Source organism: Microtus pennsylvanicus, chromosome X (assembly GCF_037038515.1).
Source record: "Microtus pennsylvanicus isolate mMicPen1 chromosome X, mMicPen1.hap1, whole genome shotgun sequence".
Taxonomy (NCBI): domain Eukaryota; kingdom Metazoa; phylum Chordata; class Mammalia; order Rodentia; family Cricetidae; genus Microtus; species Microtus pennsylvanicus.
In genome coordinates, this window is record NC_134601.1 from 7,477,585 (window position 1) to 7,586,176 (window position 108,592).

The 108,592-nt window shown below is 38.9% G+C and overlaps 1 protein-coding gene across 19 annotated transcripts; it reads right to left on the bottom strand.

Moving 5' to 3' along the window:
• Positions 1-4,529: 4,529 nt before the first annotated feature.
• Positions 4,530-105,259, bottom strand: Mcf2 (MCF.2 cell line derived transforming sequence). 19 transcript variants are annotated; one of them, XM_075957421.1, is made up of 29 exons: positions 104,524-104,644; positions 87,507-87,575; positions 83,367-83,481; positions 80,892-80,982; positions 63,498-63,617; positions 62,582-62,698; positions 61,090-61,239; positions 58,568-58,701; positions 57,821-57,935; positions 55,246-55,365; positions 52,625-52,816; positions 50,665-50,856; positions 48,777-48,948; positions 43,837-43,889; positions 43,497-43,529; positions 42,690-42,772; positions 39,302-39,368; positions 38,485-38,600; positions 38,142-38,211; positions 36,390-36,482; positions 24,707-24,799; positions 23,652-23,777; positions 21,434-21,655; positions 17,323-17,415; positions 15,176-15,254; positions 13,666-13,729; positions 11,583-11,713; positions 8,023-8,132; positions 4,530-5,277 (listed from the first exon to the last, which is right to left on the bottom strand). In XM_075957421.1, exons 1-29 carry the CDS (start codon positions 104,606-104,608, stop codon positions 5,245-5,247), a joined length of 3,138 nt encoding a protein of 1,045 aa, XP_075813536.1. In that variant the 5' UTR covers positions 104,609-104,644; the 3' UTR covers positions 4,530-5,244. The 19 variants fall into 19 exon arrangements, with proteins under 19 accessions (XP_075813536.1, XP_075813537.1, XP_075813535.1 ...); XM_075957422.1 differs by lacking the exon at positions 104,524-104,644 and adding an exon at positions 47,174-47,221 and having other exon boundaries at positions 48,864-48,948; positions 87,507-87,537; XM_075957420.1 differs by lacking the exon at positions 43,497-43,529 and having other exon boundaries at positions 48,864-48,948; positions 104,524-105,259.
• Positions 105,260-108,592: the final 3,333 nt, after the last annotated feature.

Sequence of the window (108,592 nt, forward strand, 5' to 3'; positions counted from 1 at the left end):
TTTACCAGATTGAAAAAGATTCTTTTGGGGGCCTGGAGAGATGGCTCAGCGGCTGGGAGAACTGGCTGTTCTCCAAGAGGACCCAGGTTCAATTCCCAGCACCCACATGGCAGCTCACAACTGTTTGTAACTCCAAGATCTGATACCTTCACATAGACATACATTGACACCAATGCACAGCAAATAAGACCATTTTTTTTCAATTTTTATTGCCTTATAAATAATACCATTCAACATTTCCACTTCCTCCCCTCCTCCCATTTCCCTCCCACTCCCCCACTCACCCTCCTCCCTCCCCCCTAGTCCTAAGAGAGGCCCTGTAGGAAGTCCAAGGCCCTCCCCCCTTCATCCATGCCTACGAAGGTGTGCATCCAAATAGACTAGGGTCCCAAAAAGCCAGTACATGCAGTAGAGACAAATCCCAGTGCCATTATCATTGGCTTCTCAGTCTGGCCCAATTGTCAGCCACATTCCGAGAGTATGGTTTGATCACATGTTCATTCAGTCCCAGTCCAGCTGGCCTTGGTGAGCTCCCATTAGAACAGGCACACTGACTCAGTGGGTGGGTGCACCCCTCACGGTCCTGACTTCCTTGCTCATCTTCTTCCTCCTTCTGCTCTTCAACTGAACCTTGGGAGCTCAGTCCAGTGATCCGATGTGGGTCTCTGTCTCTATCTCCATCCAACTAAATTATTTTTATAAAGAAAAGAAAAAGGTCCTTTTCTTTCCAGTGTTTTATTGCAAATGACTATAGAGTTTTTTTGTCACTAGCTTTTCTGTGTCTATTCAACTGATCACATATAATTTTCTCCTTCATTGTGTTAATATGATGAGTCACACTGATTTTAAGCACATAAGGCAAGCTCTTAAAAACTGCACATTTCCCTCCTTCGTTAGCAAATCAGTGAATTTTGGTGCTACATTTTCTTATTCATACAACTTGAAATCAACTTAATTTCTTCTGTGTTTTCATCTTGAGCCTATATGTTGTTTACATATACTGTTTAAAATTTAAATATTTGGAGATATTGGATGCTAACATAATACCTTGAAACTATATGCTGGCTAGTTTTGATATCAACTTGACACAAACTTGTATCATGTGTTATAGGGAACCTCAGTTGAGAAAATGCCCTCATCAGACTGGCCTGTAGGGCATTTTCTTAATTAGTGATTGATGTGGGAGGGCCCAGATCACTGTGGGTGGTACCTTCTTTGAGCTGGTGGTGTTGGGTACTATATGAAAGAAGGCTGAGCAAGTGAGGAGGACTACTAAGCCAGGAAACAGCATTCCTCCTGGCCTCTGCATCAGCTCCTGCCCTGACTTCCATGAATGATAGACTACAAAGTGTAAGATGAAATAAACTCTTTCCTTCCTGAGCTGTTTTGGGTCATGGTGTTTTATCGCAGCAATGGAAACCCTAAGACACACTAAATGATTCCAATATCTTTAATCAAGATTTATATCATAGCTTACCTGAGCTAATGGGAGCTCACCAACTCTGGCCTGACAGTGAGGGAACTAGCATAGAACCAATCTAGGCCCTCTGAATATGGGTGACAGTTGTGTGGCTGGGGCACAGCACTGGGGCAGTATGTGGGACCACTGGCAGTGAGACCAGGACTTATTCCTGCTGCTTGAACTGGCTTTTTGGAACCCATTTTCTTTGGAGGGATACCTTACTCAGCCTAGACATAGTGGGAAGGGCCTTGGTCCTGCCCCAAAGCCATGTGTTAGACTTTGTTGACTCCCCATGGGAAGCCTTGTCCTCTCTGAGGAGTGGATGAGAGTGGGATGGGGGAGGTGAAGGGAGCAGGAGAAGGGGAGGGAGTAGGAACTGGAATTTATCTGTAAAATGAGAAAAGATAGTTTTTTTAAAAAATTAATTAAAAAATATTTGTTTCATAAAATAGCACATGTTCTACCTAGTGAATGTTCTTTAAAGTCTTAAAAGTAATTGTGTGTGGTACAATTGTTGAGAGTAGATTTTAAATACCTAATTATCAGTTCCAACTGTTGATTTAACAAATTGTTTTGATTACTAGTCATCTAAAGAATTCAATAATGATCTAAATAATTCAACTATTAGTGCAGCAAGCCTTTCAGAGGGGCAGAGTTTGGAGAACTTTGGCTTTCCATAGGTTTCAGAATGCCCAAATTTACAGATATAATTATGATTAAACTGTCCAATATTTGAAAGCCAAAATTCCCCTATATTTGCCTAGTATTACACTGGTGTGTGAAAAATCTTTCTGCAATTAGAAATAAAGCTGCAAATAAATTATGCTTGCTAACGTTTAATGTGACCCAGTATTTCCACTGAGCACTGCCGTCGTCAGTCTTGGTTTCGCTTGATACATGAAACTTGGTACCAAGTAAATTATTCCTAGTCTGTTATGTGTGTGGAAAGAACTGTGTACCATCACATGGAATTCAATACAAGGCAAAATCCAGCATTGCATATGAATTACATGCATATCAATCTTGTTATCTGTGCCCTATGTTTTTATAGATAGGTAAATGTCACTAAGGATAAAAAATCTGTGAGAATACTGATATATAAAGAATTTTTTTCTTTCCCTTCTAAGGACAGGGTTAACAGAAACACTAAGTTACATCTCATTGCTTCATGAAGTATTCACACTGACATCTGGGTGCAGACACCAGTGTACATGAGTGTGTGTGTGTGTGTGAATATATGTATATGTGCATGGAGGGGAAGCCATCCACATAGAAATAACATGTTCCTCGAATGGAATAAAAACATACATTGGTGAAGCATTCTTGGACAGTTGGACTAACATCATAAAAGCACATCCCCAGTATTACATTTAGAAGGACTGGTTAACTAGATACCACAGTATATGAAATCTCTCCAAGCTAGCAACCTTGTAAGAAGGTTAACACGTCTAAAATTTTTGATTCGCAAACACCATTTTATTGAAGAGAACATTAAACACTAGCAAGCATAATTTATTTGCAGCTTTATTTCTAATTGCAGAAAGATTTTTTACATACCAGTGTAATACTAGGCAAATATCAGGGGATTTTGGCTTTCAAATATTGGACAGTTTAATCATAATTATATCTGTAAATTTGGGCATTCTGAAACCTATGGGTACCCAATTAAAATCTGTAAACTATCTCCTCAAATCAGACCTTCTTTTCTTCTCTTTAGATTTTTCACCACCTAAATAAACATTGGATTAGCATCAAGGGCATATGGGTTACACTGCAGCGAGTTTTCACTGCGCCCTTGCATGTGTTCAGACACTCGCATGGCATATGCTTGAGCCCTTCAAATAACCTACAGAGGACTTTGGGGACAAACAGGTTATTACTTTAAAGATTCACTATTTCTTTTAGACTTATTCATTTTATTTAATGTGCATGAGTGTTTTGTCTGCAAGTATGTAAGTGCATGTTTCACATGTGTTACTGGTGTCCAGAGAATTCCAAAGAGGGCATTGAATCCCGGAACTGGAGTTAGAGATAACTGTGAGCCACCATGTTGGTCCTAAGAGTGAACCTGGATCTTCTGCAAGAACAATAATGACTCTCACTTACTGAACCACATCTCCAGCTCCAAGCTTCACACACACGCTCACCTTCCTTCAGGGTGGCTTTTAGTTCAAGTTAGTGACATTATGAAAACACAATTGTTTCATTTAATATATTTTGGAATAAGTATGGGGGCCTAGTTCGGTCTTTCAAGCAATGTCTTCCCACTGTTTGTTGGTACTCTCCCAATTAAACAACATGTGGGAAGAACCATGGCTGCCCTTGTTGCTACATAAGGTCAAATGTATAAGAACTGGGTGATAAGCTCAAATGTCAATATTTAAACAGATAAAGAGAATTATGGTTCTCTTGTAAAATGTCAAAGCAAAGACCCTGACACTTGGTGTGCATTAGATATGTGATTAATAAATGACTTAAACAACCAAATGGAATGTGGTCTGTCACATTACGAAAGCCCAGTGACCAACTAAATCACCTAAGCCCTAAGCAAATAACACATCTGCATAGCCTCCGAGTGTCTCACAGCCTGTTCCACTCAACAACAGTTAGCCAGCTTTTCGGCAGGCTCTGTAAGCATGGCTGAAGCAATGAAGATGAGAGGCATTCCTGTGATCTCGGCTGCTGAAGACTGTAAGGAAGACACAGACGTAACAGACACGTGGACTCGCTACCCACGTGCACCAGCCTGAGGACACGGTAGCCATTGATTGCAAACACTCCTACCATTGACCCTAAGAATCCTCACGGGAATGTTTCTCCCTCAGAAGTCTTCTGAAACGCTCTGCTTTCAGTCGGCTAGGGCCTTATTTCACTCAGACTGTGAAGCTGTAAAGAAAACCCACATGTTACAAGCTTGACAACTTTCCTAACTGCCTGTTGATGGCCACGAAAAGAATTCACTCCCTGCTTCAGTGACAAATGTGACAGCTTCAGCAAGTCTTCTCTGAAAGACCAATAAAGGGGATCAATCTGTGACGGGAAAAACAAACAAATGAAAACCAAAGGATGAATTTGTGGAACCCAAAGGTTTCATTTTTATTTGGAAAAGAAAAATTACAGCATGAAATGTACAGAATAGAGCACAACTAATTTGCTACATGAATTATAAGCATAAATTGAGAAAAAGAAACAAGCATGAAAATATCACATTTTAAATGCAATTCTTTGTAAACTACTATCAGGAAAAGTTCATCTTGGCACATAGAAAAGGCAATAGCCCTGAAGAGAATTTACTAATGCCCCTCATCCGCCCCAGGACTTCTGACTCTGCATTATCTTGTGCGGTTAAAAGGAGCACTAGGTCTAAAAAGCGAATTAAATCATAAGTTGTGCTTCCCTTGGCCTTAACTACTCTACAGCCCTACATTTAACTTAATTCATAATAAGCTAAATAATCGAAGGCACGCTGATTGCATTTGGTTACAAAGTAGACAGAGAAGAAACAATTTTCAAGTCAAAAGTATTCTGAGATGACATTTTATCCAGCACAATGTTTTATCCACTGACTGCACAATTTTGAGGAATAAAGAATACTACAAGTAAAATGTTTTTAAAGTAAAAGAAAAGAAAGAAGGATATGCTGTTGCTTCTTTGCATGTTCAAACAAATAAACCTGAAAAAAAATCCCCATCATTTGGGCTGAAAGTCTTTTGGGTGGTGTTTTCCACATGGGCTGAGAAGCAGGCTGCAAGATCTACTTGCCAGTTGACATAGTAGTTTCTTTACATCAGCATAGTCACCTCCGACACGGCTCTCTGTAATAGAAGTGGAACCCATTATTTCTCAGGGTGTTTGTTTCTGTGTGTGTGTATGTGCATGTGTGTGCGTGCGTGCGTGTGTCTTTCTGAAGCAGGGTCCTACTATGTAGCTCAGGCTGGCTTGGAACTAACTATATAGCCCAGGTTAGCCTCAAGCTCCCAAACCTCTCGCTTTAGCCTTCTCAGTGCTGGGATTATGGGCACACACCAGTAAAAGGGGCTTGCATCTCGATTCCCGTGTTTGTAAAGTAAAGTCAAATGAACAGCTCCTTTCAGTTTCTGTATGTGTTCATATTGTGTGCATATCCGTGTGGGTGGATTGCAAGTGTATGGATATAGGCCAGCATGTATGTGTGTGCCCATGCATGCAGATGCTAGAGGACATCGGGTGTCATCCTTAAGAACATCATCCACCCCCTATGAGACAAAGTCTCTCATAACTTCTTTTAAACTTTAAGGTGCAGGTGTTGTGGACTGCACTGCATTGCTCTTGTGTATGGTTTCCTGGGTAGCATGACTCAGGAAGGTATTCAAAGAGGAACTCTAATAGGTTTTCCTGAATTCCCAACACCTGTGATGAAAGCATTAGTCAATTTTGCAGACTCACTTTATTTTCTGACTCCAAAACTAGATAAATAATGCTAGAAGGCTTGGTTCTGACAAGCCTTCTAGACACACACAGGCAGTGTTCAAATATCAAATGGTTTCCTCTGATTGCTCATATCTGATCAACTAATCCAATCGAATTCATCTACCAATGATATAAACTAAGGAAGTTTCACTTATTACTATAACTGATATAAACCTGTAGGTTGCAAATTACAGGAAGTAAACCATTTAGGGTTTGTTTCTGAGAGCCATTCAATAGGTCTGGAAGGTCAGGTTTACATACGGATATTACTTGCCTCTTGTACTCTCATTCTCAAATGTATGCAGGAGTTTTGTACAGTTTATCTGATCTATGATAGTAGAAAAAAATGGATTCAAAATTACATGAGAATCAGGACATCTTTTTTAGTGTTTTGTTTTGTTGACACAGGGTCTCTCTGTGTAGCCCTAGCTATCCTGGAACTCAACTTTGTAGACCAGGCAGGTTCTGAACTCAAGAGTTCTGAGATTAAAAGTATGTGCCACCAGGCCCAGCTCAGGATAACTTTAAATAAACCAGATGTTAAAGATATTTAAAAGAGTGCTTTATTTCTCACTATTTTCTAACTTAAAAAAAAATCAGCCAGCCAGGTGGTGGTGGCACACGCCTTTAATCCCAGCACTCGGGAGGCAGAGGCAGGCGGATCTCTGGGAGTTCGAGGCCAGCCTGGTCTACAAGAGCTAGTTCCGGGACAGCCACCAAAGCTACAGAGAAACCCTGTCTAGAAAAAACAAAAAAGTAGGCCAAGTGGTGGTGGTGCATGCCTTTAATCCCAGAACTCAGGGGGCAAAGGCAGGTGGATCTCTGTGAATTCCAGCTCAGTGTGGTCTACAGAATGAGTTCTAGGACAGCCATGGGGTGTCACACAGAAACCATCTCAAAAAGAAAAAAGAGAAAGTTACTTTATAATAAAAATGATATTTACTCAAAATTCTAATAGATCTCTTAATTTAAATCTTTGTTATTTCTCATTTTAATATATAATAAAATATATTTTCAACAGATAAAGCTTGCATAAGAAAATAAAAGTCCTTCTTTAAAAGATGCATGTGTATTATATATGCCTATGGCCCTTGAAAGCCAGAAGAGGGCATACAATCCTCTAGAATTGGAGTTACAGATGGTTGTGAGCTGCCACATGACTGTTGGACATCAAACCCACGTCCTCCAGAAGAGAAGCCACTGTTCTCAGCTGCTAAGCCATCTCTCCAGTCACTTAACGATTGAAGTTCTCAATCTCAATATTTTAAGAACATAAAGCATTCGATCATTCAAAATATGAGCACTGCAAATACAGACAATTATGACAAATTTCCTGCTAGCCCTTAATTTCTTCCTCTGTAAATTATAACTTAAAAAGTTTAGTCTTTCTCACACTAATACTGTTAATATTGAGAAATTATTGTGTAAAGTAATTTCTAAAGTATATTTGAAACTTCATTACATCTGTGTTTATACCTCATACTTAAGTAGAAAACACAGCTCTGAACAAAATTACACGACAATACATATACAAACATACAAAAGTACATGGAAAACTGGTGACAGCTGAGGAAAGCTAGCACGAATGTCAATTCCTAAGATTTGGTATCATCCTCTAATTATAGAAGATAACTAGGTGGAGGGAACACAGACATTTCAGTAGTATTTTTGTTAGCTTCTTCTGAATTCATAATTTCAAATATTAAGCTTAAAAGAAAATTCCATATGCACAGAAAGGTGTAATGAAATAAACACCTTACTTTTTAAAAAATCTAAAATTGAGAGGGTCATGAAATCACATACTTGACAGCCTAAGGCAGGAGGCCAGCCTGGGCTACCACAGAGAGCTCCAGAGTGGAAAAAAATTAAAAATAACAATTGGAAAACTGATTATTTAACATCAGTAGTGTCCTGTGTGTAATTGCGATGTATTCTACATAAAGAGAAGTGACTAGTGAATCTTTATAGGACTCACCTCAAATCATTTCATTTAGATATAGAATATACTCAATAATCCTCAAGGATTCTGACAAAAAGTTGTTCTTTATGTGCCCTATCTGTTTCATCAGTAAAACTGCCTCTGTAATTTTGATGTAGTATGTTATACTAACCATTTGTGGCCGATCTTCTTCATTGTCATTGTAACTAGGGTAGAAATAGTTGGCTGAACATTCCACAGATGCTCCAGGACCTTCTGCAGATGGTGACACCTGAGTCCAAGCTACAAGAAAAATGACAGGTATATCAGTTACTTAAAAGATCTGGTTCTCCATCACAGGAGAAGCAAACTCACTGTTAAAGCTGCGGTCTTCAACAGGCCAATAGTATACACAGTCTTGTTCTACAAAACAAAACTGCACATAGGTTGTACTAGTTTTTAATTTGACATTTCAGAAAAGATTTGGACTGCAATATACTTCTTCAAAATTTCAGAATGGTAGGAAGTTGAGGGTGATGGACATTATTAAAAGTAATGTTAAGCCAGGTGGTGGTAACACATGCCTTTAATTCCAACTTGGGAGGCAGAGGTAAGTGGATCTTTGTTAGTTCAAGACCAGCCTGGTCTAGAAGTGAGTTCCAGGATAGTCAGAGCTACACACAGAGATACCCTGTCAAAAAAAAAGTAATGCCAAACATTTTCAAAATATATTGTTTTTCTTACCTCCACACACACGAAAAAAAAATGGTTCTAAATGTTCTTTCTATAATATTTATATTTATCCCATTCAAATAGTACTTGTTAGGTTCCACCTGGTGTTGCTATTATTTTGTCTTGAATCCTCTCTTAGTAAGCAGAGATCATACATTACATATCCTATGCCTTATAAGAGCCTGCATGTAGCCAGGTGTGCACACCTTTGATTCCAGCATGCAGAAAGCAGAGGCAGGTAGATCTCTACAAGTCCAAGGCTAGCGTGGTAGGTTCCAGGCCAGCCTGTACTACATACTAAGACCATGTATCCCCTTGCCAAAACAATGAGGTGACAGGCAGGAGATATGAGGTTTATTTCTTCCTCCCTTTATTTCTTTCTTCCTTCCTTTTTTTTCTTTAGACTTGAACTGCTTGAGATGAAGTAATCTGTGATAGTTTAAACTGTCAATTTGACACAACCTGGAATCACATGAGAAGACAATCTCAGTGAGGGATTGGCTAGATGATGTTGGCCTGTGAACAAGTGTTGACTGAGGTTTCTGTCCTACCCAATCTTGCAGCCATTCAGTCCCAAAGAAAACACACAGAGGTCTACATTAATCATAAACTGATTGGCCTCGTATCTCAGGCTCTTATTAACTAATTCTTACATCTTATATTTTTCACCCATTATTCTTGTCTGTGTTAGCCACGTGACTTGGTACTTTTGTCAGCGAGGGATTCTCATCTTGTTTCCTCTCTGTCTGAGTGATGACCTCTTCCCAGAATTCTCCTGTTCTCATTCCCCTGCCTCTACTTCCTGCATGGCTACTGACCAATCAGCATTTACTTAAAATACAAGTGACAGGGTACAGACCATTGTCCCACAGCATGTCCCCCCACTTATTTTTAAACAAGAACTCTGAATCAAATATCATTTTTTTATCTTTTTGTCCAGACCATTATTCATAATATCTTGTAACCAACACTCTAAACAAAGATAAATATCTATAATCCATTTTGTGGGAATGTGGGTGTAATTTTCAGGGATACTTCCTGCTGATTGGAGGCACTGATACTCTTATGGGGACCTAAAGAAAATTTAAGATTGTGGCCAAGTCCTGACTGGAAAATTCTGTGAGGCTGTGAGAAGTGCTGTGGGACAATGGTCTGTACCCTGGCACTTGTATTTTAAATAAACACTGATTGGCCAGTAGCCAGGCAGGAAGTAGAGCTGGGACAACGATAAAAAGAGAATTCTGGGAAGAGGAAATAGTCAGTCTGCAGTTGTCACCCAGACACAGAGGAAGCAAGATGAAAATGTCTCACTGATGAAAAGTACCAATCCACATGGCTAATACAGACAAGAATTATGGGCTAATATAAGTTATAAGAGTTATAAGGAGCCTGAGCTAATAGACCAGTCAGTTTATGATTAATGTAGGCCTCTATGTGTTTATTTTGGACTAAACGGATGTGGGACTTGGTGGGAGAGAAGTCTCTGTCCACAGACAAGCCTGTGGGGGTGACTTTAATTGATATAGTAAGACCTAGCCTGAAAGTGGACAGTATCATTTCTTTATAAGCATAAAGAAAACTATCTAAGGAAACTATTAATGCAAGCAAACAGCATGAATACATTTATTTCTCTTTGCTTCATGACTGTGAACGTGAAGCTGCTTCAGGCTCCTACAGCTGTGACTTCCCTGCTCTGATAGACTGTAACCAAGAACTGTACACTGTAATAAACAAGCTCCCTCAACTGGTTTTGTCAGGGTATGCTCCTACAGCACCAGAAAAAAAAAACTAAGACAAAATCTAAGTCACACATTTACAGACTCCCATCTCAGCCACAGTCAATTATTCATGTCACCTTGGAAATATTATGTGACCTTCTCTGATGTGGTTTCCATATCTGTCAAATGAAGGCATTGGATACTAGGTTCTCTCTTTGTTTCTGGGGCTGGGAGGCACAACATAATGATCTGAGGGAAACAACCTCTAAATGGATAACTAAAAACTGAACATGGTCATCATTACTTTTTCCTCCTCAACTAGTAGGATTAAAGACTACTATATTAAGTCCTGAGTATTTGGCATTTCTCAGGGAGTCTATGCTACTGTTTCCAAAGCTATTTAGGGAATCTCGTATGCTTGTATAGTACCTTATACCTCCCTATTACGATACTTACCACATTCCATTTTAATCGCTTATTGAATAATCTACCTTCCTAACATTGTAAAGATGGCAGATGTGTGTGTTTTAATTAGACTTCAAATGCAACTCTACAAAATTCCTGATGCACTGATTAGATGAATCAAATGCATTATGTACCATCATTTCAAATAACATAATTCTCATAAGAAAACAAATTTTCCAGCTCTAGTCACGAAACCAATGGTAAATAAACAGTATATCCACTGAAGGCAATATCTGTGTTGCATTCATTCCTGTCCTCTATTGCAAGAGCTCTAAAACTTGAACACAGATGAGCATTATATAGAAAGTTGGTCAAAATTCAGGTAGTTGGGCTTCACACCCAAAGTTTCTGCTTCAGAAGATCTGAAGTAGAAAGAGCCAATAAAACCTTCCTCTATAAAACAAGTTTCCCAGGTGATATTAATGTTACTGGGCCAAGGATCACAATTTGACAAACAGTGCTCTGTAGTTTCCATAAGAGTGTTTTTTGTGTGCAAGAAATGAAAGTCTTCTAAAACAGACTAACTCGGGGCTGGAGAGATGGCTCAGTGGTTAAGAGCACTGACTGCTCTTCCAGAGGTCCTGAGTTCAATTCCCAGCAACCACATGGTGGCTCACAGTCATCTATAATGAGACCTGGCGCCCCCTTCTGGCTTGTGGGGCACACATGGAAGGAATGTTGTACACATAATAAATAAAAAAAATATTTAAAAAAAAACAGGCTAACTCTCTTTTCTTTATACAAAAATAACACATGACTAGATTCTTTGCACATTAGCAACAGAAGTTAAAACTCACATAGTTATTGAATCTTTTCTTCAGATAACCAAGACACATACCTGTGCAATTTACTTGTGCTTGAACTGGCACAACTGCCTTCCTGACCTCCACCAAGCCACTGGCTTGTTCTACCTCTTTTTCCACTTCCACAGCATTTAGAAGAGGTTCCTCTTGCTTTCTGAAACAGCCACTATAAAAATAGGTGAGCTTTTGCATAGTCTAAGAATAGCAAAACTTAAAAAGTTCTATCTTGATATTATATGTTAACAATAAGCTGAAAATCCATTCCAATAGCTGATGTGCCCTTATTTAAGTCTGTATAATAGTTAATATAAAGGGACTGGAGAGATGGCTCAGAGGTTAAGAGCATTGCCTGCTCTTCCAAAGGTCCTGAGTTCAATTCCCAGCAACTACATGGTGGCTTACAACCATCTGTAATGAGGTCTGGTGCCCTCTTCTGGCCTGCAGGCATACACACAGACAGAATATTGTATATATAATAAATAATAAATATTTTTTAAAAATAGTTAATATAAAACAGTTTCAAGAGCTTAAGTCCGAGGATTCAAGCCAGCACACCCCTTTTATGCAAACTTAATATTGCTCCCTTCTAGACCCAAGACATGTATGTGTACAACCTGTATTGCTCTGAAGACTTTTCACCTTAATGTGTTGATGTAGGATGCCCTTCTGCATGCTATAAATATGTTTTATTACCATTGGTTAATAAAGAAACCACTTTGACCTATAGCAGAGCAGAATATAGCTAAGCGGTAAATGCAAACAGATATGGGAAGACAGAAGGTGGAGTCAGGGAGATGCCAACAGCTGCCAGGAAAGCAAGATGTGATGCAATAAACCACGAGCCTTGTGGTAAAATATAGAATAATAGAAATGGGTTCATTTCAATTGTAAAAGCTAGTTAATAATAAGTGTAAGCTAAAAGGCCAAACAGTTTGTAATTAACATTAAGCCTCTGAGTAGTTATTCAGGAACTGGTGGATGGGTGAGAAACTTCCAGTTAGAATGTGTCAGGAAAGGTACATATAAATGTGTAGAAGAAATTTTATCCTGATTCACACTGTTAAGTTTTCACCAGCTACTGTTACAGCAACTACTTCATACAACCAAGTCTTCACTTCTGTGTTTGAATGTTACAAACCCTGCCAGAAAAAGACCTTCAGAGTTGATCCCGATGAAAATCATGTGCTATCTTAGATTTTAGAGACCTCTGGGAGATAAATGTGACAAAGAAAAAAAAAACAGTATATGTCATAAGTCATTCAGTGTTTCCAGTACCATGCAACTAGTGTAGCTCAGTGAACCCTATCGGGGCTTTGAAAATGGCATGGAAAAATCTCTGTGTACACTCAGATGCAAAGAGTGCAGCTTTTGAGATTGTTAAAGGCAGAATGTCAAGATAGAGTTTTAAAGCAGCAGTGCTGAACTGCCATGTACAACTGCCACCATCCTGAAGAACTTCAGGCTAACTTCATTACCTAGATCTATGCCTTAACTATGTACAAAACATATCTAAATCACCACCAAGGGTTCTTCATTAAGGGTCTACACAATGTGAACCCGTCCTTTATTGTTGTTCTCATACTGTTTCCCCCACAGACTGAAAGTAAGTAAAAGCACCCCAAAGAGAAAGTCATGAATGAGAACCACTACATTTACCGTCAGTCTGAATGCAATTCTTTGCAAGATCAATTGCAAAGTACTTAAGTATTTTAAAAACAGCTTTGCAATTTATAGGGACTTTTGGTCACTGTGTGACTTCACTATATGGCTTAGATATGAGAAAACAGTGTGGTTACATTATCTGATGAGTTATTGCTATCACAGAAGGCTGGTTGTTATAATTACATTGTTTGGTATGTCTGGGAGCTGAAGAGATTGCTCAGTGATTGGGAACAACTGAGGCCTTTGCAGAGGACCCAGGTTCAGTTCCCAGCATCTACACAGTGGTTAGGAACTGTCTGTAACTTCAGTGTCCAACACCTCTTTTAACCTCCCTGAACCAGGCAAACATGTGGTGCACGTTTGTACATGTAGGCAAAATATTCATTCACATAAAGAGAAATAAATAAATCTAAATAAATTTAAAGAATTATGTTTCTGAGTGAAATGATCACTTACTCAGCTTTCTGCTGCTGAAGAGAAAGTTCATCCGGTTCTCTTGGCTGATCCACCTGTTTCATAGCTGAACAATAAAACATATCTGTCATTTATAAGTCATGTTTCTTACTTCTTTGAAGGATGACTTTCACATACACCACAGAGGGTGGGAGAAAAGAGAGAGTGAGATAGAGAGACAGATGGAAATACACACACACACACAAACACACACACACACATAGCCCATTTTCAGGTATTTGAAATGACCAACAAACAAGAAGACCCATCTAAAGTTATCTGTAGAGTCCAAAGTGTGTATTTGGATACAAACTAAGGGTTGGGGTGACACACAGTTTCTACACAAGAATGAGGGCCTGCATTTGAATCTAAAACTGACAAAAAAAAAACAACCAGGGCTCAATAGCACATGTCTGTTGATGTGGGATGCCTTTTTGTATGCTGTGAATATGTTTTATTACTATTGGTTAATAAAGAAGTTCATTTGGCCAGGCAGAACAGAGCCAGGCAGGAAATCCAAGCAAACATAAAGAGAGATGAAGGGCAGAGTCAGGGAGTAGCCAGCTGACACCCGGGAAGCAAGATGTGAGGTAACAAGCCACAAGCTTTGTTGTAAAATATAGAATAATAGAAATGGGGTTAATTTAAGTTGTAAGAGCTAGTTAATAATAAGCCTGAGCTAATAGGCCAAACAGTTTGTAATTAATATTATTAAGTCTCAGTGGTAATTCGGGAACTGGCAGACAGACGAGAAACCTCTAGTTACAATCTTTAATCCCAGCACTCACAGGAGGTAAAGTCAGAATTCCCAGAAGCTCCGGGGCTAGTTAGCCTGTCTTATGCAGCAGTGAAGAATGAAAAAAGGGCCTGCCTCAAAGAAGGTATAATGCAACTGGTCTTCTGATCTCCACATGCTCGCTGTGGCACATGCACATATGAGCATGCATGCACACGCACACACACACACACACACACACACACAAACACATCTATAGTCACATACACAAGTATGTACATCTACATCATACACACAAGCAGAGACTCTTTTTGGTAAGTACAAGTTCAAAAGTGTAACCAATTCTTCATCCCAAACTTTCTGAATACTGGTTCTGTGAGGTTCTCCCCCCAGGAAGGACTAGAATTTGATACTTTGTTGATCTTAACTGGTTCTGAAGCACCGAGGCTCACCTTAGAATTTAAATTAGCAGTTGGTTTTTTTAAAAAAGCTTTCTGAATCTCAATGTCACTTTTTTATTGTAGTTTAATAAATCCCTTCATTATTATCAAATTATCAGCCCCATTCCCAGGAAGCCTTTTCATAAAACCCAACTAGTGGGTTGTCATTGTGCTTCTCCATATAAAGCATGGATGCCTGAAATTACCAGTCAAAGGGAATGATACAGATGGAAAAGGAGGTAGAGAGGAACTGGGAGGAGTAGAGGAAGGCAAAATTATAATCAAGATATATTATTTGAGAAAAAAATTCTATTTTCAATTAAAAAAATGAAATTACCAGTCAAACGTTCTTGCTGCTTCAACAAAATTTTCCTTATTTCTTTTAACCATAACATCTTCACATCAATATTTGGAGCCTAAAAATTAAAGCAGAAGGAAAAAGTATGTTTCCTTTTGAAAAGAATGCTTTTATAATAATGAAAAATGTAATCAAACATGAGTCACTCTATGAAACACCAAGTTCAAATTCTAGCCTTTTAATTAAAGCATTTAAGAGGCTAATCACTAGCAATCTGATTAGATATTATAATCAAAATCATTTTAAAATTGCCGTAAAGAGTATAACAACTGGAAGAAATACAGAGATCCTTTCAGCTACTGTTGCTTCACTGGAGGATCTCTCTCCCTCTCTCTCTCTCTCTCTCTCTCTCTCTCACACACACACACACACACACACCACTTTGTTTCATTTTTGGTAAAAACAAAGCAAGCTCTAGTATTTCCACAGTTAAAATTAATTACATAATCATCTTAAAAACTTATACTTACATGATGGATTTCCTAAATGCTCTCCCATTGCTTATAAGGTAAGTCTGTTATATGGTACCAACTCATAACTTAAAGTAAACCAAGAAGGGTTTATGTACTGCTATCAATACAAAATAAAAAAAACTGAACATCTGCAACAGCTAATAACATATGGGTCAGCCACAAGTCGTGACACAGAGACTTAGTGAAAATAGCCCAGCACTATCTTGAAACGTCTTGAATCTACTCCCCTCCCTGAAACAGGGTGGGCCTCAGAGCACACCTGCCCAGGATCTTGACTATGTTCTGTCAAAAGAAGGAATACATCCAAATAGTCATATCTTTAAGTCTTTAAATGATGAAGACAAAGGAAACTCAAGGCTAACTGTAGAAACTTCATAGATGCAAAAAAAGTAGCAGCCAAACTTGAAAGGAATGAGATTTTATAAAAAAAAAAAGGTAACCAACATTTTTTTTACCAACTCAGATTTTTAAATCATTTTTAAACTATCTATTTATTTACTTTTATTCAGTATGTATGGATGGTTTGCCTGCAGGTATGTTAAGCACACCACATGCTTTCAATGCGCATGGAAACCAGAAGGAGTCAAATTCCCATAGATTGTTGTAAGCCACCTATCATGAGTGTTGGAAATCAAACAGAGTGGTTTTTTTTTTCTTAATGTTGGTGCTGGAGAGATGATGGCTCTGTGGTTAATAACATGCACTGTTATTGCAGAGGACCAGACCTTGATACCCAGCACCCATTCGGGAGAGCAAACAATGAACTTCAACTCCAGCTCCAGCGGATCCATTGCTCTCTACTGGCTTCGTAAAGCACTGCACAAATTCCCAGAGACACAGACAGACAGAGAGACATACACACACACGTAAAATCCTTAGCATGAATGTTATGAAGGTAACCAACTGCTTCCTGTTAGATTTAAGGTCTGCTCCACTAGAGAAAACACAGGCCTAGTATTGCAAAGTTGGTTAAGAACCTTGGTTGGTGAGCTCATAAGCTCCACATGTGAACCTACTAATATTATTTTGTTAAATAGGTATAATATCAAACTGCCCTCTAAATTAACATCTACCTGAGCAAAACTCTCCAAGCTCATCAGACAAGTTGATTTGTGCAGTGTTTGAAGGTTAACAAAGAAGCTTAGAACTGTTTAAAGTGTAGAGACTGAGTATGGCGTGTTCATTCATAAATGGCCTCTTCTATATCACACCCCACACACACGAGGCTCAGAAACCACCACAGAAGGGACAGAAAATAATTTAAGATCCTGAGGTTTGGGAGGATGAAAGCAAACCAGTATCTTCTGGATGTGATGGGACCACTGCATTCAGGAAATGATGGCAGCTATGGATGCCCAGGACCTCACAAGACCAAGTCAATCAACATTCCAATGCAGAGTGCTGGGAAGGAAGGGATTCAGAGTTCCCACTACTAAGTAAAGAGTAATAGATGATTCCTGGCTTCTGGGGTAAAGAGAATCGGTTTTCTTTAATAATGAGACTCCTGGTAGGTTTAACATTCTCCAGTGGATGCTTCTACACCCAGAAATATATAGATAATACAAATTGAAGATGATGGGTTACTAAATTAAATAAATTAAATAAAAATTTGTCATTTTAATGATGATTATGGTTTTCAGAAGAATAACCAACCTGAACAATGTAAATTTCTTCCTTCTCACCATACCATATTTCAAATTTGCGGTTATCGCCTTTCACGTGTTCTGTGATTCCAACTTCTTCCATCTACAACAAACCAAATTGTTCTTGATCAGTGGATTACAAATATGAAATTACATTCATCATGCTCTGTCATAATCTCTGGGAACAGAATGTCTCACGTAAGCAAAATACACATTTTATTTTCAATGAGCAGGAAAAGGGAAGTATAGCCATAGGCATGATGACTTAAGAGTTTTTGTGGAAATATGCACTCAGAGTTCAGATACCACGTTCCATTCCAGTGGTTGATATAAATGGCATACATCTGAATATCCAGGTTGCCTATCAAAGGTTGAATTCTGCTGGAAATTAACTATACGGTAGTAAAACAGAATTTTGTCAGATGTATAAGTTATTAAACATCAATGGGAAAAGCCACTTGAACTTGATTCATTTAAATGTTTTTTGAAGTAATTATTGACCAGATCAATTTGATCTGACAAGTTTATCCCCTATGACTTATAAGTAGTAAATTTATGGGTTAGGGAAGAGTTCCCAGAAGTTTTTCAATTCCCCCCTCAGACTCTACAGCAAAGAAAATACTTAACTTGAATGAGAACCTTCTCGGGGCAGTAAAACTTGTGTTGTATGAAGTATTTCTTCCCACCACTTTGTTCTCACCCTGGTTTCTGCTTTGCAAAATTGTCTTTCACCATTTGCTGCTAACCTTGCCTAATTCCATGGGGGACAACTTCAGTCCCTTGTGTAACATTTTCTTTAAGTTGTTCTCTGCCTTTCCTCTTTTCTTTCAACTCCTTCCTAATTGTCTACAGGAATATCACACTCCGTTACACTTACGAACCCCCGAAATGACCCAAATTAAAACTAATAAACATTAAGGGTAGTGCTCATAAGATTCCTGCATTAAGGTAAAGAAAAACAATTATACTTAGAAATGAAACTTAGCTATGTTAGTTTAAGAGCCTCTGACATCCACCTTGAATGCAGTCTAAAGTGACTTTCAAATGCTCCCAAATATAGCCTTCCTGCGCCACTCTAATCTATCTCTGCTTGAATATTTCAATATAAGACTACTTGGATCCTACTGTTTTCCAAAAGTAATTATGTTTCATCACATAACTGTCTCAATGGGATGATAGGTAGCAGACAAACAGACTTCCAAGTCAAAGAAGGACAGACTGGACCTCCATCCATCACTAATATTCATCAGCTATGTGTCTTAGTGTAAGGTGCTTAATTTTCCCCAAATTCCCTTATTTCAACCATAAATTTGGTAAATCGTGTATTTCATAGAGTTGATATAGAGATATAAGTAGTAAACGGTATGTTCAGATCATATAAGTTTTTGTGGAGGTATGTGCATGTGGGTATGCATGTTCACATGTACATGGGTACATATATACATGTGTGGAGGCCAGAGGTTCATGTCAGGCATCTTCCACAATAGGTCTTCACCTTATTTATTGATGCAGGGCCTCCTGTTGAACCCAGAGTTCATCTGATCCAGCTAATCTAACTAGCCAGCTTGCTTTGAAGATCCCCTAGAGCTGAGATTACAAGGGGCAGCCACACCCACTAGTGATCTGAACTCCAGTCCTTATACTTGAATGACAAGCTCTTTACCCTTCCCTCCAGTTCATAATGAGCTTTGAATGTATGGCTTTGCCTCCCATCCTTTTCTGTATTTGAATGGCAACTGTTTTACTATTTCCCATGGCTAAAATATATAACACATCATTATTTAAATACATATGGGCATTTTCTAGGAAATCAAACCATTTTTATCTGACACAAAGTTAGTACTGTTGTGTGGTCAGTGTAAACAACAGTTGATGATAATAAGCAAGTACACAATCTGATGGATCTGAGGAAGCAACGTCTCTAGCTGGTTACCTGTGACCTGACATATGGCTTTTCTGTGGATGTTAAGTGCTTGCATTAGAGTACATAGTCATTAGAAAGACATGAGCAGGCTGTGTGGTTCCAGCTTGCTGTTATGCAGTCAAAAAATACATTTCAGGGGAGAGAAGTTGTTCAGCTATGCTTAGCAGCACACTGACCAGTAATGATGGACCCTCATGAGAAACAGCTGGAAGAAGCAAGCATAATGAGACCTAAGAAACAGTCTAACTTCTGTATTTCTTAGTCTACAGCATCACCCTTTTCCCAGGAATCTTTATCTAAAATTTTGCAAGCACCACTGACTAGTTCTTTTCAATTAAAGATACAATTATATCAGAAAACAAAAGAAAAACCGGACAGATTTTCTTCTTTTAAATGTCAAGTACTATTTATTTTCTATATCTGGTAAGTCACTAAGCCCTTATGTCTGCCTTCCATTGAAATGGTTCTTGCATCAATTCCTCCTTCTGTTTCCATGGCAACTATTGTAACCCTTCTGGCTTCATTACCTCATTAGTCCTTCTCTACTTTAATTATCTTCAGAAACACTCTGTTGTTGACATGTCTATCATTGTATCAAATTTCAAATAAAATAGGAAATCAATGCAAATAAGAAATTCTGCAGTAAGTAGTTACTAGATCACCTCACAAACAGAATGTAAATCAAATTGGTTTATGTAAAACATGCCTACAAAGGAGAAGTACCTTTTCAAGGAGTACACATACAGATAGATGGCAAGATCTAAAACCTGTCACAAAGACATCACAATGTCTTGGTTCTCAATTGATGTTTATTAAAGTCATAAGTACATCAGATATGTAGACTTAGAGGTGGACTATATTAAAAGAGTAATTGAGTACTTGTGATAAAAATGACTGGAGTTTTGAAGAATCTGCGGAGCTACTATGGATTCAAAATTGAATACAAAACGGACAATGGGAAACATTCAGGGAGGTGATTCTAGGTAGGAATTTTGCGAGATACAGCTAGAGGCAGCTGACCAGTCTGAGGAAAAACAAAAGTAGGTAGGGCCTGCTTATCAGGTGGCCTCCTTAAACTATGTCCTCAAGCCCGTGACAGGTCCAGCCACATAATCATAGCTAAATTTCCATCAGCCCTCAACTATACTGGGAAAGCTAGCTAAGAAAGAAAACTCAGAAAAAATGATTCAAAGGACCGTGACTAGAGAATTGAAGGTAAGAATGTTCCATCTTCCAATCATTCCATAAACAAATGTGTTGCTTTTAGAATTTAAACTTGAAAGATAAAATTCATTAGGTTTGAAATAACCAAATTTGCCAGCTAGTGCCTCAGGTGGATTAGAAGTACTCCTGGGCCTTTAATGACTTTCACAAACAACCATCTCCTAATTTTAACACAAGACTAATATACAGTAGTAGTTTGGGTTCTAGACAGAATAAAATAGTTTCAAAGAATAGCACAGAATACATATATTAGGAAGGTCCAGCTATAGGTAGGGTAATCAAAAGGCATGGGGCTAAGGAATGGAGGAGGAACAAAGACAGGAGGGTAGGAATATGCTAAGCACAAGAGTTCTCCATTTTTTTAAACCGCAGTGAGGAGGAGGAAATCCTTTGCTTCTTGTTTCTCCTATAACAAAAGCTTCTTGGTAATGAGACCAAGAATTTTATCCAGGACCATTGGAAGAGTGCTCACAGGTGAGCTGGGGCAGAAAGGGCACCTTGGAGAACATCTGAGACGACAGTGATGGGGAGTTGAATCAAAGCTGTAAACCTGGACCCAACCCCTTGTCCTGATTTCAGACTCCCAAAACCCATGTTCAGCTAGATGTGGTAGTACATGCTTGTGATCCTAGTGTTCCCATGGCAAGAAAGGAGGTGGAGACAGGAGACCACCTGGGAGCTCTTGGGATAACAAGACTGGTGTGCATAGCAATGATCAACAGAACACCTTGCTTCAAACAAGGTAGAAGGGGAGGACCAACACCTGAAATGTCCTATGACCTCCAAAGTTGACCTGTAGCATATACGTGTCTGAGCTCACACATGAACACACATGCATTGTTTTGTTTTGTTGATTCTTTTAACCAGAGGGATGAGTAACTAAAGTATAAAACCTACTTAAGTAAAAAAAAAAAGTATTCAAGGTAGAATACATATAAGATAATATTGTGTCACACAATGTGAGTTTTCTTACTTTTAGGCAGTGCTTAAAACTGTATGATGGATATCTATCAGCATCTTCTCCAGATTCAAAACGCCTCTTACAAAACATAACAGCTTTTTCATACAAGAAAAGGTGTCGCTGCATGGGCTTGAATCTTGCAAAATCCTTCATTTTTGTAGCACCTTTCCGGTGTCCTAGCCAAACACTGAATGCACCTTGCAGAATCATCTTGCCCAGCTCATTCAGATTCCCCTAGAATGAAAAATCAAAACCAATTCAGAGAAAGCAGAGCTATATCCATGTGTCAGACATTGACATCGTAGTTTTTAGTTTGACCTACTACTACTCTGAAGCATGTTTTGCCTACTTTATTTCTTTCAGATCATTACATAAGACTTTATTGCTGAGGACTTGTCACATTTGGTCACAGGAAATGAATAAATCAATCTCATACTGCCCTGCATGGTTTACCCCTTACAGGCTAACTTTCATAGTACTAGAAGGTACTATGCAGGCTGCTAGATGGGTAGTCATTTATCATTCACCAGCAGTGAACCAGGTGAGACACAATAATGGCCAAGATGGCAGAACAGTGGCATGAATTTCTTTTTTGTCCTTTATTTTCTTTTATTGAAAATAGAATTTTTCATACAATATATTCTGATTACAGTTACCACTCCCCAAATTCCTCTTAGGTCCTCCCCCACCTTCCCTCTCAGCCAGATTCACACTCTCGCTGTCACTCCTTAGAAAACAAACCAATAATAAAATAAAATGAACTAAAATACAATAAACAAACTGGAATAGGATCAACCAAACAGGAGAAAAAGAACCAAAGAAAAAACACAAGAAACACATGTAGATGCAGAGACATACATGTTTGTACACACAGGAATCCCATAAAAACACAAAACCAGGAGCCATAATACATACACAAAGAACTTGTAAAAATTTTTTAAAATGTCTTGACAAAACATTACGGGACAAAGAACCTCCATCTGCCCCCTATGGCAATCAGGAAAGAGAACTCTGTACCTCCCCAGGGCAAAACATTAGAGCTGGCCTGATGGTGTGAGTGTGAGGACCTGGATCTGAAGGCCTCATAGCAAGAACTGACCTGGTTCCTTATTGTAAGCTGTATTAGGTAAGCTAACCAAGGCAGAGCTGGAGGGCTTGCTCTGGTAGCGATGATGAGGGAAAGCTAGCAGACTGACCACTCCAACCATCACCCAGGCAGGCCCAGAACCAGGGCTATGAGTTAGCCCACCCCAGCAACCACCAAATCTATGAACTGTTGGAGCATGTGAAAGGGATGAACCTACAGATCCAAAACAGCAGGATCCCTACACACAGGACAACAAGAAGATACCCAAGAAGAGCCCTCGTGAAAGCCATTATCAGTGGTGTAGCAGAAGCCAGAGGCCTCTAGCCAGACCAATGCTCATAGCAATGAACACTCACAAGTAAAGATGAACAGACTAAAGGGCACACTGTGTGACTCAACGGGCCACACTCAGCTTCTCTTGTTGTTGCTATTTTTATTTTTGTTTTGTTTCTTTTATTTGTTTGGTTTTTCTTTTAAATTTGGTTTTGTTTGGGGGGGAAGACTACAAGGGCAGAGGGAGGACTCAAGGGGACAGGGAGAGAAGTTGGATCAGAATGATGTGAAATCCACAAAGAATCAAGAGAAGTAAAATCTTTTTAAAGTTTTGAAACTGTTCACTGTACCATAACTTTTTACTTTGAAATACACCATGTCTCGCATACATTTAAAATTGCTATGAAGGTGCCACTTAAAAGAACCTTCCTTTTTGTTGGCTTCTTGGCATTTGCCATGTGGAGTTATTTCAGCTGGAGCAATGCTCATATCTCTTCCTCACTCATGATAAATTACCACCCTCTGGATGGAGCAGTTCTGGAGAAAGGTGGCAAGCCCTGAAGAGTTGAGCCTTTTTATTCATATCTACTCCAGACTAAGGAAAGTATCAGTTCTGGGACAGAGAGTCTGCTTAACTGACTCAAGGTTCAGACTTGAAGGCAGGCTGCTACAGACCAGGAAAATGTCATCGGATTCCATTCGGCTGCTCATCTGCACCCAATCCTCTACTTAGCTTACCAATAATAATGCTTATACTTTTATTTTCATTTGTCTACCTCCTATGTTATTTTCCAATTGAATCCAAAAGATAAAAAGGGATTCTGGTAAGTCTACCCTCTAAAACTCCAACAATCATTAAAGTTTACTTACAATATAGCCATTGATTGCAATCTGATGCATGGAGTCATTCACTGACTTCAATAAGTCCAGCATTGTATCAAGTGCCTCCTTTAACTGAGTTGTTCCTTCTCCTTCTTTGCTGTACTTTAAGAGCTCCTATGAGTAGAAGTCAAGAATCAAACAATATTAGTCACATCTTAAAAACTGCGGGAAAAATTAATTATTTGAAGCTAATATGCTTTTGAGCAGTAATCCAAAGATAATGTCATTTTTAGAGTAATTTCTTTCATATTGTCTGTCACATTAACATATTTAATAACAATGTCAAAATTGGAGAAGTAGAATAATAATTCTAGAGTATAAAACAAAGAGCATCCATTCAATGCTTTTATAGCTAAAAAACAATAGTTATAAAAACACATCAGAGATTACATGAAATTTCTTCTTCTACATACAATAATTTGTCACTCATAATGCATATAGCATCATGAAACACATTTTAAAAGAATCTATGTTGGATTTGTACATAACATAGATTCTACTAATCCTTTTCCATTAAACTAGGGGAGTGTCATTTGCATTTTTCATTGAAAGGGCCAATAGGAAACATAATCTTAAAATGAATAAGTATATATTTTGACCTTAATATAAAAATTCTTTAAAAAATATTATGCTTAAATATGAATAGAACTTATATGGAGGATGAAGATCTCCTTATACTCATAACTTAATCACCTTGTGATTGTCATTTGTATATCACCATGAAAAAGCACAATGCAAAAAAACTTATACCTAAAGTTCATCTTCTTCAACCTATTGCTAATGCTTCCTAGTCAATCACTTCCTCACAGATGACTACTAGATATGATTCCAAAAATAAGGTTAAGGAGGGTCTAAAGAGATAGCTCGCTGATTAAAAGCACTGGTTGCTCTTGCTGAAGACCTGGGTTCTATAACTCTGATGCCATCTTCTGACCTCCATGGGTACCAGGCAGACACATGCTACACATATAGACATGCAAAGTACTCATACACATAAAATAATTTTTAAAGTAAAGAAACAAGCAAATGCTTCGTGTAATTACCTTTAAAAGCAACTGATACTTAGTGATTCGTTGCACTGGTTTGAGCAAATAGGAATCCAGACCAAGTCGATGTTTTAATTTTCTTTGACATTCCTGTCATTAAAAGATAATGATCAGCTGGGTACAGTATTAGACACCTTTAATCCCAGCACTCCAGAGCCAAAGGCAGGCAGATTTCTGTGAGTTTGAGGCTAGCCTGGTCTACATAGCAAGCTCCAAGTCAGCCAAAACTGCACAATAGAGAGACCCTGTCTCAAAAAAAGATAATAAATAAATGTTAAATTAAGAAATGTACAGGGGTACAAGTGACAAGCAAAATATGTATGAAAATTCCATATAGAATGCTTACTTTGTAAGCTTATTTTTAAAGTAATTTATTTTTAAAAGACATATACCAAGGCTGGAGAGATGAGTCAGAAGTAAAAGCACTTGCTGCTCTTCCGGAAGACCAAGGTTCAGTTCCCTGCACCTGTGCCCACACAGTGATTCACAATCATTCATAACACTAGTTCTAAGGAATTCAATACATGGTGTGTGTGTGTGTGTGTGTGTGTGTGTGTGTGTGTGTGTGTGTGTGTGTGTGTGTTGTGTGTGTGTGTGTGTGTACTGGCAAAATACTCATATATAAAATCTTTAAATAATTTTAATGAATAAAAATACACGTTCCTGAAAAATGTCAAATGTCAAGTGCTCATTGATTAGACCCCAGACCTGAATCTTTCTTACCTCTTAAGGAACATGTATCAGGAAAATCACAAAGGAGGGAAGGGAGTAAGGGGAAGAGGAATGGAAGGAAGGAAGAATTGGGAAGGTAGAAATTTACAGCATTTCATAGTCTAAAAGATTGCCACGTATAAATTCACATTGGTATAAACTGCATAAAATTTGAGAAAGCAGGAAATGACAATAGGTTAGAATGATTAAAACATTCTTCAATCTGTCCAGGAAAATTAACAAAAGACCACTCTACAGGCAAAGGCCCAGAAAAGAAATAGGTTGTGCTAAATATAAATCTGACTGGGTATGAGAACAGAATATTTTTTAAGATCACAAGAAAAATACAGACTTCATCAACTGGTGCTGTATTTCATTCAGTAACTGGCTTGCTGCCACTATAAATATAGGGGCTATGACATTGGGTCCTGGGAACAGTGTAGGGACCATAGTTAATAGAAGATGGGGGTAGTTAGGATGAATGTGCATATGGAAAATGCACAACACAAAATGACTGGAAACAGGATATACCTGAATAAGATACAGGGCCTTCCACTAAATGTGAAAAAAATTCTGCATATAATTTAATTCAAATAAAATTAAACAATCAACAATTAAATATGATAGTCTGATACAAGCCATTTTGTTCTCCTTCATAAAACCCAATTAGAAAAATAAAATATATTTTTCTCAAGACAAAAATATAATTGAGGAGGAAGAAAATATTTGCAAAACTTAAAAACTAAAAGTCAATTCACACATGGTATCTGATTACAAGTTGAGAGAACTGTTTGCTAAAAACAGTTCAGATTTTATGTTAGAGAATGCCCCAAGCCTTTCTCAAAGAAATACCCGTAACTCTGAAAGAGAAAAGTTCAAAATATTTATGAAATCAATACCAACAACTGTTGATGAGGATATGGGCCAATCAGAACTCCATGATGGAGCAGATGGATCTTTGTGAGTTCAAGGCTGAGCTGGTCTATATAATGCATTCCAGGCTAGTTAAGGATATATGGTAAGATCCTGTTATACATTAAATATATAAAATATGACCCATTTTATTCCTAGGTGTATAGCCAAAAGAAAAAGAAATTGCTTAAATTTTTTTGTGTTGTCTGTTTGGTTACATTAGAGACAAGTATGTGAAATTCTGATTCAAAGTTTCTTGTGTGTTTCTGGATTTATTGAGAATGGTCCTCAGTCTTAGATTGCTTGTCTCTGGTTGTTTTCCTTTGGCGTGCTCGTGAGAGATGGGGGAACTTTGCTAATACATCTATCTTTATACTCTCTCTTCCGCTGCTTAGATCTTCCAGACTGCTGTTCAATAGCAACATAATTGGCTGATACTATGCTTGAGGAAAAGGACAAGAGTTCCAAAGTTGTTAGATATATAGATATGGTGGATCACAACCACTTCTAATTCCAGTCCTAAAGAATATGAAACCCTCTTCTGGCCTTTGGGGGAACTACATACACTTGGTATACAAACATGCATCCAGAAAAAACACATACATTATAAAATAATACAATTTGTAAAATATTACATAATAGCTATGTTAAACAAAAGATAGAAACAAGTCAAATGCCCATCAACTAATGACCATATGAATCAACTGTGATCTATCTATTCAGCAAAATATTCAAGCAGAAAAAGAATAAAGTATTACTATAAACAATAGTATTAAGCTCGAAAATATTACGTAAAATAAGTGATTCCCAACCTGTGGGTCACGACCCCATTGTAACTTGAATATCAGATATTTTACATTACAACTCATAATAGTAGCAAAATTACAGTTATAAAGTAGCAACAAAAACAATTTTATGCTTGGAGGTCATCACAACAGGAGGAACTGTATACAGGATCACAGCACTGGGAAGTGTGAGAACCACTGAGTTAAGAAGCCACATTAAAAACACCATAAAGTGTATGGTTTTGCTTATATAAAATTCTCAGAATAGGTTAACCCACTAAAACAGAAATCTGATTAATAGCTAAATGTTAGTTGAATGGATTAGGAGAGTTCAGTATGTCAGTGAATAAGAAGAAATGATAAAAAGGTAAAAGGTTGCATAAATCCTTTTTTCTTTTCTTTTTTGTTGGGGGGAGACTTTGTCCATTAGTTGGTTGCTATTATTTGTTTGTTTTCAAAGGTAGGATCACTATGTAGCCCAGGCATGACTCTAACTCAAGATCCTTCTTCCTCAGGCCTGTCAGTGCTAGAATAACAAGTGTATGCTGCCACAACTGACTTTAGGGAGGGAACTTTTAATAGTAAAAATGTTCTGAAATTGATTGGGTTGATAACCATACAATCTAATGAATATAGTTAAACTACTGAATTATATACTTTAGAGCAGTGGTTCTCATGACCATTGGAAAACACAAATATTTACATTACATTTCATAATAGTAGCAAAATTATACTTAAGAAATAGCAACAAAAATTTGGTTGGGAATCGCCACAACATGAGGAATTGTATTAATGGGTCTCAGCATTAGAAAGGTTAAGAACCACTGCTTTGAATGAATAAATTTTATAGTATCTTATTTGCATAATAATAAATCTATTACCAAAACCAATATTGAATGCACATTAAAATCTAAAACAAAAAATGTAAACACTGCAATAAGCACAACTGAGTCACACACACTCATGTGTATACACACACACACATACACAGCAGAAGAATGATTTTCTATAAAAGTAAACCAGAGGGCCTCTGGACCAAGGTATATAAGGTTCAACTAATTTGAGGATACTATATTGAAAACAAGGAAAAGGGCCAGATATCTTAAACATCTAACAACTTTGAAACTCACGTCCTTTTCCTCAAGCACAATAGCAGCCAATTATGTTTCTATTGAACAGCAGTCTGGAAGATCTAAGCAGCTGAAGAGAAAGTACCTAAAGATAGATGTATTAGCAAAATTCCCCATCTCTCACAAGCACACCAAAGGAAACAACCAGAGACAAGCAATCCAAGACTGAGAACCATTCTCAGTAAACCCAGAAACACACAAGAAACTCTGAATCAGATTTCATGTGCTTGTCCCTAATGTAAATAAACAATTAACAGACATTTCAGGAAAGCATCCAAGATGAGTAGCAAGTGCTAATAAAGAAAAAGAACAGAAAAGCGATTTAAATGCAGTTGGAACCATGCAGAGAGAATAAAACTACTTTAAAAGGAAAATCTATTATTATGTTCCTATAGATAATTGACAAGAAGTTCTGGAACAAAAATCAGGATTCCACTAAAAGTAACTCAGAGAGTACAGAAAACTGTTAACTGACAGACATGCCAGTGTGGAAACTGATATGGAAGTTCCTGAAATAACTGAAACTACGGCCAGGATGATAACTCAGTTGCTAATATACCTGCAGGCATGAAGAACTGAATTAGATGCCCCACCACCTGCATTTTAAAAATTTAAAAACAAAGATGTGCTTAGTGACTTGCAGCATTTATGTACTTATAATCATAACACTAAAGAGGAGATAGGCATATCTCTGATGTTTGCTGGCCAGTTAGCCCACCGTACTTAGCTTGTTCCAAACCAATCAGAGACTCTGTCTCAAAAAACCAAGGATAAAACTCACCCAAGGCACATATGCATATGTGTATGTACGCATGCATGTGCACAAGCAGGCATACATGCATCTGCAAACACATGAACATACACACACACACACACACACATTTTTAAACATTGAAACCAAAACTACTATATGACCCAGCTATGTCACCCCAGGGACTCCAACTCAGCATACTAGTGCTATGGAATAATCTTTTGTACACTGTGAAGATGTGTCACTCAGATTGGTTTAATAAAAAAAAAAAACTAAATGATCAATAGCTAGACAGGATTTTCAGGGCAGAGAGAATGCTGGGAAGAAGAAGGACAGAGTCACCAGCCAGATGCAGAGCAAGGAGGATGGTCACGATGGAGATGACGTAATAAAGCCACAAGGCAGAAAATAAACTAAAAGATATGTGTTAAGTTATAAGAGATAGTAAGAAACAAGCCTAAGTCATCAGCCAAGCTTTCATAATTGATAGAATTTCTGTGTCATTTTTGGGGTGTCAACAGTCCTGACCAAAAACTCCAACCAAAAATGGCATCAAATGTGAGAACACATATTTCCACATAAGACCCAAGAAAGATTTCAAGAAGGTTCCAAACACAAAAAAATGGAGGCAAATGTGGCTTCCTAGTCCCATAGTCTCTCATGCCATCTATGGTACAGAGACACATCTCTGAGTCGCTGGCTGTGGGCTTCAGCCGCCAGCACACCTTGAGCTAAGCTGGGAAGAGGTTTCCGTTTTGTCATGCAGACAGAAATGGTTACAGATACACAGTAAAACAGGTCCAGATGGGGGAAAAAAAAACCTAAACAGGTAACAGAGTGTTTAAAAGAAATGTGTGTAGGCTTTTTAAAAAAATGAGTATACGCAGTCATAGAAAAAAATAGTTTATAAGTAATAAGATTGGGGCTGGAGAGGTGGCTCTGCAGTTAAGAGCACTGACTGCTCTTCCAGAGGACCCGGGTTCAATACAGAGCACCCACATGGCAGCTCACAACTGTAACTCCAGGATCCAACATCCTCAAACAGACACACATGCAGGCAAAACACCAATGCACACAAAATTTAAAAAATAAAAATAAATGAAAAAACTAATAAGATAAAGTCTTTAAAGAGGAAACATAGTAATATAAAAAGGATAAGTCACATGGAGATAGGAACTACATGGGGAATCTGGGTCCTGTATGGTGTTGTATTGACTTTAATCTTGTGATTGCTGATAATCAAATGATGGCTGAGGAGAGACATTGGAACATACAAACTACTAATTTAAACCAACCTATCTATTTCAAAAATGTCTTAACATCAAAATGGAAGTAAAAAAATAAGTTACATTGGAGAAGAGACTGTGCTTTTGTTTCCACAGAAAAGGAAAGGCTGTGGATTCATTCAGGCTGATAGAGATCAGGTTTGATTGGGGTAGTCCCCTGAAAATCCTGGCATCAGACATAAAGAAATAAACCTAGAAAAATACAAGACAGGGCTGTATATTTTGCCTGCTCAAACAGGAAACAAAACATCATCTCTGGCTAGCTTGTATACAATGCACAGTCCACAGTTGTATTATGCATAGCTATATGCAGATATGTATGTTACCTTTGAAAGTTTATGTGTTTTCAGAGCACAGGACCAGACACCAATGAAAACAGGTGGCCCAGGTGATGCAGCCTCTCAGAATGCCTCTGTTGCGGTTTCCTCAGAGTTCTGCATTCAGAACAGCTTTAAGGCTGCTGGCTGAGATGGCCCAGCCTCACAGACTATTCTAGCCAGGAATTTATCATTATCCTAATTTTCTCAGGGTCCCCAAAAGATGTCAGTGCCCCAAGAAACAGGAAGCAATTTAAAAGCATAATGCCCTCATTCCCAAGAAGTGGGGTGGGAGGTTTTTGGTTGTTCAATAAATCTTTGTTATCACCTAGGCGGGTTAGGCACAAGTTATTATTGGTCATGGTCAGGGAGGATACTAAGCAAAGAAAATTAGATTCAGGAATTTCATTCTGAAAAGAAAAATGGGATGCAGAAATGATAGGATAAGAAAAAGTGGGAAGTACACTTGAACCCATTGGCACAAGAGACCACTTCCTAAAAATAACCCCAGTAGCACAGACACTGAGAGAAACAATTAATACATGGGACTTCCTGAAACTGAAAAGCTTCTGTAAAATAAAGGACATGGTCAACAAGACAAAATGACAGCCTACAGAATGGGAAAAGATCTTCACTAACCCCACATCAGACAGAGGTCTGATCTACAAATATACAAAGAACTCAAGAAAATTTGTCATCAAATGAACAAATAACCCAATAAAAAATGGAGTACAGACCTAAACAGAGAACTCTCAACAGAAGAATCTAAAATAACTGAAAGACACTTAAGGAAATGTTCAACATCCTTAGTCATCAGAGAAATGCAAATCAAAACAACTCTGAGAATCCATCTTACACCTGTAAGAATGGCCAAGATCAAAATCACTGATGACAACTTATGCTCGAGAGGATGTGGGTTAAAGAGAACACTTCTGCATTGCTGGTGGGAGTGCAGACTGGTACAGCCCCTTTGAATATCAGTATGGTGATTTCTCAGAAAATTAGGAAACAACCTTCCTCAAGACCCAGCAATACCACTTTTGGGTATATATTCCAAAGGATGCTCAATCGTACCACAAGGACATGTGCTCAACTATGTGCATAGCAGCATTATTTATCATAGCCAAAACCTGGAAATAACCTAAATGGCCCTCTATCAAAGAATGGATAAGGAAAATGTGGTACTACTATACAGTGGAAAAATGACATCTTGAAATTTGCAGGCAAATGGATGGATTTAGAAAAAAATCATAATGAGTGAGATAACCCAGACCCAGAAAGACAAGTATCATATGTACTCACCAAAAGTGGTTTTTAGACAGAAAGCAAAGAAAATCAGCCTACAATTCACAATCCCAGAAAACCTAGACAACAGCGAGGATTCTAAGAGAGACGTACATTGATCTCATCTACACGGGAAGTAGAAAAAGACAAGATCTCCTGAGTAAATTGGGAGCATGGGGACCATGGGAGAGGATAGAAGGGGAGGGGAGAGGAAGGGGGGAAACCAGAGAAAAATATATAGCTCAATAAAACTATTTAGAAAAAAAAGAAATGTTAGGATAAAAGTTTAAATTATTGTATCTACCTTCAACCTAAAAAATCAACTACTAGTCTCAAATATTTTACACTGGTATGGGTTTGTATATATTGATACAAAATTAAGGTTACTGTTGTTATACTGTATATATATATATATATATATATATATATATATATATATATATGTGTGTGTGTGTGTGTGTGTGTGTGTGTGTGTGTGTGTGTTTGTACTCTTCTGTAAGATAATTTTGTATATTGATACCCATTTAAAGTTATTTTTGTTACACTGTTTATATGTTTCTACTCTTGTGTAAGATATTTTTGTATATTGATACAAATTTAAGGTTATTTTTGTTAGACTGTATTATACGTTTTTATTTCATGTTTAAGGTATTTTACCTATGCAGCTCCATTTATAAATTTAATGTAAAGTTCTATTCCTTGAAAGCTATTTATGACAATAAAGAAATACAGGTTAGTAGTTAGTTATCTATTAACAATCAAACTTATACTCATGTTAGAACTATATTCAAGGTCAAACAGATATTTAAATAGAGAGATGGTCTTTAAACATTTCAAAGACCTACAGAATATGTCATTTTAATATTTTACTAGCATAAAGCTTTTCATGACAATATGATACATCTGCTCCTGGCAGCACCAATCAAAGAACCTTCATATGGAGTTAGCTTTCTATATGGTAAAAGTTAGCTACTAGGCAAATAATCTGCCCTTTCCTCAATTGCTGACAGTATAATATCCAGATTGAACAAGCAGGACACAAAAGAAAACATCTGCCAAATTTTGTCAAGACAAGGTAGGACAGCCCTTCAAAATTCCTACTTCACAAAAAAGCCTGTCACGCCTCCTGGGTCTATAGGCCAAAGATGGATGTTCCAATGTTGGAGAGAAATCTTGGGTGACTGTCCAGCCAGCTAGCTGCTTGTATAATTTCTATAGGATTGGAAGTTGTTTGCTCTGTACTTCCTGTTTATTCAAGTAATATTTTAATCTTTCTTGGGTTTCTGATGGAGATTGAAGACTAGATAGTTATAGTTTTACAGTTTTCCTTGTTATAAAATTATAGAAAAAAACTTATATAAGAGATATAAAGTTTATAAGGTTGAGAAACATAAAAGCTTAATTTGTTTATCTAAAAATGTTTTTGAGGTCGGAAAAGATAGTTTTAAGATGGTAATACAAGTTATAAGAGAAAATTGTTTAAGTATAAAACTTTAAATACATTAAAATAAGAGACAATAGAGAATTTTCTCCAAATATTCCAAATACAAATGGACTGGACATTGTAAATATAATTCTTACTTAATTACTCTTATTACATATAGTTTTATTAGTTAAAGTTGATACCTTTTCCTTCTATTTTGATAATACCTGATAACTCTTCTTATTGCATATAACTTTACTATGTTAAAGTTAAAACCTTCCACTCATATTTAGACAAAAGGGGGGATGTTGTGAAACAATCTTTTTGTATACTATAAAGATGTGTTACTCTAATTAGTTTAATAATATGTTAAATGACCAATAGTTAGGCAGAATTTTCAGGGCAGAGAGCATGGTGGTAAGAAGAGTGAAGTTGCCTGCCAGACACAGGTCAAGCAGGATGGGCACTACAGAGATGAGGTAATAAAGTCATGGGGCAGAAAGTAAATTAATAGAAATGGGCTAATTTAAGTTATAAGAGCTAGTTAGAAACAAGTCTAAGCTATTGAATGAGCTTTCATAATTAATAAAAAGTTTCCATGTGGTTATTTTGGAGCTTGCAGTTGGGACAGAGAAAGACTGGATACATACTAGAGAGATGCTTGCACATCTATGTCTGCAACACTATTTGCAGCAGGCAAGATAGGCAACCAACCTGCATTGTCTTCAACAGGGGAATGGACAATATGGTGGTGTTGAGTACAGTCATGTTGAGTAATAATGAAGAATAAAATTATGTCATTTGTAGGAAAAAAAGGAATGGAGGTAACTATCGTCAATACACATGATATACTTAAATCAATGTGATAAAATCCATGACCTTGTACAAAGAGTATGTGCCAGTAAAATTTAAAAATGTGATAGCAGAAATAAAACTCTCAGAAAGAGTAGCAGATAATTTCCAGAATACAGAGCAGAAAGACAAAAATCTTGGGAAACAGAGAAAGGATAATTATAGAAATAGGCCAGGACTCCAATATCAGTACAATAGTTCAAGGAAAGAAAATAAGGAAAATTATGTGGAAGGAAAAAATGAGTTAATTTAGACTGGAGATTCCAGTTTCAGAGAGATCAGCAAGGGACAGGGGACAGCTCAGTTTTAGAATCTTGCCTAGTACATAAAAGGCCCTAGATTCCACACGTCTATCACAAAAATAAAAAGAAATTATGCCCCAAATACCAAGATAATTAAGAAAACAATGCCAAAAAAGAAATTCTAAGTATCAGTTCCATATCATTCCAAGAAAGAGAACTGTGTCTCTTGAAAAGTAACAAAGTGGAGTCATTATTTTTCTAGAAGTCAGAAAAGCATCTTCAAATTTCTGAGAATAATCCTTTCTTAGAATCCTATAAAGCATTAAGGAACAATAAATACACTTGTTCGTACAAGTTCTCAAAAACATGCAAATATATTACCTAACATGTATACTTTCTAAATAAACTATTAGATTTATTCTACCAAATAAGGGGTAAAACAATGAAAATTACATGAGGCTAGAGAGATGACTCAGCAGTTTATATCACTTGTTGATTTTGCATAGGACACAGGTTCAATTCTCAGAAACCGTGAAGTGCCTCCAACCATCCAAACACCAGTTCCAAGGGATCCCTTAGCTTATTCTGACTCCCATAGGTATCAGGTACTACTGAGGGATAATTCTTTTGTACACCGTAAAGATTTGTCACTCATATTGGTTTAATAAAATGCTGTTTGGCCAGTAGCCAGGCAGGACATCTAGGCAGGGCAACCAGACTAGGAAAATTCTGGGAAGAGGAAAATCAGAGAGTCAGTCACCAGACATAGAGCAAGCAAGATGAGAATGCCTTACTGAGAAAGGGTACCAAGCCACGTGGCTAAACATACAAAAAAATTAAGGGTTAATTTAAGTTGTGAAAGCTAGTTAGTAATGAGCTTGAGCTAATAGGCCAAATAGCTTATAATTAATACAAGTCTCTCTGTGTTTCTTTGGGACTGAACAGCTGTGAGACAAAAACTTCCACCTATAAATGGCGCCCATGCAAAAATACAGGCAACACATGCATACACATAAAATTAAATAAATCTTTTTATAAAAAGAATTGGCATGTAGACAGTAGATCAGGCTACTCAAGAGACCAGAAAGAAGTACCTCCAACTGATATGCACCAAGATTCTGAGATGAAAGCAGGTCAGAAAACTCTAGAAGGTATTTCTTTAAGATAAAATTTAAAGATAGTGGGGCTGGAGAGATGGCTCAGTGGTTAAGAGCATTGCCTGCTCTTCCAAAGGTCCTGAGTTCAATTCCCAGCAACCACATGGTGGCTCACAACCATCTGTAATAAGGTCTGGTGCCATCTTCTGGCCTGCAGGCATATACAGATAGACTATTGTATACATAACAAATCAACAAATAAATATTTAAAAGAATTTAAAGATAGTGTATACAAATATGAGGAGGACAAATCTCTGTGATTCCTAAAATTGAAAGAGGTTGGAGTAGGAAAAAAGCAACGCATATAGAAAATTAAATGAGAAAAGAAAATGGTAAAAAAAAACACACACACACACACATACACACAAGAGAGAGAAGGAAAAGCAACCATATTTTACTATATGAGTCATCTGCCCAAAGAAATTCCAGTCTTAATAATTGAGTTAAATATAGCCAATTGATCTAACAAAAATATACTGGAAGCTTTGGAGAAAAAGAATTTCATGCGGATATGGTCGTGGGACAAAAAACAGTGAAAGAGACCTAAATCTTCATTTTCTAAAGCAGAAAGGAGAAAGACAAGCATGTTATTTGGAGATAGGGAGGCAAATACCAGAAGAAGCTAAAAGTGGTTGCCTCTGGGGAACAGTAAATATATATTTATATGTATAAATGTACGTGTGTACTTTGCTTGAGAGAAGAGTTGCTGTTTTATATATAACTTATATATATACATATATAATTTAGTCAAAGCAGAAAATGAAACTGTTAATGAGAAATATTCCAATATATTTCAAAAAGAATATGTTCAATACTTAAATGATTAATACCTGGAAAAAGGCACATTCTGAATACTTTCTCCAAATTAACTCTGACCTGGGTTTATTCTGACAGTACTTGGCATACATCTGAAAATCATCTTTCTGTAATAAAAAACAAAAGCAAATATATTACTAATTTATAAATATGAATTTTTATTTCAAAAAAGCTGAACAAGAGAGTGGGTAGCCAACCATTGTAGTGAATGTGACCTAAAATGGCCTGCTTTGTGTTCCACGGACAACAGGATTTATAATTCTACAAGCAATTTCACAACTCCTGCCTACCAGATTTGCCAGAGTAATAAAAGCCTTATCTTTTTGAACTACTTATTACCATGATCTAATAAGGGCCCAAAAATGAGTTTTCTGTGCTACTAGTCTGCTGGCTGTCTAAATAAAGAGCTTGCAGCTAACTTCCAAGTTACAAGTAGTTCATAATTCATCACTGGGACATCATCACATCTAAGCACATGGTTGCACAGTTTGTTCTCCCTTGAATCATTTTCCCTAATATTCATCCGTCTCCTACTCACACTTTCATCTCATGAGTTTCTTCTATACAGCCGCTGTTTCTATCCTCAGGCTATGGACAATGTCCTTCTTTGGTGTGCCATAGGACCCTTTGTATATCTCTAATGGAGGACAACTCATTCTGTACATGAACTAGGGTTTCTATTTCTCTACCGAAATGCTCTTTAGCTTGGTATCCATATCGCCCAGCATAGTGCTTAATAGACAGTAAATATTAAATAGATGGCTATTGAATTGACATATCATCAAGAAACATTTATTAAACTACCACTACTACTACTAGACAAGAACTCTGCCAACTTTGACAGGGACAAAGACACATAGGATATGAGACCTCATCAGGTTGGGAAATAATTTACATATATATGTAAAGGTACACAGTAAATATAAAATGTCCTGTAAGTAGCATAGTGTTCGGTATTTTTAAGGATGGGCTCTCACTAAGTACTCCAGGATGGCCTGAGACTCAAAATTCTCTTGACTCTACCTCCTAAGTGCAAGCACCGTCACGTCTTTCAAAGTAGCAGTGTTAAGAACTAAGGATGTTGGACCAATGGCTGTTTAAAAACGATGATGAATTTATCCGTAGTTCAGACATTTTTATGTTTAGAACACGCTGAGAAAAGGTAGTGTCATACCTTCTTTCTTAGTCCTGTTCTCATTTCTCATTTTTTCTCAGGCTTATTCTCTTCAACAATTTCCAAGGTAAGACAGTTATTCTAAATTTTCAACAATCTCTTTAATCTAAGTGATTCCCAATCAGAAGAGGGTTGATCTTTCAGGAAGAGGAAAAACTAGATAACTAGATGAAGATTTTTTTAAATTCTATGGTTACATAATGAGACTCTCTATCATTTAAGTTTTATTTTTTAAAATTGCATCTTTTATTCTAACTTTAACCAAGTTCATAGTTATTCAATTAATATGCTCCCATCTTTCACATCTTCCTAGCTAGGGTGGTCACTGGATTCCTGAGATTACCATTGCTACTACCTGAGTAATTGAAACATTTAATACCATAGAATAAAAGTGTACCTTGATCGCCCTGCACATCATTTTCTTCAAATAAAATAGTTTTACATTAAGAACTTGCTAAAATTGTTGTGTCTTCTCCAAAAACATAAAGACATTAAAGGAAAGGGGGTATCTTATCTTTAAGCCTGATTTATACAAGAGGTACTTTTGGGTTTCCAAAATTTACATAATTTCAAAACAAATAATCAGACTAACCCTTTCCAGGAAACAAGGTCCAACTCTTTCTGGAGCATTAGAGCAATCTTCCAGGCTGCTCATAAAAATGCTGTGAAATTTGGAGAGAAAATCAGTTATTTTTGACATATAATAAAACAGTAAGTAGCTCTTTTTTTTTCCATCTTTTGAAACTGGGTCTCCTTATGTAGCCCTGGATGTCCTGGAACTCATTACATAGATCAGGTTGGCCTCGAATTCAGAGAGAGACCCACCTATTTCTGCCTCACTAATGCTGGGATTAAAGATGTGTACCATGACACCTAGCAGTAACTCTTTTTGAAAAAACAAAATCACCAAAAACTTCAGTTTAGCAATTACGTACTTGTTGTGGAATTCATATATTTCTGCCATATTTCCAAAGAGAACATCCTTTTTATTTCTCAGTAGAGGTGGAATAAGATCAAACATCTGTGGATTGTCCATCTCAGATCTGTAGCCCTATTAAAAATAAATAATTTTTGCATTTTAAGTATTTATATTAATGTTTTGTTGAGTCACTGATGATATCAGTACATCAAAGTGTATAAAAGACTTGTGGGTACAGCTGTTTGAATTTTAACATTTAAATCCCTTAGTTACCAGAATTATCTGTGGCATTTTTTTTTCTTTTAGTATGCAGGATAAGAAAATCAAAGCTTCAACTACATGGTTAGAATAAAAAGGTAGTACTTTGGCCTTCAAGGCTTTTATTGTAGTGTTGGAAACCAAACAGAAACCAACTATGAAAAATTATAGTACAGAATATAAAGGTCTCCGTAAATTGAAAGTAAGTGCTTAGATTTCTGTTCAGACCAAATTAGTATCATGGCATTTGTGTCAAATGAGTATTTTTAACCCACCCTCAGTTTTTTCCATCTCAACCTCTAAGTAGCAGCCTGGGAATAATTATAACAATGCCCCATGTCCCTAAGAGAACAGCTTCTCTTTTCCATAAGAAATTCTAAATCACGTATCCCCACTACTGAGAAGGAATATAAATGCTGTCATTAAAACAACATGTATTCTCAAATAACAGCAAATATACACTGCTACCAATGACGGAGAGAGAAACACAAAACTGCTTAGAATACTTTCTAATGGAAGTAGCAAGGGACAAGTCAAGAAAATGCGGCGGGGGGACGACAATTTGCTACACTTACCAACAAAACAGTAAACAGCTCTCCAACATATGCCTTTTCTGTCTCTATCAGCTCATTCAGGACATGGCTACAACGAACAGACCATAATTACCAGTTAATGTCCTGCTGACAAATCACGGTACAGTGGTTCAGCTATTATTTTTAGACATAATCTAAGGGAAAATAAGCTAATCTTGTGGAACTACCTGAGGATTTTGTTCCAGCATCAAAATATGAAGCTTATTTTATGGGTTTTGGAATCAGTACCACCCAGAAGGCTCTTAAACAGATTTAAAAGAAAGAAGTCTGGGTGTGGTGGCACACACTTTTAATGCCAGCACTCAAGAAGCAGAGGCAGAGGCAGAGGCAGAAGAATCTCTGAGTTCAAAGTTAACATTCATTCTAGGCTTGCCAGGGCTACATACCAAGACTCTGTCTAATGGGGGGGGGGTGTGCAAGGAAGAAACATGTTTAAGGCTATGTGCTAACACAAAAGTGATTTCTAATTCACTTAGATTAAGAATAAATTTATTAAAATGTTGTGGAGTATTATTTTATTTTAAGATGTGTTACATTCATTTTTGCTGTGGAACATTTGTTTAATGATGCAAAGGTATGTTGCATTCTTTTATGTTGCATTTGTTTAACTCTGGGAAGTTATGTTACTTTGCCTGTCTAAAACACCTGATTGGTCTAATGAAGAGCTGAATGGCCAATAGCAAGGCAGGAGAACGGATAGACAGGGCTGCCAGGCCAAAAGAATAAATAGGAGGAAAAATCTGGGAAGAAAGGAGATCAAGGAAAGAGACAACATCATGGGCCAGCCACACAGCCAGACGTGGAATAAAAAGAAAGATAGGCAGAAATAGAGAAAAGATGAGCTAATTTAAAGTTAAGAATAGATGGCAAGAAACAAGCCAAGCTAAGGCCGGCATTTGTAAGTAAAAATAAGCCTCTATATGTGATTTATTTGGGAACTGGTTAGCGGGCCCCTCAAAAAACCAAATAATAAAAACAACCAACAACACTAAAATCTCACAAAACCTATTTGGGAATGAAAGGCAAGTTTTGATCTTTCTAGACAGCTTAATTTCCTTTTTAAAAACCAATACATGCCGAGCATGTTCCACGCTATCCCCAATTCCTAGACACATGGTAAAATCATTACCCTTTTCCTCACATGGGATAGGAGGAAAACTTAAGACTCTACAGCACTACTGCCTGCCATCTCTATCAAATAAAACACATTTGATTTTCAACTGGCATATTTAAATTTTACTCCCCTCTGTAATATAAGCCACCCACTTAACCTCTACCTTTGTATATTTCTTCTTTTCTTTCTTATACTTTAAAGAATTTAGACCCTGTAGTTTTTCTTTCAAAATGAGTCTCTTTCAATTATCTTTAATAATCTTGGGATACATATATATCTCCATGCAATTTAATGCAACCTGCTGGATATTTCCAACACCGAGATATGAAACTTTATTCCCTTTGGTTTTCTGAGGCAGGTTCCACCATGTACCTCTGGCTGTCCTTAAATTATGTAGACCAGGGTAGCTTCAAACTTGAAAGATTCACCTGCCTCTTCCTCCACCCCCAAGGTCTAGGATTAAAGGAATGCACCTCTAGGCCCAGATCATGATATGAAACTTAGAGGTAAATATTTTCAAGTTTAGAATATTAACATAAGAATATAAAAGCATGGGGCTGGAGAGATGGCTCAGTGGTTAAGAGCATTGCCTGCTCTTCCAAAGGTTCTGAGTTCAATTCCCAGCAACCACATGATGGCTCACAACCATCTGTAATGAGGTCTGGTGCCCTCTTCTGGCCTGCAGACATACACACAGAATATTGTATACATAATAAATAAATAAATATTGAAAAAAAGAATATAAAAGCATGTAAAGGGGCGTTGCTAATATCTATGAGGTAGTATCTAGAATCCTGTATGGCTTTTCACAAACCACTACATTGATTTTCATTTATTTTAAACTGAAAGAAACTGTCATGGCTTTAACTGTCAACTTGTCACAAAACTACAATAGCCTAGGAAAAGCAAACAAAAACTGAATAATTGCGCAGTCTGACTTGTGTACATAAGTCAGTGGAGGCATTCTTTCAATTGATGTATGAGGACTCAGCCCAGGCTGGGTGGTGCTACCCCTGGGCAGGTAGTCCTGGACTGTCTAATAAATACATACATACATACATACATACATACATACATACATACATACATACATACAAAAACTTAGCAATACCACAGAGAAACCCTGTCTCGAAAAACCACAAAAAAAAAAAAATACTTAGCAAGCTATGGGGAGCAAGCTAGTAAGCAGCATCCCTCCATGGCCTCTGCTTTAGTTCCTACATCAAGAAGCTTGCCCTGACTTCGTCTCATAGTGGACAGTGATCTAGAAATATAAACCAAATAAACCATTTCCTCCCCAAATTGCTTTTGGTCTTTATCACTGCAACAGAAACCAAACTAGAACAGATGGTACATCCCAATCCCAAGGGTACAACCTTTCATTTATTCGTGCAATCATTCTGGGAATCTAATGTACCGCATGGCTACTATCATCAATGAGGTATCTTACACAGAAGAAATACACTATGTTTTACCCTAAAAAGCAACAATCAGTGTTAACTAACTTGCTATAGTAATCATCTTACCCTCCACATATACACATACAGACATACATTATGTAGATATAGATATCTCATATTGTATATCCTAAACGTATACACTTTTTCCCAATTATATTTCAATAATACTAGGAAACACAGGCTTTGGAAAGAATGCATACTGCTCTAGCAGAGGACCCAGTTATGGTTCCCAGGATCCACATAGAGGCTTACAACCATTTGTAACTGCAGGTCCAGGAGCTCTGACTCCCTCTTCTGCCTCCCTGGTCACCAAGCACACACATGGTACACAAATATGTAGACCAAACATTCATACACATAAAATACAAATATAGATAGATAGATAGATAGATAGATAGATAGATAGATAGATAGATAGATAGATAGATAGATGGTAGATAGATGAATTAATGAAAAATAAATAAACACATGATCTGAACTGGTAAAAACAAAAACAAATCAAACTCTTTCATTTTCCTTTTCAATCTGGAGATGAAAGATACAAAAGTCCTAAAAGCAGACTAGGATGTAGTTTAGGGCAGAGCACTTGCCTTACAATCCCCAGTACTACCAAATAAAAATCCTCAGCTCCTCAAACCTAAATCCAGGATGTGTGACACCTTGCTAGTACTCTTTTAATGTCCTCATTAGGACCCTATTTTGAAAACATATTCTAAACACATGAGCCTTAAACACCAAACCAGAGTCTCCTGTGAAGAGGTGTACATATGAACGTAGGTTAAAAAAGAAATAATACTTCTTTAAAATATCCAAGTTATTGTCCAATCTGGGAGAGTGATCAGAATTTTTCTTCTCTTGGCTATCCGTAACGACTTCAATCTGAAATAATGAAAATAAAAGTTCAATCATGTCTATGTAGGTACAGTACTTTCTCAAATATATCTAATACCAAATTAACTTCAATCCTAACCTTGAAGGTAAACTGATAGAAAACACTGTATTTTTTTAAAACTTATTCCCCAAGGATACACGCCAAGACCCTCAAGGATGCCTAAAACTGTGGACGGTACTGAATCCTCTATGTACTGCACTTTTCCATAGATACATATGCATGATAAAGAAATGTCATTTATAAATTAAGCACAGTAAGATTAAAAATAATAATGCATAATAAAATATCTCTTATAATAAAAATTATATAATTCTATATCTTTTTTCTCTAGAATTTTCCAGTTAATATTTTGAACCACCATTGACCACAGGTAGCTAAGCGTGTGAAAACTGCAATGAGTCAAGTACTGTGCACATCAAGAAACCAATAGAAGCTGGGCATAGCAGTGCATGTCTTTAACCTCAGCGCTCTGAAAGCAGAGCAGGTAGATCTCTATGAGTTTGAAGCCAGCCTAGTCTACATGTTGAGCTCCAGGACAGTTCAAAATAAGGGAGGGAGGGAGGGAGGGAGGGAGGGAGGTAAGGAGGGAGGGAGAAAGGGAGGGAGAAGAGAAAGAGAAAAATGAAAAGGAAACAAATAGATGTGTTTCCTGCATCCCAAGTCAGTCTCTGCACTGTCCATGATAAACTGGACTCTATCCTTCATACTTACAGTGCCACACTCATTCATGAAAGAAAGCGCTATCTGTAGAAAGATAAAGCATTGCTTAGGAGGGTGGAGGTAGGCAATATGAACAAGAACTGGAACTGATACACAGAGCTCTGCAGAGATGATTCTGAACTTGAGCCAGGACTTTAAGAAATACTGCTCACACACTGGGACTATGCCAATACTTAAATTAAACACAAGGCAGCAGATTTTTCTTGTACGTGTAGGTTTTCAAATGTACAAGGTCAGTGTAATGAATGGAAAACATGCCTAAAATCCCCATACTAATTCCGCAATTATAGCAGCACAGCCAACTTTGAATTCATTAATTAATTGTACTTACTTTACTTAATTGCATGTTGCTCTGAGCTTGAGTCTGTCTCCAAGACTTCTTCACTGGTAGGGAAATGTAAAATAACGTTAGACCAGAATTAAAGTCAACAGTTTTAATGACAACATGGTGTGTGTTTATTGAAAAGAAAGCGAATGCTTCAATATATTTGTTAGTATTTTAAATCACTCTTACAGAAGACAGCAATTGGTTAGATGTCTATATAAATCCAACTTTTTATGGAATATCATTTTGCTATATTCTACCCATTTCCTCATTAACCACACAATCGCCTACTTGCCAAAATAAAGGGGTGTTAAGTAGTCCCAATTATGCAATTATGTTTATACTTAGTATACATTCTGCCACACAAACATTCCATCAGATTGTACTTCACTTGCTAACTGGATCAAAGACTTCTTTGAATCATACATAGCCCTACATGTATGAGACCAGGGAAGACCAGGGAAGGGTACTTGGGGAGGGTAGTGAAAAGAACAAATTATGGGGCTGGCAAGATAGTTGATCAAGTAAAAGTGTTACTGCTAACCCTAATGAGCTAAGTTTGCTCCCCAAGACCCATATGATAGCAGGTGAGCAGCAACCCCAGTAAACTGTCCTCTGACCGCCATATGTGTACCGTTACACACACACACACACACACAAACACACAAATGCAAATAAACTATGTATGAAAAGCCATAATGAAATTCATTGCTTTATATATTAACTTAAAAATTAATAACAAAAAAATCAAAGTTGAACCTAGTAAATATAGCATTCAGCATTTATTTGGCACTTACCCCAAGCAGGCCCCGAACTAAGCCCAATGGTTTGTTTTCTTTTTTCATTCTCAAGTCTACACTAAGCGATGGAGAACAGTATCTATCTCATCTTACAGGTAGCACTAAGACTAATACCTTGTTCAGGAAGTAAAGGTGGTATTTAAACCCATACATGTTTCTAAATACTACACAAATGATTTCCAAAATAATTGATAAAATGCTCATAAAAACCCCTTCACCAAAATGCAAAGTTTTACTCTTTATTTTTAAACAGTAAATTTCCAGCACTGGGAAAAAAACAGGGTGTAGGGTGAACTGGGAATATAGCTCAATGACAGAGCACTTGCCTAGCATGTGTTCAGTTCCCAGCACTGACAAAAGATGTTTTCACAGAAACAAGCAAGTAAAGGGCATGGACAAATCAAAGAATATATAAAGTTCCAAATCCTGAAAGCTGTTACCTGAGTACTGGCCTCAGCATGGAAGATATATACCCTTTATCCTCCTCTCCTTGGCAAAAGCTAATGGCAGACACATTGAGGAAGTGGATGGTCTTTCATAGTCTATAAAATGTGTACTTCACTGCCATTCATTAAAAAGTATTGACATATGCAAGCTATATATAACTACATATTAGACTTAGTATGAGTTACCATATAAAATCATTTCTTGATAAGTACTGATGTGCCTCACTTTAAAGATATCTAACATACAAAGATCCAAATTTATTCCTAAAGGTAAATTATGGGTTGTTTGCAAACACACAGAGGTAGAAAAGGGTATGTGTGTATACCTCCATAACACACCTTTTTCTCAAAAGCGAGGTAACTATACTCATTCTTTTAACAATGTAGAGACATACAAAACGGCTAAGCACTTGTGTGATGTGACAACCTACTTTCTGTGTTTGGGGATATGCAAAGGTGACTTGCACACAGATCCTGTCCTTGCAGAGTGTCCTGTCTAGCAAGTGCAACAGGAAACAGAGAAGTTGGCTGCAGCTGAGAAGAAATAAGGAAGCTTGTTGTTACATGAGGTGGACACCTGCTTGAGCCAAGCTACAGGGGACCAGCACAGGATCGAGAAAAGCCTGTCTAGAGGAGGCAGCCTAGAGATAGGAACTAGCAACGAGGCAATGGAGCAATCAGGCAAAAGCAGTCCAGAGAAACAGCAATCTCTGCAAATTCCACAAGGTAAGAGAAAAGGAAACAAGGAAAGTGTGGCAATGGGAGCCAAAAAGACTATTGTCAAGGCCATGGGTGATGCTACCTTAGACTCAGAAAGTGTCAATAAAGGAAGTAATGGTGGGAATAAATAGACGCATAAAAGGCATATTTAGTGACAAAAACAATGGTATAGGAGTGAGCAGGAAGAACTAAATTAGGACAAATGGAGCCATCATAGTAGCCATCAACAAGATGAGGAAGAAAAGATTTACAGAAGAGATATGTTCTTGTAGGGATGGTGAGACTGTTTCCTATGGGAAATTCCATGTGACAAATACCAGTCTGAAGCATAGGTGACAAACCTAGACTATAAACAGAGCTTTTGGAGCCCAAGCATAGCTTCCACTTTATTCCTCAATGGCACTGCCCTTCCACAACTTCCCTCCGTTCTCAATGCGAATTCATCAAACATCTTATGCCATCCTGCTCGTTTCCAGGCACGATGCCAGGTGGAAGATTCAGTTTGATGAAAAGGGGGGGGGAGCAAAAACAGAATAAAAAACCAGTTTGACTCATTTTCATGAAAAAATTAGCACACACTTTGATTTGGTCAATTACTTGGTTTACCAATTCCAAGTTTTGAAAACTTGTCTGAAATATGTTATTATATCCTGCATTACCCACAGATAATCAATAGGGTAAATGTTCAGAAGATTCACAGCATAAACGGTGATTTGGTTTCATTTACAAACCATGAAGGATGATGGGAAAAATCGCCTCTACCAGCCATTTATTCATTAAGGTGTCTTCTCCCTCATAAATACACCAAGTAGTCTTAAGCTGAAGCAAATCCAAGCTATTCCCAACAAATATCTGGATATGAGTGGTGTGAGTCTTTAAAGTGAATAAAACCCTGATTCACATTAATTTCACTAAACTCTTTTTAAGATGTATTTTTATTTACTTTGAATTATATCTATGTGAGTGAGTCTATTGGTACCCACAGAGGCCAAAAGAGGGCATTAGATCCCCTGGAATTACAGGTTGTTGTGAGCTGCCATGTGGATGCTGGGAAGTGAACCGGGATACTCTGGAGGAGGAGGGAGTACTCTTAACCACTGAGCCATCTCTCCTGCCTTCTCTCTCTTTCGGTTAAGTGGTAGTTTTATGAAAGAAAATTGACTTTAGAAGCATATTTTATTTTTTACACAGTCATTTTTTAAGGAAAATTCAATGTCAAAAGAGAATAATGGATAGTTGGTATGAAAAAATAGATAAAGTTATTTGAAGGTAGAATTCATGAATGAACTGCTGCTGTTTTTATGTGCCAAACTGGTTTTTCATGTGTACAAACTCATAAACTCTATTGATGATAAGTAATATAATAAAGATGGGTACCTTTTGAAAAAAGTTTACATGCTTGAAAGAAAGAATATCCAACTCCCACTGCAGAAAGAAAGTGTAATGCCATTAAATAAGAATATGAGAAAGAAAGAAAAATGAAATAATACAAAACAAAATTTTCTTTGAATGACTAATGACATGAATGGGCCTTGGACAGCCTGGTCACGAACCAAAGTTGTCTGCTTCAGGAAGACTTAAGCTTTGGGGGGGTCTGCTAAGAAAGGAGATTTAATCAGAAGGAAGAGAGTCCAATTTATTGAGTAATTGTCATTTTCTGTATTCTGTTTCACTTTCTCATTATAATCACCTCTGAAATCAGAAGGTATTTGTCCCTACTTTACAGACAAAGACACTGAGTTAACAGTGGGTAGCTGCCCAAGGTCACACAGCTAAAGTATCCAGAAATCGAACTGATATCTACTTTGTGCTTAGAAATATCAACTGTTGTGTTTAATCAGCTCATTGTGCTACTGTTATTCTTTTACTTTTTTCATTACCTTTGATATTTCCAGTATCTTGGTATGTTTTTTAATATAGTCAACATTATTCATTTACACCATTGCTCACACAGTCTTATTTTGAGTATATGTATGTATTTTGGAATTACTAACCATATAACTTCCATTGCATTTGTAATTTGACCCATGCTGGAGATGAGTTGTATTTATTCATTACCTCTGGTTCAAGCTTCTCTGCATTTCAACGTAGTTTCATACACTAGTAAATTGACTGATTCAATTTAGGTCAAAGAGAGTGAATTTAGTCATATGTTCACCTCTCCTACTAACCTAACTTATACAAAAGATGAAAACTGCTCTCTCCCCAAAAGCTGCAGAGATAGCTCCAAGAAACCCTTGGGGAATTAATTCTTATTTTCGCACTAATTCAACACCTTTATAAGAATTATTATTTTTCCTGTAGAACTTAGAAAGGAATGGGAGAGTACACAATAAAATAGACTTCAAGGAGTAAAACATAAAAATGGAATCTGTAACAAGAAATTACTAACACAAGTGGCATTTACCGACATCAACCTATTATATAAAACACTCGTATGCAAGGATCACATAAGGTGCAGGTATCACAAACTGAACTGGACTTTCGGGTCTATCTTTTGCGTCCTTGGAATCAGCCTGTTGGTTCTCAACTATACTTGGAATACTTTCAAGCTTGAGTTGTACAGTCTGCATTTGAGCCTACAGATTACATAATAATAGCTTACTGGAGTACCAATGAGTATTATGCTTGTAACTACATGTATGCAAATATAAGTTTCATGTCCTTTTCTCTAACTGCCAACAAAAAAAAATTGAAGTCTGATGCCGAAAACTTGTCATACTCATTTCTCAAGCTACAATATTCCATGCTGAGGTGTTCATTATCTGACATAATTCAGTGTTACTACTATGGCTTATGAACATAAAGGAATCTCATTCTGACCTCTGTCTTGTACAACAGCATTTAAACATGCACAAAGAGGCTAAAAGATTTTAAATTTATCAGTATTGAAAAAGAATTTAGTAGATATATCAACTATATCAAAAGAAACAATAGCAAGACCAAAAAAGAAATAAAATGTGAAAACAAGCTACTTTACCATGTTTAGGTGAAAAAAACATTGTTCTGGACCTCATCAAATTTTCAGGTGCAGGTATGACAAACTGAACTGGACTTTCAGATCTACCTTTTGAATTCTTGGAATCAGCCTGTTGGTTCTCAAATATGCTTCGAATACTTTCAAGCTTGAGTTGTACAGTCTGCATTTGAGCCTACGGATTACATAAGAATTCTATAAGCTGGGGCTGGAAACATGGGTCAGCAGTCAAGAACACTGGCTGCTCTTGAAGAGGACCTGGGTTCAAGTCCCAGCACCCACGTGACCACTCAGAGGCATGTGCAATTCTAGTTTTTGAATTATCCAGCATCTTCTTCTAGCTTCTGTATACACCAAGCATTGTACATTGTATACATCTATACACACATGCAGTTAAAACACACACACACACACATATATATATATATATAATAAAATATAAAATTATATGAACTGCTAGGCATAGTAAAGTACATCTTTAATTAAGGCACTAAGGAGACAGAGGTAGGTGAATCTCTGTGAGCTCAAGGCTGGCCTAGTTTACATAGCTAGTTCCAAGTCAGCCAAGGCTGCATAGCCAGGCTTGTCTCAAAAAACATGAAATGAACTAAAATGAAATAAGTCATAAAGACTACTATTAAATTCTTCAGATACAATTTCAAATTTGAATTCCAGGACTGGGGAGATGGCTTAGTCGGTAAAGCGCCTGCTACGTAATCATGGAAACCTGAGTTCAGAACCCGAGCAGTCATATAAAATCCAGGCAAGGCAGGAACTTCTATCACCTCAAGGGTGGGATAGCAGAGACAGGAGTGTCCCTGGAGCTCACTGGCCAGCCATGCTAACTGAATCAACAAGAGCTCCAAGTTCACTGGAGAATGTCTCAGCATAAGGAGAGCAACTAAAAACCATCTTGAGGGTCAACTTTGGGCTCCCACCAGTGTGCACGTGTACATGCCCACACAAGCATGTAGATGCACATGGGTATACATACCCACAAGCATTTAGATGAATACATGTACATACCCACACAAGCATGAACATGCACACATGTACACAACCACACAAACATGTAGAGGTACTGCATACCAAATAAATTAATATGTAGGTATCGAAGCGATATATCTTTAGATTATAGTCTAGAAGAATAATTGTTTTAATTGCTGTTTAAGGACTAGGGAGATGGTTCATTGGGCAAAAAGATTTCTACACAAGAATCCAAAGAACCCATACACAAAGTGGGGCATAGCATGTGAATCTCTGGTCTCTGTATGTCATGCACTCACACGTACATGCACACACACAAATACAAACATATAACACAAACACAGAAACAATTTATTTTGAACTTAAAATATAACTAGGACAAAATTAGGAAAGAAACAGAACAAATTAGTGTATTCTCTATGTAAATATAAAACCAAAGTCCCAATATAAACAAACTGCGGGAAAAATGTATCAATCATAAAACTGGACATAACACTCTACTCCACTTAAGGGCCTCTCTCTGAGGATATAGAACAAAATGTACTTGAAAACTCATAGCACATTTGAAAAACTTAAAAATAATAGAGTCAGACTATAAGAGTCAGCACTCAGTAGGTCAGAGTTCCAGGCCAACCAAGGCTATACATGAAACCCTGTCCCAAGCAAACAAACAAATAATATACAATAATAGACTCAGAGCTCGTGGTGAAAGTTAGTCTTACATATACAGCCCACGCATGCCTTTGGATTCTTTGATACTTGACGGTGGCTCTACTATCATCCCTCAATCCTCTTGAGAGAGGACTGGATATATCCCCACAGCTGACTTTCTATCAGCTGGGGGGTAGTAAACCCTTACCCCATGGTAATTAGTTTGTGTGTCTTTGAATAAAATGTTTCTCACCTTTAATTCAGAAGAAAGGTGCACATCAAATTCATATTGCAAATTCTCAATATCATAATTGATAAAGGGCATAGCCATTTGAAGGAAATTTTGCACATCCTGAAGGGCTTTCTGAGCATCTTCTTTAGTCTGAAACTGATCCATTCCCTGATTAGCCAGGAGGCATTCTCCTTGATCACAGCACTGACGTGCCTGATGAGGAAAATCATGAAAATCAGAGCAGCAAATGTAAGAATGGATAAAGGGGATGTGGGTTTGCCAGTAAAAGAGCTGTCTTGGGCTGGAGAGACAGCTCAGTGGTTAAGAGCACTGGCTGCTCTTCCAGAGGACCCAAGTTCAATTCCCAGCACCCATATGGTGCCTCACAACTGTCTGTAACACCAGTTCCAGGGACCCAACACCCTTACACATATATACATGCAGGGAAAACACCAATGCACATAAAATAAAGATAATTAAATCATTTAAAATGTTGAAAAAAAGGAGCTGTCTATCTTTTTTATTATTACAACTTATTGGAGGGGAGGGGAATGTGAGTGGCTGTGCAAAGCACACGCAGGCCACAACACACATGTAGAAGTTGGAGGACAATTTGGTGGGAGACAGATCTCTCCTTCCAGCAGATGCATTCTTGGATTCGACTCTGGTTATAATGCCCGTCAGCAAGTGCCTTTACTCACTGAACCACCTGTGTGCTGGAGCTTATCTGTCAACAAGAATTGCTTTCCGAGGCCAGCCTTGATGGCACACAATTTGAATCCCAACGCTCAGAAGGCAGACGCAGGTGGATCTCTATGAGCTTGAAGCCAGGTTGGTCTATAGAGTGAGTTCCTAGCCAGCCAGAGCTACATAGTGACACTCTGTTGCCATTAGAAAGAAAAGAAAGAAAGACAGAGGGGGAGGAAGGGGAAAAGAGAGAGAAGGAGGGGGAAGGAGGAAGAGAAAGAAAGGAAGAAAGGAAGGAAGGAAGGAAGGAAGGAAGGAAGGAAGGAAGGAAGGAAGGAAGGAAGGAAGGAAGGAAGGAAGGAAGGAAGGCTTTCAGAGCTGTTAATAAATGGTATCTAGGGTTAGCCCCAGAAGCTCTGATTCAGTAGCGCTAGGCTGCCAGGCAGCCATTCATATTATTAAAGCACTCCACTGATTACTGATGCACAGCCAAGGTTGAGAAGCACTGCATTTATTTCATAACTAGTAATTTCTTCTGCAGCAGGTGTCTGACCATTTTCTCAGTTGCATGTTATTTTCTACAAATCAATAACTGAAATATGAAACTCCTAGTAAAATATGAAGTGTAATAGCAATGCTTAATGATTGCCAAGAACAAGAATAAAGGGTGGGGTTTTTCTGAACCAGAAGAGATGTGCAGATTAGCATGCTTAGTGCAGATGCGATGCTGACAAATGGGACTGCTGTTTACATTCTGCATTGCCATGACCAGGTCTTTTCATTCACTGCTTAATCACAAAAGAGTTCTGACCCACAGGCATGGCAGAAGAATTTTTCAGTCACCAGTTAATTTTTAGTGCCGAACTATGAAATGTGGAAGGAATTTCAGGCTTCTGCAAAACGTCCCCTAGGCTTTTAAGTACTCTAACTGCAGAATAGCACCAAGTTTCGGAGATAGACTTAAAATAGAAAGGAAGCCATCACTGCCATGGTCTCCACATTGAGAGCAGGACAAAATTAGTACTCCACGAAATCTGCCACAAATAGTACATAGAGAGATAGACTGAAATCTATAAGCAGGCTCCGTCCTTAAGACCTCTGGCAAATCTAAATCCAAAGCTATGGCCCCTGACCCCTTACCCTTTGAAGAAAATATACTATAAAATGTATGGCCAAGTATATGGGAATAGGAAAGGTGTAGAGTAAGGCATAAGGGCAAGAATATGAAAATTAGAGAATCCAAGAAGAAAAAAAATGATCTTTCTCGGAAATGAGTCATTTTCCACGCTATTACCTGCTGCAGGAGCTTGTGCATTTTGAAAGTCCTGCTCATCTGTACCCGCTTTGCTCTGATCTCATTAACCAAAATATCAGAAAGGTAGCGAAGCTCATTGCATCTCTGGCAGATTAAATCAAGTGCATAGTGGTGATTTGAGGCAAGCTTGTGGCCATGTAGTATCACAAGCCGGGCCTTGGCTAACAGCTCCTGATTGGAAAGAGGGGAGAAAAGTCAGGACTGGATGATCTCTGCTCTTAGAGCATGGGGGGGGGGGCAAAGAAAAACATCATTAAAGATTACATTTGGCAGGGAAAATAAATCGCCATAAAACATGATGTCATGTCATTTTTCTGCATTCAGTAAAATAGCACACACACACAAACAAAATAAAAACCTCACACTGATAACGATTAGCTACAACTGGCATTAAGCATCAGAAGTGCAAGCATTTCTGGATATAAAATGAAAGTCAACTACACCATTCCACTCAGGATATAGATCGCCTTCTAGTGTGCACAGACATAAAACAGAAGCACATACAGCACCCAGCATAAAGTAAACACCAGCCGAATGAAAGCTAATCCATTTCGATCTTAATTCAAGTTGTTCCTCACCTAAGCGCTCTGGCTGTACCTAAAGTGAATAGCAGAAGGGACTCTCATGACTTCACTTCCGTTCTGTCCACTACTGACTCCCATAGCACAGTGACTGAAACATGGTAGCGACATAATGTTTCCCAAAGCAAAATAAGGCACACTGAAGCCCAGATGAGGCAGTGACTGGCCTTCCTAGCTATTGGGAAACCCACAATTAAAACAGAGTTGCTTTTTTAAAATGTGCCAGACATTCAATCTTACATATGAAAATACCACCGTCCTAGTTAGGTTTAATTGCCAACTTGACACAGCCTAGAGCAGTGGTTCCCAACCTCTGTATCACAACCCCTAGGGGTGCCAAAGAAGCCTTTTGCGGGATTCACTGAAGACAAACAGAAAACATGGGTATTTACATTATTATTCATAACCATTATGAAGTATCAATAAAAATAATTTTATGGTTGGGGGTCACCAGAACGTGAAGAACTGTATTAAAGGTCGCAGCATTAGGAAGATTGAGAACCACTGAACTAGAATGAGCTGAAAGCCTCAGCTGAGGACTTTCCCAGATCGGATTGTCTGGGCATGCTTGTGATTACTAATTGATGGGGAGGCCCCGCCCACTGTGGTCAGTATCCTCCCTAGGCAGGTGGGCCTGAGCTATCTAAACTAGCTGAGGGTGAGCCAGGGAGGAAGGGAGCAACATTCCTCCGTGGGGTTTTCTTCCGGTTTCTGTCCTGGCCTCCCTTAAAGACGGACTATGACCTGGAACTTTAAGCCGAACAAACCTTTTCTTCCTCAAATATGCTTTTGCTCAGCGTGTTTTATCAAAGTAATGGGAAGGAAACCAGAACCACTACTGAATTGGGGGCTTAAAAATGGCAGGTTCTGGGCCATACGTTTAAATCACATTGGAAAAAAAGTATTCAAAACAAATAAAGCCCCTGGCTTCAAAGTCAGGTTGCCCTCTCTGTCCACTCTGTCTGTCGTGGGGAGGTGTCAAGGGCAACACAGCACAGAAAGCCACATGCCTAACTCTTTTACTGGTTACTGCAACTTCCCGACCTCGGCTACCATTTGCACACACTTGTGGTTCAATCATGAGTTCGTTTTCTAAGACTAGATCTATGAAAGCATTGCTTTGCTGTCACATACAAGGCAGGAGAGCAAAGGTAGTTTACTAAGTATTAAAGTCACGAATCTAAGCTCTAGAATTAACAAGAATGCTGGCAACTGCTTTTCCGTAGAGTACATAATAATATCCAGGGCTATACTAAGCACTATCTATACATCTAGAGAAATCCTCACCCATCACTCTCCAAAGAAGGTCATTTTACTTCCAAGTTCTAGAAAAGGGCATTGAAGCCTATAGATCAATTCACCCACGGTCCAACAGCTACTCAGACTGAGAAGAGCTGTCTGTGTGGATCTGGAATTGATTCAACTATGTATAATGAACATTAGACAATCCGTGGTCTTATATCATTCCATAAGTTCCATATACAAAATAACTCTTTTTTGAGGCAGGGTCTCATGTAGAATAGGCTGGCCTAAAACTCGCTATGTATCTGCGGCCCCATTATGTATCATTCTTGATAGACATCTTTTCCTAACGTCTCCAAGACAATCTAATCTCATTGTAGAGCCGTAACTACAACTTACATAATTGTATACAACTACATGATGCATCTGCAATGTTATCCTAGGGCCACACTTAAAAATAGATTTAGGCTGGAGAGATGGCTCAGAGGTTAAGAGCATTGCCTGCTCTTCCAAAGGTCCTGAGTTCAATTCCCGCCAACCACATGGTGGCTCACAACCATCTGTAATGGGGTCTGATGCCCTCTTCTGGCCATACACACAGACAGAATATTGTATAAACAATAAATAAATAAATATTTTAAAAAATAATAAAATAAAAATGGATTTAGGCTAGTATCACTGTGTCAACTATATACTTATGACAGGTTAACTATAATAAGCATGTATATGATGCCCCAGTAAAACATAAACAGAGAAAATACTAAAATGTAATCTTACCTGAGATTTTTCATCCAAGTTCTCTATTTTTTTAAGTCTTTGTTTTATCTGAGTTAAGTTCCCTGTTGCATCACTGAGTTCTCTTTGTTGATTTAATACAAGTTCAATTTTAGTCATAACCTACAAGGAAGATATAAAGGTTTTAAAAGCATGTGAATTATTAAGAATTCACCTTTATGATTAATCTTACTGCAACTTGATATGCCATGTTTTATTGATACTCATTAGAAGCCTTCCCTTTGCTGTATGAAGATGGAAGAGGAGTGGTTTGGGGGCAAAACGGGGCACTGGGAGAGAGGGACTGGAAGGGGAGGATGGGGAGAGAGGCTGCAGGTGGGATATAAAATTAATAGATAAATTTAAAAAGGAGAAAAAAAGAATTCACCTTTAGCAATGATCAGTTACATAAGAAATGCTATTAAACAAGAACGCCAATAGGAGAAAATTAGACATATAGGAAATATGTTCAGCTATTTTGCTCACAGAAATAAATGTAATCTGTTAAGTTATAGCCTCTTAGATATCCATACATACTTAATTATATATAAGATCACTGTGTACATGTGCAGACATATATAGCAGACATACTTCCTTGTGACCTCTGCCCTCAAAACCACGCACAAGAGAGAGAGAGAGAATACAACACACAGACAATAGCAAAAATCATAAGCCATGAAAATTCTAGAAATATATGCATCAAATAAATGAATGAGAAGGGAAAGCCTGCTTTATCGAAGTTCCTATGGTAGATAAATAAATATGGAAAGATTATCACTGAAGGCTGCCAGAAAAAAGACTGAGTCAGAAAAGAATCACCAGATGCTCTACAGACAACGCTGTGCACTCTATGGACAAATCCGAAGAGGAAAGCAGAGACTTTACATCTTCTCCCCACATACTTACTACTGGCTACAAGGAGAGAAAGAGCTGTGAAGCAGTGAAGAAACCCAACAGTGCTCGCACTGGTTAATCCAAATCCGCACCAGCAAAGCGGGATAAGTGGATATTTCTAACCTCTAGATGTGACACCCTGAAAAGAGCACTTCACTTCTGCACTATTCTAGTTGTCTACGTAGACAATCTCATCGCGAAAACACATTAAACAAACTCAAGATGAACAAATTGTACTTCTAAATTGGACTATATTTTTCAAAATATTAACAATGTAAATTTTTTTTTAAATCTAAAAATGTTCTAAATCAGAGCTACAGTACTGAAAACAGCCTGGTATTGGCATAAAAACAGACATGATGACCAATGGAATCAAATAGAAGAATCGGATATTAATCCACACACCTATGAACACCTGATTTTTGAAAAATAAGTAAAAAATATCAAATGGGAAAAAGAAAGCATATTTAACAAGTAGTGCTGGCATAACTGGATTTCAACATGTAGAAAAATGAAAATAGACCCATATCTATCACCATGCACAAAACTCAAGTCCAAATGGATCAAAGACCTCAACATAAAGCCAGCCACAATGAACCTTATAGAAGAGATAGTGGGAAGTATTGGCACAAAAGACTACTTCTTAATATAACCCCAGTAGCACAGACACTGAGAGAAACAATTAATACTTGTGACCTCCTAAAACTGAGAAGCTTCTGTAAAGCAAAGGACATGGTCAACCAGACCAAACGGAAGCCTACAGAATGGGAAAAGATCTTCACCAACCCCACATCAGACAGAGGTCTGATCTCCAAAATATACAAAGACCTCAAGATATTGGTCATCAAAAGAAAAAATAATCAATAAAAATGGAGTACAGACCTAAACAGAGAACTCTCAACAGAGGAATCTAAAGTGGATGAAAGACACTTAAGGAAATGCTCAACATCTTTAGTCTTTAGAGAAATGCAAATCAAAACAACGCTGAGATTCCATCTTACACCTGTCAGGATGGCCAGGATCAAAAACACTGATGACAACTTATGCTGGAGACGTTGTGGGAAAAGGGAACACTCCTGCATTGCTGGTGGGAATGCAAGCTGGTACAGCTCCTTTGGATGTCAGTGTGACGATTTCTCATAAAATTAGGAAACAACCTTCCTCAAGACCCAGTAATATCACTTTTGGGTATATACCCAAAGGCTGCTCAGTCGTCCTGACGGAATTAGAATAAGGATGACAGATAATATAAGGGCCTTGTACTGTCGTTGAATGTAGTGATTCTGATAACTACAATTCTGTAAAACAGTATTCTTACTATAAGAAAAGAATAAAGCATTTAGTAGAAAATAACCATCCCTATGGCATGTGGTATCTAAAGATCAATGGGCATTGTTTCCTTGGAAAAATATCTTATAGCCTGAAAGCACTTTGTATTGAAAATGTTTGAAGGATGAACATGAAAGTAGAGAAAGACTCTGACCCTGTCACACTCGACACGTCAGTGCTTTGTCCCAGTGGAAGAAATGAAGGCTTGGATGCTAGCAGAGCTTTCCTTTGTTCCAAGCCAAGGAACTCGTCTCCTTTATTCTCCCCAGGATGGAAACTGGCATGCTGAAAGCCTGGCCTTCTAACACTCATGAATAAGGGCCTCCATCACAACGAAAGAACTGTTTCAACTGACCTCTTGAAAGTCTTGCTCAAAATTCCACAGTTGCAGATACTGCTCCATTTTTAGCTGATGTTTCTCCCAAAATCCATCAAAAGCAGTTTCCATATCGTGCACTTGAGTCAGCAATCTTAACAAACAAAAGGCAAAGAATTATTTAAAAATAACCATTTGTGGGCCAGGTATGCAGCTAAACCTGGTCAGCTCCTTAAGATTTTAAACACTTCCCACCAACATGATATACTGTTCTGCCATGGGCCCAAAGTGACAGGGTCAAGTGAGCAGAGATTGAAATCTCTGAAACTGTAAGCCAAAATAAATACTTTCTCCATAAAAACAATAAAGAGTTAGTGAATGAATGAATGAATGAATGAATGAATTATAGGCAAAGGCCAAGCCTAGTGGCACACACCTTTAATCTAATACTTAGGAGGCAACGGGATGCAGAGCTCTGGAAGTTTAAGTCCAGTCCAGTTTATATGGAATTTCAGGCCAGCCAGAGCTACATAGTGAGATCTTTTCTCAAAAAAAAATAATTATAGGCAAAAATAGTCTATGACATTATGACACTTGGCTCAGGCAGAGAAAAATCAATGTCTGGGGAACGTAACTCTGCAAGCAAACTAATGTCTGCAGACCAACCCGAGAAGAAGTTCCCAGACTTCCAGAGGTCCAGAAATACTTTCATACCTAACAGCAACAAACAATGTAAAATTCCTAGTTTGAAAATATAAGTACATTTTCAAAGAAGGGAGCGCGTACTTATTAATAGTTTGCCAGTCACCGCTGATGTGCTGAGGACGTTCAAGACTTGAACTGACAGTTTCTCCAGTGTTAGGCACTTTCAGGTTCATGAGCAGAATTTTTCCTTCTTTGGTTACAGCTGTTAAGTCATTCTATATAAAGGAACAACAGGATATGTCAACCAGTTAGTAACCCAAGATGACGGATTTGAAGGGAATATACAGATAGAGAGGATGTATATAGCACAGGAGATACAAGCAATTCTAGCACAGCCTTTGCTTTCACAGTATTTCAGGACCACAGAATCTGCAAGTGTGAGGCTCTGTGGCCAGGGAGATGACTCAGTTGCTTAAAATGCTTACCTCTGAAGCACGAAGGCCTGAGTTCAATATCCAAAACACTTATTTAAAAAAAAAACAGGTGTGATGGTGTACATTTAGAATATGTGTGCCAGGGAGGTAGATCTAAGCAGATCCCTGAGGCTCACTGGTCAGCCAACAGAGCCTACATAGTTCCAGGCTACTAAGAGACCCTGTCCCAGAAAACAAGGTAGGAAGCTGGGAAGATGGTTCAGTGGTTAAGAGCACTGACTACTCTTCCAAAGGACCTGGGTTCAACTCCTAGCACCCACATGGGGGTTCACAACTGTCTACAACTCTAGTTCCAGGGGATCTGACACACTCTTCTCGCCTCCATGGGCATTGCATAAGTATGGTGCACAGACAACAGGCAAGCAAACCATCCATATACATTATGAAACAAAATAACAAACAAAGGCAAAGTGGATGTCAAATGAGAAAGAATAACATCTTCCGGCCTCCACACACATGCACTGGCAAACACAGGGCATAAACACTCACGCAAATGTCAGCTTCAAAGAAGCTACTATCTTACAAACAGACTGGAGTCCCCAGCTGGCAAATTAGACATTACAGACAGAAGCACCAATCATGCTGTTTTGAGCTTCTTGCTACAGACAGTATTGGTTAGAAAGTTCTAACCAATCTTGTTCTATTCTGATAATATTTTTAATGTGCTCAGATCAAACCATATTAACACAATAACAACTACAATATCAGAAATCGTAAAGTTACAAAGCATATTTAATGCATATTCAGAAAAAAATCACATATGTTTCTTAATAATCATTATTACCAATCACTTTGTGACTTAAATCTTATTTTAGTTCACATGTGAGTTTAAGTAAGCACATGCTTGGGACATCTATAAACACAGATGTTCATCAGATATCTGAATGAGCCAAGATTTCCTTCGAAGGGTCAAAACAACTTACAAAGTTATGAGCAGATATTTGGCATAAAGAATAGGTAGTGTGGTAGAAAGGAAAAGATATGAGGCCCTAAGTTTAATTCCCAGCACCAAAAGAAATAATAAATAAAGAAAAATCACACTAATATTAATAAACCACAACTATGTGCTAAAAATCTATTGCATGTATACTACATATTTCTCTCATTACATCATCCCTACAGCTGCATAAAAATTAGTTGTGCAAGCCAAGCCATGAGTGGTATCACATGCTTATACCTGGTGAAAGCATGAGAATCAGTAGTTCAAGGACACCCACAGCTGTGTGCTTAAAATCAGTCTAGGCTACAAGAAAGTCTGTCTCAAAGAACAACTACAAAATAATCATGAATCATCGTTAGCATCATCATATTGCATACCGGGTTTTGCTTCTAGATTATGATGCAAACATTTGGTTTCTCACATCTTCATTTAAACATTGCACCTGATATAGAACTTAAAACTGACAAGGAACCCAACATGCATTTTATGGGTGAGGGAGACAAATACTACACTCAGCTGTCTGATTTCCCTTGACCAAATTTTCCTGCATTTTGAGGAAAGTGCCTCTAAAAGTCAAACTGCCAGAACTGCTCCTCTTCTACTGAAGGCAGAACTAAGTAGAACAAAGTCAATTCCCCCTGGGGGGGTGGGGGGAATTGGAAAGATGTCTCAAGAGATGCACAAGCATCTCTTGTGGAGGACCCAGGTTCAGCTCTTAGCACCCACATGGTAGCAGGCAATCACCTAAACTCCAGTTTCAGGGGATCCGATGCCTTCTTCTGGTATCTATAGGCACTAGGCTCACATGTGGGGTACTGACATACATAGAAGCAAAATACCGAAACATATAAAGTCAAAATAAAAGAAAAAATATTTTGAATGTACCTTCCCTCTTCCCTATGTAAAACGAACACATTAAACTCCTTCCTGAAACAATAAATACCACATGGCAGGATGTGATGGTGCATACCTGTAACCCCATAACTCAGGAGGTTGAGAGAAAAGGATTCCAAGACTGAGGTCACCTTGCGCTATATAGTGATTTCTAGGTCACCCTGAGCTACATAGTGAGAACCTAGCTCACAAACCACCAAGGACATAGGATTGCAATTTAGTGACAGATTTTGCCTAACACTCAGGAGGCCCTGGATTCCATTCTTAATTCAACACAAAAAGACTTCAAGGAGCAGGATAATAGGGTAAAATCTGTGTGTTCTAAACAGACATACCTTCAACATCTGATACCTCTCAGCACGAACTGCCAGAATCTCCTGTATTGCAGGAATATCTTCTGGTAGCTCTGTCTCAGCAAGCTCTGTTCCAAAGGATTGCAACATCTGAGCCACTTCCTTCACTGTAAGAGCGAACTTTTCTATAGCCTGTAAAAAGCCAGAGGATCTTTGATGGAAACTCTTAACATACCAAAATTTGATCAGTAATGTGTATTGCTCTATATATGGGAATAGACAACAGACATGTATGCTACAAACTTTACTAGGAAACATTGGCACTACCCCTGACAATTAATGCTGCTAACTCTGCATCTAAACCCCCAAGAGACTAAAAAGCAGACTTGAAATCTTTGAATGTGTATTTCTACATATCTGGACTCAGTCCCTGGACACTCACAGAAACTCTTTCTAAAAGATGCCATGTGCTGAGTACTTTGCTGTATGGCCTTGAACATCAGTTCCCTTAGCAAACTCAGCACTTAACAAAACTGCTTTCTAATAAGTTCACTTCTAAAGAGACATGAGACCAGCAATGTCAATCAACATTTATTAGTGTTTGTGATCAGCACTCCACAAAACATGATGATCGAAGGAGCCGGAAAGCAAGTGGTCACAATAGTTCATTGCAGGTACTGCCAAAGATCTGAAGTTGTTATCCCAAAGGTGCTGTTGCTCTAAAATGGCAAAGAAGGCTGCACTATTTTGTTTCCAAAATCAGTGCCTCACGGGAACACAGGGGCAATGCAGACACAATATAAACCATCTGTTTGGCAGGTATTTCAAGAGATTTGCTCTTTCATTTAAGGCAAGGCACTGCTCACTCTTAATGGTTCAACACCTGAATTGCTGAATGAACCTACCAAACACACGGTTTGAATGAGGACTAGGAAATGTGACCCTGGTTTATTGGTTATCATTATTTTCTTCAGAAGAGTTCTCATATCGTGAGATTGTAAGTCAAGACACTTAAATCACAGGCTTTATTCTACGTGGGAGGCCACAGCCCTTACCTCTGACAAATCTAATAACTTTGGGAGTGCCACTAGGCTGCAATGAATATACTTGCACTTTCTGAGGATCTCCATATACCAAGCAGCGAGTCATTTTGTATTCATTATCTCCCAAGATCCCTATTAGGTAACATATTATCAATCTCATTTTGTAGATAGAAAAAAGACTTGGAGAGGTGATATATATTGTCCAAGATCTAAGTGCTAGGATTTGAACCCAAAGCCTTTGTTTCTTTTTTTCTACATGATCACAGGAAGGGGTAGGCAGAGATTCCTCTGCTTTTTCCTTAGGTCTCTCCTTCAGTTGCCATCCTTAGTGACTCTTCATCATTTCTAGAAATATCTTTGAAAAGAAAACCAAAAATGTTGAATGATATATGTATTTGAAAAGTAGGAGACCCAATATTGCTTTTCCCAAGTAGGAAAATTTCTAGATAGAATGAAGGATAGGCTCTACAGTAAGGGCAGAAGCAACATACATTTCTGAAGATGATCCATTCACTGTGGCAGTACTGCAAGGTGCCGCCTAACTCAGGGGTTAATTGCTTGTCATCAATGTATGTCAGCAAATCACTAACTGAGCTCAGCATAACAACCTATGTAAATAAGCAAGAAAGACACTGTTAACTGCCCTTCATGACAGCCCTCCATCAGACTGCAAAAGGAATTTCAGTAAACACTTAGCAGAGAATCATCCAGTTTAAAAACTTCAAGCAGTTCTTTCCTGTGCATGCCCCTCCCCTGGATGCATTAACCATCTTCAGATAACAACAGTTTTTATTTACAGAACATTTCTATCAACCAATATTAGCTTCTACAGAAACCCAAACACCCTAATTCTTCTTTATCTAAAAGGTTTCATTATTAATGAGCAATCTTGAACACACATATACATGCAAATGTGTGCACACGCGCACATGCACACACACACACACACAGAATTTCTGTGCTCAGAACACAGCAAAAGGACTTTACGTAGTAAGTTACAATTCAGGTATTAAATTTTATGAGCACTCTATTTAAAACAATAAAACCTAGCAAAGACTTATTTTCAAAATAAAAACCATGGTACTCCGGGCTAGCTAAGGATCATGGTGTTTCAGATATATAAACCATATAATGTTCACAGAAAATAAAAATTCCTAAGTGTACACACAGATATATACATACATCTATAACATATAACACATATTTTTCAAAAGGCATTGCCTTGTTATAAGTTGCCTGAACTAGTCCTTTTTAATAGTAGAAGCAGATGGCTGAAAGACATTTCAGAATTGAATTTTTGAGAGACAAATTTTACTTAAGTGTTACATGGACACATGCAAAACAAACAGTATAAGATACAGAACACATAAGCATTAGGAGGACCAGAGAGTCAAGCAATAATCTTACTGGTAGTTTCACCATAAAATCCTCCTGGCTAAATCGAAATCCAATGTCCGTGAAAGTCCTCTGAAGAAAACTGGTAGGGCGTAAAACCAGGACTAAGTGTAAGCTCCCGGGGAAAGAGGCCTATAGCAAGAAAGAACAAAAGAGTGAGCTGGGACACAATTGACACAACAAACTCCCAACTGAGCACAAATCAGAAGACATGTCATTGGAGGAAGCAAACTTCAAAGTTACAGAAGTCAATAAAAGGCCAACCTGTTTAAGTGACTGATGATAATATCTGAAAACATGGAAATAGACATAAGAATGACATAGGGCTATTGGGCTATCCTTATAATGTTGCCAGTGTGGAATTTTCTAACAGGACACAAGCAGATCCTAACCTGCAAAGAATTAGGCTCTAAAGCTGTATCTTGAAATTAGTTTACTGTTTCTGATGTTTTCTTTCTTTTTAATTGATATATTAATATTAGGCTTATTCTTGTCAGAAACGACTATAATTTGATACATACATATAATATGTGATGATCACATCATTAATTAGCATATCTTTCACCCCAAACATTAGCATTTCTGTATCAGGAACTTTCAAACTCTTCTACTTATCTCATAATTACAGAGTGAAATTAACCCTGCCTCATAGGACACCAGAACTACTTCCTCCTCTTTAACTGTGCACCTAATATCAGCCTCATTATGTCTCTCTGTCTCTCCCTTCCCCTCCCTATACTAAGAGACTCCTAGTCTATGTTCCATTTCCAAGTGATCAGCTTTCGTAGCTTCTACCAATGAGGGAAAATATGAAACTGGCTGTTTTTCTGTGCCTGGCTCATTTTACTCAATAACATTTCCATCTCCAGTTCCATCCATGTTATCAAAAACAATGGATGCTATGTCATAGTTTTATAGCATGTATACATTTTTAAAGATTTATTTATTATGCATACAGTACTCTGCCTACATGTCTGCCTGCATGCCAGAAGAAGACACCAGATCTCAATATAGGTGATTGTAAGCCACCATGTGGGTGCTGGGAATTGAACTCAGGACCTCTGGAAGAGCAGCCAGTGCTCTCAACCTCTCAGCCATCTCTCCAGTCCTCAACAGTTTATCTTTTAATCCATGGATGGATATGTTGCATGGTTCCACACACTGCCTATTATTGATAATGTTGCAATCAACATGGATATGCAGGCATTCCTTTACGATACTCATTTTAATTTCTTTGGACATCAGTGAGATTGTTGGATTATATGCTAATTGCATTCCCAATTTTTGTGAAGAAACTGTTCTCCAATAATGATACTGATTCTCATTCCTACCATGTACAAGGCAGCTCTCCTGTCTTCATCTTTGTCAGCATGCTACTTTTGGTCTTTTGCATGTTAGCCATTCTAGCCGTATTGTGATTTGTGATGCTGATCATGTATATACACCTGTTTGATATTTGTAAAACTTCTTTTAAGAAATGTTATTCATACCATTTACCAATTTTTAATTAGACAGGGAGGTTTTTGTTTTGTTTGGCTATTGAGGTTGTTTTTTTTTAATACTCTAGGTATTAACCCCTTAATGAACAAACAGTTTAAAAATATTATTTCTGTTATGTAGACTATCCCTGCATTGTGTTTATTGTTTCCTTTTTGTACAGAAGTTCTTTTCATTAATTTAATCCTGTTTGCCTATTTATCTTATGCTTTGGGGCCCATATTTATAAATACAGCACAGATCTGAAGAACCCACTTTTGTTAAAGTAAAATAAGAAAGGAAGGACTCGAACCCCCTAAAACTGGTTTCAAGCCAGTTTTATATATATATATATATATATATATATATATATATATATATATATATATATATATATATATATGTTTCAGTGATACCATTTCATTTAAGAATGCTTCCTATATTTTTTGCGAGTGTTAATAGTTTCATAGTTTTGAGATTTTGTATTTAGGTGCTTGATCCAATTTGATTTATTTTTTAATGTTGAAAGATAGGAAGCTAGTTTTGTTCATATATGTACATCTCCACTACCATTTATTATATATGCCCTTGGTTCTTTTTGATGAAAACTGGTTGAAAATAAATTTCTGGGTTCTGTTCCACTCCATTGGTTTATGTTCCTGCCTTTATGTCACAAAATTGCTGAATTTGAAGTCAAATTGTATTTATTTCCTGTAAAAATGAAAACAGATAATGGAGCAGCCAAATGGCTCAGTAGGTAAAGGCATTTGCTATGCAAGCCTGGTGACCTGAGTTCCATCCCCAGAACCCACATGAAGTTGGAAGGAGAGAACTGACTCCACAGAGTTGCCAGTGCCTCACATACAAACACATATTATGCACATACACACCATAATAATAATAAATTTTATAAGAAAATTTAAAAACAGAATAAGGAGGCAAGTCCTTGGGATAACCGAAAAAAAGCAAAGGGAGCTAAAATATTATCTATCTATACTAAACAACTGATGTAAACTGTACCATAAAATCACGTTTTTGTTTTTATCCAAGGAAGTCTTATTTTCATTGCTATGTGAACACTCCATGCATTTAAATAAAAGATTATCAAGCACATACAGGCATTGAGAATACACAAATTAATTAAATGCTGTCCCTTCCAAGAAAATGACAGTTTAATAACTGAGTTTATTAGTAATCAACACAGCATGGTAAGCCAAAAAATAAAAGAATTAGAATAATATACACAGGAAACAATATCACAAAAGTTATGAAACATGAGAGGACCAAATAGCCTTTAAGAAAAAAGAGAAATTAATTGAATCAAAATGACATCCAAATTTTTTCAGTATTTCCCCAGCTTCTAGAAAAAAAAAAGTCTGGCACATAGTAGGGCAGTTCTAGCTTTTAGTTCTGTAGCTGTGATAAGTATTCTGACTAAAAGTGATGTGGGGTTAGAGTTCAGTTTATAATGCCAGGTTATACAGTCCATCATGTGAAGAACTCAAAGCCAAAAGAATATGCGGGAACTGCTCACATTCACAGTCAAGCACAGAGAAGAAATGGATGCACCTAAGGGCTTGGTACTCAGCTCACCTTCTCCTCTCTTAAACAGTTCAGAATCAGCTGCCAAGGGGATAGTGGTGTCTAAAGTGAGCATGGTTTTCCCCCATTGACGATCAAAACAGTCTTCCATACGTCAACAGGATCTTTATAATTCCTCATTGAGACCCTCTTCCTAGAGGATTACAGATTGTGTCAAATTGACAAGGCCAACTGTAATCTCTTGGTCTGGTCTGTCACCTGGGTACCCTGTCCCTTTAAAAGACAAGCCCCGCCCACTTCCACCAAAGCAAATACCTCCCCCCCTTTCTCTCTCTCCTTCTAGAGAGGTAGCTTCAGACTCTCTCTCTTCTCCTCCTCCTTCTCCCCTTCTCTCCCTTTTTCCCTCCATATAAAATAAACTTTATAGTTCAGCTCTCTCTTCCTGGCATATCTATCTGTTTCTCTCCCACCAAGGCCTCAGGCCACCAGCCAGGAGACCCACCAAGGACTTGGGTGACCCCTGCTGCCCCTTGTGGGACCAGTACCCCATCATCTCTTCATAAATGATAACACCAACCATCACAGCAGTGAAAAATACTTGCTACGGAAAGAAATTCCAAAACAAAAGAACAGGGACTACAATGCAAGATTGGCTATAAAAAGAAACAGCATGGCCCAATATTATATCACCACATATTAAATGTGTACTCTATGTCAAATATTTAGCCAGTCCTTATAGGTCCACTTTACCATAGTTCAGTGAATGAGTTAAGTTGCCCTTTTTACAAATAAGGTGAAGCTCAGAGTGTGCTTAAGCATAACCTATGAAGCCTTGTCTTATACTAAGCCTTGTCTTATACTGGCCTTAGTCATTGAACTACCCCACCTCTTGAAGATGCCCTATCAAGAAAGGTAGAGGAAAAGGACTACGAAGGGACAAGATGTTGGAGAGGCAGACAAAAACCATAACAGGAGCTAGTCTGATGTTTTCCCCCTTAGAAGTTAAGGAAATCAATCTTTTGAGTACTAGAGCACCATGGTCAGACATATTTTATTTTATTTTAAAATTTGATGTGGTTCTAGGAATTAAACCCAAAGCTAAATACAAGTGCCCTACCATGGCACTACAATCCTAGCCACGTCCTCTTAGATCTCATGAGCCTTGAGAAAGAACCGAATTCAGATACAAGGAGAACCAGATTTGCGGCGGCCTTGTAGAAAGGTACAGTAATCCAACAGTCAGATCCTCAACCAGAGCAAAAGTAGCAAGAGTCATGGCAAAATCCAGGAAGTAGCATCATTTAATCATAATGATTAAGTGTACTTGATGAGATAGAGGGACTCAGTGAAATCCATTCCAAGGTTTGAGATTTGAGTAACCCAGATGGGAACAAAAAAATAAGCATGCTTTATGAAGGAACGCAAGATTCTGTTTTTTTTTTTTCTATAGATGCTGTGTTTGGAAGAGCCAGGAAGGCATTCTCATGATTTCTATAAGACAGTTCTCTGCATCTGCTTCCATCAGTTACTAAATGAAGGTTCTAGGGTGACAACTAGGGTAGTCACCAATCTCATCTCAGGAGAAGGCCAGTCAGATACTCTCTCCATTATTGCTAGGCATTTTAGAAGGCCTTTCTCAGCCTTGATGCAGGGGGGAGGGGATTGGTCCTGCTCAACTTAACAACTTGCCAGGCTTTGTTGACTCCCTGTGGGAGGCCTTACCTTTTCTGAGGAGTGGATGGGGGTGGAGTAGGAGGAAGAGTGGAAGGGAGAGAGGGAGGAGGGGAGGAAGAGGGAACTGTGGTTGGTATGTAAAATGAATAAAAAATTTAATAAAAAAAAGATAGCTCTCCGTAGGGAAGGAGAGAGAAAAGGTCTCATTTGGGAGTGCAGTCATCAACATCAAGAGGGAACATTAAAGTATAGCAAAGCAAACTATACAGAAATGTTTCAAGTATACTCATTTTAAGAATAATACAGTACCTGCGATTGAACAAAGCTACAAAAACAAAATCAACAATGAGTTTATGAGAACTTCTTGTACCCCTGTTCAATTTAGTTCTGCAGTTAAAGGTACTCTAAACAATAAAGTCTATAAAAAAAGAAAATAATAACATTATTGATACAAAACCTAAATCTCAGGACTGGCAAATAAGTCAGTGGGAAAAAGCACTGGTTACATTTCCGGAGGACCAAAATCTGGTTTCCAGCACTTAAGTCAGATGGCTCACAACCATTTGTAAGTCCAGTCCCAAGGGATCTGTCATCTTCTTCTGTCCTCCTAAGGTCCTGCAGTACTGCATGCACGTGGTGCACAGAAGTAGTTTCTGACACTCATAAACATAAAAACAAAATCTTCAAAAAACTTTAAGGCCAGCTTGATCTACTTAGGAAGCTCCAGACCACTCAGAGCTATATAGTGAGACCCTGTCTAAAAAGAGAGGGGGAAGGGAGAGAGAGATGAGAGGAGGATGGAACAAAGGGGGAGAGAGAGGGGAGAGGAGAGGGGAGGAGAGGAAAGGAGAGGGAAGAAAGGGAGGGGAGAGGAGAGGAGAGGGAAGAGAGGGAGGGGAGAGGAGAGGAGAGAAAAGAAAAAACTGGCTCAATGATTAAGAGCACTGGCTGTTCTCCCAAAGGACCTAAGTTCAGTCCTCACCATCCATATCAAACATCTTACAGGTGTCTATAACTCAAGTTCCAGGGACTCTGGTCTGTGTATGCACGCACACACACACACACACATATACACATGCACGCACACACACAATTAAAATATATAAAATATTTAAAAATGAAATAAAATAAAAACACATGTATTGGGTAGAGACTTGATTTCTTGTTTCTCTTGAAAAATCAAAGACTGGACAGCACTTGGGCCCATTTTCCCAACCTGATAACACTTGCCTGAGGCTGACTGCTTAGTACCCCATTTTTGGACACTCTTTTGTTCACTACAGTGCTCACCACTTCCACTTCCTGTTCCTCCTCAACATAAAGGAAGTATGCTGGTAGGCATTTGCTACCATTTAGGCTAGATATTACCAAATCCTCACTTCTTCCTCATGCACGGTTTATGGACTGAACTGTAAACTGATTCTTGTACCATCCCCTTTATGTTTCTCCAAATTTTTCTTGTTGATAGAGTCTAGTTTTTCAGGTCAACTAGGGTTTTAATTCTGTTGGATACTTGATAAAATCTCTGAGTACAAGTTTCTTACTGCTGCTATAAGGCAACACTATTCACTGCTGTGCTTCTGGGGGTCAGAAGGCCAAGATTAGCATCACTGGACTAAAAGCAAGGCATTCATTCCAGGCTGCTTTCCTTCTCCATGCTCTAGATAAGAATCTATTACCTTGACATTTTCAGTTTCTAGGGACTGCCCATCACCTCTTTGGTTTATGGCCTTGCAATTGTTTTGACCTCAGCTTCTGTCATTCCCTCTTCTCTGAAGTTTTCTTCACTTCCTTTCCTTTTTTTTTATGATACTCAGGATAGAACCCAAGGCCTCACACATGCAAGATAAGATCTCTACTACTGAGCTAAACCACAATTCCTCTCTCTTTTGATAATAAAGATCCTTGTGATTATACAAGTCCTACCTTGAAAATTTGGGATAATCTCCCAATCTCAACACTACTTTTATTATCAATGACAGAGTCTTGTGTATCCCAAATTGGCTTTGAATTTTGTGCCTCAAACTTCTGATCCTCCTGCCTCTAACTCCCTAATAAAGGCATGTGCTACCACATCTATTTCAAGTTGCAGCTCTGAGTGTAACCAGGATGTTGTGCATGCTAAACAGGCAGTCTACCAACTGGGCTACAATCCTAGCCTCCTCAAGATTCTTCATCACATCACGTCCATCCTTTTACCATAGCCTATTCATAGGTTTGGGGAATTGGGTCATAGACATATAGAAATTGATTATTCTGTTCACTGTACTCAGTTTCTCCAGCTGTTAAATGAAGATGGAAATAGCACCTCTTCACATTAAGAACTTAGCAGAGTGTTTTAATAATGTTCACTGTGAGTATGAGTCTCAGGATAAGCCTTTAATAAATATTAATAGTCCTACCCTTGCACCCTTGAAGCTTAGAGAAGTCCTGAAAGAAAAGTCTATTAAAATATACCTGCTTTATATGTAATTTTTGCTTGGTTGCTTGTTTCTTAAAGAGTGTATGTGCTGGGAATGTATGGTGCTCTGCTAGCAGGCATGAGGTCACAGGTTCATTGACCAGCATGTAACAACAGAAACATAAGCTGAAAATAGAGGGTCTGTGAAAAGTATTTGCATAAGGTTGGAAATTCACTTTGTACGGGACAATTTGCAAGCACCTGTTCATGGCTGATTAGGACAATCTAGGATTAAAAACTCACTGCATTTGACTTGCCTGTGAACATGGAAGATATAACTAAAATGCCTCGTCTGAACTGTTATGCTTCCATTTCATAAAACAAATAACTGGTAAATCAGATGAACTACTTAATGCGACTCATTTGTTGAGTAGCTGCATAAATGAGATTAGCTATTGCTTAGCATAATTTCAGAATCATTCTGTAGTGAAAAACACCACAAGTGTAACTCTATAAGCAGTAAAGGAACTACTCATATTTTGAATGTACATTTCCCTTTAAAATGATGTTTAGGAAGTTCCTTTACATCAGCACTATACTGAAAAAATCCTAAGCAGAACTTCACGTTTCTAATCCTCAGGGACTAGTGGATACTAGAAATGCATTTGGAACCAGCATGTAGAATAATAGCAGAGAGAATGGCTTCTCAAATGATGGGAGGGTTAACTGAAAAATGGCCCCTTGGGAGAATTAAGAGTTGGATAGCCATCCAATTTAAGTCTATTTATTTTATATTGTATTTAAGTATGTGTTTGAGTGAGTATGTGTGCACGCACGCGTGTGTGTGTGTGTGCGTGTGTGTGTGTGTGTGTGTGTGTGTGTGTTAATACACGTGTAGGAGCCCAAAGAGACTGAAAGAGGTTATCAGATCCTCTGGAATTGGAGTTTCCAGCAGGCTGTGAACCATCTGACATGCTTGCTATGAACTGAACTCAGACCCAAAAAAAAAAAAAAAAAAACAGCAAGTGCCCTTAAGTACCGAGCCATTTCTCCAGCCCCTAATTTATGACTATTTACAATCATTGTTTAATGCATTAATTTAATATTGTATTCTTCATTTACCTACCCATGACTATCAAATTCAGTTCAGTGTAATATTCATTATCACTTAAATATTTGTGGACTTTCACAAGTATCTCAGATGGAAAGTTAAAGCTCCCCAGTTGTGCTTGGTATGGTGGCTCATGTCTATAATGCGAGCACTCAGGAGTCCATCCTGGGCTAACATTCTAGGTCAGCTTGAGCTGCTTACTAGGACGCTGTGTCAAAAACAACTAGTTGTGATTATCATTGCTCCACGACTCTAGGTTTTGCTATGGTTTCTGTTGATTAGTTGGTTAGTAGGTTGGTTGATTAGTTGTTGCTTTTTGGGGTCTTTGGGGGGGGGTTGTTTTGTTTTGTTGTTTTGGGTTTTTTTTTTATTTGAGACAAGGTCACTTCTAGCTAACCTAGCTAGATCAAGATGGCCTCAAATTCAGAGATCTGGCTGTCTCTGCCTTCTTAGTGCTGGAATTCAAGGTGTGCACCACCATGCCTGGCAAAATCCCTATTTTTAAAGAGGGGGGAACAGACTATAATTTTGTGAAAACATTGTAGAGTATAAACAAAACACATCTGTGGGCTACAATCACTAAATGAAAACATTCATATATCTGAACATGGGTCAATATGAATAATATATATTCACTCTCCTTTCTTTGCTTCACATGAGAATCTATATGGAATAGAGACATCTGTAGAAAATTTAAATTGACAAACCATGCAGATTAAGAGTATGTTGTCCAAAAAAGATTAATTTGTCCATGTTTATGTGGATATGTGTGTGTATGTATGAAGGTAGCCAAAGTATTTTATTCTCTATACAAAAAAGTTTATATCTAAGAATTTCCAGGTAATACATGTTAAATGAGCAATTTAATAAAAAATCAAACAGCATATCATAACAGATATGCAGAGCACAGCAATCACAGAACATGACCACTGAGCTGTGATGTTTGAGTTTAGTAATACAGCATTTCTAAATGCTTTAAGAATATCTAATCTCTATGGTTATATAAACATGAAAAGGCACAATTTCTATTTTCTCCAAAATTAAGCTCTACATTCTAAATCCATGAATCATTTTCAAGAACTTGTCAGAACAGCAAAGAGAAGTCGTCATAACATAGGTCAGTCTTTTTGTTTCTTCTTTTAAAAAAATAAAAACCAAAGAAAGACTGCTTGAGAAGACTCAGCACTACTTTTGAGTTTCTTGCAGACATTTCTCTCTATCCTTTGAGATTCCAACAAGCAGCTACCTAAGGGCACATACCTGTAACTAGAACAAGCTGCCCACTGTTACGGAACTTGGACTCATGTGCCCAACCACTCACTGCTCACAGCCCCAAACCTGCCTTCTGCAGCAGCTCTTCCTGGTTAATGTTAAAGAGAACAGACCCAAAATGTATTCTCTATTATCTTCCCCTCCTAAAGAACAGATGGTCTTGTCCTTGACTCATATACCAGCCCCAGGACTGCCTAGGTACATGGTCTTCACCAAGACATAAACCTGATATGCCACTTAACTATTAAAGCCCTGAAAGTAAAGTTATTTAATATTCTTTTTGTGATACTTTCAGGGAGGCAATTCACTCATCCTATGGGATGGCTAGCTATTTCTTCTTCTTAAAAAAAAAAGTCATGTGGGCATTTTGCCTGCATGTATGTCTATGTACCGTGTGCATGCCTCTTGTCTCCAAAGGCTAGAAGAAGAAATAAGATTCCTCAGGACTAGCCGGGCGATGGTGGCGCACACCTTTAATCCCAGCACTCGGGAGGCAGAGGCAGGCAGATCTCTGTGAGTTCGAGACCAGCCTGGTCTACAGAGCTAGTTCCAGGACAGGCTCCAAAGCCACAGAGAAACCCTGTCTCGAAAAACCAAAACAAAAAAAAAAGATTCCTCAGGACTGAAATTACAAATGGTTGTGAGGCGCTATGTAGGTGCTGGAAACCAAAGCCAGGCGTACTAAGGAAGAGCAGCAGGCGCTCGTCACCACTGAGCCATAGCTCTAGCTCTCTAGGTATTTCGTTAGAAATGTTCAAACTGTGCTGTTTCTATTCCTACAGCATTTCTCTCTTAACCTTTCAGCCAAAGAAAGACAATATTATTAAGGACCTTTGACGGAAAGGGATTACCTACATGACCGACTTGTTACACACACTGCTCGATTCAGCTTTCCTACTATGGTATCACAGTAGGTATTATCCCTTCTTACAGCGTGAGAAATGAAGCACAGTGGGGAAACAGCGGTACTAGGCCTTTCTGGGTCATAAATAGCTTTTTATCTACACTTAACCTTTCATATACATGCAGATTTACTCTTTGCAATTTAGAAATGAATTCATTTGACTCTACAAAATGGGACCAGTTAACAATTTTTGAAGTTATGGAAAACAATTGAGCATCCTGTAGCCCATGAAATGAGAACTGTGGATGCCAGGAAGAGTTGACCTGCATGACCTGTCACTGAGGAGAGAGAAAGGGAAGCTGAAAGGACCAAATGAGAGTGAGCTATGGGCTTTTTTCTATAGCAGGGAGGCTCATTAGCAGGATCAAAGGGAATAGATTCATCCTGTTCTGACTTTATAGCTAGCAGAAGTTGGGTGGGGGAACAGGAGGCACAGAGAGAAGGCTTGGAGCAAAGGTAAGAGAAAGCTAATATCATGACAGTATATGATGGCATGGGAAAACCCCATGACACGGAGCTATAGGGAGGAGTTTCCTATGGCAAGAGCTGCTTTAATTATCTCCCCTATCCTAACCCTGTCCGCACTCTCAATTGTACAGAACGTATGAGTGCCCTCGAGTGTTGCCCGGCAACTTGCCAAGAGCCCTGGGGAAGAGGATAGTCCTAAGCAATACCAATTCCTTGTGGTTTTTCCCTTTTATCACATGTATCTCTTCTAATCCCCTCCTTACTGCTCAGTGAATCTTTCAATTTCCACCAGGTAATCAGTTTAATCCTCTCTTGAGACTTTGCATTCTACCAGGCCTTCTTGTTAGGCCTACCACAGCCTCCAGAATCAGTCCAAATCCAAAAGTCCTTCCCAATTAAGCCATTTTGTCACTAACTAAGGGCCCAAATCCTTCACTCAAGTCAAACAAAACAAATTTTCCTACCACTCGAGCTCTAGGCTTCAGAATCAATCCAATCAATTGCATTTTTAGATACCTGCTCCTAGCAGGCCACTTAAAGTAATTCATTTGAGGGAAATAAAAATCATGGGGAAAATTCAGAGAAAGGTAAGAAAAACACATGTAGTGACTTAAGGTGCAAACAAATGACATCTGCCATGGCAGGCCTTCCCCACGTCTAGCCTGAAGTTCTTTTGAAACAAATATTTACAGATATACTTTTCCTCTCTCCTGGACTGAGAGTGTCTTTAGTCAAGAGCTATTATATATTTACCATTGAGACTGGAGTCACAGGGAGCACAGTGAAGATACATCTATTCAGTTACTACCTGGGTGCTGTATCTGTGTGTGTATTAAAGTGTGTGTACATAAAAGTTTAGTGTTGAGAAAATATGTATGCACAGAAAGGAATTAGGAACGTTCCAAAAGGTGAAGTCAAGGCACCTTTGCTACTAAAACCGTGAATGTCAGTTCCATACAATATTGCAAACACACATACACACACTTTACATGTATTATAAATTGGTTGTTAAAGTTTGACACAAGTATGTATTCTCATAATGTAAAATCATGTGTAGGACTGAATACATAACTTTATCAAAATAAACGTAATTGTTAAAGAACATTCTAAGCTAAAATGCTTATTAGAAAAATCGTTCAACTATTAGCATTTGCTGTCACTCAGCAACAATGCAATTCTTTTCTTTCCTTGTCCTCGATTGGATTTTAATTTATTTTTTATAGGTAATATTTAGCTTTTCACTTTTGTGTATGTTACCTCAATACTTGAACAGGCAAGTTTCTATCTTAAGTCAACAATAAGAATAACAATCTGTTGGGTTTTTTTTTAAGGTGACACTTAATGACCTGTGGATGAATGGCTTGATAATAAATTAGCCTGGGTTATTTCAACATTCCTCTAAAACAAATCTGAAGATTATGGAAGAAATTTTCTGAGTAATTTAGAATATGGATATATGAATGAATGAATGAGTAGATAGGAAAGTTTATGGAAAGTAAGCAAAGGAGGAACTTGAAAATTGTAGCGTATGCTGGAAAACAAGCCACTTTCCTGTCCCTTCTAACAGTTGGTAATGGGTAGAATTTTGCCCCTTGAAAGTGCACATTTATAAAAGACCTGAAACTACAAAAATTTCCTATCATTACAGATGCTTAAATGCTTCCACTTTTAAAGTCACAGCTAAGCGGCTGCCTTTTTAAGTCGTGGTGAAATTGCCTCCAGACCCATCCAGGATATCACACTCTATTTACCAGTGTCCAAAAAAAAACAAAACAAAACACCATAAACCCTTTTTTTAGGTATTCTTTTAACTGGTTATTTAAAGCTATGCAGGCAAACCATTCTAAATTGCTAATACACTCTTAAACAAATAACATGACCAGCAATGCTCTCTGATAAACTTGATGACATTGAGATTTTGAAGCGATATTCTACCTCTTTTCCTTAAATTACCCTAGGCCGGTCTCACAGTAATCACATCAATGCAGTTCACGAAAATACAAGAGTCCATTCTCCCCATCTGTCCTTAAAAGCCCCACTCAGCAGTTTGTGCTGTAGCACCATGCTGCAGCATCCCTGCACTTGAACTTGGGAATAGGCTTTCCAGGACTGCAGGCAGAGCCCTTACCGCATTCCTTCTGAACCTCATCTTGCCTCTCGGGGGATTTGCTTCTGCCATCTCGCCTATACACAATTACACTCTTCTTTTCCGATTGTCAATGCAACATTGATGAAATACGAGCTGCTTCTTGGGTGGTATTTAAAAGCAGCAGCCAAAAATCTCTATCAAACAAAGCTACGGCTGCTTCCATTACCACCGCGGCAGAGCTGCAAAAAAAATCCACTAGCCCTGATTAGTCAGCTGACAGGTCCTTCCCTGCTGCTCATTGTGATTCAGAGTTGACACAGTCCCCCAACTACTTAGCCTGATTGAGCCTTGTGGATTAGCTTGTGCTGGACTATTCAAGAAGATCAGGCAGGTCCTAATAGTGGAGGGAGAGAGAAAAAAAAGAGCTCTCCTCCTCAGGAACAGTCCGGATGGGACTGGCTTGCCTCTGCGTAGTTAGATTTTTTAAGGTGGAATGCTAAGATTCGTTGTGAAGGTAGTACTCACTGATACCTTGTCCTCTTGTCCTGCACTGCTCTGAGACTTAAACTTCAATTCTATATTGTATTACTACATTCTATTCTGGGCTTAAGGGTTGAGAAGTGTTACAGTTTATGAAGCTGTATCCTGATAATCTTGAAAGAAGAGAATATGCACGCAAACTTTTTAAGATGGAGAAGATTCTCCCTCAAATTAACCTTCCCACAAATAGCTAAAGAGAGCATTTTGAATGTTTTTACCACAAAGAAATGATAAATGTTTGATGTGATAGACATGTCACTACACTATATGTGTGTGTGTGTGTGTGTGTGTGTGTGTGTGTGTGTGTGTGTGTGTGTGAAAGCATCACGTTTTACCCCATTAATATATACAAGTTTTCCTTTTGTTTTTTTAAGACAAGGTTTCTGTGTGTAGCCCTGTCTGTCCTGGAACTCATTCTATAAACTAGACTGGCCACGAACTCAGAGATCTGCCTGCCTCTGTCTCCCAAATTCTGGGTGTAAAGGCTTGAACCACCAGGTCTGGCCACAATTATTCTAATATTTATTTTATCCTAGGCATATATGTGTGAGCCTGAGTATATGTCTATGTGCCACATGCAGGCAAGAGCCCACAGAGGTTAGGAGAGAGGTCAAATCCCCTGGAACTGGAGTTTCAGATGGTTGTGAACCACCATGTAGATGCTGAGAAGTGAACCTGGGTCCTCTCTGCAAGAGCAGCAAGTGCTCGTAATTGTTGAGCCATCTCTCCAGTCCCATTTGTACAATTATCATAGGTCAACTAGCAATAATTTCAAATTCTTCTCTCATTAATTATGAAGCCTAACCCGCCTTCTTTCATTTATTTTGGAAGCTATATGTTTTTCTATTTTATTTTATACATCTACTATTTTATTTTTAGTAATAAAAGGAGTAAAAAAAAATCAATGAACTAAGCGATCTGGCTTAGTATTGAACATTGTCTCATCTAAAATACACCATTCCCAAACAGAAAATCTTACATGTTTCTCCTATATACTTAGCACACTATCATGGGTAGACAATATGTTAACACATAGACAATTATGATTAGTGATATGAGAAAAATGAGATTATATTTCAGGCATTGTAAGCTGTAAGTTAAGGTCTTCACACTGAACTTTACAGTTATCTCACTGAGGGGGCTGGAGAGATGGCTCAGCAGTTAAGAGCATTGCCTGCTCTTCCAAAGGTCCTGAGTTCAATTCCCAGCAACTACATGGTGGCTCACAACCATCTGTAATGGGGTCTGGCGCCCTCCTCTGGCCTGCAGGCATACATGTACACAGATACTTATCTCACTGAAAGTAATAAACCACGTGGGGATATAAGGCAGTGGTAATACACATGAGGCCCTAGGTTCTCTCCCCAGGACCAGAAGAAAAATGGCAAATGTTAGCATAATAGACCACAAAAAACACTAACTTCTCTCCTGAGGACCCATGTATATGATTACCAGCACCCATGTCTGGTGATCCACAACTACTTATAACTCCAGTTCCAAGGGATCCAACATCTTCTTTTGGACTACTTGGGCACCAACACTCACATATTCACATACATACATAATTAAAATGAAATATATCTTTAGAAAGAAAGAAGATAAAATATTAAAAATAAACATCTACCAAACTGCATCTCCAGAGCAATTTTGTTTTGTGTGTGGTGATTTGAATGAGAATGTCCCCCCATAGACTCATAGGCTTTTTATTTGGACACTTGATCCTCCATTGGTGGCATTGTATAGGGATATTTAATAGGTATGGCCTTCTTGGAGGAAGAATGTCACTGGAGATGGACTTTGAAAGTTTAAAGACTCGTCATTTCCAACTGCTCTCTCCTTTTCCTTTTCTTTTTGTTTTTGAGTGGGGGAGGTTGAGACAGGGTTTCTCTGTATAACATCCCTAGCTGTCCTGGAACTAGCTCTGTAGACCAGGCTGGCCTCGAACTCACAGAGATCTGTCAGCCTCTGCCTCTTGCCTCCCAAGTGCTGGTTATTAAAGGCGTGCACCACCACCGCCCAGCAAGAGTTTAAAGACTCATTTCCAACTGCTCTCTCCTCTCCATGCTTGCAGCTCAGGATGCGAGTTCTCAGCATCTGCTTCCTGCCACCATGCCTGCCACTTGCTGCAGGATTCCGTGTCATGATGGCTCTTATCCTTCTGAAACCATAAACCCAAATAAACTTTGTTCTACAAGTTGCTCTGGTTGAAGTGTCTTATTACAGCAACAACAACAAAAATAACTAATACAGTGAGTATAAGTGTATGTGTGTGTGTGTGTGGTGTGTGTATGTGTGTTCGTATACCCATGTGCATGCACAGAAACCAAAAGCTGTTCAGTCTCCTGTTCTGTCACTCTTGCCTTTCTCCATTGAGACAGACTCTGTCCCAGGGCCTGGAACTAGACTACCCGCCAGCAAGTCTCACTGATTGTCCTGTTTCCACAGCTTTTTACATGGGTCTCTTAATCAAGAAAAAGGATTATCAATCATACTTAGAACTATGAATGCTTTAGAGCAGAAAAAATGCACTCATGAAGGCCTTTCTGTAGTTATTGTTTGAGACGTGGTCTCATATAGCCCAGACTGGTTTTAAATTCACTATGTAACTGAATATGTCCTTGAACTGTCTATCCTCCTGCCTCTGCCTCCTGAGTAGTATGTACCACCATACCCGATTCGTGTAGTGCTACGGATGGAACCCAGTGCTTTGTAGGCAAACACTCTACCGACAGAGCTACAGTCAGTATTGTTATTTTATTTTAGTACTTTGTTTGACTTTTAGGCTCTCTTCACTGTGTGATGGTTAGTGCTAAGTGTTAACTTGACAAAAATCTAAAATCACCTGGGAGATGGGCCTCTGGAAGATGTCTGTGGGGGATTATCTTAATTGTGTTCACTGAGGCAGGAAGACCTGCCCACTATGGGTGGCACCATTCGCAAGGCACAGAAAGTGAGCTGTGCACTAGCATGTACACACTCATTTCTCTGTTCTTCTGCCTAAGAATATATTGTGATCAGCTGCTTCATGTTCCTGCCGCTATTACTTCTCTGCTCTGGTAGACTACCGACCAGAGTCATGAGCCCTTCTGCTTTCAGAAAGTTTTATATTAGCAAAAGTAAAAGAAATTAGGATGTACTATTTATGATTAAATACCTGTTATAAACAAATAAAAGAAAACCCCTACTAAATGGCCCCCAAATAAGGAATAACTCATGATGGATATGAAATGGATGATCTTATTCACTTTGCTACTATATCTGGCTCTAAGTGTTAGTATGCTTTTATGTTTGTCAACAAACAATATAGCAAAACAGTAATGACTCAGAACTTCAACAACCTCAATATTTGTCATGCCTTTGTAAGTAAATAGACTTCTTCTGGTGGAAGTAGCCTCTGAGTCAGTCAGGAGACAGAGAACTTCAGGCCACAGGAGCTGACAAGAGATAACAAATATACTACTAATAATATACTAATATACTAGATTTTTGCCAGAAATAAACAATAAATATTTGAGAAGAAAAAAGATGGGAGGGCTTATCTCTGAGTGCTTAGAATACCAACTGAACTACTGCTTGAAATTTTTTCTTCACAATTTTCTATGTGTCATAGGTATACAACATAGATACCTCCATTTTCCAAAAAATCCCATAAAATATATGCCTTCCTCTGGAAGTCATAGAGAACCACAAGTCTTTGCTCACTTATAATTTGAACCATCAATTCCTCATTCTTCCCACGAGGACTTCTAGTGGGGTCTCAAGTTCTTCACTGAGACCTGTCTGAGTTCTTTACTTCAGACCACAAACCTTACTACTTTCCCTTCTCACTATATCAATATCAACATTTATTGTCTCCATCAATATCAAAATAATCCATATTTTCAAAAGGCAAAGTATAAGTAAAGAAGAAATTTCTGTAGAGTACTTACTGAGATTTTCTGGAGGGAAATTTTGAGGGAAGACCATGTATCCAATCTGCGATCCAGAATAATAGTAAATCGGGAGTCAGATCCATTTTGTCTACAAGATAAGAAATAATAATTTTTGTCAGTAAGAACTCTTATTTGTTATATGTGTCTTTATTTATGACTATTTTACAGTTAATGTTTACTTGAAGAAAAGTTTAGCTTTGGAAGTGCTATCTTAGCCAAGAAGTAGTGTTATATGTCTTTAATCCCAGCACTCAGGGAGGCTGAGTCAGGTGAATCTCTGTGAATTTGAAGTCAGCTTGGTCTACAGAGTGAATTCCAGGAGAGCTAGATCTCAAATTAAACCCCAAAAAGCACTCTTTAAAAGTTATTTTAAATCTATATTCCCCTATATTTAAACTTTCTTTTTCAGTACTAACTTCAGTCTTTTAAATAGGAAAATGAGGTGGCTGGAGAGGTGGCTCAGAGGTTAAGAGTACTTGCTCCTCTTACAGAGGTCCTGAGTTTGATTTCCAGTACCTACATAGGGACTCACAATAACCTGTAACTCCGAGTCCAAGGAATCCATGTCCTTTCCTGGCTTCCACAGGCACACACACAGACATGGCGTTCATTCACACAAAAACACATGCATACATATGAAAATGAAATAGGAAAAGGTTATATCACAAAGAAGGATTAGGAAAATTAATTTAGAATCTTGAAATATTGGTGGGAAGAAAACTGAACACCCTCTGCCTTTCATTACATCAAGCTTAACTTCACACAGTAATCTATCAATGATCTTTTTGTTCACTTGAAAATATATATGGTTAAATATATTGTTTTCCACTACAGCCTGCTGTTTGAGTTTGAGGGAAGGCAGTTTAATGGATAATATAACTTTGATTTGCCCTAACAATACTTTTAATTCTCAATGGGTACAATAAAAATTTTACTCTTTTAGAGCTCAATTTTTGTTCATAAGACTCTTCCAGTAAATTATGTTTCTATTCTTTAGAGAAATGAATATATTTCATTTATTCTAAATGAAAACTGCCTCCTTTAAAATTTTATCTTGGCTGGGTATGGTGACACAGGCCTTTAATGCCAGCACTCTGGAAAAAGAAGTAGGCGGATCTCTGTCAATGTGAGGCCAGTCTGGTCTACAAAAGGAAGTACATAGGGAAGTCTAGACAGGCCAGCCAGCCAGCCAGCCGGGTCTACAAAGTATGGTCCTGTCAGATAGATAGATCATAAAAGATAGATAGATAGATAGATAGATAGATAGATAGATAGATAGATAGATAGACAGATAGATTATATTCAACATAAATATAATCTCAAAGGGAGTGTGTGTGTGTGGAGAGAGAGAGAGAGAGAGAGAGAGAGAGAGAGAGAGAGAGAGAGAGAGAGAATTAGGTATCTTCCTCTTTCCCTCTCTACCTATTCTTTTGAGGTGAGGTCCTTTCCCTAAATGTGGGGCTCACATTTTCTTGACTAAGCTGGAGACCCAAAAGCCCCAGTGATTCTCCTGTTCTACCTGCTCATATCTGCTGTGTGAGAAACCTGGATTGTTATGTGGAGGCTGGGATCTGATAAATGGCCCTAACGATTATGCAACAAGTGCTCTTACTGTTGAGAAATCTCTCCATACCCCCTAAGGAAGCTTTTACTTTTTTCATTTTAACATACACTAGTGCCAAGTGATTTTATAATCATATTATCCTGCCTAGTAGTTCCCCCAACACCACTTCTGTATGTAATCCTTGGACAAAGAGAAAAATGGCTTTCTTCACTCTTGGCTAGTAAAGTATTCTTTTATAGATGATTGCCATACTTTGTGAGGGCCAGAACTTCTAGAGTATTAATCTACTTACATAGTTCCTCGGCATATTTATATATTTTCTCCTCAGGATGTATTTTGCATCTTCAGCCTATATTTTACAGTATATTTTTAAATATACTTAGAATTTAGGCAGGTGGTGGTGGCACAGGTTTTCAATCCCAGCACTCTGGAGGCAGAGGCGGGCAGATACCTGTGAGTTTGAGGCAAAACTGGTCTACAGAGTGAGATCCAGGACAGCCAGGACTACACAGAAAAGCCCTGTCTTGGCTGGGCATTGGTGGTGCACACTTTTAATCCTAGCACTCAGGATGCAGAGACAGGCGAATCTCTGTGAGTTCAAGGCCAGCCTGGTCTACAGAGCTAGTTACAGGACAGGCTCCAAAGCTACAGAGGAACCATATCTTGAAAAACCAAAAAAGGAAGAAACCCTGTCTCAAAAAATAAAACAAATGGACAAACAAAACAGAATTGAAGAATTTAAGTAGCTGTCAGCCTCCTCTTTTGTTATATTTATATACATTAGGTGATGTTTATTTACTATTCACAATAACAATAAGAACTATACTAACAAGCAACCTTCCTCTTATACCATTCAAGTATGTATTTGATATGAAACAAGAGTTTTTGAATGTAATGAAATACCATACCTTGCGATAGATGTCAAGTAGTTGAGCACTTTTGAGATTACATCCTCTGGAATGCATCTGAAGTTACAGTTTTCTGGAAATGTAATGATCCAAGCATTGTCCCTTCCCCGGCCACCTAACATAAAGCAAATTAAACAAATTATCAATTTATATGACAAAACAAAAATAAGGATTTTCAGATTTAAAGAGGATGATTAGGCTGGGTGAAGGTGGTGCACACCTTTAGTCTCAGCACTTAGAGGTAGTGGCCAGTGGATCTCTATGAGTTTGAGTCTAGCCTGGTCTACAGAGCAAGTTCCAGGACAGTCAGGGCTACAAGAAGAAACCTATTGGAGGAGGGTCATCTTTCTATCTGTTGTTTCATTGGTTAAATAAAGAAACTGCCTGGCCCATTAGTTTCAGCCTCTTACTGGCTAGCTCTTACATATCGATCTAACCCATTTCTAATATCCCTGTAACACCACGAGGTCTCTCACCAAGGAAGATCTTAACCTGCGTCTGTGTCTGGTAGGAGAATCATGGCGACTCCTTGACTCAGTTTCTTTCTCCCAGCATTCTGTTCTGTTTACTCCGCCTACCTAATTTTATGTCCTATTAAAGGGCCAAGGCAGTCTCTTTATTTAACCAATGAAATTAACACAAAACAGAAGAGTCTTCCCCCATCAGAAACCTATCTTGAAAAAAATCAAATAACAATCATGTTCATAATAAATAAAAAGGATGATTAGGAGACTGAAGTAATCAAGAGTTTTATGAGAATCACAATTTCCATATAAACCAAAACAACAATAATAAAAAGCTAGCAAAGTGGTTCCTAAAATAAAAGCAAAACAAGAAATAAAAACAAAGAGGACAAAATGAATAAACAAGTAAGAAGAAAATTTCATGTGGTATGCATAATAAATATGGCTGAAGAAACAGATGATCTGCTAAGTTGAACAACCAAAATTATGAAACCACAGTGTACACTAGGTTTGTGATCCGAAATTCCAAATGAGAAATTGACAATGGAAAACTTCATAAAACCGAGCAAAATGAGTCATGGTAAGCAGGAAGGAAAATGATTTAAGTGTTATAGTTAAAGTTCAAAAATCAGGAGTGGAATTGATAGCCTGGTTGGCCAAGTGCTGTCCATCCAAGCTTGAGGTGTGGTGGTAGATCATCCAGAATCAAAATAAATATGGTAACACGTGCTTCTTACTATAGCTGGTAAAGTGGAAAGAGGCAGAAATCTATCCTGTTATACCATCTAATATTAGGCAAACTAGATTCCAGAACCAGGAATATCACTAGACATAAAACGTTCAGGAGAGCTGGGCATAGTGGCACACGCCTTTAATCACAGCACTCTGGAGGCAGAGCCAAGTGAACCACTGTGAATTCGAGGCCAGCCTGGTCTACAAAGTGAATTCCAGGACAGCCAGAGCTATACAGTGAGACCCTGCCTTGAAAAAGACAAAGAAAGAAAGAAGAAAAAGGAAGGAAGGAAGGAAGGAAGGAAGGAAGGAAGGAAGGAAGGAAGGAAGGAAGGAAGGAAGGAAGAAAGGAAGAAAGGAAGAAAGGAAGATTGGCTTGGCTTGACTACAGGGGCTTATGGGCTGGAGAAATGGCTCAGCAGTTAAAAGCGTCTCTCTCTCTCTCTCTCTCTCTCTCTCTCTCTCTCTCTCTCTCTCTCTCTCTCCCTCCCTCCCTCCTTCCCTCTCTCCCTCTCTCCCTCTCCCTCTGTGCCAGTTACTCTTTTTCCACTTGACACAAAAAAGAGATACCTGGAAAGAGGGACTCTTAGTTAAGAAACTGCCTCCATGAGATTGGCCTGTGGGCACATCTGTGGGACATTTTTTGATTAATGATTGATTGATGTGGGAGATTCCAGCCCTAATGTGGGCAGTGCCACCCTAGCCAGGTGATTCAGGTTGTTAAAGAAAGCAATATGAGCAAGTCTTGGAGAGCAAGCTAATAAGCAGTTTCCCCTATGGTTACTGGCTCTTCTCCTGCTTGAATAACTGCCGTGACTTCTCTTAAGGATGAACCTGAGATTAAGTCTTGTAAACCAAATAAATCTCATGTATCAGTCAGGGTTCTCTATAGGAAAAGAACTGAACCAAGAATAGTCATCATATCTTCCCAGTTGCTTTTAGTCATGGTGTTTATCACAGCAATAGAAAGCAAACTAGGAGCCAGGCAGTGGTGGTACACACCTTTAATCCCAGCACTTGGGAGGCAGAGGCAGGCAGATCTCTGTGAGTTCGAGACCAGCCTGGTCTACAAGAGCTAGTTCCAGGATAGGCTCCAAAGCCACAGAGAAACCTTGTCTCGAATAAACCCCAAAAAAAGAAAAGCAAACTAGGACATCCCCTTATCTTCCCTTCCCTCACCTCTCTTCCCTTCTCTCTTTCTCAACAAGCTTGAGGGGGTGGGGCACTTGTATGATTTAAGCAAACATCACTTATCAATGGAAATGATACATGGATCCTCTAAGGATCAATTATCACTAACTTATTAATCTACTAAATTTTAATCTATTAAACTTATTACCATTGTGCAACTTCATGTACTATACGAGAGTACATCTGTAATTAAAAAAAGATTTTTAGATTCTAAATTGGAGGGTATTAATCATGTTTGTCCATTGGAAGCATTTCCTTCAAAAGAAAGTGTAAGCAGAAGCATTTCTTTAAACAATCACAAAAATGCTGAGCATGCAGGAAAAGTGAGATGGGTGTGGATGGGGGCAGCAAGCACCAAGGATGGTTCCATGTAGAACATAATTTAGGCAACACAGAGGACTGGAAGTGTGGCTCAATGGTAGAACACTTGAGTAAAGCAAAAGTACCTGAGGCGTGAGAATTCTGCCACTGTCTGGGAAACATTGACAACCATAATAGCAAACCTAACACACAGCTAAATTTACTATGATAGAGTAGCAGTTTCCTATATTCAGCCAGAAACTACTAAACTGCTAAATCCAATGTGTGTGTGTGTGTGTGTGTGTGTGTGTCTGTGTCTGTGTGTCTGTGTGTGTCTGTGTGTCTGTGTGTGTCCCTCCCAGGGTACTCCAGGACTGCACACAGTAACCAAGTTACTTTGTCTTTCCCTGTTTTATGTTTTGAAACCTAAATTGCATTACTCTTATATTTGTAAAGACTGAATCCAGTCTCATTCTCTGCATCACCCAATGCCTTATGTTTTAGGTTTGGGCACCATTACTAAGAAAAAGAATTAGGGTCTAGAAAGATTATGGTTCAGTAGTTAGGAGCACTGGCAGCTCTTCCAGAGGACCCTGGGCTGCTACTCAGAACCCATGTGGCAGCTCAAAACTATCTGTAGGTCCAGTTCCAGGAGATCTGATGCCTTCTTCTGCAGGCACCTCATGTATGTGGTACACAGACATCCATATAGAAAAAACACCCAAACACACAAAAATAGTAAGTAGAAAATGATAAAGGGATAAGTGTGCTGGCATGAACTTTTAATCCCAGAAACTGAGAAGCAGAGGCAGATTATTCTCTATGAGCTTAAGGCCAGCCTCATTTACAGAGCGAGTTCCAGGCCAGCCAACACTACATAATGAGACTCCGCCTCTAGGTAGGTAGGTAGCTAGCTAGCTAGATCTAGATCACACCCTTCTAAGACACATGCATTCTCCCATTATGGGTATCTAAAGACTTAGTTTAAAAGTTAAAAGTACAAGACTGGTAAGATTGATCTATTTTTTAAATATGTATTTATTTATTATGTATACAATATTCTGTCTGTGTGTATGCCTGCAGGCCAGAAGAGGGCACCAGACCCCATTACAGATGGTTGTGAGCCACCATGTGGTTGCTGAGAATTGAACTCAGGACCTTTGGAAGAGCAGGCAATGCTCTTAACCTCTGAGCCATCTCTCCAGCCCCCAAGTAAGATTGATCTTAATGACATATTTAAAACTGTTGAAAAGTCCTTAATTAATCTGAGTTTCCACTTGTTTAGTAACTAGATGCCCAACATATGATTATTAAAACACTTTCAATTGCGTATGTACATTTGTATATGTGTATATATAGATATGGATAACAAGTTATTTATATAAGTCTCAAATGAACTCTGTTGACCAGTTCATACATTTATCTGCCCTTAAATAAATGATAGCTTGCTTACCAGACAGGAAGGCAATGTCTTGCATTAAGAAATGATTGATGTCCTTTAACTGGAGGAGGAGCCCAGTTTCTATGACAAACAAGAGATCAAACAACACCACTGTTAAAATGTAGCTAGAAGCATACAGAAATTCTCATTGTGCCCAAAAGAACACTGAGGCCCTTAGAGATGTGTGTGTACAGACGGATGAGCAGTTGTCTCCTCTTTCCTCGCTCAGCTACAGGGAAAGAGAGTCATGCTCTTTATGCCATCACAGAGTATATAGAACCAACGGCCCACTTTTCAGGATCTAAGCCTGGAACAAAAACTACTCTCACTCATGAGCAAACTAAGAACAAGGTAAAAACAGCCCGGCTTCTTTAAAGAGGAGCCATGCACACGCTGCAGCAGACTGCCTTCCATATGGTGAGGTTTCATTCCATAGAACTTTGTAATTACAACACATACTTGGGGTTCTTATATAAATCATTTGGAAGGTGGCTTGAGAGATGACTCAGTGGTTAAGAGCACTGGCTGCTCTTCCAGAGGCCCTGAGTTCAATTCCCAGCAACCACATGGTGGCTCACAACCATCTGTAATGAGATCTGGCACCCTCCTCTGGCTTGCAGGCATACATGGAGGCAGAATGTTGTATACATAATAAAAAAAATCGTCAAAAAAATAAAAATCATTTGGATCCTTAAAATATCCCAAGGTAGGTATTATTAACCCTAATTTAGGAAGATTAATAGTACAGTGTTCCTGAATGAGAAAGACCTGGATTCAAATCCCATTGACTGCACGTAGTAGCTATATAAAACTTAAGACAGGCAGGTCATTGAGGCGCAGTTTCCTCCACTGTAACCTGGGCATCATAATACCTACCTAACAAGGGGTAGTGAACTGTAACTTGAAACAGCTCACATAACAGTAGGCTCCTAATTAACAGTGGCATTTTTTCACTCCATTTTTCCCTGCATTATTTCATATAGTCATTTTAGTTGCCCTAGATCTTAAATGCTAGCTCACAATGTCCAAATCTACCAAACACTACAGGGATCAAAACTAAAAGTCCATTATCTGCCTACAGTCCATGAACAAGGATAACTTTTTAAAAGAAAATAGGTCATTGAACTAGGGTATTTTGGACTGCTGATTTAATGCCTGTGGTTTCACATCTCTTACTGAAGCCATATTTTCCACTCGCTTTCTGATATAAAGGACCTTCAAAGTGCTCACACTTGGTGGTGTCAGGCTGATGATACAGCCTTCCTAGTGCTCCTGAAATCATTGCATATAGATGTACTTTATCAAGAACAAGACTCCTCAAAAGAATTGACAAAGCTGCAGAACATCCTATCTTACAGAATGACCTACCCAATTGGAAACATAATTAATTGGTATATTTATTTTCATAAAATACAACTCATTAAAAACATATGATTGAGGGTCCACAAAATGGCCACACAGCTAGCCTGACAACCTGAGTTTGGTCCCTGGGACCCAAACGGTAGCAGGAGAGAAGCTGCTCCTGTAAGTTGAAAGTTGTCTTCTGACCTCTACACATGCATTGTGCGAAGTAAATACATAAATATGTGCTAACCTTTCTTTAAAAATGTGATTTTTCAGAACATAAAAATTAATTCTTAAAATTGTCTTGTAATTAATATATTATGTATATACATATAGATTTATATAGCTTTAGATTCCTGGTATATCCCAAGCCAAAGCATACACATTAGCATATGAAATAATTCTTTCAACACTGTGGTGGCCCCAATAAAATAATGTTTATAACAGTCACACATTGACATCTTTAGACATGGAGATATGGTAGAAGAACTATATCTTCTGGAATAGCCTAGATATTCCTCTGTCCTCACATGCTTCTGAAGTAGTAATGGTGTGAATAAAAGAACACTAGAAGTGTGGTGACACATGCCAATAATCCCTGCACTGGGAGGTATAGGCAGGTGACTAGTCTCTGAGTTCAAAGCCAGCCTGGTCTACACAGTGAGTTCTAGGCCAGCCAATGCTACATAAGGAGATTGACCTTCTCTCACAACAAACAGCATTAGAACATAGAAGCATCCCTACAAAAGAAACCCAGATTTCTCTTCTGATTTGAATAGCAAGAATATTTATTAAAATAAATTGATGAATTTCATCTCAGATGGCAAACTGGAAATAATACATATGCTGCCTGATCATTCCTGTACCATTCAGAATCTTGAAGAACTATAAAATTTATTACTCCACAGTTTAGATATACACATTAAAAATTGGCCTTGGCCATAAAACAAAAGGCTACAGGCTGATAATAGGAAGACCATGGTTTCATTTTATCTCTGCCACTGAGATGCTCTGTAGCCTTGAGCAAGTGACTCATGTATCCTTCCCTTCATGTCCTCCATTTTAGGGCCATATAGCAGATACTTTCCAATGTACCCCATATTCTAGGAGAGCCAACACTGTCGAAAATCACATACACAATGAAAATACACTCTTATTTTTGAGACCTAAAATGCCATCCTATAAAATAGGGTTTTCATACTAATGAAAAAGGATAGGTTGAGGGTAAAAAGAGATGCTACCACTTTAAAAAAAAATAGTCTAGATTAGCAATCGACTAAAGGGAGTGGAACTAACAATGCAAAGGTAAGAGAAGACAGATGGCTGACCCTGAGCATCCACAGTGGACAAGGTAAGACTGTTGCTAAAAACAAGGAAGTGGAGAACACTAGATTCTTTAGATTCTAAAATATAAAAGAGAAAGTCATGATGCTGAGGTGCACCCTGTTTGGACCTGAGGCTCTTACATTTCTTTGCAGATTTCCTTCCATGATACAAAAGTGAAAAAGATATATAATGCCTCTCTCGCAGAACCCTTAAACTCTTTCATTTCAAAGCATAGGAAATATTGGAGACATGGTTCAGTTGATAGCATGCTTGCCTAGTACACATGAAGCCCTGAGACCCATGCCCAGCAACACATACACCAGGCGTCTTGACACCCATTTGTAATCCCGTTCAGCACTCACTCAGGAGGAGGAAGGAGTATAGGAAAATGCAAGTCATTTTTGACTCCATCAAGTTTGAGGCCACTCTCGGCTTGTTTCAAAGTAACAAAAAAACAAACAATTTTTTAAAAAAATCTTGATAACAGTGCTGGACGAAATTCACATTACAACATCTTCCATGCTGAGCAAAAACACCTTTGACATGAAGCTGGTCAAGTGCTTCATTACAAATAAAAACCATGCAGTCTTCTTACATGAACCATATGGCAAAACCTAAAAGGGCTGCTTGTGCTCTGACAGATGACTCAAATTTGTTCCCACCTCCCAACTGCCTGCAACTCCAGCTCCAAGGGATCCAAAGCCTCTGGATCCATGTGGGTACTGCACTCGTCCGCACATACTCACACAGCGATACATATAAGTACACATACAAATAATTAAAAATAATACATCTCTCTAAAAAAAACCTTGTTTGTGTGTAAACAATCAGGCACAAACTGAAAATCAAAGTTGAGGAAATCTCTTGCAGTTCAGTAACATAAGAAGTGTCAAGCTCTTAGGCTTTTTTTAAATGTACATAAGTATTTTTTGCCTGCGTGTTTGTACATGTACCCTGTGCATGTAGTGCCTGAAGATGCCGAAGAGGACATCAGATCCCCTATAGCTAGAGTTCTAGATGGTTATGAACCACCATATGCATACTAGGAACTGAACCCAGTCCTCTGCAATAGCAGCATTACCCACTGAGCCATACCTCCAACCCCTGCTATCTTGATCATAAAGTTGTACACAACCACTAATTTTTTATCTCAAATGAGGAAATGAGGTTAGAATTCAAAGATTCAAAGATTTTTTTTCTTTTTTTTCCTTTTTTTTCTTAATATTTATTTATTATGCGTACAATATTCTGTCTGTGTGTATGTCTGCAGGCCAGAAGAGGGCACCAGACCTCATTACAGATGGTTGTGAGCCACCATGTGGTTGCCGGGAATTGAACTCAGGACCTCTGGAAGAGCAGGCAATGTTCTTAACCACTGAGCCATCTCTCCAAAAGTCAAAGATTTTTTTTAAGTGCTATGAAGTACAGAAATGAATCTATTTGGAATGACATACAAGAGGAGGGGACATCTATCTAGTCAGATGCTCTTGTTTTCATTGTGTAACTTGCAGAAATTCAGAGCACCTACCAGCTTTTTACACAGTAGGTGTTGAAAGCCCATAAAGATGTCTTTTCTATTCACTCTAATCTAGGACGGTGTCTTCTGTAGCCCAGGCTGACCTTGAATGTCTTATCTTCCTGCTTCTACCTCCCAAATGTTAGAAGGACAGGTTTGTGCCACCATATTGGGCTTTCTTTGTTCTTTTCACTGTTATTGTTTAGGACAAGGTTTCTCTGTGTATCCCTGGCTGTCCTGGAACACACTCTGTAGACTATGTTAGCATTGACCTGAGAGATCTGCCTGCCTCTGCCTCCTGAGAGCTGGCTATGCCACCACACCTGACTACTATGGGCCAAATGCCATCCAAAAGCATTTTGGATAAATGTTCTAGGAAAAAGTAAAGAATCGAATAAATTTATGAAACTTTGCCTTTTTGCCTGTAGATTGCTTTGACAAACTTTGAAGATTAAACGCATTGCCGTATTTCATAACAAACACACATAACTCCTAGGTTACAAGCCATATGTGCAATGTTCTCCATAGTTATCTGATCAAGAATTCCTTTGGTTGTTTGGTTGAATGGTTGGGTTTTCTTCTCCAAAGAAAAAATATTGTGCAGAGGTACTTAGTTCAAAATGTCAAAGCAATCTACAGGTAAAAAGGCAAGGTAGAAGACCATTCCCATAGTCTCCTTATTTGCAGTTTTCAAAGACCAAGCAGCTCTATGGTGAGTTGCTACAGAGGAGACTCAGTGCTCTTGTGGGTCTTATTTCAATGATAGGAGTACAGATTACCATTCCAGAAATTTCAGTTCTACTGAGCTAAGAAGTTCCATAAAGAAAATCATCATTGAAATAAGTAATTGGTATGTACAAGCTTTCTCATTTTATAGGACATATTTTTATTTTAGATCACAAAATGTAATAGCAATAATTTCCAGCCCTGGGGCTTTTATTTTATGCTGATACTCTTTTGTATCCATTTGTGCTCTGTCTAGGATTCCTGTTCATATATGATAGACGAAAACTGGTTCTGAACCCTCTGCACACACATGCCACTGAGCTCACACTAAAGAGTAATGACAAACGAACTTCTGGAAAGAGCACATGCTCCCATCAGATCACCAGGGACTAGAATTACAGATGTTTGTGAGCTGCCATGTGAGGGCTGGGAATTGAACCAGGGCCTCTAGCAGAGAAGTCAGTGCTCTTAATTGCTGAGCCATCTCTCCAGAACCCAAAGTCTTATTTTAAGATAAAAAAACAAAACAAAACAAAACAAAACAAAAAAAAACAGGCTCAAGGAAACAAGCAGGCATGTGCGTATTCATTTAAGAATCTCCTATTAAATAACCACCTGGTACCAGTCACTGCCTCAACCTGAAGCAGAATCTTGCATAGATTCAAATAAGGTTTCAGAGCATCACTTATCTGGTCTGCAACCCTTCAGACAGGCCATGTGACATCTGAACTTAGAAAAACTCACCCAAATAGCTCTCATGCAGTTATTAACTACATACAACTTGATGCTCCAGTTCTTCCCAAAGCACAGCAAGAATATTCACAATCTTTTGAAAGAAAATTCATTATGTTTACAGTCTGAAATTCTTTTATTTAACATTTATTTTATATGTATTTGTGTGCCTGAGTGTATGTATATGCACCACATGCAAACAGGAGCCAGCGGAGGCCAGAAGTGGTGTCATGTTTCCTAGGCCTGGAGTTAAAAATGGTTTTGAGGCCTGTGGTATGGGTGCTGAGAACCAAACCCAGGCCATCTGCAAGAGCAGCCAGGGCTCTTAACCACTGAGCCATCTGTCTAGCCCCTACAGACTGAAGCTAACAGCAATGCTTTTTAGCCATCATCTTTTTGACAGTTTCCTATGACTGTGACAAAAATTACACTTTCTTTGTGAGTCCCAGGTCCTGCTACAAGATGAATGGGATTCCGTGAGTGTAATTTTCCTTTTCAGTCTGAACAACAGATATGCCATACCATCTGTAAATAGAAATGACTTAGCACAGCAAATGATTGATGTGCTCCCTTGAAAATGTTATGATTGAAAAGATCGAAGAAATAAAAGGGTAATATTGAAACCATCAAAAACAGATTGCTATTAGACTAGCAGAACAATATAGTATATTGTTCTTCAATAAAGGTACAGTATGAAAAACTCATATAACTCTCTATCAAGATTCATGCTAAATCTCTCTTTTGCTAACATGTATTGGAGCCTCTTTGCCAATCCACTGCAACTTAGCAAACATCTAGTGAATTCCTATTTGGATTCTCTCTGCATGCAAACACATATCTCCTTACTTTACAATTTAAAAAAAATAACAGAAAAGCTGGAATATAATCACAGCAAAGGAAGGCTAAGGCCAGAGGATCCCAAGTTCCAGGTCAGCCTTAGCTACACTGAGAGACCTGGCCTTTAAAAATAAAATAGGCCTTGAATGGTGGTCATACCTTTAGCTCCGGCACTCAAGAGACAGTGGCAGGCCTGTGTCTATATGAATTAAAGGCCATACTGGTATACATATTGCATTTCAAGCCAGCCAGAACTAAATAAGGAAACTGTCTCTTTAAAAAAGTAAGAAAGAAAAAGGAGAGGGGGAGGGAAGAAGGAAGATTATGCTTAATGAAAGAGGCAAGACTTACAAAAGCCATATAGTCTAAGTTTCCATTGATAAGAAATCTTCAAGCTAGCTATATTTAGTGGCAAAAATTAGATCAGAGGTTGATTAGGAATTGATGGAATTGGAGGACTGATAACTAAAGAGTAACTGATGCTTTCTAGAAGTGATAAAATAATTGTAAAATTGATTACAGTGATAGGTTACAGAATTGGATCAACATGGGAAATGCACTGACTTTAAGTGGGTAAGTTGTATGGTAAATTACATCTCAGTAAATCTATTATGAAAAATACAAAGAAAAGTTAGTACTTGTAAGAATATAATTCTTTATAACAATGGATTGATTTTGTGCACCACTCCTTTCAAAGAAACTGTCATAAAAATAGATTTTAATTGAGGAAATGGCATCAAAAACACAAGAAGAAATTAGAGTTCATGGATGATTAAATTAAGAAATAAAAAGCTGGACAATGGACACACCTTTAATCCCAGCACTCAGGAGGCAGAGGAGGGCCAGGCAGATCCCTGAATTCATGGCTAAACTGCTCTACAGAGAAAGATCTAGGAAAGCCAGGGCTATAGAAAGAAACCCTGTCTCAAAAACAAAAAGCAAAAACAAACCAAACAAAAAATGTAAACATATGAATGGGGGGCGGGGAGTAGGGAGGTGGGGGTGAATCTGGGAGGACTTAAGAAAGGAGTTGGGGACAAATATGGTCAAAATGCCCTGAAAGAAATTTTCAAAAAGCTAATAAAAATATTTAGTTTTAAAAAGCAACCTTTGGTGGCACAAACCTTTAATCCCAGCACTCTCAGGAGGCAGAGACAGGTGGATCTCTGAGTTGGAGGCCAGCCTGGTCTACAAACTATGTTCCAGGGCAGCCAGAGGTATACAGAGAAACCCTGTCTTGAAAAACCAAAATAAGCTACAGAGAAACCCTGTCTCGAAAAATCAAAAAAAAAAAAAAAAAGAAAAAGAAAGAAAGAAAATAAAACAAAAGCAACCTTTGGAAATATATGTAAAGGAAAATATATGTAAATATATTTTGAAAATATACGAAACACATGCAAATATATTTTTAATAATGTCATAGGAGCAGCATTACCACAGAATTATGTATATGTCTTGTACTCTTGGGTGAAACACACGACATTAAATTCGGAGGGTTTGCTTGTTTGTTCTTGCATATTCTAGAGAAGCACGGTCCCACTGAGCTGTATGTCTAGACAAAATTTGGAATTTTTCAAACAAAGAAGTATTTCTCACATAAGCCATACCACATATTACTTATGAATATACACTCTAGGATTGCCTGGGTTCCAATTCCAGCTCTTTCTTGCTAGTGAGGTGACCTTCCTCAAGCTGCTTAATCTCACTCTGGGAAATGAAGTTCAGGGGTAGAGAATTTATTTGCCTTGCAAGCCTGAGCTCCTGGTTTCCACCCTCATTAGTCCTGCTAAGAATTTTGAAAAGGGGTTGGGTGAGCTATGAGACTGTGAGGTGTGGAAACCATGAAAGAGCTCACCTCATTGGTCATGGGAAGAACAAATCTGCCTGCTGCAAAACGCAAGGTGGGGAAAAAAATCAAATCCTTTCTAATGCATACCTGAGTTGGTAGAGAACCCTAAGAAAATCCTTGGAGGCTAAAACTGCAGTGGGCAAGTACACTGTGGGCTCAGCCAATCAAGCAAAGCCCTTGCCCGTCTGTCAATTCCCAGGCCACTAGGAGCTTGGGAGGCTACTTGTGTTTCCAGTGCTGTAGCACAAACCCAGGTGAAGCTCTACCACTGAGCTACACCTCCATTCCAAAAGCGTGGCTTTAATGGACACACACAAGAGAACCAGTGGAATTCTAGAGAAAGGTAAACAATGGAAGGAACGAGTGAGAGGGTGACAGTGTTCCATCTTTCAACACCATTTTGTTGTTACTTAATGTATCTATCGGCTACTCTGATAATTCATGGGTTCAAAGCTGAAAACCAGCTCCCCTTAATGTCAGGCTACAGAAGCCAATTAGGCATCAACCCAAATCGGGGGCACTCTTTCTTTAGAAGCAGGACGCAGTTCCGGCCCCGAGTGGTGAATGTTACAATTATACCGATTGATGGGTGCGGTGAGCACGGAGTAAAAGGGTGTCCAGAACTGCACTGATGAGACGCGCATGCGCAGAAGAGATGAGAAGCAAACAGGTTTTCCAGCCTAGTCCTTGAGGACTACCTCCCAGAGAGAGCCTTCCAGCAGCTCAGGATTTAAAGGATTTGAAGGTGGTCCAAACAACTTTCCCTCTGTCCTGGGTTAGAAACATTTGCATGCTCTGCAAGTGAAAAGTAGTCTTTGCACGCACTGATATTCACATGTATATGCGTGTGCATATAGTGCAATGACATGCAAATATGAAGCATTGTGATTCAAATGAAAGGCCTTTAGAACCTAGGAAAGGATAAAACCTGCCTGCACTGCCTCCAAATCTTTTACACTCCTTCAGTTCTAAAGCCCTTTGGCAACTCGACCAAATCTTGAAAATTTATAGATAAAAATCTTTGATAAATGCAAAATCGATGTTAAAGAAGCATTTTTCTGAAATGTGTTTGCATTGTCTTCCAAATGACTGTCAGGAGAAAGCTGTTTTATTGAAAAGAATTCGCTTCCTTGGATAATTCTGAAAACTCTCCTTAAAAACAAACAAGTTAGACACGGTGGCTCCAACTCCAGCGCTCTGGAAGGCTGAGGTGAGAGGATTTCTCTAAGATCAAGGCTAGTCTGCACTATAAAGTGATTTCCAAGTCAGCCTGGGCTGGAGTAAGAAAAGAAAAGAAGAAAACTAAAGAAACAAAACCGAGAAAACTATATTGAGCACACAATTTTATTTTACTTATTTATTTTTGTTTGTTTGTTTTTAAGACAGGGTCTCTCTACATAGCCCTGGCTGTCATAGAACTCACTATTGTTGACCAGGCTGGTCTCGAACTCAGAGATCCACACACTTTTGCCTCTTTAGCATGAGCCACCACACCTGGCCAGCACGCAATTCTAAATATGAGACTATTCTTAGCAACATAAATTGAGAATGAAAAGAAAATCCTTTTGGAATCAGCAAGATGATCCAGCAGGTCAACACTGACCTGCAAGCTGGAAAACCTGACCTGAGTTTCTTCCCTGGAAAACAACTGAAAGGCAGAAGGAGAAATCTAAGAATGCCATAAAGCTGTCCTCTGATCTCCATCAGTATGCGCCCCACATCCACACATAACATACAAGTATAGTGTCTTAAAGAGAAAATTTTCTTAATTTTTAATTACTTTATGCATATGAATATTTTGCCTGCATGTATGTCTGTGAACCATGTGCATGCTATGCCTAAGGTCTCTGGAAATCAGAAAGGTTATTAGATCCCCTAGAAATGAAGTTATTAGATCCCCTAGAAATGAAGTTATAACCCTCTGTGAGCAGTCACATGGGTGCTGGGAATTAAACCTGGTTCCTCTGGAAGAGCAAGTTCTCTCTCTCTCTCTCTCTCTCTCTCTCTCTCTCTCTCTCTCTCTCTCTCTGTTTTTTGAGACAGCGTTTCTCTGTGTTGCTCTGACTGTCGTGGAACTAGTTCTGTAGACCAGGCTGGCCTCAAACTCACAGGGATTTATTTGCCTGTCTCTGCCTCCCAAGTACTGGAATTAAAGGCATGTGCCACCACTAACCTGGCTATGGAATTCCTTTCCTTATCTATCTGAATCATCATGTTCAAGCAGGGGTAGACTCACAGTGTAAACGAGTCTACCCCTGCTTAAACATGATCTTAAAGATGCAATGACAATCACAAACATGATGGTCACAGCCATGAAATAAATGTCCTAAATGTATTAAGAATTTGCATTCACCTTTTTTAAACTTTTTCTTATAACATCTGACCTTTTGAGGGCAGCTATTTAAAGCACAGGCTATAAAAGTATACAAGATGGCCCACTAAAGTCAAAACCCACAATATCCATTCAGATATATAATCAAATGCCAGCTCTCTTACTCCATGGCTATTCATCACGTCTGGGTTTAGGAAATCTAATCTTGAAATGCACAGCCTCTGCAATAGTAAATCCAATTAAAATGGTTTACTTTGGTTTATAATGCGTGCAGGATAACACACAATATCTGTTAGTGGTCCTTCCAAGGTTACAACAAAGGAAGCAGAACTGACCCTCTTTTGTAAACTAACAGTGCAAAATGATAGATCAAATGATGGGACATGCAAATGCAAATTCAAGAACGTTCCAGCATATATGCATACTCCTTCTAAGTGCCATCAAGAAAACTAAGAATACCTCACCACACTGGTTCATTTTGAATGGAGGAAAATTTTTTAAATAACTCTAAGATTTTCCTTGTCAACACACTGGATACTCAATAGCTAAGGTGTCAGCTAATTAACCAACAGGCACAAGACTGCAAATACTCTAAGGAGCAGAGAACTTGCAGTTCCCCTGAACATTAGCACAGGACTTGATGCTGACCTGGCAGAAATATTTTGAAATGAGAGGCAGCTCAATGTCTAGCAGTATCTCCAACCATAAAGATATTCAAAATTCTTATTCTAGTAGCACGTGAACGTATTCTTTCACCCAGAAGCTTTATAAAAAGTCAGCAACAACTTATTGAAAATAAACTCGGAGCCAGGAAGAGGCACAAAGCTGCGGTCCTAGAATTCAGGGAGGCTGTTAAGAACATTATGAGTTTGAGGGCAGCTACTTCTTAAGCCCCTTCCTCAAAACTGAGGAATATAATATATGACATCCCATGTTACAAACAGCAGAACTTAATGGTAGACCACAAGTTTGGCATGCCCTGGGCTCTGATTCCACTCCACAGCATGTAAGAAATAAAAGATATTGATGTTCATAAAGAAAATTACAGAAAAATATTCGCTGCTTGGACCACAAAACAAGTTTCAGGTCAGCCTAGACTATAGTGTGAGACTTTATCCCAAATAAGTAAGCAAACAAAATCACTAAATTGACCTATAGATTCTAAGCAATTACTAACATATCCTAACTAGATTTTTTTATATACAAATTGATAAGCTAATGATAAAAAAATAGAGTTCTAAAGATTGGCAAAGGACCTAGAAGAGCTAAAATAATCTTTTTATTGCTTTTATTTTTATTTGAGTAGAGCTGGAGAGATGGGTCAGCAGTTAAGAGTACTTCCTGTACATGGGCCAGGCCTGGTGGCATCTTCAATCCTAACAGAGGCAGAGGCAGCCAAATCTCAATGAGCTCCAGAGCAGCCTGATGGAGACTAGCTGAATCCATGGGCTCTTGGTTCAAGAGTTCAGAGAGACCCTGTCTCAAAAAACAAGGTGGAGAACTACTGAGAAAGATAGCCAGAGTCAACATCTGGCCTCCATCTGCATACACATTTGCATCCATACAAACACACAAAGCTCATATGTATTAATAAAGGAAGGACTAATTATTTATTTATAGTTTTCAGATAGTTCTGTGGGTTTGGGTTACAATGTTCCTTAGCTTACAGCACATCAAAATGAACAGTGGAGGATGGAGCCAGGAGCCAGAGCTAGTAGAAAGAACTGACAGTAGCAAGCAATGACAGCTAACAGAGAAGGGATATATGGAAAGATCAGACAAAGCAGACATCATAAATTAAAAGGCAGAAAGATCTGTAGCCATTTGCCATAGAGACAAAGAGCCTCCACTGGAACCCCTGAGCACTGTATACATCATATTAAAGTAACTGATGCTGTCCTAAGGACAGTCTTGAGTCATCAGGAAAGGATGCAATTATTTTCAGGTTCAGGAGTCTGGAAGGGAAGCAATCTTTTTGAAAACCTTTCCGTCTGAAATGGTTAGAATGCTGAGAAGAAAAATAAACCAGTCACTAAAAGTGCTGGTGCTCAATTTCCCAGAGAATGCTTGGGTTCCCAGGGAAGTTTGCCATGGGAAATAGTCAATATAATATGGTCTAGGGCTGGGGAAGTAGTTCCATTGGTAAAGTGTTTGCCTAACATGCATGAAACCTGGGTTAGATCCATAGAAAAACATTTTTAAAAATCTGGAATGGTGGCTTATACATGCAATACCAGCACTGGGGAGATAGAGGTAGAAGGATCATGAATTTAGGATCATCCTCAACTATACAGAGCTTTCCAGGGTAGCCTGGGCTACATGAGACTTTGTTTCAAAAGGAAAGTTTAGCCTCATGAAAGATCCATTATCTTTGGAATACATTTTACAACACTGTGCAATGTTCAGCAAATAAGTGTTGCCATTGATACTCTATTTGAGCTAAAACTTGATGCCAAGTTGCATTTGAAACCAAATTTATACGTGAATAGGTTTTTATAGTACTTTAACTTTTCAATTGGGTAAGGTTCTCTTAGATGAATAAAGTTTACATTCTTCATGGAGTGTAGAATATTTTTCCCTATTTATCATTAGGTAAGATAGCATTCAAGAAGGGAAAACTGTAAAAGCAAGGTCAATAGAAAATGATATAGCCAACACGTGGCTGTTTACTATATTCAGGCTGTGCTATCAAGAGAGCCCAAAGGGAAATAAGACTTAAGAACTTCAGGTAAGAGGAAAGAAGAAACAAGGTTTACTTCTCACTACTTCTTCCCAGCTCTGACCTTCTTGGTCAGCTCAACCTGAATGTTCCACAAAAATCACATACTCAATACTGAATCCTAGGGTTGGGAATGCTATCTCAATGGTGGAGCATGTGTTTCGCATGTGTGAGACTGTTGGCTCCACTCTGAACACTAAAATAAAATAAAATAAACCGAACCCAAATTTGTTCTTCCTTTTCCATTCCCAGTGTTTTGTTTGTTTAGTTGGTTTTTGTTTATTTGAGACAGGACCTCACTATGTAGCCCCACCTGGCCTCAAACTCAGAGAGAGCACCTGCTTCTCCTTTCCCAGTACTGGGATTAAAGGTATGCACCACCACACCTGGCTTCCATTCCCAGACTTCTTTTCCCTTGGCTTCTCAAGACAGGGTTTTTCTGTGTAAACATGGCTGTCCTGGAACTCTGTAGACCAGACTGGCCTCAGAGGTTTACCTGCCTCTGATTCCCTAGTGCTGGGATTAAAGGTGAGTGCCACCATGTCTACCTACTCTAATCATTTTTAAAATCATATACAATTCTGTAAACTATGTTCTTCCTTTCTGCTTTGTCTTTGCCCATATTATTTCCTATGTCTGGAATACCTTCTCTGCCTCTAGCACATCCATTCCAATCCCTTGTTCACCTGGAAAATTTTTAATTCCTCATGCTTTGTGCACCCCTAGCCAAAGGTGGCTGTTGAGATGGCTCAGCAAGAAAACCTGTGTACATGCATATAATTATATAGTGACCTTTCAAAGGGTTCTTTGTGTCAAGAAAAAGCTTCTTAAGCACATTTGTAGATATTTTACTATTCTAAATATATGAAATACAGCTGGGTTTGGTGGCATATGCCTTTAATCCCAACAGAGGCAGGAGAATCTCTGTGAGTTCCAGGCCAGTCTGGTCTACAAAGCGAGTTCCAGGATAGGCTCCAAAGCTACACAGATAAATCCTGTCTCGGAAAAAAAACAAACAGTTTTAAATAAAAAAGTATATGACACCTTTTTTGCATTTGAAGTTATAAACTAGGCACAGTGGCACACACTTCTAATCCCAACACTTGGGGAATGAAATCAGTGGGGTCCAGAAGTTGAGATCAAGCGAGACTGTCAAAAAGCCAAAGGTGGCTGTTGAGATGGCTCAGCAAGAAAGAACGCAAGCCTAGATATCTGAGCAGACACATGGTGGAAGGAAAGATCCTTTCAAGCTGTCCTTTGACCTCCACATATGTGCTAGGGCACATGCTTCCACACACATACACACAGAAAAGACAAAATAAGTAAGAGTAATTGTGAAAAGTTCGAAATAAAGTTACAGAAGAAGCCATACATGGCGCTATAAGCCTGTAGCCCCATTTACTCCAGGGGTTGAGGCAGGAGACCATTTAAGCCAGGCATTCAAAAACACCCCGGGGAATTAAAAAAATGCCCATCTGAAAACCACTAACAAAAATATATCCTATAGCGTGTGCCCCAGCCACAGGAATACTTATCCTCACAGGCAGATCAACTGCTGCAAATACTGAAAGACAAATGTGAGTTCCCCCATCCCTTACTGCACCCCTGCTCCCATCCCTACTAAAGCACAGCACAGTGACCAGTATCACTTAAATGCTAGGATGTGCTGCCGAGTCATAGTGACTGGGGAATGGCAGCATGATAGAAACTTCCAAGGATCAAGAAAATGACCCTAGAATGAAGAGAAACACTTAGCAATGGAAATGTCCACTTGAATAGCATTCTTGTGATTCAGCTAGAATTGCAGCTTTGAGGTAAAGCATTTGCCTAGCATCCATCCACAGGTCTTGGGGTTCAACCCCAGAACCTCTTTTTGTCACATGCAAAAGCGGTGTGTGCCTCTGAGAGAGAGAGACAGAGAGACAGAGAGGGGGGGAGGGAGGGGAAGGGAGGGAGAGAGAGGGAGGAGAGAGGGACGGAGAGAGAGGGGGAGGGAGGGGGAGGGAGGGAGAGAGGGGGGAGGGAAAGAGGGAGGGAGAGAGAGGAGAGAGAGAGAGAGAGCGAGAGAGCGAGAGAGCGAGAGAGCGAGAGAGAGAGAGAGAGAGAGAGAGAGAGAGAGAGAGAGGTGGGTACGTGCACGCCTGTGGGTAGTGATACACGTGGGGGTGTACTAATCCCAGTACAGGATTATTTTGAAGCCATCCTGAGCTACATAGTGAGACTGTTTCATTTTAAAGTGATTTTTCCTATGAAGTTGGTTTTTAGCTTTCACTGCACACTGCACGTGCACACAAAGTTTCCACTGGTTTCTTTTGTAGCCTCCCAAATCCATTTAAACTGCCCTTAAACCCTGAAGGAGTTTGTGCCCCATCGCCACACTTCCCTTAATGATTTATTATTACATACAGAAAATAACATTGACCACTTCCAAACAAAATACTCAAGACCAAAGGGTTCTTTGTTACAAAGAAGCTTTAGACAGAGCCCTGAGTTTCCTGAGGTTTAACCGAAGACGTTGGTGTGACCAATTCGTGGACAGCTTCGAACAAGAAGTGGAATGTGGAACACAGGCTGTGGCTACCTGACTTGAGGGAAAAAAAAAAACTACACCAAGTCAAGTTTTTAATTCCCAACTTTCCCTTACAAGAAACATCATAGGGTAAGCACCACCGAGGCACAGAAGACATGGCCAGCAGCTGCGGCACCTGGCAGATATTCCTGGACTCCCAATGGTCCTATCGGAACTTTAGGTCTTGGAGCCTCCGCATGCTCCATAACACATCAAGCCCACAGCCAAGGAACTCTTACTTGTTCAACATGTGTACATCAAGCTCTGCTTTGCAGCACTCTCAAGCCTTTACCAAAATAGAGTGGCAGCAATAAGGGATTTGTTAGCTTTGGTTTTGTCCCTCCAAGGCAAGTAAGAAAGAGCTTCTGCCTTTGTGGTAAGAGCCCCAGAGAGGCAGGAAGCTCGTGGGACCAAGCTGGAAAGATGTGGTGGTCCTGGCGGATAAGCGCAAATCCTTGGCAGCAGTTTGCCTGCAAACTCCTCCTCCAACTTCAGAATCCGAGCGCCTTTTTGACTTGGCCCTAGCACGTGTTAATGAAACAAACAACAACCACCCACATGCGTAAATAAACCTAGCTTTTTTAACTACAGGGAGTGTTACAGGGAAGTGCATCCTCAGGAAGGCTTGGCTCTGGGGTGCGGGGATGCAGAGTGGGATGAGCCCTTGTGTTCCCAACTCCACCAGGAGGCACCTAGATGGGTGGAAAGTGGGTAGGAGACGTGGGATGGTCTCACCTTGCCTGGCGGGCTTCTGGAGGTCCACCCCTGGGGCTTGAGCGGATTGAAAGCCGCACACACCCTCAGCGACGCAGCTGGCCTGAGGAACTGAGGACCACAGCACGCGTGGCTGCAAGCTAGGAGGACCACAGCAGTGGGCAGTGGGAGGGGGGTTATAGAGTGAAGCGGGGGAGGGAAACAGGGAAAAGAGGAGAGAGAGAGAGAGAGAGACCTGGAGAGCGTGGGGAAGACAAAGTGCACCCGCCCTCCCCAACAGGCTGGGGAGGGAGCCGAGAAAAAGGGAGAGAGCTCGGCATTCTTGGCCGCCTCTGGGTGGGAGTGCATCGGGAAATAAAACTCACCTGCGAGAAAGACTGCCTGCAGCAAGCAGAGGTAGTTCTTCCCGTACTTCTCTGCAATCCTAACACGATGCAGGGCCATGGCCATGTCCACCTGCACGGGGACTGCCTGCGTGAACCGCAGGGAACTGCAGCTGCCCCGGTTCAGCCGGAGATTCCTCGTACTGAGCTCAGGAGGGACAGCCCCGTGCAATTGCCTGAACCCTAGCCTACGCGAGGCCCCAGCGGGAACTAGAGGGGGCCCTGCTGGAGGGAGCTCTGCTTCCGCCATCCTCCAGCCGGACTCGCCGGTCTGGGACCCCCAACCTCAACTCGCAGCTGCCGGACTCCGGCCGGCGAGTAGCCCGCCTGTGTGCCGCCCGCCGGAAGGGTCGCAGCCTGAGCAGATCTGAGGCTCAGAAGACTGGAGCCCCCTAGCTGGGACCAACAAGCCCCAGGACAGAGAGCGCTCAGCGTCCGGAGCCCAGAAACTCTGGCAGCAGAGTGCTTCTGGCCTCAGCCACTGAGGGTTGAGAACAACTCCGCTCCCGGTGGGTGTGCACCCACATCCCCGCCTAGTTTCCAGCGGGATGAACAGGGGCGGGACGTCAGGAACCAGAGGGGACAACCCCCATAGAGACGACCACGGAGGAATTGGGAAGGCTGGCGCACGTGGTGGGAGGGGATGGCCTGACCTTGCACTCTGGGCAGTGGGAGCTGGAACTGGTGGCTCCTTGTGTCCTGCTTCCCAGGGCGGGGCGGGGCGGGGCGGGACGGGGGTGGAGTGAGGATGCACAGTGTGGGCACCTGCAGATAACACCGTTGTGCTTTACTGGTGCCAAGAGAGCAGCTATGAGTAGTCGGAAAAGGGTGGGTGCTGAAGCCAAAATGTGCCTTCTCCCTCCTTGCCCCTGGGCCTGCAAGGACTCAAAGCACACTCAGTCTCCACCCTTGCTTCTCTGGGGCTAGGGTCCTGGGATGCCCTGTATAATACACCGGGTTGCCATCTTTTACGGGTTTGGAATCATGGCTTGCTTTTAAAAAGGCAAGAGAAAACAAATGGGCCAGTAAGATGGTTCTGAGGGCGAAGGCATTTGCTAGGCAAACCTAGTGATCTGGGCTAATGGAACCCATGTAATTTAAGGCAAAAGAAGAGAACTGACTCCACAAAGCATCCTCTGACCGCCACATGCCCCGTGGCACATACATTATGCACTAAGAGAAGTAACAGAGGTAGGAGCTAAAGATATGGGTCAATTGGTAGAGTGCATCCCTAATATGTACAAGACGATAGGTTGCATCTCTCAGGAGATGAACCCTGGAGGACCAAGGTTATCCCCAGCTCCATAGCCCATTTCAGGCCAGCCTACGCTACAAGAGACCACGTCTCAAAAAACCACACTCACACACACACACACACAAAACACACCCCACATACTAAATTCCAAAAACAACAACAAAAATTAAAGGGGGGGGTGGGCATCAAAAGATGTCAACCTCTTGAAAAACCAAGTGAGAAAGCATAGGAGGTCCCAGCCCTTTCCTCCTCCTGAACTTATTAGAAAGAGTGAGGAGGATCAGGATGCTCATCAAAAAGCCATTGCAGCTGGGCGGTGGCAGCACACACCTTTAATCCCAGCACTCAGCACTCAGGAGGGAGACAGAGGCAGGGGCATCTCTGTGAGTTCAAGGCCAGCCTGGTTTCAGGACAAGCTCCAAAACTAAAGAGAAACCCTGTCTTGAAAAACAAAATCAAAAACCAAAAAGCTATTGCACCATGGTTTTGAAGGCCATCAGGGAGGAGTGTATGGGAGGGCTTGGTAGGAGCAAAGAGAAGAGAAAAATGTTGCAATTAAATTATAATCTCAAAAATAAAAAGCAATAAGAGCTATAGCAACTGAGGAGAGGCTAGGGGTGTCAAGGTAGAAACTATGGAATTGTGATCCAGTGTCCAAGCCCTAGGATTTACCCCAATTTTGCTCTAATACTAGAAGCCTTTACAGAAGCTGTAAGCACCACTCTTTTCTGTAGACACTATCCTTTTCCAAATTTTCCAACAAGAGAGTACTGTTATAGAGGCCAACCGGTGTAAGTGGGTTTGTTTGTTGTTTTGTTTTTTGTTTGGGATGTTTTATTTTGGTTTTTCAAGATGGTTTCTCTGTAGCTTTGGAACTGTCCTGGAACTAGCTCTTTTTTTTTTAAATTATTTATTTATTTATTTATTATGTATACAATATTCTTTCTACGTGTATGCCTGCAGGCCAGAAGAGGGTACCAGACCTCATTACAGATGTTTGTTAGCCACCATGTGGTTGCTGGGAATTAAACCAGGCAATGCTCTTAACCTCTGAGCCATCTCTCCATCCCCCTGGAACTAGCTCTTGTAGACCAGGCTGACCTCGAACTCACAGAGATTCGCCTGCCTCCTCCTCCCGAGTCCCGGGATTAAAGGCATGCACCACCACTGCTCAGCGCAATGTTTTTTAGACACTTTATGTATGAGGTACATGAGGAGAACCAATGCAGGCAAGTATAAAATTTGGATCATAATTCCTGCCTCTTTCATGTTAGCCTAGGACTAGTTTGGAGAGTTTGAGTTTAACTGGTGAAGTTGGAGTATGCATCATTCATTCTAAATATAACTTCTTTTAGGTAGAACAGAAGAAATTAGAATAAAAGAATATTATTGCATTGTAGTAAGTTAGATACAGGTTTTGAGAAAACAGAACTCCAACAACATGCTGAACTTAAAGTAGGCGATAAAATGAAAAGCCATACTTACTACTTGGACATTGGAGAGGTTCTACAGAACTCAGGAAGTCTCACAACAAATGAGAGTGTTACCAAATGAGAACTCATTTTAGAACGGGGATAAAGGAAACTTAAACATTTGTGTAATTAAAATTGATTAACCTAAAGCCACATCGAATTCTTGGGCTGGTTTTTCTGCTATAGATGTAGGGGACATCTTTCACTTTTGTTTGTTTAGTATCTATGTACTGCAATATTCCTATAGGGAACCCATTTGTACCACTTTAGGTCCTTGTGATGCAGCCAAGACTGTTAGCAAATCCTAGATTCAGGGTGGGACTGTGGCCAAGGCTTAGTAGAACATTGTAGTCTGTCTCCTTGGTCATTGAATAGTTTTGTACCAAAGAACTTTTACACCCAGAACTTTCTGGAACTAATAGTAGAACTTTTCTTCAATGGATGGTTATAAAGTAAGCCTGAGGCTGCAAAGATATCCTACCTAAGAATTAAATCTAAAGATGAAAGCTGAGCTGAGATGGAGAAAGAAATTGATTCCTAATGAAATTATTTAAACGTTTAGAGTCAGCCATGTCTGAAGAAAATATCCACCTTTCCTAAAGTTTTCAGTTATATAGATTGCTGCATTTTTTGTGTTTGAACCCATTTGCATTTGGAATTCTATCATTAGCAACCAAAAGATGTTCAACTAGTACATTAGGACTAACACAACATTGTAACTTCATTTAATTCTACACTAGAAAAACCTTGGTAAGGGACAGTTGTTAACTGAAGGGAAGTCACCTTGACACAATGTGCTAAGCTTGCCCAAAGAAGTGAAAGAACCAAGTGATCAAATAGACATAATGTTTCTTCTTTCTCAGGAAGAACCTCAGAAAACATATCCTCACTTGTTCTCATTTTTTTTCAGTTCCATCTTTTGTAACTTTAAAAGCCAAAAGTTTGCTTTTTGTAGAAAGTACTGCTTCATGGGTGAGTTTTATTCCTGAGGTTCATTAAAAGAAATGGGTCCTTCAAACTTTGCTTTTCTGATGATCACTGGCTTCAAGGACATTTCCAGTAACACTATAGTTGTAGGAAACAAATCTCTTCCACAAATGTCAGCAGTTTTTTCATGAAATGCTTTGAGTATGAAGAGGATTATTTGAAGTGGGAACTTTACTGCTTGAGGAAAAGTCAACTCTAGAGTAGCATTTGAAATCATAGCTCCTGACTCCTTAAGTTTTAGCTACAATTAGTGATGAAGTATTTAAGTGTAAACAGGGAAATGAAAGTACAGGGTTGATTGCTGAATTTCTGTGATGCCCAACTAATTATTTACTAA

Coding starts and splice junctions, on each gene's coding strand:
- Mcf2 (XM_075957420.1), bottom strand. CDS start 104,791: ATGGCGGAAGCAGAGCTCCCTCCAGCAGGGCCCCCTCTAGTTCCCGCT. Junction 57,936..58,567: donor GACTGGCAAACTATTAATAA/GTACGCGCTCCC, acceptor TTGTTTGTTAAG/ATTGCTGACTCAAGTGCACG. Junction 52,817..55,245: donor ACTTGGATGAAAAATCTCAG/GTAAGATTACAT, acceptor CTTTCCAATCAG/GAGCTGTTAGCCAAGGCCCG.